Consider the following 144,179-nt stretch of genomic DNA (forward strand, 5'->3'; position numbering starts at 1 on the left):
TTTCCTTTGCCAAGACCAAAAACCATCTTGCTTTCTTTGAAAAATGCAAAAAGAACCACTTAAAACAACCAAAAATCTGAAAAATTTTCTAAGGGGCAATTCAACAAACACCTTGTGTGCACTAGCACAAACTTGTGTAGCTAAGGTAATTTTGTTGAATATTTGCCTTCCCTAACAGAAAATGATTGCCAACAATCCCCAAATAACAATTACAAGCAAGAATCCAACTCAACTACACAAAGTAAAGTGAATTAAATCAATGGAAACAAAGAGAGGGAAAAAATTTGTTATACCTTCCCGAATATTCCCAAAACTTGCTTGAATGAAGAGGAAAGTTGCATAAAAACCCCTTTATAACCCAGAAATCCACTTGAACAAGCTTCAAATCAACCCGGAAAAATTCTAGGGTTTGGGAGATTGGAGGATTTTTGTCAGAAAAAAGGATGTTTGATGGTGTTTTTGATACCAAGGATGAATTTGGTGAAGAAATTGGTGATGAGATGGAGTTTTGTTGTTGATAAGTAGTGATTTGGTTGGATTTTTAGTGAATGAGAGGAGGGATGTTGGGGTTTTGTCGATGAAGAAGATATGAAGAATAAGGAAATATTTCGGGCTTGAGAAGAATAAAGAGCCGAGATTACAGCCCTGCGCAGGCTGCGCAAATTTGACTCTTGCCTGCGCAATAGTGCGCACCTGCGCAAGCCTTATGCGCAGGCTGCGCATGGTTTCGCAGTTTGGGCTTGGCTCTTTTAATTCCAATTTCGTTCCATAACCCAAATTTTTGCTCTTTTTTCCTTTGTTCCTTCTTCAACTCTTCTTCCAATGATCTTGTCTATAAAACCCGACTCTCATCTCCTCTTGACACGCCTTCCAAGGGGGTTCTTGCAAATCACTATATCATTAAACAAACCTCAAGTGCCTTTTTACATGTCAATGTGTAGATACCTCATTTCTACACCTCTCGCAAACCACCCGGTGATGATTGGGCCGCATGTTTGGTACGCGGAACGATTTGTGACAATTCGTAAGATTATCGTCAAGTGATTGCTCAAATATTAATGTCTACCTCTTAGTTGTCATCTACTTGCCGATCTGATTTTTTGGCAGTAATTAGAGTACATTTGGAGTCCGGGCCTAAAACCGTCTTCATTTTCGATCGATAACCGTTAAATCCAGTCGAAATGTTCTGGAATGTTCCGGATATTTCTATTCCATATTTCATAATTTTCATCCTTTGGTAAACAATTTCCCGAAATATTCACATAAGATATTAAGGAAAACCAAATTATTCCGTCCTACCATAACTTAAACACGGAAATCTTTCTTCCGCAGGAGGAAACCACTTGGGAACAGACGCAACAGGTGTTGCGCCTCTTCCAAGAGACGCAGTGGCTGTTGCGCCTCTTCCCAGGTCCTATTCTGCGTAATTCTCGTATCTTTTTCATATCTTTCCGAGATTCACTTCCAAAGAGTCTCCGAAACCCTAATTCCTTCACGTGATTAGTATAAATAGGAGCCTTCGCTCCTCATATTTCTCACGCGAGTGTCCGCCCTTCTCTTCTCCCTTTGCATTCTAGACCTTTGTTCTTACTTTTTGGCGTCTACGTGCTTGAACATTCGACCACGTAAGCTCGGATCCTTCTGAGTACCAGCCTCGTTTTGCATGACCGACCAATTTGACCAACTCCACAATCAATCAATTTAATTAATTAATCGTTTTCCTCTTACGAGGGCACTTTCGTTACATTCGCGTCGAGCATCACTAATCGATATCTTAGTCCTTCTCGTTTCGTCAAACATGTAAGTCTGAGGGTGTATAATCCTTATTTATTTATTGTATTTACTTATTGTATCATCAATGTAAGATTTATGTCGAAAGTATCATTAAAACCGATTTCTAAAGTCATACTTTAAAACCTTTTTTTACGGATTTCCAGTAGACAGACGTCGAGAAAGGACGCAGCAACTGCTGCGCCTCTTCGAAGGAGCGCAGTTCCTGCTGCGCCTCTTCGTGAAGATGCCGCAGTTCCTGCTTCCTTTCTTCTTCCTTCGTCCTCTGTAATTCGTTCTTTCTTATTTTGTTTCCGTTGTTTTTGCTAATTCTTCGTCATAATAGTATAATATTTCACATGTATATTATCATTCATCATTAACATGTTCAATTCATCATTAAATTCGGCTTGAATCCCAAGTAATCGATATTTGCGGATTTTCGTCACTAAATTCAACTCCGGGTTGTAGAAATTCGATTCTTTCATATTGAGTTTCTGTAATTCGATCCTTTGATATATTTCCATCTGTCCATTGTCATGTTCATCATTAATTTGTCGTTAATTCATCTTGTTTAGTTTATTTCATTCACTCATGTCACTAATCAATCATTCATTCATGTAATTAATCCGTTTAAATCTGTCTTATCCATGTTTTGTTGTTTTATGACCCATTAATCACATGTAAATAACCTAGTAATCACTTTCATCCGAGTATATAATTTAATCAATCATTAAATTTACCGACGAGTATTAACAACACGCAATTCTGGCTTCACAGCCAGAATTCAGGTCAGGAACAGACGCAGCAATTGCTGCGCCTATTCCAAAGGACGCAGCTCTGCTGCGCCTGTTCCGGGTTGAATTCTGTCCCCTGAACTCCGTTGTTGCCTTGACCTAGTTATTTAGCTTACGTTTAATTGACTATTATTCGTATTATCATCTTCTGTTTGTGTTCGTTAATTTCTTCCTTTATTCTTTTTCTCAAATTATCCGTTTTAAAGGTATTTTCGACATAAATCAATGAGCCCATTGTAATTATTGTAATTTTCTTTATTGTAATTTTCGTTGTTATTATTTATCGCAATTGTATGATTTATTTGTATGTTTTCACATGAAATTGAACATTAAATCCTACTTCGACCCAATTGTTTGTTAAATTACGTGTCCGCCGACTTAGTCTAATCTTCACATGTTAGGATTAAAACTTGGATGTTGCATTGCATGCATATAATCGACGATATATCGAGTATGAATAATTTCCCTAATCATTAGTAGAGGCCGCTATCGAGGCGGGCGGGATTAGGTGTTCGATCAAAAGAGCTTCCTAATAAGTACCCTCACCCCTTACTCCAGATCTCCGTGAGCACCCGTGTTCATTGGCATCCACGAGAGTCATTCTAGACATAGAATGCTAAGGGTAACGATTGCTTAGTGTTCATGTCTCTACTTTGTGTCTTGACATGACACGAGGTATTCGAACGGTTCCAATTTCCCATAAAAATTGGTGGCGACTCCATACAAAAATGCAAACGCTTGTTCCTCTTTCCTCCCAAGCGCCCCCGTGGGCACCCCCCCCCCACGTCCACGGTTTGGCGACTCATTGGGGATAATACACTTACGTGTAGCAAGGGTGAAACTTGAACAAGGTTAGGGAATAGTTTGTACAAGACAATTGTCGGTTTTCATAACTCGGTCTTCCTAGATCGTTTTATTCGGCCTTCCTAGGCCCAACCCAACCCATTCGACCAATCGTCCCGTCTAAATGGTCCTAATTCTTATTTGGGCCTAAGGATGGATAGCGATTGACGTCATCCATACCATGATGCTTACTCTTGTTTGTATCAAGGGCCTTCACTACTTGAGGAAATGGACTAGGAATCGGCCTTACTCTTGTTTGGTACGAGCCTCTCCACAGACTTCGGGTTTGATGGTTCGGTATGGCAACCCACCCTTTAAACCAACACCCTTTTAAATGCACTCAAAGATCCGTTATAATGCTTGTATAAATGTTTGTACCTTACGTGATCACCATTTCTAAACAAAACCATGACGATTTTTCAAAAATCAAAAACCCTTTTTCTTAATCAAAATTTCGAAATAGGCCTTCAATTAATGCAAAACCGAGTCAAAACTCTGTCCATTTGTCGTGTCAAAATTCGGGTCACAAGCCCATTTCAAAACCTCACTTTGAGTCCACTCCTATAACTACACTATAGTTGACTAGGACACACATTTTCAAAAAACCTTGTCTTTCTTCAAAGCTCACTCAACACAAGTGTGTGGACAAGGCCCTCGGGAACTGCGTCCGAGGGATCCACACCCGGCATAATCGACTCGAGGTTCTTTCGAATCGAATTAAGACCAATTAGAGTCGCCACCAAGTTTTTTGGGAACTTGGAACCGTTCAAGTCAACTTTACACTTTTCATCGAAAAGCATAAAGCCAATCGACTACGAGTGATTAAAGATAAAGACTTGTACCCTATATCACTCGATTTGAATGACTCTCGTAATCCAATGGTATTTAGACGGATCCACAAACCATAGATCTTGAGTAAGGGGTGAGGGTACGTGTTGGGAAGCCCATAAGGACACCCAACCCCGCCCGTCAATAACGGCCTCTACTAAGTCAAGTGTCGGATTTCAAACAAGGTCATAGCTACTGCGATGTATGTAATGCAAACGTTGTTTTAACCCTATCATATGACAACAATTTCTATGTCGTTTTAGATGCAACTAAACTAACTTTGTCAAAGTTGTAATTTAGCATGTGGGTTGATTAATCTAAACAACATACAAACAAAGCAAACAAGGCTTAAGGGGGAATGGGGGAGCCGTTGGGATCTACCTATTACAAACCAGGCATTTCATGCCGACACAACAATAAATAAATTACAACTCGATCTAATTACAATTGCTACATACAACTCAAAACACGACACAAAACACACGGCCATTGGGCCTCGAAAACCGTGCACATGAGGGTGGCCCACGGCTCACATGACCCACGGTCCTTGGGTCATCCTCGTATTGCGTGCTCGCGCTTAATCTCATCGAATTAGACATAGGGCTACGCACCAAAGCATGCATTAGCATAAACCGGGCCATGTTGCTTTAGACAACACGCGGTTTACTACGCCTCGACAAGCATTGGGAACAACCGTCTAATCAAACAAGACTAAGGTTTTTAGAAATCATTTGACTCGATAAAATAAAACAAACTTGAAATATTACAACTCGATAAACCAACAATAAATTACAAACAATGAAACAACGAGAAAACAAACGGCATAAAACAAAACGAGAAAGGTACAGAAAACGGCCACCACACGGCCCTAACCAACGGCCAAGATAAGGTTAACCTAGTTCCTAAGTTAGATTCATTGATTAGATCGAAAGATTGCGAAGAGGGATCGAAAACAAGTTAGAAAACGAGTGAAAAACGATATCGATTGATTGTCGCGCAAGGGTGCATTCTACACGGCCTAAAGGGTCCAATTTAGGTTAAATTCGCTAATTAATTTAACTCATCGAGTGTCAATAAGAAGGTGCTAATCACGCACTCTTATACTAGCGAGAAATTAGGTGAAAGAGATAGACGCATTCAATTATTTACAGAAATCGTCGATTGATTTTATAACTTACGTCGAAGCCACCTAAAGTGTCTAATTAGATTATTAAATTGATTTAAAGTCATCTAATTACGTCATAGGTTAACAATCAGAAGTTAAACTAACATGCAACGGGTCCTAAGGTCCATCGATTTGGCGAAACAAGAAGAGGGTCGAAAGCGAAGATCGAGGTTAGATAACTTGTTTTATTTATGCCCTACCTTGAACACGAGGATATGTAAATGAGACGGGGGTGTACGACCGACGAAGGAGCGGTTTCTTTTCCCATCTCAAGTCAACGCCGGTGTTCATGGTGGTACTTTAACTCATACTCGGACTAACTAGTTTCATAGTTAATTTAAAACAATCGAAAAACAAACCAAAACAAACGAAAAAACAAACTAAAAAAAAGCATAAAAAAACGAAATAAAAAAGGAAAGAGAAGGGGATTTGATGCACCCTCAACCTACATGTATCGTTGACACCGTCTTGGGTCGTAATCGAAGGTAGATTTTATCTCGAGAGGCCGTCGTCGACGAAGAACAAAGCACACGCGCGTTTTGGAAAGTTTCTGGACAGCAATTTTAAAACAGTGATATCTCCCTCGTTTCACGACGAAAATTCGATCCGAAAGATGTTTTGGAAACTAGAAAGAGAGGAGAACAGGGATCTTAAAGCAACCCCTGCTCGTTTTGGGTTATTGGGCACGAAAAATGAGCACAAACAGAACTGGACAGACAAGGAAAAACCGCGAAAACAGAGTGTTATTTCACTCTGTTTTTCGAGGAATTTCGTGTACTCTCAAGGGCAATTTGGCTCGTAATTCTTTATCTAATGTGTGTATGGATGTTATATGGTTAATTAGGAACAAGAAACTCGAATTTTTATGGTGATTTGATGGAGGAACGAAAGGGTTTTCGAAGGAGACACACAAACAGTTTCAGTTTGTGTGTCGGTTTTGTTTAGGGTTTTTGGAGGATGTTTAGGGTTTGTTTCTGAGGTTTAAAGCTTCTATGTGATGGTTGGATGTATGGAGAACTTAGAGGAATGATTGTATGGTGAAGGGGTGGTATTTATAAGGGTTTAAAATAGGTTAAAAGGGAGGAGAGGCAAATCGGGCTCAATGAACATAGCTGCTGTCCATCGGTTTTGGGAGGGGTTTCTAGGGTTCGTTTTGGGGGATTTCTTGGTGATCAAGCTAGGATAATATGGGTAGGATACTAGGGTATGGGTTAGGGTTAATGGGTACGGGTTTTGGTAGTGTTTGAAACGGGTTTGGGCTCGGGAATTGGCTCGCAAAACAGGGGACTGTTTGCGGTTTTATGCGGGCTGCTTGGGGTTGGTTTTGAACGAGAATTTGGGCTTCTTGTGAGGGGGTTCGAACATGGGTTGATGGGTGTTGGTATAGGTGGGTTAGTGTAATCGAGATTCGTGCCAATTCGCAAAAGAAACGGGCTTAAAAAACGAGCTAAAATCGAGCTCAAAACACACGATGCAAAAACGAGTTTCTCGCTTTTAAAAAACGATTTTTCAAATCAAATAACAAATTAAAATAAATGACTTTTCAAATCAAATATTCTCATAAAATGATTTTTCAAATCAAATATTTATTTTATTTTCAATAAAATAAGCTTAAGAAAATAAATTCAAAATAAAGCTTTAATTTAAATATCATTTAAATTAAATGAATAAAGAATTCACTTAAAAAACACATTAATTTTAAATATCATTTAAAATAACAAAATGAACTCACTAAAAAACATTACTTTAAATATCATTTAAAATAATAAAAATGAATTCACTTAAAAAAACATTAATTTAAATATCATTTAAATTAATAGAATACTTCATCGACGACGCCCTTTCTACCTCGTAAAACGAGCTCCAAATAATGACAACTAAAGAATACATGTGTCCTATCATCATCGGGTGTTTGTCGGGTTCTCTATAAATTCCAATATCGACGGATACGGGTATCTACAGAGCCCCCACTTTGACTGAGGCTTGGACAAGGCGAAAGTCAAAGTATACCCCAGTCCCTCTCGACCTGAGGATTCTTCGGGTCGTTTATAGTCCATTAGACTTGCGTATATAAGCTCGCCAGCCATAAGAAGAGATCATACCTGAAACTTCGTTGGGGATTGACTCTTGCTTCTGTTGCGTCTAATTATCGTTGTTGGTCGTCGACCCATAAAATTGCATATATGGTGGATTGAGCCTTATCCTTAGGCGCCTACGTATCCGTTTCTGACGGAATCAAACCCGCGTCGTAGTTCGGCAACTGCTGACACTTGCCCAAAGTTTATCATCTGCTGGCGTTTGTCCAAAACTCATCATCTGCTGACATTGGCCCAAAATTTATCATCTGTTTGGCGTTTGTCCGAATGGGACGGGACTTTCCAAGGAGGTTGCCGCCACTTTCATCATTTGCTTTCACCGCGAATTCTTCCATTTCATACTCTTGTATTGAATTGAATTTTGAGTGGATGTCATCCCCTTCATCTTGATAATGGTCTCGAAGCCAACGGCCAGAGCCCCGATTTGCAATGGCTCTAAAGTCGAAGACTTTAGAGCCCCAGTTGAAGCATATCCTGCTATATTTGAAACATAGAAAATGTACTAGCAATAATCATCACATAAGCACATTTGGATCATCGATCTTGGAATTGGATCATTTGAAATACTGGGTCATCGACCCGAAAATTGAATTTGAAAATTTTGAATGATTGGGTCATCGACCCGAAAATTGAATTTGAAAATTTTGAATGATTGGGTCATCGGCCCAAATTTCGAATTTGAAATGGATTGCTTGGATGTTGGGTCGTCGACCAAAAAAGTTTTTGAAATTTCGGAATTTTGAACTTTGAAATTTTTTTTTTTTTTGAAATCGACGGGTGAGCATGAAATACGACTCAGACACTCTGTATGACTTGCAAACAACGTGGGCGTAGCCCGCTACCGTAAAACAAAAAAGGAAAATAAAACCCTAAGTGTGCACGGGTTTTAATTCAATTATTGACTTGTTGGGGGTAGAAATGTAAATCGGCCGTTCTGGCGCCAAAGATGGCAAATGGGAATCACAAGGTCGTCGAACTTGGGACGGATATATCGTATGGTATGGGCGTGCTCCCGAGGGCGCATGGGAATCAAGATCACTTAGCATTAACAGGGTGGATTAAACCCACGGAGCAAAAACATTGGCTTCGCCCAGACACTAAACACAGACTGATTTTATGAGAACACTTAGACATCACACATGACTTTTGTCGGGAACATTCTGTCACTCTTCTCCTCGCCTCCTTTCTTTTCAGCGAGTTTCATCATTTCTTGCCACCGCCTTCTTTCTTTTCAGCGGGCTTTTACTATTTTTTGTTCCACGCCTTCTTTCTTTTCAGCGGGTTTTTACTATTTTCTGTTCCCAACACAAACCTACATCTATATGACTCGGCATCTTTGCCTAAACCGCTAGATAAAGCTCATTCTGAGACTTGATACTATTCATCTGAACCTATATCCTTATCCTAGCCTACATCGAGTGCTAAGACCGACTCAAACAAAGGTGGCTTCATTTGGACTTGGTTAAGACCCGTAAGAAACCGACAAGATGACAACTTGGATGATGGATGGATTGAATCCCTTATTCTGAAGGACTGCCTACGTATTTGCGTGGAGCGAAATCAAATCCGACGTAGTTCGATCATGGTGCATAAACTTGGCATATTGATTGTGTGTACACACTCGAAGGTTTCACCTAAGGTATCATGTCGTATCCCATTCTAGCCTGTAAGGTACCGTTAAATCCCGTGTCTGGGTTGGTACAAAAGGCTTGGATCTTTTGGGATGTGGAGCTTGGTAAAAATAAGTTTGAATGGTTAACCATCATTCCGAAGGCTTGTTTTGTGGTGTTAAGGCCAAGGGCTATGGCTTATAACGTGGTTGGAAATGGTGTCTCAGGCTTGATGAAACCCGAGTACAAATGGGTTGGAAAATGATGTGGGTTCAAATTTCCATATCTGGACCCTAAAGGCTGGGTGTAACAGCACAAGCGGAATGATTCTCAAAATTCCCGACTATCCCCTTGTAACTGTCTCAGGAAGGACTTAGAGGGTAAAGAGGTCACTACTTACGCTTTTGGGCTTCGCCCATTGAACTTCAACTATGGGTACTTGACTTGACTTTTGGCTTCCGTAACTTCAACATTCAACCAAAAGCGTTCCGCAATAACTTCAACATCTTTTTTTCCTTTTTTCTTTTTCTTTCATCTTTTTTCATTTTTTCATTTTTTCATTTTTCATTCTTTTTCATCGTTTTTCTCCCTTTGAAAATGATCTTCTATTCATTTTCTTAGTCATAAATGGATACACCTTGAAAACTGGGCTTCGCCAACTAATTTGGGTAAGAACTAACAATTCCTTGTTAGAACGGGTTGATATCTTCTCTCTTCGAGATGGGATGATTTTGTTGGGGAAAAGGCTTGCCTTCCATCATCGATAGGGGAAACAAGGAGCTAGTCCGGGTTTGTCATAGAATCATCTAAAAGCTTGTCACAAACATTGGTTCAGATGGAGGTTTTCTACCGCCAGACATGGAATAGGTAAAGGAATCAAACACGGGATCCTAGTGTACCTTCCATTTTGAAACGGGACATAATTCTACCCGAGGGATGCCTTTGAGTGTGTTGTGCATTTTATCATGCTTTCAGAATGATTGAGGATTGAAAACAAGACATATTTTGAAACGAAACTGCAACTTTTTATTGGGAAGGCAAATGCTTAACAGACTCGAAGGAACGATTCCTAGGACACACCCTAGGACATCGCGGAACAAACGACTCAAATTCAAGAAAGGAAAGTCCTAGACTCGACTCAACTAAGATTAGAAAACAGATTCCGACTCATAATTTCAAATCTGGTCATGAGCTTTCCCTTGTTCAGTTGTCAACTTAGATGCTCGGCTCTTGTCCTTGATCCCTGTGATGGTTTGCCTCCATCCCGAGGTAGTCCTCTGAGGATCTACGCCAATGATGAAGGTCGGTGAATCGAATTGTCCTTTATTAACTTCGTTAACGAGAGGAGTACATTCTAGAGCAAGACTCCCGACTTGAATTTCATTCTTCGGGTTTGGCAAGAATTCAGAGCAATCCAAAAATATTTTCCCGATAAAACCTTTTCAAGTGACATGGGCGGATAAGATGGGAGTAATCGACATTGTCTTCGACAGAAACAACGTTGGCGTGATCGCCAAATGGATTGGTGATGTTATTGGGTTTGACAGCTGGGATTGGGAGTGTTCCATTCTCAATCATGTCTTGAATTTCATGCTTCAGTCGATAGCACCTTTCAGTATCATGGCCTTTCCCTTGATGAAAGGCACAGTAGGCATTTGGTTTATACCATTTACCTTGTTGATCAGCGGGAGGGTCCGGAGTTGGACCAATAGGCTTCAGCTTTCCTTGGGCTATGAGCCTTTGGAGAGCGTATGTATAAGTGCATCCGATATCGGTGAATGCCCTCGGAGCTTGGCGTTGCGGTTTCTTCGATTGCCCTTCTAAGAGATTGATGGCTTCATCAATACGGGTCGTTGTTGGGGCCTTGGCCTTAGACGATGAGGCCCCTTGGTATCCTTTTGGCTTTTCAGCCTCTGCCCTTATGACATCATCTTCTACCTTTATCCCGATTCTTATCAATTCTTTGAAAGAGCCAAAATTCTGGTATTTCAGAGCATTGCGGTAAATAGGACGTAGATTCTTTACGAACTTATCTACCATTTCAACTTCACGGGCTTCTTGGCTAACTTCACGCTTTCAGTACGCCATCTTGCAAGGAATTCAAAAGCCTTCTTTGTCTTTACGTGTCATAACCTCTAATATGTTCTTATGTTGGTTTGAATCTCGACATTGTCGGATAGTGCTTACGAACTCCACCGTAATATCTTCGAAAGTGGGGAAGTTCTTGAGGTCAAGATTATAGAACCACGCCTTCGGTGTTCATCCGGAGATTGGGCGAAAATTTCGAGAGCATATCGTTGGTACTCCCTTCGATGCTAAGTACCCTTTATAGGCCTTAACATGGTGAATCGGATCTTGGTGCCCTTGAACTTGGGGATGTCAGTGAGTACCGTGTTCGTGGGCAACTTGTCCTGAACTGGGGCATAGGCCCTAGCATTCTCATAGTGGATGTTCTTCCCCTGGGAGAGTTTCAAACGGTCTTCGATGAACTTGAACCGTTTATCCAGATCAGTCAGTGGTGGAGGGGGTGGAGGTGAATCTTCACACAGCTTAGATTCGATTGCATCCATTCGGGTCATCATGAGGTTCACGGCCTCAGTAAGCTTGTTAACAGCATCTTCCATTGCTTGACGTCGGGTTTTTGGCGGCCTTTCTACAAGAAAACCCCGTACTGAGTCAATATTTAAAGTAAGAGCCCCTGCACACTTAAGGACACGACCCTAACTTGACCCAAACGAAAACTCGACTTGAGATTGGTTAACCAAAGGTTCGACTCACGGTTTGATTTAGACATTGGTTCATTTTAGACTCGACAAAACGACATGACTCAAACTGTCATAACTCGATTCTAAACTGGACTTGGTGTGACTAAACCCGTGATTAGGCTAACATAGCCCAGGGGTTCGAGTGAAACGTCCATAAGGCCTAGCTTGGACGTTTTTTGTGGACTATTCTAGACCAAAAGGTCGACCAACATGACTCAAAGCCCAAGAGGTGAGTTTGGGTGACCCAACAAGGTCGTGTTCTAGACTCTTGAAACAAACCCGGCCTAACACGGCCATGACCTGGACACGACTCGACGCATTTCATGCTTGGTTGAGGTTCGGGAAACATTTTGGATTGATTTTGAAAAAAAAGAAGGATTGATTTGAAAATGAGATTTGAAATGGGCAGCACGCCGGCTATAAAAGCTTGTTTTGGGCCGAAATTCTAGTCCTATTTGGGCAGCATTCCGCGTTTTGAAAATCATGCTAGGTTTGAAAGTAAGTTGTTCAAAAGTTCGGTTTTGAAAAGGACTTGGAATTTTCGAAAAAAGGACTCGGGAAAACATATTGCACATTGTCATTCTCATGTTATAAGGATGTATGCTCTTAGACATCTCTAAGTCTCGGCAAGTCTTCTACAAGAAGGTCTATGCCCTCCATCCTTTTGCGGTCTTATAAAGCGAGGTGTCTTAAGGTAGAGTACCTAGAAGATCGTCCCCATTCCCAAGAACCACGCGAGGCGAAGTGGAAGCGAGCAATGTGCAGCTTCCTGGCATAGTGGGACGTCGCCCCCCACGCATCACGAAGAAACGCTGGGACGGCCCGGGCAAGTCCTTAAGGGTTTATGCATGAATCGTAGCACTATGAGTAATGTTTTACTTTCCAACACTTTCTTTTCAAGTTTCACCTCGGAGGAAAAGACCCTAGAAACACAAAGTGCAACTAGTCCTCTTTTCCCAGTGAGTCGCCAAATGGACAAGGCCCTCGGGAACTGCGTCCGAGGGATCCACACCCGGCATAATCGACTCGAGGTTCTTTCGAATCGAATTAAGACCAATTAGAGTCGCCACCAAGTTTTTTGGGAACTTGGAACCGTTCAAGTCAACTTTACACTTTTCATCGAAAAGCATAAAGCCAATCGACTACGAGTGATTAAAGATAAAGACTTGTACCCTATATCACTCGATTTGAATGACTCTCGTAATCCAATGGTATTTAGACGGATCCACAAACCATAGATCTTGAGTAAGGGGTGAGGGTACGTGTTGGGAAGCCCATAAGGACACCCAACCCCGCCCGTCAATAACGGCCTCTACTAAGTCAAGTGTCGGATTTCAAACAAGGTCATAGCTACTGCGATGTATGTAATGCAAACGTTGTTTTAACCCTATCATATGACAACAATTTCTATGTCGTTTTAGATGCAACTAAACTAACTTTGTCAAAGTTGTAATTTAGCATGTGGGTTGATTAATCTAAACAACATACAAACAAAGCAAACAAGGCTTAAGGGGGAATGGGGGAGCCGTTGGGATCTACCTATTACAAACCAGGCATTTCATGCCGACACAACAATAAATAAATTACAACTCGATCTAATTACAATTGCTACATACAACTCAAAACACGACACAAAACACACGGCCATTGGGCCTCGAAAACCGTGCACATGAGGGTGGCCCACGGCTCACATGACCCACGGTCCTTGGGTCATCCTCGTATTGCGTGCTCGCGCTTAATCTCATCGAATTAGACATAGGGCTACGCACCAAAGCATGCATTAGCATAAACCGGGCCATGTTGCTTTAGACAACACGCGGTTTACTACGCCTCGACAAGCATTGGGAACAACCGTCTAATCAAACAAGACTAAGGTTTTTAGAAATCATTTGACTCGATAAAATAAAACAAACTTGAAATATTACAACTCGATAAACCAACAATAAATTACAAACAATGAAACAACGAGAAAACAAACGGCATAAAACAAAACGAGAAAGGTACAGAAAACGGCCACCACACGGCCCTAACCAACGGCCAAGATAAGGTTAACCTAGTTCCTAAGTTAGATTCATTGATTAGATCGAAAGATTGCGAAGAGGGATCGAAAACAAGTTAGAAAACGAGTGAAAAACGATATCGATTGATTGTCGCGCAAGGGTGCATTCTACACGGCCTAAAGGGTCCAATTTAGGTTAAATTCGCTAATTAATTTAACTCATCGAGTGTCAATAAGAAGGTGCTAATCACGCACTCTTATACTAGCGAGAAATTAGGTGAAAGAGATAGACGCATTCAATTATTTACAGAAATCGTCGATTGATTTTATAACTTACGTCGAAGCCACCTAAAGTGTCTAATTAGATTATTAAATTGATTTAAAGTCATCTAATTACGTCATAGGTTAACAATCAGAAGTTAAACTAACATGCAACGGGTCCTAAGGTCCATCGATTTGGCCGAAACAGTAAGAGGGTCGAAAGCGAAGATCGAGGTTAGATAACTTGTTTTATTTATGCCCTACCTTGAACACGAGGATATGTAAATGAGACGGGGGTGTACGACCGACAGAAGGAGCGGTTTCTTTTCCCATCTCAAGTCAACGCGGGTGTTCATGGTGGTACTTTAACTCATACTCGGACTAACTAGTTTCATAGTTAATTTAAAACAATCGAAAAACAAACCAAAACAAACGAAAAAACAAACTAAAAAAAAGCATAAAAAAACGAAATAAAAAAGGAAAGAGAAGGGGATTTGATGCACCCTCAACCTACATGTATCGTTGACACCGTCTTGGGTCGTAATCGAAGGTAGATTTTATCTCGAGAGGCCGTCGTCGACGAAGAACAAAGCACACGCGCGTTTTGGAAAGTTTCTGGACAGCAATTTTAAAACAGTGATATCTCCCTCGTTTCACGACGAAAATTCGATCCGAAAGATGTTTTGGAAACTAGAAAGAGAGGAGAACAGGGATCTTAAAGCAACCCCTGCTCGTTTTGGGTTATTGGGCACGAAAAACGAGCACAAACAGAACTGGACAGACAAGGAAAAACCGCGAAAACAGAGTGTTATTTCACTCTGTTTTTCGAGGAATTTCGTGTACTCTCAAGGGCAATTTGGCTCGTAATTCTTTATCTAATGTGTGTATGGATGTTATATGGTTAATTAGGAACAAGAAACTCGAATTTTTATGGTGATTTGATGGAGGAACGAAAGGGTTTTCGAAGGAGACACACAAACAGTTTCAGTTTGTGTGTCGGTTTTGTTTAGGGTTTTTGGAGGATGTTTAGGGTTTGTTTCTGAGGTTTAAAGCTTCTATGTGATGGTTGGATGTATGGAGAACTTAGAGGAATGATTGTATGGTGAAGGGGTGGTATTTATAAGGGTTTAAAATAGGTTAAAAGGGAGGAGAGGCAAATCGGGCTCAATGAACATAGCTGCTGTCCATCGGTTTTGGGAGGGGTTTCTAGGGTTCGTTTTGGGGGATTTCTTGGTGATCAAGCTAGGATAATATGGGTAGGATACTAGGGTATGGGTTAGGGTTAATGGGTACGGGTTTTGGTAGTGTTTGAAACGGGTTTGGGCTCGGGAATTGGCTCGCAAAACAGGGGACTGTTTGCGGTTTTATGCGGGCTGCTTGGGGTTGGTTTTGAACGAGAATTTGGGCTTCTTGTGAGGGGGTTCGAACATGGGTTGATGGGTGTTGGTATAGGTGGGTTAGTGTAATCGAGATTCGTGCCAATTCGCAAAAGAAACGGGCTTAAAAACGAGCTAAAATCGAGCTCAAAACACACGATGCAAAAACGAGTTTCTCGCTTTTAAAAAACGATTTTTCAAATCAAATAACAAATTAAAATAAATGACTTTTCAAATCAAATATTCTCATAAAATGATTTTTCAAATCAAATATTTATTTTATTTTCAATAAAATAAGCTTAAGAAAATAAATTCAAAATAAAGCTTTAATTTAAATATCATTTAAATTAAATGAATAAAGAATTCACTTAAAAAACACATTAATTTTAAATATCATTTAAAATAACAAAATGAACTCACTAAAAAACATTACTTTAAATATCATTTAAAATAATAAAAATGAATTCACTTAAAAAAACATTAATTTAAATATCATTTAAATTAATAGAATACTTCATCGACGACGCCCTTTCTACCTCGTAAAACGAGCTCCAAATAATGACAACTAAAGAATACATGTGTCCTATCATCATCGGGTGTTTGTCGGGTTCTCTATAAATTCCAATATCGACGGATACGGGTATCTACAAAGTGGCACACTGATGCGACCATAATTGGCGCATATTTAGCCCCCGAATTACCATTGTTTCCATGCTTTTTAGTGCCTATTTGGGTCATTTCTTATCTTTAGTTCTTTGTTTTGCATATTCTTTGAGATTTTGATCCCTTGGTAGGAAAGGAGTAAGAATCTTGCATTTTCATGGCAAAACAAGGCTAAATTGATCATATTCAATGACCAAGCATCAAGGAGAGACAAGACTAGAAGGCCTTTGTACATAGCATAGTAGAAGAGCATTGTTGAGAAAAGGATCCTTGAGACCCCAAGGAAATCCCCAAGGAATTCATGAAGAAAACAGAAGAAAAAGAAGAAGGAAAGTTGCTGAACTACAATCCGAACGGATTGTAAAGAATCCGTCCGTCCTCGCCAGTCCGAGCGTCCTCACCAGGAATCCGCTCGGATTGCCCATGCCCAGTCCGAGCGTCTTGTTCCTTGATCCGCTCGGATCGTCCATCCCATCCGGCCGTCCCTCTCCCCCGCACGGATCACAAAGACAAAGACAGCTTTCGTTCTTCAAGCTACGAAATGGAGAAGCCCTTCTCTCGGATAATCCCGGAGGCTCCTTGCTCAACTTAAAAAGTGTAATTACTAGTTTAGCCCTTAGTTAACCCTAATGCATCCTCCCTAATTTTCACTATAAATACCCCATTAGTCTAATTAGAGGAGCATGTTCTTCTTATCAATAATTAGAGTAGTTAATATCAATCAAATCTCTCTTCAATATTGTAATCAAATATTAATCAAGTTTTAATCCAAGTTTTAGTTCTTTAATCTCTCTCTTGTTCTTACTTTATTTTGGGTAATTGAAGATTATTTGGGTTATTATTGGGAGATTGACAACCTCTCAATCTAGGATTCAAGTACTTCTATTATTCTTGCTTTGTTATTGGAATCATTAGTAGGTATAATCTCTTAATCCCTTTTTAATTATTGCTAATTACTTTCATTTATTCATCATGTTTCATTATGTTAGTATGATTGACAACCTTCCTAGCATGATCAATATGATAATGAGTGAGTAGTCTCTTAGCTAGGGTTTAATGGGTGATTAGGGAAACCAACATGGGGAATGATTCATGCTTAAATTAATATGCTTTCATATCTTATTTGCTTGCTTGTTTTGATCTTAATACATGCACATGTTATATTTGATGAAATGCTAAGCCTATGAATCCTTGCATTTACTATCATCTTCTATCCTTTCAACTTGACTTGTAAGACATAACCCAACTCGAGTCTTGTTAGACCATGCATGTGTTAAGTAGGGAAGATTAAGTCGACTTGTAGGTGTTGTACAATCCAAGAGATTCGGCTCCGGACCCAAACTTTCCTAGGATTGTAAGATATAACCCAACTCAATCCATCACAACAATAATTGCTTGCTTATAATTTGAGAACATGTTTGTATGATCATATCCCATGATTCCCCTATGAACCCATGACACCCTAGTGCTTTTAATCAATTGTTTACACCCTAATTTTATTTATCTTGTTAGTTTATTTTCATTGCTATTTTAGTTTAGTAACCTTCTACATCAACCCAATTTGTGACACCCCTAGACACCACTAGTTACAATAGAATCTTCATTTCAATACCCGTCCCTTGGGATCCGACCTTTACTTACCTCTTTACTAATTGTAGAGTTGTTTGTGAAGTATAAATTGTGTTTTGTATCGACCATTGACCAACGACCACATATGCTTAATTGTGAACACCAAATGGCTCCGATCAAAAATGGCGCCGTTGCCGGGGACGGTGTTTAATTGATTTAAGATTTCTTTTATTGTTTTTAGTTGTGTCTTTTTCACCTTGGGGAAGTAAAACTCCTCAAGGTTTGCTCTAATTGTTTTCTAGTTGTTTGATATTTTGCAAGAATGGATTTCATAGATTGTTTTGTAGAGGACCACTTGAGTATCCCTTACTTCAAGGATCCCATGCAAGCATTAGAGGCCTTAGAAGCAAGTGAGGCTAAGAGCATGTATTGGGAATTGGAGGTGGATCTCTTTGAGGCCGCTCTAGCTAACAAAGAACTCACCCATGCACAATCCGAGTTTGTGCACAATATTCTAGTGGAAGCATGTCAACCCATAGAGGATGAGCAATCTATCCTAGAGGATATTCTACAAACCCAAGAGCAAGAGGAACCCATCATGGAATTTGAATATGATGAGGTTAATGAAAGTGAAGAAGAATATGTCATGAGAATGGAATGTCTAATGGAGATGGAGCAAATTCTCAATGAAACTCCAAAGGAGGAAAGTGAGGTACAAACTCCTACTTTGAAACCCCTTCCCCCAAATTTGAAATATGCTTACCTTGATGAATCAAAGACCAAACCCGTGATTGTTAATGATAGACTTGATGATAACCAATTGGGTAAATTGCTTAATGTGTTGAAACAACATGAAAAGGCTATAGGTTATAGTCTAGATGACCTTAAGGGGATAAGTCCCAACTTTTGTATGCATAGGATTCATCTAGAGGACGACCATAGACCTACCATTCAACCCCAAAGAAGATTGAACCCCCACATGCAAGAAGTTGTCAAAGGAGAAGTCATGAAATTACTTGATGCGGGAATTATATATCCCATATCGGATTCTTTGTGGGTTAGCCCCGTCCAAGTGGTACCTAAGAAAGGAGGTACTACGGTAGTGACAAATGAAAAGAATGAATTAATACCCACAAGAATGATCACCGGTTGGCGTATGTGCATTGACTACCGTAAATTGAACTCCGCAACAAGGAAAGATCACTTCCCCTTACCATTCATTGACCAAATGCTTGAAAGGTTAGCCTCTAACAAATTCTTTTGTTACCTTGACGGGTATTCGGGATTCTTCCAAATCCCTATACACCCGGATGACCAACATAAGACCACCTTCACATGCCCCTATGGCACTTTTGCATATAGAAGAATGCCTTTTGGATTATGTAATGCCCCCGCTACTTTCCAAAGATGCATGATGAGTGTCTTCTCCGATTATCTAGAGACCATAATGGAAGTTTTTATGGATGATTTTAGTGTTTATGGAAAGGACTTTGACTCATGCTTGCATAATCTTTCTCTTGTATTGCAAAAATGTGAAGATGTTAGTCTTGTTTTAAATTGGGAAAAGTGTCATTTCATGGTTAATGAAGAAATTGTTTTGGGTCATTTGATTTCGGAAAAAGGCATCGAGGTAGATAAAGCTAAAGTTGAGGTGATAGAGAAACTCCCACCTCCCGTGAATGTTAGAGGGGTGAGAAGTTTTCTCGGTCACGCGGGTTTTTACCGTCGTTTCATAAAAGACTTTTCTAAAATAGCAAAACCCCTCACTCAACTTTTGCTTAAGGATGCCCAATTCCAATTCTTGACGAGTGTGTTGAAGCTTTTAATAGAATCAAAGAAGCATTGATCTCGGCACCAATCATCCAACCCCCAAATTGGGAGTTACCTTTCGAGATTATGTGTGACGCTAGCAACTACGCCGTTGGAGCGGTACTTGGCCAACGGGTAAGGAGAGCTCTTCATGCCATCTATTACATAAGCAAAACCCTCGACCCTTCTCAAGTGAATTATGACACGACCGAAAAGGAGCTTCTTGCCATTGTATATGCTTTGGATAAATTTCGGTCCTACTTACTTGGATCCAAGGTGATTGTATTTTCGGATCACCGTGCTCTTCGACATCTCTTGATAAAGAAGGAGGCAAAACCAAGGTTGTTGAGATGGATTTTGCTACTTCAAGAATTTGACTTGGAAATAAGAGACAAGAAAGGAGCCGAGAACGTAGTGGCGGATCACTTGTCAAGGATCCGGTTTCATGATGAAAATGGAGAAACCCCGATCAATGACTCATTCCCCGACGATATCTTGATGGCTATTCAAACTCAACTTGAAAGGCACATCACCCCATGGTTTGCCGATTATGCTAACTATATTGTTGGAAAAGTGCTCCCTCCTAATTTGAACCACAACCAAAGGAAGAGATTCCTATTCGAAGTGAAGAGGTACTTTTGGGATGATCCAAACCTCTATAAGGAGTGTAGTGATGGGCTCTACCGGAGATGCATCCCTCAATGGGAAATCCAAGGAATCTTGGAAGGATGTCATTCATCACCCTACGGTGGGCACCATGGAGCAAGAAGAACCGTTGCGAAAATCCTCCAATCGGGTTTCTATTGGCCCACAATGTTTCAAGATACAAGAGAATTCATCATTCATTGCGATGCTTGTCAAAGAACGGGCAATATATCTTGGAGGAACGAAATGCCGCAAAGGGGCATTCTAGAGGTGGAGATTTTCGATGTTTGGGGAATTGACTACCAAGGACCCTTTGTGACATCTAATGGGAATAAGTACATCCTTGTGGCCGTAGATTATGTTTCAAAGTGGGTGGAGGCAATTGCCACCCCAAATGATGATGCAAAACGGTCACCAAGCTTTTCAAGAAGATAATTTTCCCAAGATTTGGAGTTCCTAGAGCTATCATTAGTGATGGAGGAACACATTTCCATGAAAAGAAGCTTGCATCCCTTTTGACCAAATATGGTGTTCAACATCGAACCGGCTTGGGATATCATCCTCAAACAAGCGGTCAAGTGGAAATTTCAAATAGAGAGATCAAGCAAATTCTTGAAAAAGTTGTGAACAAGACTCGAAAAGATTGGAGCACAAAGCTTGATGATGCTCTTTGGGCTTATAGGACGGCCTATAAGACTCCCATTGGTGCCTCCCCTACAAGCTTGTATATGGAAAAGCATGTCATTTGCCAATCGAATTGGAGTACAAAGCTTATTGGGCAATCCGAGCACTCAATCTTGATCTCAAATTGAGCGGTCAAAAGAGGATGATCCAAATCCAAGAGTTGGAGGAATTCCGACTACAATCTTATAAGAATGCAAAGATTTACAAAGAAAGAACAAAATTGCTTCATGATAAGAGAATTCGACAAAAGGCCTTGCACAAGGGAGACAAAGTCCTTCTATTCAATTCCCGCTACCGACTCTTTCCGGGAAAATTGAACTCTAGATGGATGGGTCCCTATGTGATAACCGAAGTTGGGAAGTATGGAGATTTCGAACTCAAGGCCGAAGATGGAAGCAAGTTCAAGGTAAATGGTCAAAGATTGAAGCCATACTATGAAGGAGCATTTGTTGGAGAGGTCGGGGCTACCTACCTCGGTCCTCCTTCTCCTTGACATCTCATCAAGAATGAGAGTTTGGTGGAGTCCTCCCTAAACCACCATTTGTAAATATACTAACCCTCTAACTTGTATTTATTATTTAATTGCATTTGTTTAATAAGCATAAATTCTTTTCATGAGCGCAAGTGAGGGAGGGTTACTAATGAGTTTTTGAATGAAGGAAGGAGAAAATTCGTAAGTGTGGGGATGCATTGAAAGAAAGGAGAAGAAATCAACACTCGCGGCAAGAATCCGTGCGTCTCTCTCTGAGAGATCCGGACGTCCCGGCGAATACGGACGTCCAAGGGAAAAACCGCGCGTCCAAACCGTGTTGAGAAATTGAAGGTTTCGGACGATGAAGAATCCGAGCGTCCTAAGGAAGAAGACGCCCGTCTGAGAGAATCCGGCCGGATTAGTGGAAAGACGCTCGTCTTTTCCCCTGAGCATTTCAAAGAAAAATCTCTGTCGAAGAATCCGCCCGTCTTCTCAAGAAGACGCCCGTCCTGACCCTGAAGAATCCGAGCGTCTTATGCTCGGGACGCTCGTCTTGAGGCGAGAAAAATTCTGGGATTTTACTCGTGGCCAGAATCCGGGCGTCTTGCCCAGAATCCGCCCGTCCCGTGAGAGGAGAATCCGAGCGTCTCGGCCGAATCCGCTCGTCTCCCTGCCCGTTTCTCGACCCGACTTTTCTCAATTAAATTACACCCCACCACCCATATAATGACACATCACTAATCCTTCCACTCACCCTATAAAACTCACCCCCTTGTAACTCCCATACATATCCAAATCACTCTCTTCACCCTCAAAATCAAAAACCCCCAAATTTTCTAGGGTTTCCAATTCTCAATCAACAAAGAACAACCTTAGCAAATCTTCAAACAAAATAACCCAAATCAAAAGAACTCAAGGATGGCACCTAGAAGATCCTCCCTTAGAAATGCAAGAAGACCTAGGATGGTGGGAAGTTCCTCTACCTCACATCTCAACACCATTAGAAGAGAGCATGTGGAAATTGTAGACCTCACAAGGCTCGACGACTTCTCGAATGTGGAATTCCTTGATGATGTGCAGCGATTGGTCTTCCATCGACTCTTAAGTAAGAATATTCTTCCCACTAAATTCCTTTGTCATGATACTTTGAGAAAACTTGGAATTTTCCACCAAGTGGAGGCTTTATTTGAGGTTTTTGGTCTTTCAACACTCTTTCGCATGTTTGAACCCACCTATCGGTCTCTTGTGCTCGAATTCTTGAGTTGCTTAAAGATTACCACTTCAAACAAAGTGATTAGCATAGAGTTTAGGTTGGAGAATGTCTCTAGAACAATGACCCTTGTGGAATTTGCGAGAGTGTTCGGTCTTGATGTCTCGCCTACCCGAACATCAAGACCCAAGAAGTATAGTGTCGCACCCTTGTGGAGGGCCATGACGGGCCGGGACTTCATTCTTACCAAAGAGTGTCTTGCTTTTCACATCCAAAACCCAATCTTGAGGCTCACATACCGATTTCTTTCGGGTACCCTCTTCGCCCGCCGAGACCCGGCTATTGTGAATCAAATGGACCTCATGTTCATGGAATCCTATCTAAACATTCAAGGGAGGGACGGGTATCATCTCAATGCACCGCTAGTCTTGCTAGAAAAGTGGGCGAAATTCCGAAATGGTGATGATGATGGGAAGAAGCATATAGTGAATGGTGGACTCACAACAAGACTTGCAAAGCACTTTAATCCTAGGTTCAATGAGAACAATGAGTACACTCCACTCTCGGGAGGAATGAGAATTAATGAAGACCTCCTTGTTGTCCAACACCATTGGATAACCCTTGAGGGGGTTGATAAAAAGATCAAATGGTTGACAAAAGGAAGTGATCCTATCTACCTTCCGATGGCCGACCTACCTCGAGTCTCCCCAAGGAGAGGAAGCTTGTCCCCAATACCCTCTTACCTCATTCAAAGTCAAGAAAGGCAAGCTCCTCCACCACAACAACAAGAACAACAAACTCAAGGTGAAAAGATAAAGGTGCCTCCCTACTCCTTTCCCTACCAACCTTACAACCATCCGAATCCCTTCATCCTCCCCCGTGACGATTTTGTCACGGGAATCTTGCAAGACTTGCACTACCGTCAATATGAAACCAAGGTGGACAACTATTATGCTCTTTACCCTCAATACCACGACATGGTTCAAAAGGGACGGATAAGTGAAGAAGGAGCTTTTCCTTCATGGGCTCAAATGGAGTTGCTCTTTCCTAACTCGGACAAGGCCAATGAAGGGGCAAACGGTCACAAAGGGGAGGAGAGCGGCGACTCTTGTGGAGGTGATACGGTGAAGCTTGAGAGTGAAGAAGAAGATGAATTCATGGATCCAAGTCTAAGTGATGCTTCTAGGGATATTTGGGATACCGATATTGAAGGAGATGATGCCGATTTCTAGGAGATTACTTCATCACTAGGTGGAGCGGGCAAGAGGCACCCACCTTAGTTCAAGTGAAGTTTTCCAATCTCTCCTCTTTATCTTTATTTTTCATGAAAAGAACTTTGCATCTTGTTTATTTTATTTTATTTAACTTTGACTCATTGTTGGTTTAGTCCTAGCAACATCAAAGGACTCACACCTCGGTTCCTTTGAGGTGTTCTTTATTGTTCCCACTTTTGTAAAATCCAAAATGACAATCTAGTTTCATGCATAGCATAGCATGTGCATGAACTCCCCCATGCTTTGACATTAGCAATAGTGTCTTACTTGGTTTGGGGAAGTTAATGCATACGCAACGGGAGGTAATTTAAATTATCCTCTCCGTCATAACAAAAACCATGCATCATGTAGTATAGCTTAGTGTAGAATTGCATTTAGTATAGAAATCATGCATCATTCTTTGCATAATTTCCATCATTTTGGCCATTGAGGACAATGCCCATATTAGTGTGGGGATGGGAATTCTAACACTTAACTTTTATTCAAAAACCATAAAAATTGAAAAATTTCAAAAATCATAAAAATTTGAAAAATTGAAAAACCAAAAACAAGTTCATTTCCTTTGTATATATTGTGTTTGTTCATCCTTGTTCACTTTGATTGACTACGCCACATCCGAGACATGAGGATATTGAAGACCGCATGGTATGATCTTTCCAATCTCCTTTTTCCTCTTTATGTTAATGACTATGTGGCTTTATTTTGATTAATGCGGTATAACAATGTGAACTTAGGATTGCATTTAGTTTATATGGCATATTAGTTGGTAGAATCATATGCATTAGGATGTGTATATGCTAGTTGCATCATGGCATGTAGTTGCATGTTAGAAAAATTTTGCGAAACCGTCTATTTGGGAAGCTTGACAAGTGTATATAGGCCCTAGTAGATGCTTTTTATTCTTAAGACTTTGCTTGTTAGAATACTTGTAAAACACCCTAGGATGTGACATGCTAGTATCCTTTGACCCATGGTTTAAGGCCTAGTCAAGAGTACCTTGTGGTGTGATAACTCCTTGGCTACCGTTTATTCCAAGGTGACCCTTGAAACCATGCATACTCCTATCCATCATCCATGTTCTACCATACATTTTGTCATCAAAAAGGGAATGGGCACAACAAAAAGAAATCAATTTGAGTTCAATGAAATGAAAAGTGAAAGAAAGTTTGCCAAAAATGCATCAAAAGAAAAGAGGAGCAAAAATAAAACTCCTAAAGCTTCAAATACAAGGCACCCTCGTTACTAATTGGGGTGACTTTGAAAATGTTCAAAAAGAAATGCAAAAAGTTGTCAAGTATTGAAATGCCAAAAATCAAAAAGAATGGCAAAGAAAGTGTTCTCAAAAAATCAAATGCCACAAGAAATTGGGGGGAAAAACAAAAACAAAAGCAAACTCCCAAATGAAACTCAAATACTATCGATCCCTTTATCCATCATATCCATTTTTGTGCATGGTAGAGAGGGGACGACCCTTCTTCTTGTCTAGGCAAGAGGGGGAATTCCGCGATCCTCCAGTGTTTCTAACACCATAGGGAGCCTACTCTTGACAAAAGCATTTAACGATTGAGGACAAAGGTACCCTAGCTTGACACCTTTTGGAGGTGATTTATTGGTATCCTTATAGGCTTAGTAGTTTGAACAAATTGCATCTATGAAGGATTGTGTACCCTTGAATTGTTTCCCTTGTAGATAATTTCCGCCACTTAGATGAGGAAAGTGGCTATTCTTTTTGTAGATGCATCCATTATGTGTTTTTGTGTGCTTAATGTTTGGATGTGTCGCCATTTTGGCAAGACCCACCTTGCCTTGCAAGAAGGCATCCTACCTCATAGTTGTCTTGTTGTGAGTTGAAGGGGCGGAGTGAGACCCGCTAATTGTCTCATATCGGCTATTATTATTAGGTTAGGTTAGTATTGGTCCTAGTCTTTGTCACCTCTTTACTCGGGACGAGCAAAGGTTCGGTTTGGGGATATTTGATGCGACCATAATTGGCGCATATTTAGCCCCCGAATTACCATTGTTTCCATGCTTTTTAGTGCCTATTTGGGTCATTTCTTATCTTTAGTTCTTTGTTTTGCATATTCTTTGAGATTTTGATCCCTTGGTAGGAAAGGAGTAAGAATCTTGCATTTTCATGGCAAAACAAGGCTAAATTGATCATATTCAATGACCAAGCATCAAGGAGAGACAAGACTAGAAGGCCTTTGTACATAGCATAGTAGAAGAGCATTGTTGAGAAAATGATCCTTGAGTCCCCAAGGAAATCCCCAAGGAATTCATGAAGAAAAGGGAAGAAAAAGAAGAAGGAAAGTTGCGGAACTACAATCCGAACGGATTGTAGAGAATCCGTCCGTCCTCGCCACCCGAGCGTCCTCACCAGAATCCGCTCGGATTGCCCATGCCCAGATCCGAGCGTCTTGTTCCTTGATCCGCTCGGATCGTCCATCCTGATCCGGCCGTCCCGACTCCCAGCCGCACGGATCACAAAGACAAAGACGCTGCTTCGTTCTTCAAGCTACGAAATGGAGAAGCCCTTCTCTCGGATAATCCCTGAGGCTCCTTGCTCAACTTAAAAAGTGTAATTACTAGTTTAGCCCTTAGTTAACCCTAATGCATCCTCCCTAATTTTCACTATAAATACCCCATTAGTCTAATTAGAGGAGCATGTTCTTCTTATCAATAATTAGAGTAGTTAATATCAATCAAATCTCTCTTCAATATTGTAATCAAATATTAATCAAGTTTTAATCCAAGTTTTAGTTCTTTAATCTCTCTCTTGTTCTTACTTTATTTTGGGTAATTGAAGATTATTTGGGTTATTATTGGGAGATTGACAACCTCTCAATCTAGGATTCAAGTACTTCTATTATTCTTGCTTTGTTATTGGAATCATTAGTAGGTATAATCTCTTAATCCCTTTTTAATTATTGCTAATTACTTTCATTTATTCATCATGTTTCATTATGTTAGTATGATTGACAACCTTCCTAGCATGATCAATATGATAATGAGTGAGTAGTCTCTTAGCTAGGGTTTAATGGGTGATTAGGGGAAACCAACATGGGGAATGATTCATGCTTAAATTAATATGCTTTCATATCTTATTTGCTTGCTTGTTTTGATCTTAATACATGCACATGTTATATTTGATGAAATGCTAAGCCTATGAATCCTTGCATTTACTATCATCTTCTATCCTTTCAACTTGACTTGTAAGACATAACCCAACTCGAGTCTTGTTAGACCATGCATGTGTTAAGTAGGGAAGATTAAGTCCCTAGGATTGTAAGATATAACCCAACTCAATCCATCACAACAATAATTGCTTGCTTATAATTTGAGAACATGTTTGTATGATCATATCCCATGATTCCCCTATGAACCCATGACACCCTAGTGCTTTTAATCAATTGTTTACACCCTAATTTTATTTATCTTGTTAGTTTATTTTCATTGCTATTTTAGTTTAGTAACCTTCTACATCAACCCAATTTGTGACACCCCTAGACACCACTAGTTACAATAGAATCTTCATTTCAATACCCGTTCCTTGGGATCCGACCTTTACTTACCTCTTTACTAATTGTAGAGTTGTTTGTGAAGTATAAATTGTGTTTTGTATCGACCATTGACCAACGACCACATATGCTTAATTGTGAACACCAAATGGCTCCGATCACACACACCCACTTCACGAGTCAAAACATTTCTTCTTTTAGCAAGTGCGTTAGAATGGTCGATCGTGTTTTGATTCGTCGTCGATCTCTTATCGAGTTTTCAAGATGCCCGGATCCAGTGAAACAAACCTCCACCAACTTCAAGATGGTAATGATCGAATCCTAGCCGCGCTAGCCCAAATACAAGTTACCCAAGACCAAGTCTATGACCGCCTTGAGACCATCGAGGGCCGGATCTATGCCGTAGAGGGGAGGTTGCCCCCTCAGGAAAGTGAAGTAATAGGTGACTCCGAGAATGAATCCAAGGATGAAAATCCTCTCATGGGGATGACTGTAGCTGAGAAAAGACTCCAATACTTAGAGGAGCAATTGATGTACCTTAAGGGGGATGACATCTATAGGGAGAACAATCGCAAGTATGAGGCCGTCAATTCCAAATTGCCAACCAACTTCAATATGACGGATATCCCTAAATTCAAGGGGCACGAGAACCCTTTGAACCACATCCGTGCCTTCAAGGATTATATGTCTATCAAAGGCATCAAACCCGAGATGTTCTTAAGGATCTTTCCTTCATCTCTTGACACCATCCCGAAGCAATGGTTCTACTCCTTAGATCATAAGAAGGTCGCTACTTGGGAAGATGCCGCAATCGAGTTCTCTAAACAATATGCGGATAATGCCGAGATCCAAGTTAACATGCGCACTCTAGAGGTTCTTACCCAAAATGACAAATAAGGATTCACCGACTTCCTAAGTAGGTGGAGGAAGACTAGTACCCAACTAGTTGAACGCCCAGATGAGGCTACCCTTGTGGAGAAGTTTGTGGACAATCTCAAACCCATCTATGCCAATCATTTGAGATACCAAAATATCAAAACTTTCAAGGAATTGACTGTACTAGGGACAAGGATCGAAGATGACATCCGTAAAGGACTCTTGTCCAAAACGGTAGGTCGAGGATATCAAGGCTCAACAAGTCGTTCATACGGCTCCACTAGCAAGACAGATGAAGTTAACCTTCTCGAGCCATCCAAGAAAAGTACCCCACCAAGGAAATTCACAAATCTTGGGGACACTTACTCCAACGCTCTAAAAAGGTTAATGAAGCAAGGTAAACTCCAACCCATTGGGCCTACTCCCGAACCCGAAAGGAAATCCAAATTCTGGGACGAGAACTCGTACTGTGAATACCATAGGGGCAAGGGGCACGACACAGAAAAATGCTACAAGTTGAAAAACGTGCTTCAAGACATGATTGAAGATGGTTGATTGCCAATACCACCGGGAGGTAAACCCAACAACACTCAGAATCCTCTTGGAGTTCTAGTGATTACAAGTGACGAATCTACCTTAGATTGCTCACACCTCATTTCTCCAATCGAAAATGATATCCATGACATCGAGAATGAAGGGTTCTACTCTACTATTTCCCCTACCATTTCCGACTTCATCACATGGGCAAGGAGTGTAGATAGGCAAGTGTGGGAATTATAAAATGTGGTGATAAATCTACGCGATCCCAACGCAACACCCAAAGAACATGTGCCACTAATCTTCTCTCATGACACTACTATGCAAGAGGTAGTCACCGCGGTAGATAAACTAGTCGACCAAATCATACGACTAGAGGATGAAATCATGAGAATGAGGAAACTGGCTACAATCAATGGAGTTTGGGCCGACGATGATGAAGACGAGTACCTCATTGAGAATTCCCTAGTCAAGGAAATAGTCCAAAATGGTGAAGACCAAGATGTGGACCACCTAACTCGTTCGGGTCGTCCATATCAAAGCACTGCTCAAAGCGGTCCAACCAACGTGGTCACACCAAATGATAACGAAGAGGACTCTACTGACCATTTGCTCAAGCAATTACAAAAGACGAAGGCTGATCTTTCAGTCTGGCAATTAATAGCAAGCTCATTCCCACATCGCCAAGCTTTACTGCAAGTTTTGGCCAAACTAAATGTAGCACATAACTCGACACCTGAAGATGTAGTCAACTTGGTCTTCGAAGAACCACCAAAGCTAAGTAATCCTATTACTTTCTCAGACGAAGATTTGCCACCTTTTGGCGCAAGTCACAATTTAGCTCTTTACATCACTGTAATTTGTCTAAAGAAGAACGTGCCAATGACCTTGGTAGATGATGGCTCCGCGGTCAACGTCATACCCCTCAAAACGGCATACAAGCTAGGCATGAAAGAATCGGATTGGACCCCTACCAATCAAGGTGTGCGTGCATATGATGGTACACGACGAAAGGTGATAGGACTTGTTAACCTAACCATAGCCACAGGGCCAATTGAGCGAAAGGTTAACTTCCAAATAGTGGACATCGAAGCTTCCTTCAACATACTTCTGGGAAGGCCTTGGATTCACGCTTCCAAAGCAGTAACATCCACTCTTCATCAAAAGATCAAAATCCCACTAAATGGCAAAGTAGTGACGATCACTTCGTCACCCATCAAGGCAATAATCGAAAAACAGTCGAACAATCAAGTCCTTGCAGATCCCGTATATGAACTTGGGGGCTTCCAAAGCATAAGTGTCATAGAAAGTGAGTTGGCACCCTTATACTATGATCCCTACTCCAACTTGGTGGTCAACCACATGCTCAAAACCCAGGGATACATCCCTGGAATGCCTTTAAACCCTACCCGAAGAAACACCTTCGCACCATATAAGGAAGGCAACTCAAAGAGGATACCACTTGGACTAGGGTACAAACCCACTCAAGAAGAGGTTCTCGAAATGCTTGCTCAAGTCCAAAACCGCAAGCACGTAGGACTCCAAATGCGACCCTATCTCCCTACTTTAAATGGGTACTTTGTTCAAGAAGGAAGCCTAGAACTCTTTCATGGATTTCCCGAGCCTTGGCATTATCTCGAGAGGAAGCTAGCCGGAATCGAGATCTTTCACGATTGCTACTTCATCCCTCCAGAAACGGTTCCTATCGTCAAAACCCGTCAAACACCTTGCTTAGACGAACAAGCTGTTAGCCTGTTGTTCGGAGAAGATCGATTTGTTAGGGTCGCGCAGGATGAGATCATTACCATGATACTTCAAGACGATCGCTTCAACCCCACCGCGTTAATCACAGAAACCAACACAAGTCAACAGAAAGGATGGAGAAAATCAATCAAGTGGACCAACAATCAAGGAAGACTCTTCAAGCTCACCACTGGAGAAGGAGAGATGTTCAAAGGAGAACCAGAAGACGATGAGTTCGAGTCGGAGTCGGAGTCAGAGTCGGAGTCTAGAGAAGTCATTAGAGAGTCTCCTCCTGTCGTCATCCCCACTCCCTTTGTTTCTCCTAGCTTAGCCTCGAGTAGTCACGGTAGTTCGGGAAATGTCCCAACCACTGTCCCTTTGCCGCCACTGACCATGGATCAGTTGGCTTCCTTGTTTCAACTCTACTCAAATTTTAATATGAATAAATCAGGTTCTGCTTACTCTTCGTGTTATCTTGAGTGCAATTCTGTTTACGATGATACCGAGGATGACCAAGACCCAGACTCGATCGAAATACCTCCCTACGTAGCCAAAGAAATACTGCAGGAAGGGGAAGGGGGACCAGTAATAGAGGACACCGAACCCATCAACGTAGGAACCGAACTAGAACCCCAAGAACTTAGGATAGGGACTACCTTGAGCTCTACCGAAAGGGCCGATTATTTTAAAATGTCAATTTTCACCTCCAGAGTAAGCAAAAAGCTAAATTTGCACCTCCAGAGTAAGCAAAAAGCTCATGCTTGTTTTCTAAGTTCATTACAAGCTCTTGCTTAGAACAATTATTCTTTTACATTTACTCGAACTACGCGCAAGGGTTTGATTTCATTATTTTAAATGAATACGTAGGCAATCCATCACAGGATACAACCCATTTATTTTAAAATGTAAATAGAAGGACATTTGCGTTGCATTTGGAATTCGATAAGAATAATAAATAGAAAATCACAACGGTTTCATAACCATTTAACCTTTTTATTTCATTCATTCTAATAATAATAGTACGCTACATAATAAAAATAGAAGAGACTAGGATTCTAAAAACCCCACCTTTTTTATTACAACAATAAATAATAATAATAATCAAATAATAAATAAAGGACTCGGGCTATTCCTCCATCTTTCCCTTGCCCTTGTCATTCTTGTCATATTTCTTGTCACGACCTCGAGCCGGACGCTCTTGCGCCACTTCAGACCTAATCACCAAAGGTCTTTCTCGAGGCCTAGACTTTCCATTCTTGCCAATCACCATTTCCACGACAAGAGAGATCTTCGGTTTCTTCGAAGGATGAATAACTCGAAGCCCGGCTTCTTCTTCTCCTTCTGTCAGATGCTTCTCTTTTTCTTTCTCTACCACGCGCACCTTGTAGTCAACGGGCTCGCGCTTCCTCAATCTCTCGCGCTCTTCCGGAGTAGTAGACTTTCTCCACCGCAGATAAGAATCCGACACCCACAAGGCATTTGCAGAAGAGTTCAAGAACCATACATTTCTTTGAGCCCATTTAATGGCCCACTCCCTTCGGCTCTCTGTAGTAAGCGCCATAGCAGTCTGCGGGACGGTATCAAGCTTCGGGATCGTCTGTTTCAGCCCAACTTGTCTCATCAGCCTTTCCGGGAAGATGCACACCATAAACTCCAATCCAGGAATGCGCACGGACCGAGTAGGATCCAAAGAAGACACTCCAGTGACAGATTTGAGGTGCCACCACGGCACAATCCACCTAATCAAGGGACCATCATCGCTCTTCAGTTTGTTCTCCCAATAATTGCAGACTCGGGTGAAATCCACCATGTAAAGCCTAGTCCTCATCGCAATTGAACGAGCATGATAGGAAGGAACATGAACTGGGGGCTCGATCAATCGAAGCCGTTCCATAAGCCAAACCTACCAAAAGCGGGTATTAGACATCAAAAAAGAAAAAAAAAAAACAAAAAAAAACGAAAACAAAAAAAAAAACGAAAACAAAAAAAAAAAAAAACAAAAACAAAAAAAAAAAAAAGAGAAGAAAAAGAAAAAAATGTCTTTTACCTGCAGAATGACGGGACTTCCCAAATACGGTAGGTCACGGTTGGCTTTCCTATTATCCAAACCCAAAAGAATCTCTCCTAAGCATAAACAAGCTGGGCTCCTGCGCAGCTCCATTTGCTCAACAAGGCCCAGAAGACAGGGATCACCTCTCAAGTCTTCATCAACATGCCCTTGGAAGACATACACATGTAACAAGCAAAAGCCAAAAGCCCTCCGCCTAGCAACATGAGAAACGGTGGGGTCGGCCCTGTTGATGAATCGATCTATGAAGTCCAACATTCGCACTCCCTTCGAAGTCACTAGACGGTCCACCTCAAGTCTAGTCAACCCAAGCAAGTCTCTAAATTTGCTCTTGTACCCTTGCGAAGTAGAAGGAATGGCAGGCAAGTGTTCGGGATCCCACCCACCAATAGCGGCAATTTCTTTAGGAAATGGGCAAATATCACCTCCAGGGAACGCAAAAACATGGTAATTCGGGTCCCAATAGTCAAGACAAGCATCCAAGAACGGTTTAACAACCTTGATGAGTTTTAAACTCAACAAAGACCCAAAATTATAAGAACCCATATCATGTTTCTCCATGTTCGAAAATTCGTTGGTCCATTCCTTCAAACGAATCTCCAAAGTATTCATGATGAAAAGGTTATTTTGAGAATTTTATGTAATTAGACGAAGACGAGACGGAAGAATTGTGTGAATAAAAGCTCCATCGACGTTTAAATTTATATTAATTTCTGTTTCCAAAAATCTGCCAGAATAGAACGACTTGGGAACAGGCGCAGCACCTGCTGCGCCTCTTCAAAGGGACGCAGCTCATGCTGCGCCTCTTCCTCAGCTTCACTTCTGTGATTTTCCGCGGCGAATAATTTCCTATTACTACGGGTTGTTATTTTGGTAAATACGTGTAGATTACCATGTTTCAGGTTTCCTAGTTCCGCGGGCACGCATTTCGAGGCGACACCGACACTTTCGCCATTTTACCGCACTTGCACATTCTTTCATTTTAGGAAATAATTTTCATTTTTAATAATTTTCATTTTCATTTTAGGAAATTATTCTCATTTTTAATAAATTTCCATTTTCATTTTAGGAAATAATTCTCATTTTTATTAATTCATTTTAGGAAATAAATCTCATTTCGATTTAATTTCATTCTTTTATCATCTCACCTCTAACTTATAGATTTCTATTTTTTTCTTTTTTTAGGGGGTAACCCTCCCTACCGTCCGGTCATTTTCCGGCAGATTTTTTGCATTTTTTGCATTCTTTTGAGTCACTCGTTTTGCGCTAATTAAAGCCATATGTATATACAAATGAATGTTTTGCGTGATTTTCTATGTAAATTTCGGCGGCATGATGGCGTAAACGTCATCCACCAAACCTGTTCAAAGCTAACCTGCAGGTACAAGCAACGCAACCCAGCATCAAAGGCACTCAGGCCATCTTATACAACCAAAAAAGGGGAAATGTACAACAAACTGGGGGCTCAAGCCCCAAACAAAATCCAGAATGTTCAAAACGAAAGTCCAAATGTACAACTGTGCAAAATACAGCAAACAAACAAAAAAAAAGCTGCACAAAACTACTGTTGGTCGCCCTCCAGCTCTGCAACTCTTGCCGTAATAGCGGCAATCTCGGCGTCCCGAACCTCGAGCTCCCTCAACAAGCGAGCTGTCTCCTCCCGAGACTGGGTCAACTCTCGCTCCAGCTCGCGGTCCCCCTGTAAACAACAAATGGCTCATGTCAATCGTTTCAAGCAAAATTGGAAAATCAAAATTCAAAAATGAAACAGGCACAAGGTTCATACCTGACGGCCTCGACCGCCGACAAGTGCTCGACGGCAGTAGCTCGCAGTCAGTTGGCCACCCTCCACAACGCCACGAACCGAGACGGCGCAACCTGCATTTTCAAAAAAGAAGTTCTCAACAATTGAACAAACTCAATCAAATGTGTTCTTACACAAAAGTTATGCAAAGTTAGAGGATTTACCCTCCGAATTAGATGCTGCCAATCGTCTAGACCAGCATCCGTCACAGCTACGTCAAAGTCACGCAGCTCAGAGATCGTCGTCCTCCCGGTCGCGTCACTGTACTCGGGGGTCTCGGGGTACTCTGGGGGCTCGATGCCCGCCGCCTCAACCTCCTGCAAAACCAAATATTTCTCGTTAATTGGTGATCTTTCATCATAGTTCTTAAAAGGAATCAAGAGGAAGAGTAAAAGATGCTCACCACTACCGGCCAGTACGCCAACCTCCCGTAGAGGAACGCCGAGTAGTCCTCGCCAGGAAGAAGGAGGGCGTCGCCGCTAGCGCCAGCCAAGTCCGCCTCCCTCTCTACCTCAGAAGGCTCCCTGAACATCGTCCTAGGAGGATCGATGGAAACCGTCAACACGTCCCGAGAGCACTGACGAGCCAAGCGCACGCCCAAGTACCACACCGGACCCATCGACGTCCTCAACAGTAGCCGGCTCGAGCTCCTAGATCGAAGGACCTCAGCCACAAAAGGAGGCGCTCCAGCGTACTCCGCCCAAGGCCTGGGCACCCACTGGGACAAGATAAACAAGGAATCATTCTTATGATCAATTTAAAAGCAATATAGAAGCAAATGAATATAAGCAAGATACTTACGCTGTCTAGCTGAAGAGCGTTCACATCCCGCCGGTAGACACCGTGAGAAGAACGCTTGCTCTTCGTCCTGCACATCACCCAATCCCTCACCACGGGATAGGCCTTCTCCAGCGGCTCCGTCCTCTTGGGCGCGAGGCTCAGGAAGTAGGAGTACACCCACGCCTATAAAGCAAGATAATCAATGATGATCTTCCAGGATTTGATAAAGAAAAGAATTAACTTTGGTCTAAAGGAAGGTTCATACCTCCAACAGTAGTCCAGGTCCGACAGCGCCAGGAGAAGTCCCCTTCTCCATCAACTCCGGACGAACCATGGCCCTCATGAAGCGGATGAGGACCGCAAAGCCAGCAGTGACCCAGTCCCAACGCCCTAGGGAACTCAGGTCAGAAAGGAAGGCAAGAAGCTTCGTCGACAGCCTCTCGCCCTTGTCTCCAAGGTAAATCGAAGACATAAACCACCAAAGCCACAAATGAGCCCTCTGCTCAGCTGTACAGGGAGGAGGAGCCGTCTCCCTCCCGTCAATCGTCACCAGCGCCGGGATCTTTCCCGCAAAGTAGTCTCGAACGTAGGAGCTGGGCACCAGGCCCGGATCGTGACAGACCTTCGGCGATGTTTCCACCAATCAACCTCCTCGCCTCGGCCGAGTCCACCCTCATGGCAGTCTCCGGCCACTCCACCTCCTCGGTCCCTCACGGCAGACCAGAAATCATGCCGTAATCCTCCAAATTAACTCCCACCTCACCAAAAGGCATGTGAAACGTGGAAGTCGTATCCCAGAATCGGTCCAAGAAAGTGCGGACCAGGCTAAGGTTAGCCCGCAGCTTCCTCTTCGCGATATCCCTTCAGGCCTGCACCAAAGGACCAAACGCTCCACGCTCGATCATGACCCGCTCCTCCGCCGACAGCCGCTCGTAGTGCTCCATCGCTGTCGTATAGCCCGAGAACGACCTAATGTTCCCGGCCTCCTATTATGATTTGAAACAAAAAGCTATCTTTAGTTTTGAACGAAAATCGAAAGAGATATAAATGAATGAGAGAGGATGAGTAACAAGTAGTGAATTCCTATTTACCAAGCTCTTCACCGTCCTGTAGGACAGGTGACCCTCTGCAGCCCACAGCAGGTGCCTACTCTCCCAAGTCTCAGCCCACGCAGGGGCTCCCCTCAGCTGACGACCTCCTCGTCCAACGTTGGCCCGTCTCGGGGCCTCCTCCTCCTCAACAGCCTCCTCCTCATGGACCTCGTCCCCAGCAGCCATCACCGCGGCGATGAAGGCCTGCTCTAAAGCCTCCTCGACAGTAGCAACGTCTATATCCATGGGAGCTCTCCCAGAAATAGAAGCCACATCACCTGCAACATTAAAGCAAATTTAGGCCGCGTCACGTGACGACAAGCCTTGGTTAAAGGATTTTCGAGCCTTCGGAAGCCCTGAAATCGCTCTTTTCTCGCCATATTTAGCCATATTCTCACCAACCCGATCACTCATGTGGTAATTTGGGCCAAGTCAAGCCTAATTTGAAGCCTAGTTCCGAGTTCGAGTCGAAATTTCGGCAGCATTTCGTTATAACAGCGATTATGCCCTAGAAAAGTGTCCTGAAAAAGCTGTCACAAACCAAAATTCCGAGATGGTAAGAAGTTTACCCATCATTCAAGGATCCCAAATATCAAGTTTCATCGCAAATGGGCGATCCTAAGGCTATTTTCGAAGCAATTTACGGTCTAGCTGTGAAACCGTCTCAAATTTCATTCAAAGGCTCAAAACTCGACGAAAATCCGAGACAAATACATGGTTATGTTCCTAATACTACCAATTATCCATTCCTAATGTCAATTTCACAAGGCAAATGCATTTGGGGGAAAAGCCCCAAATTTTCGATCAAATGGGTCATAAACCCTAATTTTTTCGACTCAAAATTGAGCAAATACTGAAGATTAATGCAAGAATGAGACACATACCTCGATTAGTCATGATTAATGCAAGCTTTTGAATCAAACCTTGGCGGAAATGGTGAAGATTTGAGAGAGAAATATGTGAAATTGTGTTTCGAACAAATGAACATAAGCCTCCTGATTATCGCGTTTTTACGCAGAAAAAAACACTTTGGGGAATAGACGCAGCAGGCGCTGCGCCTCTTCCAAGAGACGCAGCTCTTGCTGCGCCTCTTCCTTGTGTTCCCTCCATACGAATTTTCAAAAATTCGTTATGAGTTCGTTATTTGTGGGCCCATCTTTGGTGCGCCTCTTCCCCGATGCTATTTTATCTTTTTGGTCCGTTTGACGATTTTCTTTCATTCCGACCCGCATTTTCTCAAGCCAGCAGCAAACTGTTGCATATTATTTATTCCTTTCAAGACCTTTGCTTGTCGCAACGAGCATTTATTCCTTCACAGAATTCGACACGCCTTCATTATAACGAGAGTAAGCGGATACACTTTCCCTCTCACGACATGGAGATTAATTCCCAATCATGCCCCCAGCGAGAGTAAGCGGACGTACTGTCCCTCTCAAGACATGAAGATTAACATCTACCTAAGCAGATTTCTCCTCAGCAGTTCCCGACTGTGTCCTGCTGTTTATAATGCTTCTCGAAGACTACCTAAGCAGTCTTCTTCTCAGCAGTTCCCGCCTGTGTCCTGCTATTCGCAATTGTTTCTCGAAGACTACCCAAGCAGTCTTCTTTCAGCAGTTCCCGTCTGCGTCCTACTACTCACCTTATTTAGTCCTTACGCTTGATCTTCGCTCCTTAGCTCCCATGTACCTCCGGAAGCATTTCGAGAAGAAGTCTCAGGTATGGTATCTTCTTATGGTCGAGCCTCCTTACGTAGTCTAATGGACTTTAAACGACCCTCCCCGATAGTCGATAGACTCTAAAATGTTCCCGACGACAGTCCTTGGCTCAGACCCCTTGAGCCGCCTCGCGTCGCCATAGTCATCAAGTTGTAATCTTCGATTGACCTGATGGCTATACTTTGACTTTCGCCTTATCCAAGCCTCGGTCAAAGTGGGGGCTCAGAGATACCTCATTTCGCACCTCTCGCAAACCACCCGGTGATGATTGGGCCGCATGTTTGGTACGCGGAACGATTTGTGACAATTCGTAAGATTATCGTCAAGTGATTGCTCAAATATTAATGTCTACCTCTTAGTTGTCATCTACGTGCCGATACGGTCGTTTTGGCAGTAATTAGAGTACATTTGGAGTCCGGGCCTAAAACCGTCTTCATTTTCTCGATAACCGTTAAATCCCGAGTCGAATGTTCGAATGTTCCTGGATATTTCTATTCCATATTTCATAATTTTCATCCTTTGGTAAACAATTTCCCGAAATATTCACATAAGATATTAAGGAAAACCAAATTATTCCGTCCTACCATAACTTAAACACGGAAATCTTTCTTCTGCAGGAGGAAACCACTTGGGAACAGACGCAGCAGTGTCGCGCCTCTTCCAAGAGACGCAGTGGTCTTCGTGCCTCTTCCCAGGTCCTATTCTGCGTAATTCTCGTATCTTTTTCATATCTTTCCGAGATTCACTTCCAAAGAGTCTCCGAAACCCTAATTCCTTCACGTGATTAGTATAAATAGGAGCCTTCGCTCCTCATATTTCTCACGCGAGTGTCCGCCCTTCTCTTCTCCCTTTGCATTCTAGACCTTTGTTCTTACTTATTGGCGTCTACGTGCTTGAACATTCGACCACGTAAGCTCGGATCCTTCTGAGTACCAGCCTCATTTTGCATGACCGACCAATTTGACCAACTCCACAATCAATCAATTTAATTAATTAATCGTTTTCCTCTTACGAGGGCACTTTCGTTACATTCGCGTCGAGCATCACTAATCGATATCTTAGTCCTTCTCGTTTCGTCAAACATGTAAGTCTGAGGGTGTATAATCCTTATTTATTTATTGTATTTACTTATTGTATCATCAATGTAAGATTTATGTCGAAAGTATCATTAAAACCGATTTCTAAAATCATACTTTAAAACCTTTTTTTACGGATTTCCAGTAGACAGACGTCGAGAAAGGACGCAGCAACTGCTGCACCTCTTCGAAGGAGCGCAGTTCCTGCTGCGCCTCTTCGTGAAGCTGCCGCAGTTCCTGCTTCTTTTCTTCTTCCTTCGTCCTCTGTAATTCGTTCTTTCTTATTTTGTTTCCGTTGTTTTTGCTAATTCTTCGTCATAATAGTATAATATTTCACATGTATATTATCATTCATCATTAACATGTTCAATTCATCATTAAATTCGGCTTGAATCCCAAGTAATCGATATTTGCGGGTTTTCGTCACTAAATTCAACTCCGGGTTGTAGAAATTCGAGTCTTTCATATTGAGTTTCTGTAATTCGATCCTTTGATATATTTCCATCTGTCCATTGTCATGTTCATCATTAATTTGTCGTTAATTCATCTTGTTTAGTTTATTTCATTCACTCATGTCACTAATCAATCATTCATTCATGTAATTAATCCGTTTAAATCCGTCTTATCCATGTTTTGTTGTTTTATGACCCATTAATCACATGTAAATAACCTAGTAATCACTTTCATCCGAGTAAATAATTTAATCAATCATTAAATTTACCGACGAGTATTAACAACACGCAATTCTGGCTTCACAGCCAGAATTCAGGTCAGGCTGGTTTCCCAACTGGTTTCCGGGTTACAAGTGATCCTCTTGTGCCTTGTCTTGACCTTTGAAAGGTGCTCTATTGCCGCTCGGGTTCCATGCATTAAGGATTGAGTGTCCAACCGAGTAAAAATGCACAAGTTACCGCCATATAACCAATTGCCAATTGTTAGGAAAAGTGTACCAAAAGACCCATATTAAAAGACACGAGGGTGATAAAATCACCCTCTTAGACCGACACAATACATTACTATCATTCATCTCATTCAACTTTAAAGGATTTGACTTTTAACATTAAAGCTAATTAAAGTGAATAATTGGAAGAATTTCTTGTAAGAATGATACGAAACTTATATTTCCTCCTTTTTATATTTCTTTGCATTTATTTTAAAGTTTATATTTTTTTTCGATTTGGAACGGGAACTTTTTCAAATCTACTTGTATTATACTGGTTATGTTATATTTTGTTCTTTTTATATTTGCTTTCATTTATTTTAAAGTTTATATATTTTCGATTTTAAAAAAAAAAAAAAACTCTCTTACGGAGTAATCTATTTTCTACGCTTTTTTTTTATCTACCTCTACTATATTGTTTATGTACGAAAATTTAAAAAAGTGACATATCAATATATTTTGTTGTTAAAATGTTAAGAAATAATATACTCTGTATTTGTGATGTTGGAATATAATAGTTATACTGGTTTTTTTAATTTACACAATGAATTTAACTTCTCATTCCGGATGATTAATCAATATGCATTGTTCACATTTTATTTGTTCAGGTTAGAAGTAGGAGGACGATTATTTGAAAATTTTATTAATTTTTCGTAATTGTAATTTATTAATGTGTAATTGTATAATGTATGATTTTGTGTAAATGTAATCTTAAGTAAATAAAATTAAAATGGTAAAGAAGAGTGTAATTAATTATGTAGAGATCATGGCGGTCCCCACGTCAGAAAAAAAAAAGAAAAAAAAAATTGTAACAACCAATAGGAATCCTTTAAAAAAAACCCATCTTTTATACTATGTAGATTATGCAAAAAGCTTACAACTTTAATAGGCTTCAAAGCCGCTGTCTACTGTACTCTCGGACAAAGACTCCACATAAGTTTTCGGAATTTACTATGCTCTATAAAACTCACGCCGTACCATCAGAGGCGGCCGATAGAATTTGGGGGCCCTGTTCCAAATTTTATTATGTAAAAGACCACTTATTTATTAGCATTAAATGAATTTTTTTTTAAATATACAAATGGACTGTCTCACTATAAAACCGTTTTAACTTGTGGAAATATGTAGACAAAGTGCGAAATTAGTCAGGGTAATAGTGTAAATAGTTTAGCCCCTAAATAGTTAGCTTAAACAATTTGTGAAAAAAATAACGGTATTACTCTTTCACATACGGCTTTTACTCTTTCACATACATTTTTCCCATAATATTTCCAATCACTACCCTCCCCTCAACTAAAAAACCTTGTTCTCTCTTACTCCTAAAACCTAATTAAATTTCACTCAAATTCTTCAAATTATAGATCTTAATTCTTGTATCGAACAATTAATCATTTCGATTGATTAAACAATTACATTAATCTGTTATTTATTACACGAAATTGCATTTTGCATGAAAAATGTATTTGTCGAAAGATTTAGTGCGGCAATATACAAAGCTGAATTTGTCGAAACTTAGCAATGCATCACATTTCATTGTAAATATTTCTTGCCAATATTATATTTCAATCAAATTGTCATTGTCATTCAAGATCTGATTGTCTTTTCCTTTATTTTTTTTCCAATTAATTAGTATTTCATTCATAGGAGAACATGAATTGGCTGGGGCTCACGACAATAGTCGTTGGTTGGGGGAAAACGGATAAAGTATGTGGTCAGCCTCTGGGAGATGGGTCGCTGGTGGGTAGGTCGTTGGTGATAAGGGTGGTTGGTGGTGGTCAGGTAGGGGAATGAAGGTGGTGACAGTGGCGGAGAAGGGGCGACATTTATTACTCCGTATTTGATGGATAATATGGGAGATGAGGGATGAGAGAAAATTGAAAATAAGAGGGGTAAAAAGGTAATTTCTGTATGTGAAAGAGTAAAATGTGTATGTGAAAGAGCAACACCCAAAAATAAAGGAGAAGTTGAGGCCCACAAACCAACCAAACTAATTGGAAAAATTGTCATTAGTAAAAGTCGAACATGTGACCTTTGGAAAGGAAGTTAGGAATTCTACCACTTTAGCAACTCCTACAACAGGAGATGTAATTGCAGACGTTTATATAAGTATTGAGGCCCTTTTCTCTGTTGGGCCCTGGCTCCAAGAACCGAATTGCACGCCCAACGGGCCGCCCCTGTTTAAGGTACCATCAAAGGTTTGCTTAGATAAATAGAATTTTATGTTCAAGATCAACTCAATCACGTTGATGGAGTTCACAGCTATGTAAGACATGCCCACCTAATGTTCGGCCTCCCGTCCCAACATACGGTCTGAGCATCAGCAAGATACGACATTTACTCCACTGCTACCTTTCCTTGTGCATCCGCCCTACAACCCCAACCTTATCTCACCACTCTCGAATAGAACAACGTGGGTACTGATTTTCACATTCGCGTTCGCCAGAAGAGTCCACAAATTACCTCCCGCTTCATAGCTCTCATAACCGATAATCAAAGTATAATAAATGATATTATCTTGTGAATAGCTGAAAATGTCTAAATCACTAATTTTTTTTTTTCAAAAGATGAGTATTATACTAAACCTAATGAACACATAAATGAGTTAGACGATTAGTTGAGCAAAAACCTATAGAGGGTATATTTATACCAACTTCCAAGATACTGGACCAAACTGTAATGCATTAGACGTATAAGGAGAACATATTTAAGATACTCCTAAACTTGAAACCACAAGCAAAGAAACAAAGCTTGGAAGATGAATTCAGTTTCAAGATTGAGCTTTACCTTAAATAAAACAGCGGCCTTCGGTGCTGAGATTATGGCAATACTTTTGTAAGAAAAAAAAATCATAATCCCGTATAAAACCAGGTTCAAGCTGTCCTTAACAAAAACAATGGTAATATGCAGATTGAAAGAGAATAAAAGTTGTTCAAAACAGAATGCATAATAATTGTATAATAACTATGTAAGGAAACTTTCTTTCTTGTTGTCAAAAAAAAAAAAAAAAAAAAAAAAAAAAAACTATATTTAATTGTTATTTATAGTAAATAAGGAGTAATCACCCCCTACTCAAATACATACTCTATTTAAAATACGGGTAGTATATCTCTTTTCCATTTAATCTTTTATAAGAATTTTGCGTTATCTTAAAATAGTTATTATTTATATTAATTATAATTTAGTTGTTTAGAAAACTTGTAACCACTAATATTGCTCGAAAATAGTGGATATGGATATGGGTTTTTAAATAGTGGATCGGGGATGTGTTTTTAAAGGTTGATTTTGGATCGAATTTTTTCCTTCGATTCGAATTCTGTTCGATTTGAGCCATAATTACCCTCCCTAAGTCAATGCCTAACTATTTATTTAATGGGTTTTTAAAGGGTCAATGCCTTATATATAGGGTTCAACACCTAAACCTTCGCATCGTACAAAGACTCTTATAAAATCAGGCCAGTGACGCAAAAGGGCATTATTATACCTGATTACGACGCCGGAGGGAACCTAAAATTGATCTTGGCATTCCAGGTTTGTCATTTTTGATTTTTTTTTTTTTTTTTTTTTTTTTTTTTTTTTGCTTTTGTTTTCTCTAAATTATTACACGTTCCATGAATTAAAATCGCTCTCATTATATTTCGTGGAAAATAATTAAAACGTTTATTTATATGATAGGGATGGCTCTCTCGTTGGATCGTAACGACTTTTTGGACTATGAAGCCATCCAAAAAAGGTCAGATTTATGTTATTTGTTGTTAATAACTGAAATCCATTCGACAATTCAATTCCAATATTAAGTACCAGAGGTCATAATTGATTCTAAACGATGTTCCGATCAATATTTGAATTTCAGGGTGAAAGAACGAGGAAAGAGACGTAACGAGGTAAACCCTATTCGATTTACCAAAGAATTTCCCGAATGTTTAATTTACGAGATTCTATCTTGGTTACCCGTAAAATCTTTGGTACGCTTTAAATCCGTATGCAAGTCTTGGCGTATTATGATTAAAACAAAGAGTTTCGTATCCAAGCATATGCAACAACGTTACTACTACCAGAAAGACGATAAATGTCGCAACTGCCTCATTGTTGCATATAACGTACTTCCTAATGAAGTTTGGTATTATCAATATTTGCTTGACGAGAAACGTAGGAGAGTCTTAGCCCATACTGAAATATATAAACGCCCACCAAGTAATCAGATATTTTGTGGGCCTTGTGACGGATTATATTACGTTTGCTGCTCATATATGAAAGATGACGGTAGACATCTATGGAACCCGACTTTGAAGCATTGTAAAATTTTACCTCCGATTGTTTCCAAACATGATCTTCCATCTAATCGATATTTTGCATTTTGGGATAATAATTACGGGTTTGGGTTTGATCCCGTGACACAAGACTACAAAGTTGTAATAATCAAAGATATTGTGGACGCATCCGATAAGCGCTTGGAAATGCCTCCCGGTGTGTTAGTCTACTCATTAAGGACCGACTCTTGGAAATATGTTGCTGATTTGCCTAAATACTACAAATTGAGGGATAACAAGTCATATGTTTTCGCAAACACAAGTCTCTATTGGCTAGCATCTAAGCCACGTTCTTGGGGTAACCAAGCGATAATCGCGTTCAACTTGGCCACCAATGAATGTCGTGAAATTCAACTACCGATGCCTCCGTCCGACGAATATGATTGCGATTACGAGTGTCTAATGGTGTATCATGGAAAGATGGCTTTTGTTAGGGTTGATGAAAAAAAGAGATTGTTTTGTGTATGGGCTTTGAAGAAGAGAAAATGGGTCGAGAAATTGAGAATGAACCTTCATTTTATGGCCACAAAACCATTGGGCCAGTGGAGAGATGGGCTGCTAATATTTGAAACTAAAGATCGTCAAAATCTTATTATTTGTAACCTTGACACATTAAAAAGTTGGGTTTTAAAGGTATGTAAGTCTCAACCTTACTATTGGTGTAATGGCATTTGTGCTTACGAGGAAAGCATTATTCATCCAGTTAATCTTGCTGAAGACGGGTCGGAGCAAGTGACGGATAATGCCACTCACAAAACGAATAGGGGGGACAAGGTGGGGGCACCCCCATGTGCTTCCCTCTCTCCTCTATTTGGGTCATTTGTGAGAGGAAATGGTATCCGTCACTCCGAAGTGACGGATATGTGCCGTCTTCAATGAGATTTTGTTTTATTCATCTTCATTAGGACGGTAATTCTTGCTTATAATTGTGGTAAGTATTATTATAATTAAGTGTTGATTTGGATGATATTGCGCGATTGTTGTTAATTATTCTCATTTACAGTGGTTGTAAATAAGAATTTGTGGAGACTTGGTGCCATTTAGTTTGGCTAATTATTCAGTACTTTCCGTTCAAGTCAATTTCAAGTAATGAGATGTAAGTTAGTAACTTGATCAATTTTATGATGAGACTTATTTTTATTCAACTTGGACAATATAGTGTTTTTATTTGTTCATTTATTCAATGTGCATTGTTTTAAACAGCAAATGCCTTCATTGATATGGAGTTTATGAGTATACAATGATTTGTGATTCAACTTAAAATTGTTATTGGTTGATTCAAATAAGTTGACTTAATTAGATAACATTTTATTTTGAATTAGAATTTGTGTTCCTCCCTCTTATTTATGTTATCACTTTTGAGGTCGCTAGTTAATTTTGAACGTGTTATTTCACCAAAAGGCCTCGACAACGATGATATTGAGTGCTTAAGTTATTCTCCAATCTCCATTGCCAAGCAACATTATTCCAAAACCTCTTTATTCAGCTCAATTTTTGGGTCCTTAATTAATTAGAGAACAATTAATCCAAGTATATGACATAGTGGCCGGGGATGGTCTTAATATGGGGTAATGTTACATATATTGAGAGAATCCACCTCAAAAGTTACCTCAAAGAGTGGTAGAGCCCAATTCTATATAAACCCCACATAAGTCTCTTTCATGACCAATGTGAGACATTTGCAATGGATCGTATCATTTCACCACGCTCCGCATCCAGGCGCCCTCGCCTGCTGGCTTTGATCCACTATTTAAAAACCCGTATCTACTAATATGAATTAAATTCTCAAGTATGTCTCTTTTATGTTTTAATTGGTATGTTAATAATCATCATAAAGATCATTGTGTTTTTTCGGAGTTTTAAGGGTAGAACATATGCTTAAACACATTTTCTTACGTTTGTTTTCGTAATTAAAGCACCCGTCATAAAGAAATAAAAAAAACTAATTAAATGATTGAGATGGAGATGAAATGTGGTTGATTGCAAACTATTTACACTCAATGAATCAACGTCATTCCTTTCATTTTTTTTTTTTTTTTTTGCTGTTAGGGACAATGGCTTCCCTTCAAATTATGCCGAAAAGCTTACAACTTTAATAGGCTTCAAAGCCGCTGTCTACTATACTCTCTAGAGATGGCAATGGGTCGGGTTGGATCGGGGTTTGCAAGATCCAAACCCGATCCACTTACTTATTGGATCACAAATCCATATCCATGCCCGATCCATATCCAAAATATTAAAATCCATACCCGATCCGTTATACTTTTTTCAAATCCATACCCGCTCCAAATCCATACCCGATCCACCACATAATCCAAAACCCAATACGAAACTTGATTTGACTACATAAAAATTTAATCTTATATAAGAAAATTTAAATTTCAAGGTTAATAAAGCCTAAATTTTCAATAATATCCACTTGGATCGGGTTCGGGTATGAATGGATCGGGTTTGGATTTGGTTCGGGTTTTTCAATAGTGGATATGGATATGGGTTTTTAAATAGTGGATCGGGAATGGATTATTAAGTAGTGGGTTTGGATCGAATTTTGTCCTTCGGTTCGATTCGGGTTCGGTTCGGTTTAGGGCATAATTGCCATCCCTAATACTCTCGGACAAAGACTCCACATAAGTTTTCGGAATTTACTATGCTCTATAAATAGAATTTTATGTTCAAGATCAACTCAAACACGTTGATGGAGTTCACAGCTATGTAAGACATGCCCACCTAATGTTCGGCCTCCCGTCCCAACATACGGTCTGAGCATCAGCAAGCTACGACATTTACTCCACTGCTACCTTTCCTTATGCATCCGCCCTACAACCCCAACCTTATCTTACCACTGTCGAATAGAACAACGTGGGTACTGATTTTCACATTCGCGTTAAGTGAGCTATGAGAGCTCGAAAAGTTCCTCTTTTAAAAGTATATAAATTTACTTCTAGGTTATAGAAAGGTTTATTACTATATTGAAATACTCATATTTAGAGAAGACAAAATTATGTTTTACCACCTAATATGTTTTATTTTTTTATAAATTACCACCCATTTTGTTCAACTTCACAAATAACCACCTAATTTTCATGTTTATTCACGCCAATCTTACTTATTTTACATTATTGTGACGGTTTTGCGTAATTATCGACTCGATTTCATTTTAACGACTCCCGAATATTTTCGGGACCAAACTACCCTCGCTAAATACTAATTACCTTCCTATAATCCCTACTTATTTCTATCTCGCGCGCGCGCACACACAGACACACACATCAAACCAATTGAAACAAAACTGCAAACCCCCAACGTCATCTTGAATCATCATAATCATCTATCTTTTGAGTCGATTATTATGTCATTTTGTTGTGCTATGAGTCATTTGGTGGCATTTTGTTTGATAAAGAGGTCGCCGGTGGTTCAAAGGGCGGCTTGTGTGGCTCGGACTTCTGGGATAGTGGGAATAGGGTTTTGGGATTGTAGATCTGTAGGAGTAATTCATAAGGGAGTGGTAAGGTAAGATCTGTGGGCGATTGTATTAATCCGAGTCAATGAGACTGATTCTATAAAGACTGAGTGAATTTGAATCGTGGTTTCATCACTTGTGTGAGTTTATCACCATTTATTACCATAAAAAGGATGATTCTAATTGGTCCTTTGTTTTTATTTTGGATCTGTGACTCAATTAATTAATGTTTGAGTCCTTTTGTTGGCTACTTACTTCACATGAACAGATGCACTTGTCCTAATAATCGACTCAAAAGATAGAAGATGATGATGATGATGATTATTCAAGATAATAATGTTTTCTGGGTTAGTTTAGGGTTTTGTTTCAATTGGTTTAATGTGGGTGAGTATGAAATAAGTGGAGATTATATGTAATTAGGATTTAGTAAGGGTAGTTTGGTCATGAAAATGAGCGGAAGTTTTGTCATGAAAATGAGCGGAAGTCGTTAAAATGAAATCAAGTCGAAAATTACGCAAAACCGTCACAATAATGTAATTGGTGTGAATAAACATGAAAATTAGGTGGTTATTTGTAGACCTGGCAAAATGGGTCAGACCCGAATGACCCGACCCGAAAAGGCTGACCCGAGATCCGAAAATGACCCAAACTTGCGTGACCCAAATATGACCCGAAACCCGAACTAACCCGGCCCGACCCAGACCCGACCCGAACATTGTTTGACCCAATGTTGACCCGACCCGAGGTGACCCAATCCGAAAAGACCCGACTCATAACTGAACTGATTCCAAATGACTTGAAGTGACCCAAAATGACCCGAAACGACTAGTATTAACTCATATTAATACTATATATATCAAAATAAAGTTTCATTGGTTACAATAATCCCTAATAAATAGTTAAATTTGCAAAATAGTATTTCTTAATCAAAATAGTATTAACTTAAATGCTTAGCCATTAACTCAAAAGCAACCCGACCCAAAATGACCTATACCCAAAAATGACCCGACCCGAAATGACCCGACAACAGATCACCCGAAATTGACCCGAAACCCGAAAGTGACCCGACCCGACCCAACTCGACCTGAAATATGTGACAGACCCGAAATGACCCGACCCAAACTGACCCGACCCGTACCCGACCCGAGTGACCCGTTTTGCCATGTCTAGTTATTTGTGAAGTTGAACAAAATAGGTGGTAATTTATAAAAAATGAAACATATTAGGATTTAGGTGGTAAAACATAATTTTGCCTTTAGAGAATACAAAACTCACAATCTACAAATATTTGTAGTTCATTTAAATTGCCCGGTCCAGATGGTATTCCTGGGTCTTTTTTTATCAAAAATATTGGTTTTATATATATCAAGGAAGAAGTGACGGCTGCGGTATTATCTATGTTTTTTTTTTTTTTTTTTTGACAACTGTAAATGAAAGTTCTACAGTCTCATGGCTTGACGAGCCAGGCCATGCGCTAAGATATTAAGATGTCTTGGAATAAAAATAAAAGACAAACAATGAAAAAAGCTAGAAATGCTCCGCATATCCTCTAAAAGATCCGCAATTAGGTGGTCCGCCTTTTCCACCCCTGCAAGTTCATAGATGAGCTGTAAGCAATCCGTCGAGATCTGCACATGACGATGCCCCCCCCCGAAGAAGCCCAAAAGAGAACATTCCGCACCCCCAGCGCCTCCGCTTGCATTGCTGATTCCGCTCTAGTTCGCATTTGCCAACGTTTCAGTTCCCGGCTTGTCCAATCATACATAAGCCACCCATCCGAAAGCTGCCGCATAATTCCAGTTCCAACTAGCATCCACTTTAACGCGGATAGTGTTACAGTGTTCTGGGTTACCCACCATCCGGAAAGGAAAACCATCCTTAACCGCAGATTGAATGTTGTCAAGAGCCACATCACATGTCCCTCTTGGATCAGGCTTGAGTCGTGCCCCATCATCATGATTAAAGAGAATGTGAACTTTTTCCCTAATCAAATTAAATAAGAACCCGGATATAACCTGCGAATTTAGAGTGATACCATCAAACTTAACCCTATTTCGAAGATTCCACAGACCCCACATAACTGCCATGAACATTATCGTCCGCTTCTTTCCTCCTTCCCCTCTAGCTAGGTAGCTAACCCAATCAATAATCCAGTCACTAATGCTGAGTAACCCGACATTTTCAACCCTTATACCTAAGTCCGAGCCTGCCCAAATCCTGCCTGCAGTAGCACAATCTCGAAAAATGTGCTCAACCGTTTCCAATTGTCCTTGATTCGTCCCGCACATGCCACAATTGACACCCACTTCCAGATTTCGCTTTTGCAGTTCCTGACCCACTGGAAGTGTGCTCGATAACATCCTCCAGATAAGGATTTTCCAGCCATTTGGAATTGGGAGATTCCATAGTTGTTTCCTGCAGAAATCCTTTCCCCTTTCTCCCATTCTAGCTTTATCTTTCTGGGAGCCATTCCGACCGATGTAATCTTCAAAAGCCAGCCCGTACCCACTCTTAACAGTGTAATTCCCATCCCTCATGGGAGGCCAGAAAACCTTATCCACCATCTGCACGTTTCGTAGGAATTGCCAAAATCCTGTCCGAATACCCCTCCTTGAAAAGTGACCGAACATAGGGTTCATTCCAACCCCCATTTGGCAGTAAAAGATGGCATATCTGTAGGTTAGCCAAGTGCACGTCATTAATACCAAGCCAGCAGTCTCTTGGTTCGGGGCATACACCCCCGACCCACCGGGCTAACCATATGTTTAAAGTTGAGTTTCGCCCCTGCTTCCAGCCCATATGCGCCTTGACCAATTGAAGTCCATAAAGTATACTACGGACACCCCCACGACGCACCAGTTCCCTTGATGTGAACACTGCTACTAGTAAAAGTGTCCATTCCAAATAATTTGTGACGAAAAATCTTGCTAAACAGAGAGGTGTCTCCAGATACTAATCTCCAACCATGCTTGGCCAACAAAGCTTGATTTAAGCACAGAACATTACGTATCCCAAGGCCTCCAGTACTCTTAGGGAAACTCAGGAAATTTTTACTACACCAGTGAATATTCTTCCCTAGCTTACATCCCGTCCACCAAAATTGTGCCAAAAGAGAGTTAATCTTTTTTGCCACACTTACCGGAATCTTGAAGACCGATAGAAAGTAATTAGAGAGATTTGATAGGACTGATGAAATTAGAGTAAGTCTTCCCGCTGGTGATAGGAAAATTCCATTCCACGAAGAGATGCGTTTAGTAATGTTCTCCACCAAAGATTTAAAAATACCTTTTTTTTTATTCCTGAAACTCTGCCGGAATACCAAGATATTTCCCAATTCTTTTATTTGCCCTGATCTGAAAGACCTTTAACATATTCTGAGCCTTAGCCAAGGTAGTGTTCGGGCTGAAGATGATACCTGATTTTGTCGGATTTATTTTTTGCCCTGAAGCCTCACAATATTCATTAATAATGCACATGAGATTATCAGTCGTTTTACCCTTGTCTTTCAAGAAGAATACCGAGTCATCAGCAAAAAACAGGTGTGTAATTGGACGTACTCCCCTGCAAAGTTGAAAGCCATGAATCCGTCCCAAATCATGGGCATCATCAATATTCGCTGCAAGGACCTCCATGCATAAGATGAAGAGATAAGGTGACAGCGGATCTCCTTGTCTCAACCCACATAACGGTCGGAATTGAGGTAGCGGCTTCCCATTAAAGAGGATTTCATAACTTACTGTAGTAACACAGTGAAGGGTAATATCCGTATAAAACCCATCATTTGAAGGATTATAACGCAAATTTAATACGTGATTTATAGTCATAAACGAAAACAACAATGAAACGATAAAGATAAGAATTAACCTTCGGTCCTAGTGCAAATTGGCAATGAGAGATCAAAGTAGATCTCCTCCTAAATGATGCACCCAAGATCGTCCGAGAAATGCCCTTGTGCTAGAAAGAATCCTCTAATTGCCTTGCAATATTGAGAGGATTGTTTTGTGAGTTTTCGTTGGATGAGAGATCCGGATTTTGAGAGGCAATTTTCTCAAAACCCTAAAATTTTGTGTAAAATGAATTAGGTTACAAAAGAGAGGAGAACCTCTCTTTTGTTCTCTCTCAACCGGCCGGCCATGGGCTCTCTTGGGAAGTGGGCTTCCACTTCCTTTTAGTTTTAGCTCATGGTCTGGTTCGCAAATCGCTAAAATGTATACGACGGGTTTTTAATTATAAATTGTCATCGGTTATCGGTAATTAAAGCATCAACTAATAATACGGGTTAGTTGAATTATTAATACTTGTCCGACAAAGACAATATGGTATAATTAATTTATTCAATATACATTAATCAAATATAAAATGCTTATATTCAATTTACGAATTAACTGCTTAATTCGCCTTAGCCATTATTATTTAATCCGTATTAAATAAAATATCTCAACATCACATTTTGACTAATTATTAGTCAAATAACTCAGACTAACTGGTTAGTCAAATTTGGCATCTACATGACTGTATTTTCATACCGTCACATCTCTCAAACGTATCCTATAGGTGTGACTTTTAGGGACCAGTTGATCACCGCCATCTGTATGACAATAACGTCAAACTTATCCAGCAACCCAACCGTTATTGATAAACGTGGACCAACTGATTATGATACAAAAGTATACCCTTTGATCCTTTTAGAGATTTATAAGTCCTTGCACTAACTGTAAAGGACACCAGCCCCAACACACAGTTTATAATAAGCCTTATCAACTTCTGGGGGAAGCCAAATTTTAGTAACACCGATTCCAGAAAATCCCATCTTACCCTATCATAGGCTTCCATGTTTTCCCCTTTTAAACCTCGAAATATTGTGAATCGCCTCATGCGCCAATAATATATAATCGTTAATGCTTCTACCTGGCAGAAAGGCATTTTGTGATACACTTACCAGGGAACCCTAACTTTCTCCATCCGATTTGCAATACATTTGGTAACAACTCGTATTATCACATTACACAGACTTATAGGGCGATAATCCGAGACCCCTTCTGGTGTATCAGTTTTTGGAATAAGGGTAATAAAGGCTCTATTAGTCTCCCTCAAAACCCTACCAGAGTTGAATATGGAAAGTACCGCATTGGTAAACTCACCTTTAATAAGCGACCAGCATTTTTGGTAGAAGCAAGCTGGTATGCCATCCGGACCCGGAGCTTTAAAAGCCCCCATTTGGAAAACAGTGTTGGGAAATGTGTCCTCAACAATAGTGCGATCACATGATTTAAATATCATTATTAAATCTCATTTTAAGAATACATGTGGGATGTAATATTTTACAGTCAACTGGTCCACACATATCGGTAATGATTGGCTGACTAGAGTTTGACATTACTGTCGTGCGACGGTGGTGATCAGTTGATCCCCTTAGGTCATACCTATAGGGAAATACTCTTAATTGATTAATCGTATACTGATACGAGTTAATTAAATTGCTTAAAATTGACGGATGATTTTGTGAGTATAATTTACGTATCTTATTGTAAATGTGATTAAATAAGACACGGTCTAAGTAATCGAATTATTTTATTACTTGGATGAAATTATTGTTTACAGAAACAATTGAATCGGAATGAATAAATTATTATAAATACAGAATGTTGTAGTCTATAATTTGGAAACATTTTTGGTACAAGTAATTACGAATTACTAGTCGATTTTGTAAATGACATATTTTATGAGTATGTTGATTTTTAATATGATTAAAGATACATTACATTGTGACATGTCATGTAACATGTCACATGTGACAAATTTGACAAATGACAAAAATAAAATGGATTCTCCATTTTATGTCTTAAAAACCGAAAATGGGAAGGGTGTGTAAGAGTTGTATTGTGTTTTTATCTTGAGTGGAAAACACAATTATCATATCTAATTAGTAGCCTTGCACACCTACCTTTTAGAGAAGAGCAAAAATGAAATGCATTGGGCATTCTACCCAAGGCAATTTCGGCCACTCCACAAGAAAAGAGAAGTGAGCTTTTCTCTTTGATTATTCATTCAATCTTCCCATCTAATTTTCTAGTGTAAGAAAATTCATAAAATGCTCTCTACAATCTTATGAGATTTCTAGAGAAATAAATCACAAAATTCCTCTTCTCTCAACCGAAATATGTGAGAGTACAAAAACATTTTGTGTCATATTTTTAAGTAAGACTAATTTTAATACTAGATCATATTATTTTAGTCTTTAAGATGTATTCCTTGGGTATATGCTTTTGGGAGGGATTCTACTCTTGAATCCTTGTTCTTCCATTTGGAGAGCTCAAGAACAAGTGAGTAGGAGGACTCACTTGTGCCCATAAGAACCGAAATTACAATGTAAGGGTGATTTCTTCTCTACTTTATTATATTGTTTGCATGCATAAAATCCACTTTTAATTTTATGACAAATTAATTTCGACATATATGAGTATGTTAGTATGTATATGAATCTACATTTCCTTTAATTGGTATCAGAGCCAGGTTGTTTGCATGCAAATTGGTTAAAAGTTTTTCCGAGTTATATGAATAACAAAATAAAACTTGTAAAATTTGTGTTATTATGATATATCACGAAATTATTACATGCATGTTAATATTTCTGGTCCTAAAGTGTTTTAGGATATTTTGGTTAATTTTTCGGATTTTTATTGTTCATATTTTACAATAATGGCATTTAAATGTGATTTTATGAGTAAAAATGTCATTTTTGGTCTAAAAATAGCTATACTTCGAATTTTCACTTGGTTTTTGGATATGTTGTCACATATATTATTTTGAGATAACCTGCAAATTTTCATAATTTTTGGACTTGTTATGCTCGAAAAATGAATTTTTCATTATTAAATTCGGATTTAAGAGAAAAATAGGTTAATATGAGTTAAATTTCGAATATGGTCATAGAAAATTAATATGTTGTCACATGCAATTTTACAAGATGTGTGTAAAATAATTGGCTATAAAGAAGTCTTTTAGCATGATTTATGAATTTTTGAAGAAAAATAGCATAAATAGTGACATTATTAGTTGGAAATTAATAAAACATAATCTATGACTTAGGAAAAACGTCTAATGTTGCATTTTATTGTATTTTTCAGATCTAAAATTGAAAAGTTAATGAAAATAATTTTTCCATGTTTTTTATGATTATTTTATTAAATATCGATAAACCGCAACATTGTTTTTCCGGAAAATTTGCGAAATTTTTAACCTAAGATTTTGAACATTATGAGTGTCATGGATTTTTTTCCAGAATGTTCATGAATTTAAATTTTGAATTTTGAATTTATTTGAAATTTTTGGATTTATTTGAAGTTTAATAGCTTATTTTTGTATTTTTAGTCCTTTTATGAACAATTTTGTAAATAAAAGTTAATTATGGTCAAATTACTAGTGGAGACTATATTTTGAGTCCTAAGAGGTTAGGGTAATTAACTTATGCATAAATATGAGTTTATGCATTTTTTGTGATTATAAAATGTTGAAATCACGCAAATCCGTAAAAACCGAGTAATATACGATATTGGCTAATTAAAAGGCGATTTAGCATAAAAATTGAGCATGTTCATACATATTATAATGCTGCATTTTTCTTTATGATTGTCATAATTTTAATTTATGTAATTTTGAATTATGTAATTTTACTTAGTATGGCCTTAGATTTTAATTGGTATTTCCCGAAATGTATGGGAATATCGATTCGGTTGTAATTTTTATTGTGATCTCGTATCACCGTTTTGTAATTTAATAGATTTATTTTATTTTAGTTACAAACGTATAAATAGGAAATTATGTAATTTATTATGTAATTTTATTCATTCCGGAGTTCCAAAAGACGGATTTCTTCAAGAATGGCGATACATAAAGACGGTGTTACCTCGAGATGTGTGCCACAACCGAAGTTCAAGGGACCAATGGAGTTGGTTTCCGAATATGTAATAGATTAAATAGTTTTTCTATTTTAGGAAAGGCCATACTAGGATTTATTTATTTTATGCTTGCATTTTATTTTATGTCGCATGCATCGCTAAATCGCCATAACTAAAACATGCATCCTTATTTTATCGAGTTTATCGACCGTGTCAATTCGAATTATCGTAGTTCACCGCTTTAGTTCACTTAAAACGTGATAGATAATAAATTGACATGACCTCTCGCTAAAACAATTAATTGAGACATAGCCTTACCAAATAGTAGAAACCATGAAAACCTATTTCGCGAGGGAGTGCACTCGGCCCTACCGGGGTACAAACCTTGTTACGTAGGGGAAGTGGGTGATGAGTGTTAATCCACCGAATTCATGTTGATGAGGGTTTCATCGGCCATACCGTGCCCAAGTTGATGTGGATTTGGATCATGGACACACTTATTCGAAATTTGGATTGAGCTCAACGGAAGTATTCGCGACCGTAGTTGCATGTGTTCCGGGCTATAGATAAATATTAGAGTAATTTTATCGACCAAGAGTTCTAAAAGTAGAATCGATTAAAGCGTTAATCCACCGAGTTATATTGATAAGGGTTTCATCGGCCATACCGTGCCCAAGTTAATATGAATTTGGATCTTGGAATCATTTATCATAGTTGGGTAGAGGTCACTATGTAAATGCTTTACTTGTTATTTACAAGTATTAATAAAACGATAAATGTCAAAGTTTTCCATTATTCCGTTATCATATTGTTCTATTTCTTTACCACAATTCATATACGATATCATTTCGTTTTTGATTCAAAACTCCATTAAAACATCGTAACTAAAGACAAAATTTGAATTTTCTTCTAAAGACCTCGTATTAACCATTGCTAAGGATCTCTTGTAAAGAGTATAGATTAAAGTTATTCATTATCAAACAGGTTTTTGATTCTTGACTAACACTTCTACTTACAATGGACTATGTTTCATGTACTTAAATGAATTAAGTACATCAAAGCGATAAATTGTTTTGGTAATTAGTTTTGTCAGAATTCGAAATTGACCAAAATAACGCAACCACTTCAATGAAAGTTTTAAGACTAAAACGAACAAATGAAGAGTGATCTTCATGAATTCAACTTTGCTTCTCAAAGCAAAGACTCATTGAATTAAGTGGGAGCATTCTCTTAAACCGTTAAGATAAGGACGAGGTTCAAGAAGTAAAGATTATAATGGAATTGATACAAGGTAATGTTAAAGGTAAAGTTGTTGAGAATGACGATACTAAACCTATCAATCCCGACCGATAAAGTTTCCATTGTCTTAAATGTTAGACACGAGAAAGGAAACTACCCCAAATTATTGAAGAATCAACAAGTTAGTTGTGTGACATCTAATGGGACCTTCTTCGTTAAGTGTTTATTTGGTAAAACATAAGTTTTGCTAGTATTACTTCGTCAATATTAGAAACCGGTGGTGGTTTTCATCATTATGTTTGATACATAGGATGATTAGAATATGACGACTAGCAACAATGAAGTCGAGAGATAGAGTAATTGTGTACTCAATCTAGTTTTTGGATTTAAAGTTGTACTTAATTGTGACTATTAAGTGCATAAACTCTAAATAAGAATATAAACTTGTTAAGATACAAAAGAGGTTTTCACTTTTGTGACCCTATACACCACGATTTGATGTATGGCTAGCCCATCATCAAGGTGAGTATATTCTAAACCAAACTAGAATGATATGTCATGAAGATGATACAAGACTCAAATTGGTAACCCAAGATTAAACCTTAAATTTTGGAATGATGAACGCAAAGAGTTATCGAGTACTCTTGAAGCCATTAGATTGTTAATGGTTTATGCGTATCTTGTATTCAAAGCAAGATGTCTCGTGCCTTTTGGTTGAAAAGGAGATCGAGGTTGTAAATCAACGATCCAAAATAGGTTGATCATTATCTTTTACCAACGATTTAAGTTGACACTAATATGTTCACTTAATAAGGTAAATAGAGAAATCTTTGAAGAATTTCAAAGAGTTCAAGTAATCACGATTTAGTCGTGATGGGATTATCAAAGTGAAGACTTTGATATAAGCCAAATGAATTGTGATATAGTATCACAAATTAATCTCTCTTAACACGCATTATGGGATAATGTATGATTGATAAGAATTCAAACGCTATTCGATAAGGTTTGGACTTTGATCAAGTTACTTTGAGTTACTTGATCCTTTTGGGGATTTTATCATTTTGTCTAGATTATTTTTCCACTAAATCGAATCATATGTGATATGAAATGGTAAGGGTACCATGTTTGTAAGTTTTCACAAGAAACAAATGCTCATTTTTCCCTCTTAAATTATCACGAGTACGACGGGTTTGCGGCTCGTGAAGTGTCTTTTTCTAAAATACAAGTTTATTTTTAGAAGACAGAGGGGGAGAAATTATTCAAGAGCCACAAAGAATGCCACAGAGAATGTTATGTCGCAAGAAACTGGTCTTTCTTGGCTACATGAGACGTTTTGTGTAAGACATTGTTTCTTTAAAACCTAGGAGGTTAAATTCGTCACTTGTCAAAAATGATGAATTCATGCTACTTTTAAGAAAGTAAAGAGCTTATAACTTACAAAGAAATTGTTTGATTCAAGTTGATTACTTCTGGAAAGTAATGAACATATGACTTACATAAGAGTGTTTAAGTCACAACTCAATACAAGGCTTAGAGCCATGACAATCCGAAATAAAAGGCTTGATTAGTGACAAAGGGTTTTGCACTAATAAAGAGATATTTCAAAGTAAGATTGGTTGCAAAGGGTTTTGCACTAGTTGAAATGCTTAAGTCTATTAGGATCTTCTTAGGGATTGTGTTTCATTATGAAGTTATGAAATACATAGCGAGTAAATCTAAAACCCACTTCTTCAATAGAAGGAATGTATTCAATACATATCATGAGTTTAGTCGATTCTTGCAATCCTAAGATAATGTGAAACTTAAGAGAGGGTCTTAAGTAGAACATCAATGAGTTCGAATCAACATTTTGATCATGTGATAAAACATTTCTCGATAAGTCGAGAAGTTGTGTTTATACATGAAGTTTAGTGGGAGTTACGGAAATTTTAATTAGTCCGATATGTGGATGACATATTGATCATTAGGAATGATTTAAGACTTTTGGAGTATTATAATACATCTTGAATATCCGGATTTATGAAGATAAATCCACATGATATTAGCGTCAGTAAGTAGTCTTATGTTGATCAGATTCATGACTAGTTCAATTAAATTGAACATATTTGATTGATTCCATTTGCTTCCGCTGCCGGATCAATTAAATGAGTAAAGATGTATAACACTTCATATACTTTGAGTATGATGAATTTTTTTCAAAATCGAATTTAAGTGATCTTTATAAAGTAAGCAATAAAGATTACCCTTAAGTGCTTGCGAGTAGTATTAAGGCTATAAAGCAAAGTGTTTATGATGCAATATTGTGTAAGGGTGTTACACAAGTGACAATTGACAATTGAGATTGCGCATGGTTTCCGACAAAACCATAATCAAAACACATTAAGATGGTTAAGATACCATTGTGGCTATATTAATTAAGAAGTAGATTTTCTAGAATCGTTCTAGGAAATAAAGAACAATGAGAGATATTTATAACGGAAATTGAGTACACTTGCGATCATGAGATGTGCAAGAGGGATGGGTCCCGCACACTGTGAAAACAGTGGGAGCTATTCTTAGGCTAGAGGACCTATGTCTTGATTGGATCTCGACACGTACTCGAAAAGTTTTGTAATGCAAATGTATACATTACAAAGGAAAACGAGTATGTAGTAAGGTTGAGTAAGGTACAAGAAATTGATAAAACCTACTAACCAAAGCCTTCTCAAAGGCTAAACATGATGAGTCATGTCATTTCAATTGAATTGAAATGAACAACTACGTACAAGATCAAATTAGATTATAGAATATGAAATAGTAATCAGGCATTGACTATTCATATGTGATAATCGCATTTGTCGTTCGAGTTTTATTTTTAAAACTCTTTTATTATACTTTGTTACATCCAAACGGGTTGTGGAGACAATTGAACCCCGTTAAAGTGAACACGGATTAACATTGTATTTGCCCATAGTTACTTGTATGAGGTGACGTCTCGAAGTAACTAGAGTGTGATGCGATTGATGGCAAGTTCAAGTGCCATAGAGTCATGTGAGATGACTAGTCGATCACATAGGCAGACTGTTAGGAACATTTTGTCGGGCCTTATGACCGCTTATAGAGTTCTGGCAATTTATATAGCCCGGTCGTGGCGAGAGCTGCTATAGTATTCAAATGAGTCGATTCTTTTGACTAAAGACTATTCACCTAAGATGGCTCGGTTTGATTAACTTTGATTTGTGTTACTACGACCTTCGTAAATGGGGTCAAATGGGCATATTTTGGGTTATGATGGTCTGTGGCCAGTCAAGGGAATGAGTGCGATAGGAATTGTCCATCCCCTTGTCGTGGTTAAAACAATATCTCGGGGCCACTCGAGGAGTAATGAATCGAAATGCGTGGCCACGCTCGGAAAGTATCTATGATAGATAAGTCCGGTCAATCGCTTATTCTCCGGATCGAGGAAACCACTCTCGATATGATCACTTGCAAGTACGACCTGAAAGACACCTTGCATTGAGTGGGAGATAGTAATAGGACAAGAGAATTGGTGACGCACACTTGTCGAGGACAAGTGGGAGATTGTTGGGAAATGTGTCCTCAACAATAGTGCGATCACATGATTTAAATATCATTATTAAATCTCATTTTAAGAATACATGTGGGATGTAATATTTTACAGTCAACTGGTCCACACATATCGGTAATGATTGGTGACTAGAGTTTGACATTAACGTCGTGCGACGGTGGTGATCAGTTGATCCCCTTAGGTCATACCTATAGGAAATACTCTTAATTGATTAATCGTATATCTTGATACGAGTTAATTAAATTGCTTAAAATTGACGGATGATTTTGTGAGTATAATTTACGTATCTTATTGTAAATGTGATTAAATAAGACACGGTCTAAGTAATCGAATTATTTTATTACTTGGATGAAATTATTGTTTACTGAAAACAATTGAATCGGAATGAATAAATTATTATAAATACAGAATGTTGTAGTCTATAATTTGGAAACATTTTTGGTACAAGTAATTACGAATTACTAGTCGATTTTGTAAATGACATATTTTATGAGTATGTTGATTTTTAATATGATTAAAGATACATTACATTGTGACATGTCATGTAACATGTCACATGTGACAAATTTGACAAATGACAAAAATAAAATGGATTCTCCATTTTATGTCTTAAAAACCGAAAATGGGAAGGGTGTGTAAGAGTTGTATTGTGTTTTTATCTTGAGTGGAAAACACAATTATCATATCTAATTAGTAGCCTTGCACACCTACCTTTTAGAGAAGAGCAAAAATGAAATGCATTGGGCATTCTACCCAAGGCAATTTCGGCCACTCCACAAGAAAAGAGAAGTGAGCTTTTCTCTTTGATTATTCATTCAATCTTCCCATCTAATTTTCTAGTGTAAGAAAATTCATAAAATGCTCTCTACAATCTTATGAGATTTCTAGAGAAATAAATCACAAAATTCCTCTTCTCTCAACCGAAATATGTGAGAGTACAAAAACATTTTGTGTCATATTTTTAAGTAAGACTAATTTTAATACTAGATCATATTATTTTAGTCTTTAAGATGTATTCCTTGGGTATATGCTTTTGGGAGGGATTCTACTCTTGAATCCTTGTTCTTCCATTTGGAGAGCTCAAGAACAAGTGAGTAGGAGGACTCACTTGTGCCCATAAGAACCGAAATTACAATGTAAGGGTGATTTCTTCTCTACTTTATTATATTGTTTGCATGCATAAAATCCACTTTTAATTTTATGACAAATTAATTTCGACATATATGAGTATGTTAGTATGTATATGAATCTACATTTCCTTTAAACAGCCCCCCTAACCTCTTTAGCTGTGAAAAGTCTGCCTAACCTGTCTCCTTCATCCTGTGTCACCCCCTGTTTGACATGTTGGAGGATATTAACAAACACCGATCCATCCCGTACGTCCGCACCATGCCCCGATGCCAAATAGAGATCCATGAAAGAGTGTTGAAATTCACCACTAACAAAATCATCTTCATAACGCCATTGACCATCTTTTCCTTTTATCCCGTGAATATGATTACGTCCTGCTCTCCCCTTGACCCAATTAAAGTAGAACTTAGTACATGTGTCCCCATCCACAGTCCACTTTAATTTTGCTCTTTGCTTCCAAAAAATCGCAGTGGCTTTGGCAAATTCCTTCACCTCATCATTTGTTTTGTCATATTCTTCACATCCTCCACCCATACATGCTAGGTTCATCCCTAGTTCAAGTTTTCTGTCGAAATCATCCCATTTCCCCTGCCATTCCGCCTTTTTATCTAGGGTCCACTTTTTAACACTATTTCGAACTCGGGCCAGCTTCCTGGTGATGCGGTAAGCCGGGGATCCCTTATCACTCGTACTCCAAACCTGTCGCACCTTTTCAAGGCATTCCTCATAATCCAGTGCCCACGCGTCTATCTTATAAGGTTTCTTACCTTCATTCTTAATGAGATTTAAATCAACTTCGATCGGGGCGTGATCAGAAATTTGGATAGGGTAGTGCTTAATACCAGAATCCGGAAAGAAGGAGAACCAGTCTTTCGATCCCAAAGCTTTATCAAGTCGCTCATAAACCCTTTGATTTCCCTTTATGTTATTGCACCATGTAAAGCGCGGTCCCTTAAAAGGAACTTCCACCAAATCATTCCTTAATTTCCATAGACTGAAATCCTCCGCTCCTTCGATTGGTCTTTGACTATTACTTAATTTATCACAACTATACTCAACTTGATTAAAATCTCCCACTATCAGAAAAGGGTAATGACATGTTTCCATCCATTTCTCCATTTCCAAAAGCACAGAGGTACGCAAACTTAAACATGGAGCACCATAAAAAAAGCACGAGATACCATAACCGTCCATTATATTTCTCGACCACAAGGATAATAAAATTATTACAAGCCTTCACCAATTTCATCTTAGCCTCATTTCTCCAACCTACCCATAAACCACCCGAAGCCCCCATGGCATCAACACCAAAATGTCTACTAAAGCCCACAGACCTAAAAATAGGGAAAATTTGGCTTGCACTACACTTCGTCTAAATTAAAAACAGGAAATCATAAAATTTACTACCTAATAACGCTCTTATTTTAGGAATTGTAGGGGAGAGCGTGTTATTGAGACCCCTACAATTCCAAATCTGGCCCATCATGGTGAACGAGGAGGTTGTGAAGGCCCAACCTCCGCAAAGCCATCCCGATATACCGCCATGCCATTCACGGAAGGAATAGAAGAATCACTTGAATCAATCATTATCACATCTTCCACATTAACCCTAAAACCCAAGGTTTGTTGTTGTTGTACCTCCCTTTGTATTCCTTGTTCCCGGCAGCTTCTCTTAGCCATCCTCTTCGGTAGCACTTAGCTTTTTCCAGACGACCTCGCCTCCTCGGGTATTATATAGTCTTGACCTCGGTACAACAATTCCTCTTCTTGGCCGCCATGATTTCCTCTTTGAAAGTCTCGGGCATGTTAGAAACGTGATAAACATCAGCTAATCCTAGGAAGCCATCAGAGGTACTCTCCACTGGTAATGCAGCAATCTGTCTGGACTTGGCACCAGTTTCAGGAATATAAAAAAACTTAAGTCTCTGCCCATGAAAAGGAGACCTGCCCTTAACCTGTCCCACCTCCCTCTCATGTGCTTCCTGCATCATTCTTTCCAATGGGATCAAATTGGATGACCCCTCATCAAGTTCTTTACCCTTCCTGGTAATAGCAGCTGAAGTAAGGGATACTGCCCCACAGTTCTCCATATCATCATTGTTGAATGCTTGCTCTCCAACCCCAGAAACACCCCCAATAGCCAGCTGTAGATCAGTATTGACCACAGTTGTACTATCAGAGGAAATAATGATAACATCATTCTCCTCTCTAGTATCAGAGGAGTCCTCAGAAGTGAAGCTGGCCTGATCATTGAGCCACTGGTGGTCAGACCACTGATTAGCAGTCCCCTGATTGTTAGAACCACCAGAATCAGAGTCTGCCCCAATAGTAGCATCATCCTGGCCTTTATCATTTGAAACCATCACATTTAGAGCATTAGCAACAGCAGCAGAATACACCTCAATCTTTGCACCCACAGCCATTGCAGCCATCTCACCCCTAGTTTCCACCTCTTCTCCATTAAAATTCACTTGCCTCGAGCTTTGTCCCACCTGCCTTGTAACAGCTCCCTCAGGATAGTGGTACCAGGAAGGTAAACCCTCAACTGGTGCCTCAAAGTTTTGGTTATATCCTCTTTGTTCAACTTCCAATTGAGCCCAATCCAAGTCTCCTTCAATCCTGTAATTTATGGCAGCTTGTATCCTTTCATCCCTATCAACCACCCCACTTAGGCTATCATGATTTGAGTAGATAACATAAGGACCCTCCGCTTGTAATTGAACTAACACCCCCTGCTGCAATAAATTCAGATCCCCCTGTCCCTCCAACTCCTGTTCCTCCAATTCCTCTCCTGCACTATGAAAACTCTCTTGATTAGTATCCTCTTCCTCCAACCATCCCCCTGCACCAGGCACCCCACCATCATTTGTCATCTGAGCATCAGTGCGCATCTCAATGTCCTACACATGGTCATCATTATTAAGACCCTGACCATCTCCATTTTCCACTCCCTGAGTGTCAGCCATAACCACATCCTCGTTTGCATTGCCATCTCCAGAAAAATTCCCAGTAACAAAACCATTGGAAGGACCCCCATGGTCCTGCCTCACAGCTCCATTAGTATTTCTACCACTCCCTATTTCCTGCCCATTACCCCCGGCACCAAACTGGAAAACCACGGGCCCAGCAAAAGACTGGGCCGTCACTGCAAAAATCATCCCCGGCAAGACCCTCCCCCCCGGTGTAGTGCCCAGGTTGAAGTCCACTACCCGTTCAGACGATTCCCATCTCCTCCTTCTCCTCGACTGTCCCCTGGCTTCACCCAACCTAACCCTTGATGACAAGAACTTTGTAGTAGATGGTGTAGCACGAAGATCAAGGTTGAACATAGTATGGCTACTATTTTCCTGATAAACTGGGAACCCCTTATCAACCGACCTATCTAACATGCCATTGATGCTAGACACCACAGATACTAAGGATTCCCTACATTGTGACCCCCGATATCCAATTTTACCACACTTGATGCAATATTTTAAGACTTCTTCATATCGAAATTGGACCCATAAGAGATAACCCCCCTCCATTGCCAAAAAGAAGCCAGACATTAAGGGTTCATTTAGTCTCAAATACACCTTCAATCTCAGATAGTCATTGTCAGGTACCAAATGAAAAGGCTCAACATGATATTGATGGCTTAGCAACTTACCCGCAATCTGTGCTACCTTCATAGTCAAGTATTCGAAAGGAAGTCCACATACCCGTACTCCAATCTCAACATACGGGAATCTTACAGTGCGAGGAACTGTATCCCTGAACCATTTAGAGAAGACCATGACTGCCCCATCAATGGTAGCAGTAGTCCTTTGCAAAAGATCTTCCCTGTCCTCCTCATCAGCACAATGAAACACGAAGACCTCTCCCATCCTAAAGACTGTAATATTACCCCTTGTAATCCACTTCCTCCTAATGACATCATTCACCAACTCAGCCTCAAACAGCCGGTAGTCCACTAGAAAACCCAACACACAGCATTCCCAAAATTCTCTTGATTTCCCAAGAGCAGAAGGGTCGACATTTATAACCCCTCCAGATCTTGGAAACCTCCATTTATTAGCATGTAGAGGATTCTGAGGGTGAAACTCAGCATCAGGAAAAGGTTGATGAACAGGCTGATGATCCACCACATTCTGATGACCCCATTGCCAATCACCCCATTCGCATAGTCATTTCCCCTTGACAAACCTTCAGCATTCATGATGAAACTTTGAATTGAAGAAAAAGAGACATTATAAGAAGGGTGGGGTCCCAAATCCAGAAAATTGTGACTTTTGTATCGAGTTTTTTTCTTAGTATTTAGGAGATTTATGTAATGTGATGAGTTTGATGAGACACCCACAGCCATTACAGATGATTTAAATAGAGGAGGAAGCTACACGTTACGAAGAGGAATAGCAAACGACACTATAATCAATGAAGCAATTACCCAATCAGCTAAAGAATTAAACTTAAGCCACCCACACCTCAATAATCCCCAATAAAAATCACTTCCCCTCAATGATTATAGGAATAAGAAGAGATAATGGATTAAAGATCCTCCCCTTTTTTGCAGAAATGGATTCTAGGGTTTCGTCCACCCAGTAAAATCCCCAAAAATTAAATGATTACTTGTGCTTTATTGAAAAACTAAAAGAACTAATCGAAAAAACCAATAATCTGACACAAATTTGGGGGAAACAAAAAGTAAGATTGAAGAAGCTTAATGGGAATAAGCTCAAAAGGAAGCTAGGATTAGGAAAAAATTACTAGGCTCTCGAAAGAGAGAGGAGCTCTCTGCTAGATAGAGAGAGAAAGAGATAAATTGAAATCAAGTTGTTAGTTCTTTTGGTATTATCTATGTTAAACACGGGTAATATCCTTAGAGCTCATAATCGAACTTCTATTACGCTCATCCCAAAGACTAATAGTCCGGAGAAGGTAGAACATTATCGTCCAATAAGCTTGTGCAATGTTATTATGAGAATTGTTTCAATAAAATGTATTTCTAACCGGATGAAGGGTTTTATGCCTCAACTAGTAGGGGAATTTCATAATGGCTTTATTCCGGGACGATCTATCATAGATAATGTTTTAATTTCTCATGAATTATTCCATCACATTACCAAAAAGACTGTCGGCAAAAAAGGTGTTATGGCCATCAAAGTAGACATGAGCAAAGCATATGATAGATTACGCTTGAATTTTATTGAGGCTACACTTCTCTTTATGGGTTTTCCACCTCATATTATTCGATTAATTATGAATTGTATCAAAACGGTCTCCTACGAGATACTTATCAATGGTAACCCAGGAAATGCTTTTCTTCCAAAATCAGGTATTCGTCAAGGGGATCCATTATCTCCTTATTTATTTGCTCTTTGTACTGAAGTCCTCTCCCAACTCCTACTCGATGCTGAAGATTCACATCGGATAACTGGTGTAAAGATATGTCGTGAGTCTCCCTCTATTTCTCATCTCTTATTTGTAGACGATTCTATCTTTTTCATGCACGCGAATTGATGAGTCATAATTATATACATATTTATGCCTCCCCTTAATTGCTTTTGATACGGTTTTCGTGCTAGTTTATATCATTTACATGCCTTTTAAGTTGGAATGTCGATACTTCCGGCCTTTGATGTTTAATGCAGGAATGATGCATTTGAGGAGCAAAGGAATGAAATGGGCATCGCGGAGTGAGCATGAAGGGATACACGAAGCATGGCACGAGAATCCATAAGAACGAAGGAAGAGAAGTTAAGAAGAAAACACGAAGAAAAGAGCTTCTTATTACAAGTGCCTACTTTGAAGAACCATATCTTGAGTTCTACAACGGATTTTCAAGTGATTCTAATTGGAGATGAAATCTTATCTTCTTAGCTTTCCAACGCCGCAAAAATCGCTTGTTTTTGACAAGTAACGAAGAAATGGCGGTCGTTTGAAGTTCAGTGCGCGAAGCAGGAAATTGGTGCCTCGATCGAGTCAACCTTGGCTCGATCGAGGAACTTCATGCTCGATCGAGTCACTCTCGACTCGATCGAGGAACCAACCTAATCAACTAAATTTCGCAATGTCGAGAGTTGGGTGTTCTTGAACTTTGGTGCCTCGATCGAGTCACCCTTGGCTCGATCGAGGAACCTTCGAGTTTTATAATTCCCGCAACTTTCCTTAAGTCGGTTATGTATTGCTATAAATACCAAAACTCGTACCCTAGGTTATTTTATGCCTTATTTTACATAGGTTTATTATAGATACCTTAGAAAACTCTCTCAAATACTTAGTTTAGTTTATTTATTGTTCTTACTTCGGGATCTAGCTATTTACGGTATTGTTCTTAATCTTTCCTTTATTATTAATCATTTATTTCATTGTTCATCTTTTATGCTTGCAATCATGTTTCTTATTAATGTTATTGTTGTTCTTCTTTCTATTATGCGTAGCTAAATCTCTTATCTAGGGTGAAAGGGGATCTAGGTTGTTAGAAAAGGGATTATTATGAATTGATTGTTAAATTGCTCTTAATTGCTGTTTGATTATCGTACTACTTCTAATTAGTTAATTACTGATCAGAATTGATTAATTAGTCTTGCATAAACTAGGATTATCACCGACCGGGTTAAGACTAGTATAGGCCACGATAATTGAATAGAGATAATTTAATGATAGCAACCGCATGTTAAATTAGATCTAAAAGAAATATTGAATCGACCGATCATATGACTTTCAACAATATAAATTGCTCAATCAATGAATTAAATTCTACCCTCTGATGACTACCTAGTGAACCCAAATCCCTAGACCCTTTTAATATTATTGTTATTCATCTTTTATTTACTTGCAATTAGTTGATTAGCATACAAACAATCAAACCCCCAAAATTGGTTACCTTAAGACGAAATTAAATATAAACAAACTAGATAATCACCGCCTCCCTGTGGATTCGACCCTGACTTACCGCTAGCTATTTTGTTAGTACTAAGCTAGGATTTATTTTGATTAAGGCAAACGACTGAAAATAACCTTATCACGAATACACGTGAATGTCATCAGTTACGGGACACTTTGGAACTTTATTGTCGTCACTCGGGTCAACAAATCAATAACAACAAGTCGGCAGTGACTTTCAGTCCAAATTGTAATCTTCGTACTGTTACTAATTGTTTGAAAACCCTTAATATTTCAAGTGGTAAAGAAATGGGTCTATATTTGGGATTGCCTACGGAGTTTGGGTCTAGTAAGAAGGAGATCTTCGCTTCAATCATTAACAAGGTCTGTAAGCGAATTTTTAATTGGAAGAACGCCTTTTTATCTGCTGCTGGTCGTCTCACACTTATCTGCTCGGTTTTATCCTCACTATCTCTTTACTCTCTATCGGCATTTAAAATGTCGGTAAGTGTGTCGTCTAAGATTGATTCTTTGATTTCACAATTTTGGTGGGGTGGAAATCAAGTAGGGAATGGAATTCACTGGTGCAGTAAATTGTTTACGCATTCGTCCAAAATCAATGGAGGACTAGGCATTCGGAATGTTGGATGTGTCAACCAAAGTTTGCCTGCTAAAATTGGATGGAAAATTATTTCTAAGACTGATTGTTTACTCTCACGGGTGTTAGGCTCTAAGTATCGAATTACGAAGACTAATATCATGAACCCCTTCTTCGTTATGAAAGGATCCTTTTCATGGGGTGGCAGAGGTATTAAATGGGATCTTGATTTGTTGAAGGACAACCTAGCCCGGCAGATTGGGTTCCCTTCAAGCTTGGATATTTGGCGTGATAAGTGGATTCATGGCGCGCCTTTAGCTCATATGTTATCACTAACTCCTTCTGATCTCTTGCTTAAACCGTGTTTATTGGTTTCTCTCTTGCAAACACAATCTGGTGAATGGGATTATGAGAAGGTGCTTCATTTATGTGGGCCAGATGTTTTACCTTTTGTGCTTTCGACTCCTATTCCATTGGAGGATGATTTAGATCAAATATATTGGACTTTAACTTCTAATGGGGATTATACTAGCAAGAGTGGGTATGCTTTGGCCTTCTCTAAGCTATGGAATGCAATTGCAACCGTTAAAGATAAGAGTCGTATGGTTGCTTCGTCTCTTGTGTTCTGTCGAAAAAGGCTATGGCGTCTTCCTATCCCTAATAAATGGAGAATTTTTTTGTGGAAAATCTTGGCAAACTCCTTACCTTGTGGGGATGAGGCGCGAAAACGGGACCTTCAGTGGTATTGTTATTACCAAACGTGTTCCTCTGCCTCTAAGATCCTTGAATCCTTGGATCACTTGTTTCGTGATTGTCCTCTTGCTTCTCGGGTTTGGGCAGCTTTCCCCCTGGGTATTCGAACTTCTGTTGGGAGTAATATCCCTATCTAACTATGGGTCATTAATTGGTTACACTTGTTGTCCAAATCCCCAAATTCTACGTTTTCTATCTCCTTGTTCGTGAGCACTTTATGGCACATATGGTGTGCGCGCAATCGCCTTACCTTCCATGATACTTCAATTGATTACTATGATCTTCTCAATCTTATCAGCAGGGATGCTAACAATAATGTGCAAGTTGAGAAAGAGAGAAGTACAGTAATGATTGACATCGTTCCTTCTGCTCCTGAGGAGATGCAAATTTCTGCTCTTTTACGAAATCATTTTCCTATTTGTTTAATTGGGTCAGTAATTTGCTCGGAGCATATTCGTATTAAATGTGACGCTTCATGGAAATCGAATCTGAGGGCTGCTGCCGGATGGTTCTTCAAAGATAACAATGGAGTTATGTGTCATGTTGGAAGGGGTGCTTTCTGGGCGAAGACTCCTCTTCAGGCTGAGGCTATTGCTTTGAAGTCTGCTTGCCGGGATGCCATCTCTCTGGGATATCGACATATTGATGCAACCTCGGACTGTTTAAATCTTGTCCTCCAGTTGAATGGTGGAGCGACTGTCGACTGTGCATGCTCCCATTTTACGTTCTCTACTTTCCTTACTATCTTCATGTCATTGTTTTTCTCTTAGTCATTGTCCCAGGTCCCTTAATAGGATTGCTCATGATATAGCAACCGCTATACATTAAGTTAAGCAATCTTTTTCTTTCTGACAAAAAAAAAATATATTTACTTTTAGGTTTGCTTGTTGTTTAGAAGAAGGATAACTATACTGATATCGTTATACTCTAAGACACCTTAATTTCTACCAAAAAACGACGGCTAACATGAACAAGTTCATACGCAACTTTATTAAACTCCCTATATTAACAAAATACCATATCACGAAATTAAAACTAATTAATGGTATTGAATTTTTATATCGGCCAAACAACAAACCTAATCTACTTTGTACCACATGAAGTTGGGAAAATTTGAATAATTCTTATTTCGAAATACTGGATGTCCTAATTAGGCCTTGGTTTTTTGGACTTTAATTGAATTTATAGGAACTAAACTGAACTGAACTGAACTGAACTTATAGAGGCTGAACTCAACTGAATTTATAGGAACTCAACTGAATTTATAGGAACTGAACTGAACTTATATGAGCTGAACTTATAGAAGTCGAACTGAACTTATAAAAAATTTACGCGTTATATATATTAATTTTTTTTTACAACTAATACAATACATTACAATAAAAAATAAATTATATATTACATTTTTTTTCTAACCATTTATTTCCATATTATCATCATACTCGTCACTTTCATCTTCATCTTCATTTTCACTGACATCATCGAATTCATCTATTTTTTTCTAACCATCTATTTTTTTTCTTAAGAATAATGTATATAGGATAATTTTGATATTGAAATTTTTTTTGCATTGATTTTAATGAAAAAAAGTACTATTTTTTTCAATTCGTCAATATTAAAAAACGGGTATTAATTTATAGTTAATATAAGTTGTATAAACTTGTCTAAACTGAACTTATATAAGCTGAACTGAACTTACATGAACTGAACTGGATTATTTGAGCTACCAATACTTGCACATTACCAAATACCAAGAACTGGATGTCATTAAATATCGAGATACCCATGCAATTGACAAACTGATTGTAAGCAGACCAATTGCACATCCTTATCAAATAAACATAATAGGCTAATTAATAGATCATTCTTGTAGCGTACAAATAAGGTTCGACATTTGATAACATAGCCACTTTCCGCTCTGATTACGTCTATTTAATCTTGAAAATTTGTAGGTCTATTTCCATAGCTTGTTTGCATCAAGATTGAAAAGATGGCGAGGATGTGCCTTTTCAATGAAGTGGTCTGATATGGCAGTGAAAATGGAGAAATGAGATGATCTTTCGTTCTGAACAAGATAATTTCACACTTTTATATCATCGCTTTCTTGTGCAGCAATTTGAAAAAATTTAAAGAGTTATGTTCGAAGAGGAAGACATTTTCACCAAAACTAAAGAGAGGTTTAATCTTAACTAAAAGGATTTCATTAAATACTTAAATACTACAATAATTCAGCAAATATATGGCGCCCTTTCATTTTCCATACTTAAATACTACAATAATCCAGCAAATATATGCTTAAACTCATCTATAAATATAATAAAAAGACAATCAAAAGCATAACATTTCACCATTCAACTATTTAAGAACAATTTATCAAGGCAGAACATCATTTCTTATTTTGAAAAGAAAAAAGAAAACAAAAATGAATTTGTAAACATTAAATGCAAATAAATAACATAATAAACATACTTTAACCAATTTAATTTTAAAATAAATTAAATAATAATCAAAAATTAAAATACATATTAAATTTTATAGTTCCACGTTTATTGTTGGAATAAGATAAAGACAAATAAAAGCTAAGAAGGAAAAATAATTGAAAAAAATATCAAATAAAAAAATGCACTGTAGTGCAAGAAGAAAAAATTATAAGTAAAGAAAATAAAAGATTAAACACATCATGTGACCCATAAAAATAAAAATAGAAAAACAATATAAAATGTAGAAAAAAAAAGAAAAAAAAAATACATCATGTGCAAAAGAAATAGAATAACAAAGTAAAATATAGAAAAAATAACATAAGACTCCACTACGCACTAACAACCAAAAAGAAAAACAGAAGTACAAATGTAGCAATATTCGTGACAAAATAATAATAAACTGTGGCAAAAGTTTAGTAACTTGTATCATATGCATAACAATAAATATATTTTTTGTTCGTAGGGCCCAGTGTTATCGTAAATCCGACCTTATATAACCCCACCACCGTTACAGCATAGCTAGTTCCGTGAATTTTCACGGATAATAAAACTAGTTAAATACTTAAATACTATCAGTAGTACTGACCATCACCATCATAATCATCATCCTCCTCATCCTCATCCAACGCGCGACCAAGGAAATTAAGCTCGCACATCGGGCATTAAACACATGGAGGATGTAATATTAAATCTATACATGTAAAATAGGGCACAAATGCACCATCAAAACCAAATTAGCATACAAAGTATAAATTGAAATAAACCGTATCAAACAATAAGTCCTTAAATGTTTTATGTTAAGGTTTCCCCTGCTATTTAATACGGAAAAAGGAAAAACGCGAAGTTTTGAAGAAGAAATACCAACATCAATTTCATACGGAAACTTGTAACAGTACACAATTTCAGGGTCTTTAGGCGAGTGTTGCACCTAACTATAAAAGAGATATTCTTCTTTACCGCCTCTCGGATTAGTAAAAAAGTTCAAGTGAGTCCCGCCTTTGGATCTCCTTTCCCAAGGTGGAAACGAAGTCACTGACCGAATCCTAGAAAGTACAAAATCATTGTCCTAATTCAATAAAAAAAAACAGATTAGAAATGAATAACTAATTTCTAATTGCAAAAAAAAATTGAGTGCTTCCCTATTCTAATATTTAAGATGGAGGAGAAACCGTGGTTTCTTTGCAAAATGAGAGAGCAAGCTCAGCATACATCACAAAATCATCATGATGGAGGTGAGGGGATTCAATTATTGGTTCCACGGAACACATCAATGAGACGAAAGACTGAATTTCCTCCTCCTTCGACAGATTTTTATAATCAATCTCGTCAGTACTAAAACATATACGCAAAAGTATCTTAATCAGCTTGTTATGCTCGGCTATGTATAAATGTAAACTTGATAATAATTTAGATGTCAACGAAAAGCATAATAAGAGAATCAATCAAGGAAATCGGAAATTGAAATAATAAGAAAGTGACTAGGAAACCCACGTAATAGCATTCCTGAGATCATCAAGACAAGGTCGCTTAAGTGGAGGGGAACTAGAGCAGCCATGCGAGCCATTATTCAAACTGCAAGCAAAAATACTCGAATTACACAATACTCGAATTACAAAATTACACAATTAAGCATAACTAGTGTAGACCCCGTGCATTGCATGCACGGTATTTATAGAGTTCTAGTTTTATTATTTTATTTATAGATTATAAATTGACAATTCATTATTTTTGTAACGTTTCTCATTATTTTATTTTATTTGAGAAAATAAATTAAAACAACAAAATAATCAAGAGATTTATGTAGTAACATGAAATGTTTATTTTAATGAAAATATTATTTTTACGCAAAATTAGTGATATTATTTCATACTCCAATTTTTTTATATCTTCATATTTATCAAAATCTCTTTTCTTTCACAAAATATGATTTTAAAGCAAAAAAGAAGTTATATATGTGTGTCGAAAAGAGTGATCAAAATATTGTCTAGGAGATCAAGAGAAAATAAATGGGAAGACTAAAAATGGAGGGGAGATTTTTTTTTTTAATAACATATATTTTAGCTCTGACTTATCTTACAAAGTCAACAAAATTTTTATCATACAAACCTAAAAACAAATCCTCTATACGACAAATCTTTGTAGATAGGAAATTATATCAAAATAGGAAAGTAAATAAGAGTTGGTTATATCAAAATAGGAAAGGTGTTTTTAGGCGGGAAAATATGAAGCTTTTCCTATTCATTTAGTATATAGGGGATTACTCGAATTACAAAATTCCAGTAGTTAAGCATAAACTACACGAATTAAACAATTAAGCATAATTACGCGAATTACACAAATTCACAAATACTCGAATTATATAATTACACAAATTACAAAAATAATCAGAAATACTCGAATAACGCAATTACACGGAAACTCTTGAATTACATAATTACACAAGAAGATGATAAGTTTTCCATATTTCCAATGGAGCCAAAGATTCATTACTCTTTGGTTTTGGATTATGATGGAATAAAACAAAATGGCTCACTAAAGTGGTTGCGCTTCTTTCTCTTTTGAAGTAGTGGTCCTTCGATGCAGTTCTCGACGCAATTTTCATCTTGGGTCATTCGGAAAAAGTCTCTTTAAGTTGCTAGCACAAGTGTAAGGCTGCGTACATCCGACCTCCTTTCCCCGTAATTTGCGGGAGCCATTAAAACACTGGGGTAATGTTGTTGTTGTACACAAGAAGAAGATAAGATAATATAGACATACTTAGAGGTTCTACTAGTAGAATCCCTCCTGCTGCTATCACTTTCCGTTAATTCATTAGGATTCGCCATCGTCTTTGTGCAAAAAGTAATAGATAATAAATGATCAGAACGGAGGGGGTATGATCGATTGATTCTTTAAAATTGGGGATTTTGGATTTCGGGGTTGTTTGGGATTCTTCTAATTTTGGGATTTCCACTCTTTATAGCATACAGAATTTGCCCCCTTCATATTTGATAACTTAACGAGTCAAATCGAGCTAATATAGTCTCGTCTCGAAAAGATCGCGGGCAGTTTATACTTGTGTAATTATTCTTATTTTATAAAAATATACTTATCATGATTATATCTTTCTAAAACCGTGCAAAAGCTGAAAACTAAAAAGTTAACTGAAACCTGAAAAGGTAACTGATAAGGTAGCTAAAAATTATGAGCTGATAAGGTAACTGATTATATAAAAAAGTGTTTAGCAAACTAGCTGAAAAGATAGCCGATTTTGGTAAAATGACGTAAAAGGATATGAAATATATTTAATATTATAGAATAAATGGGTAAAAAATGGAAAATAAGTCATTTCAGGTACCTGATTTCTCAAATGCTACCTCAGGTAGCATTTCATTTCAGGTACCTTATTTGAACAAATAAGCTACTCGCAAAACACTTGCAAAAAAATCGGGTAGCTGAAATTTTGGTCAAATAAGTTACTTTGGTCAAATAAGCTACCTGAAGTGTCGTACCTAATGGAGCCTAAACCGACTTGCATAATAACGATTCCGATAGCCAAAAGTCCGACTCCGTTTTGACGCTTTTAAACAATCTAAACAAGTATTTGGGACAGTGAAAAGTGGGGTGTGTGTGTGTGTGTGGGGTGGGGGGTGGGGGGGGGGGGGGGATTAATAGAGCAAACCTTTATTGGGACATGGATTCCTACTCCCTTTTTTATTTACGATTCTCTCGACAGAGATTTACTTGGACCAATCGTAGACGAATCAATCCGATTTTTGAACGCCTTGATAGGGCTTGGGTTAATCAAGCCTGGTTGGACGCCCATCCTAACTCTCACCTAAAGCACCTTACCCATCTCTCGTCTAACCATTGCCCCATTTTTGTTTCCTACTCATTTCACCCACACCCAAAACTCCAAATACTTCAAATTCGAGTCTATGTGATTCTCTGAACCCTCCTTTGTTACTTTCACTTCCTCTGTGTGGAGCTCTTGTAACAGTGATGTCCCCAACAAACTTTCTTTTCTTAATGAAAAACTTAGCCTTTGGGCTAAAACTTCGATTGGCAATGTTTTTCTCTCCAAAAAAAGACTCCTCGCCAGAACTGATGGGTACAAAGGGAACTCTACTCTTACCCCAGGTCTGATTTTCTCCATAACCTGAATGAAACACTCACTTTAGAACTCAACAAAGTCCTTGACCAAGAGCAACTTTTTTGGTGTGACCGGTCCCGTATTAGTTGGCTTAAAGACGGGGACCGTAATACTGCCTTTTTCCAAAAGTCGGTCACCCACAGAAGGAAGATTAACCGCATCATCTCTCTTGAAGATGATGTTGGTAATGTCTTCAGTAGTACTAGTGACCTTTCCACTCACATTGTCTCTTATTTCACGTGTCTCTACACCACTGACAAGAGTTCTTGCTCTCGGTCTTATAATGTACTTAGCAATAGTCTTGTCAACCATTTCATACCCTCTGAGATGGACTTTAGGTCTGCCCTCTTTTCCCTTGGATCCAACATGGCCCCGGGCCCTGACGGATTTCACGCGAGTTTTTTCAAGAATTACTGGGATATAATTAAGGCGGCTGACCTAGTCCCCTTTGTCCAAAATATTTCCGCCTTAAAGAAAATCCCCCAATCCGTCAACGGCACAACCATCTCAAACCTTACATAGACAACATCATCTCCCAAAATTAGGGTAGCTCCATTCCTGAAAAAGGAACTGACAGCAACTTCGTTATTGCTTCTGAAATTCTTCATTCCATGAACTCTTATAAAGGCTCCAAAGGTTGGTTTGCCATCAAACTTGACTTTGAGAAAGTCTTTGATAGACTTGAGTGGGATTTCATCCACAAGTGACTCACCCGCTATAGAATTTATTCCAAGGCCATAGACCTTATAATGAATTGCATTTCTTCCTCCTCTACCCAGATCCTTATTAATGGCACTTTGTCCCCCTCCTTTTTGCCTTCTAGGAGAATTCGCCAGGGAGACCCACTCTCTCCTTATCTCTTTATTATCTGCATGGAACCCTCTCCACTCTCATTCACCAAGCTTGTTCCGATTGTGATTGGACCCCTTTCCTCTTGGGAAGAGGGAAGGCTCTTTTCTCTCACCTTCTCTTTGCAGATGACATTCTTCTTTTTGGTCGGAGGAGTGCTTTGAACCTTTGCTCTCTCCAAGATACTCTTAACCAATTTTGCTTTGATTCCGGTCAAAAGATAAACTTTAACAAGAGCAAAATCTACTTCTCACCTTCAACACCCCTTGATGAGATACGGCTTTTCGAGACCGCTCTTGGTATTAAAAGCTATACCTCCTTTGGTTGCTACCTTGGTTTCCCTTTGTCGGCCAAAAAACCAACCAAAAGAGACACTCAAATCATCCTTGATAAAGCCACCAACAAGCTTGCCACTTGGAAAGCTCACTTTCTGTCTTGAGCTGGAAGGCTTTGTCTCAAAGGCTCCACTCTAAATGCTATACCTACTTATTTCATGCAATGTCTTAAGCTGCCTCAAAACACTCTTCTTTCCCTTGATAAGATCGTTAGAAGGTTTTTGTGGTCGGGGACTTCTCTAGGTAGTAAAATGAGTCTTGTTAACTCGAACGTTGTCATCCAACCCAAAAGAAGCGGTGGTCTTGGCATTCGGAGTTGCACTATTCTTAACAAAGCTTATTCCACTAAGTTGTGCCGGGAAACCTTTTTGCTCAGAAACTCCCCCGCTTCTTTGGCTTTAAGGAGTAAATACTTTACTAATCGACCGAGACCTTTGCCCTTTCTCCGTGGCTCTCATATTTGGAAGAACATTAGGCTTGGGTGGCCAACTCTTAATGACTCTCTCACTTGGGTCATTGGGGATGGAACCTCTGTGAGTTTATGACACTATAGTTGGACGCCCTTAGGCCCTCTTCGTAGTCTTATCGGGGGGTCCTTGTTATCGTAACACTATTGATGTCGCTGTCGATTCCATTATTAAGAATGGCACCTGGGATCTTGACTCTCTGGACTTTGTTTTTCCTACACCCATCATCAACTCTATCCTCTCCACACCCCTTCCATCCTTCCCAAGGAATGATTTTGCCACTTCAAACCTTTCTTTCAACAAAAAAATCTCTCTCTCCCTTACCTACGAGTCTTTACTTCCTGTCTATCCTTCTTTTCCACCTCCTATTGTTGATCTCTACTGGTTGTGGAAAGTTTCAGCACCGCCAAAAATCAAATTAGTCCTTTGACTTGTATGGTGGGATCGTCTCCCCCATAAAGCTACTCTAAAATCCATATCCATTTCCTACACTTCTGACTGCGACCTTTGTCACCATCCTTTGGAAAACTCCCTTCACATTTTGAGGGAGTTTCCGGCTGCTAAGGATATCTGGAAGTTGTATAACCCCAATGTCAATTTTTTTCCATGAACCTTCAACAATGGATCCACTATCTCTCCTCCAACAACTTTGCAATCAATTTCTCTGAGTCGTCCTTTCTATTATGGCGCTTATGGACGAGGCGTAATGATAGAATCTTCAATGCCCAGCAACACCCTCCTACCCAGCTTTAGCTAGATGGCGTGCACCGACAATTCCTCTCCTGGACTGCTGCACGGCCTGCCCCACCCTTAATCCTCAACATAACCCTTTGCTTAACTCATATAGATGGACCCCTCCCTCTCTTTATCGACGAAAAATTAATGTCAATGCTTCCTTCTGTAGAACCTCTTCTATTGTGGGTATTAGATGTGTAGTGAGAGACTCGAACGAATTTTGGGTGCGTGGTTGGTCTACTAGGCGTTTGGCTCCAAGCCCTCTGGCTAGTGAACTCCTTGCCATTAGAGAGGGACTCACGTATGCTAACTCCCACGGGGGTTTGTATGATTTTAGTTCGGACTGTTTGAATGCAGTTCGTCTGGTGTTGGGAAATGCTCCACCTTGCTGCCCGCTTGCTAACATTATTGCTGATTGCAGAGAACTATTAGGGGCCTTACCATCTTCCACGATAACATACGCGAAAAGGTCCGCCAATGCAGCTGTTGACTCCTTGGAAAAGTTCTCCTTGAAAGATAGTTCTACCTTTGTGGGTGCATTTAGCTGGAACATTGCACCTCCTTTTGTAACCGATTTATGTAATGCTGACTTGGAGGATATTGTCTATCCTTTGTCTCCTGACCCCCCTCCGTAGTTTGTAATTTGAACTCCACTTTTATTTATTCATGAACCATTTTATCAAAAAAAAAAAACAAGTAGGTTGAGGGTAAATATTATCTTATTTGGTCTTAATATTCCTTCCGTTGTTCTTGCTTCAGACGGACCATTTTGGTCTGAATCAATAAGACGGGATTTGTAACCATTTTACAGCCATATGACCACTATTAAATAACAAGTTACTCTAAGTTATAACACTGGCTGTACCATTATGATTAATTACATTTAACCACAAAATGGTCACATATACCGTCTAATTTTCAGACGAAAAGTGGTTGTCTAAAACAAGAATTTGCGATATTCCTTTATTTTTGAATGCCAACTTTAATTTTGTTTTGTCCGACATTTTTTTTAGGCATATTCTACATGGTATCCCTCAATTTTTCGACTTTCTATATGGTACCTTTACACTTTTTAAAACATACATGGTACCCCTAATGGTTGTCATTATCACTAAATGTACCCCTAAACTTTATTTTCCATCAATTAAACTCGGTTTTAGACGTTAGGTAATGACTTAGACACGTAACCAAACTTGTCATTTATTATTCCATGACATAAGGATTGTATTACGCTCAATATCCATGTCGATCCTAATATTTATTGATATATATGGGCTAAAAAATTTTGGCGAAAAATTTATTGATTCCTTGCCAAATGATCATGTCTAAAGATGGATATTGAGCCTAATAGAGTCCTTATGTCATGGGATGATAAATAACAAGCTTGGTTACGCGTCCAAGTAATCACTTAACGCCTAAAACTGAGTTTAATTGACGGAAAATAAAGTTTAAAGGGACACTTAGTGATAATGACAACAATTAGGGGTAACATGTATGTTTTAAAAAGTGTAGGAGTATATGTAAAAAGTCGAAAAATTAAAAGGTGCCAGGTAAAATATCCCTTTTTTTATACGCATCTAACATCTAACCTTTCATTTATAAATTAATCACTTGACATTGGCTCTAATTTAATTGAATCTAACTTAAAGAAATTGGGGTGCATGAAAAGGAACGAAGGGAGAAATCCGAACTTGGTCGTATACTCGTATCAATGACTCAGATATTTTTATCATGGGCATGTGATGGTTGGTTGATGAAAGATTTAATTGAAAGTTATTTTAGTGGATTACTTACGTAAAATATCACTTGAATTTACAGTGATATTTATATACACGTTTTTATACCAGAATTATTGATAGCTATTGGTTAATGAGTTTTTCTCTAACGTGTGCCCTTAAGGTACACATTAGAAAACCAAATAAGGAAAGATAATTCCTGATATTCTCACTAATTATACTAAAACTAAGTTTATAATTGCATTTATAATGAGAATATGTTGTAAATCATTAACTTAGTCGTAGTCCCTTGGTGAAGTCCGAAGGGGCATGAATAATGTGAAAGAGCATCAGCATCATTTGTCTCAGAAGAAATGGACAATGATATTAGTTTTTCGATAAATAGTAGACAGTTTCTTGTTGGAAAATATAGGGGCTTTTTGTCTTTGGAGTGTTTCCAATTGTCCCACATTGGTGAGAAAAAGGGAGTTTTGTGGGTTTATATGTACCCACCCTCCTTACCATATCGCTAGTGGGTCAATGGAGCCTTTTGTGGAGGGCTTGCGAGGTGCTTAATTCAGCTCTCGCGCCGTGCCCGAGCCCGGCCCGGATCCGGATTTGGGATTTGGGAATCGTCTGCGGCGGGTTGTGCCTATCTTTTTGGGTCGGGTCTGAGTTGAGTGTCGGTTTTTTTCAAAACGGACTCAGTCAATTCTAACTGTTGCGTGGAGAGTAATGCTCCTGAAGAACAGGTTTGTTTGCTAGTGTCTAGTGCCACGTTTTTGCTGATGCTAACTGCCCTCTACTTCTATAAATAGACCTCTTCTTCAGTCATTTATTCATATCTCAATTACACTCTCTTCTTTCCTTCTCTTCTCTGATCAATTAAAGTTTCTGGGTACTGTTAATTAAATCGTTCCAAGTCTCACAGTTCTGAGTGGGCGGAACTGCGTGGAGACTGCCACGACACTACTTACGGCTTATACTTTCTGATCGCTTACTATCTCTGTTACGGTATTTCTGTTCCCTCTGGTGACTGAAATTATTTTTCCTACAATTTGAAAACTATTTTTAGTTGCTGTAACCATGTCTGTGATTCAAAAATTGTTCATGTCAAAACTTGAGTCGTTGGATGGTAACAATTATAAGCGATGGTCCCAGAAATTGTTGATGTATTTTGATCAGTTAGAAATTGATTATGTTTTATTTAATGACCCGCCTAAGCCTATTACCCCTACTGATGATGTTGAGTCGACCCCTCCCGCTGCTAAAGATGTTAAGTCCAATGAAGAGAGTATTACAAAATTTGTGAAGGACAAGAAAACTACTAGGTGTCACATTCTGAATAATATGACAAACACCTTGTTCGATTTATTTGCTGTGAATAAGTCGGCTAAGTTTATTTGAGAGGCTTTAGAAACCAAGTATGGGGCTGATGACGCGGGGAAAAAGAAATATGTTGTGGGAAAATGGTTGGGATTTCAAATGGCTGACGGGAAACCTATTATGGATCAAGTGCATGTCTTTGAGAATTTATGTGCTGATGTGGTTAATGAGGGCATGAAACTTGATGATATCTTTGTGGCTAACGTTCTGCTCAAGAAATTCCCTCCCTCCTGGTCTGACTATAGAAACCAACTTAAGCACAAAAAGAAAGACCTGTCCCTTAAGGAACTTATAGGACATATGAGGACCGAGGAGGCTAATCGCCTTAAAGACCTTCCTGCTAGCTAGTCAATCTGTGACTGTTCCTGTTGTTGCTGCTGTTAAAGCTAATCTGGTTGAGTCTGGTGGTCCGTCTTATGCTGAGAAATATAAGGGTAAGGGTAAGACCAATGTTGGTCAGGGTAAGAACCAGGGTCCTGAAAAGAATAATGGTCCAGGGAAGCATACCAAACCAGTTCCCAAGATTCAAAAAGCTAAGGGTCCTATTGTCTGCTATGTGTGCGAAAAAACTGGGCACAAAGCCTACCAATGTTCTGAGAAAAAAATCTGATGAGGTCAATGTTGCTGTGACTGATGACGTTATTGCAACTGTGGTTGTGGAAGCTAATCTGGTGGGTAATGTTACTGAATGGGTCTTGGATACTGGAGCTTCGAGACACCTCTGTGTTGATAGGGGGTTATTTGCTGAGTTCGAGGAAGTTGCTGATGGAGAATGCGTCTACATGGGTAACTCTTCATCTGCAAAGATCACAGGTAAAGGCAAGATCTTTCTCAAACTCACCTCGGGGAAAACACTTGCTCTCAGTAATGTTTTATTTGTACCCTCATTGCGTCGAAACCTTGTGTGTGGTGCCTTGTTAAACAAAGCTGGTTTGAAACTTGTTTTTGAGGCTGACAAGGTGGTAATGTCGCGTAATGGGGAATTTGTGGGCAAGGGTTATCTTTCTGAGGGGTCTTTTTGTATTGAACACTGATTATGCTATTAATAATATTGCGTCTTCTTCTGCTTATATCGCTGAGTCTATTGATGTTTGGCATGGTAGGTTAGGTCATGTGAATGTGGATTACATTAAAAAAACTTGGAACTATGAGTTTAATTCCGAGTTTGACGAGTCAAGAATTCTCTAAATGTGCTATCTGTGTTGAGGCTAAGTTTACAAAGAAGCCTAGTAAACCTGTGACTACTAGGAACACGAGTCTTCTTAAGTTAATTCACATTGACCTAGCTGACTTCAAAAATGTTGCAAGTAGAGGTGGCAAGAATTATTATGTTACGTTTATAGACGACTGTTCTAGATACACCCGTGTCTATTTGTTTAAGACTAAATATGAAGCAGAACAATCTTTTATAACTTTAAGAATGAAGTTGAGAACCAACTTGACAGAAAAATTAAAAGGGTAAGGTTCGATAGAGGAGGCGAGTATAAGTCTAATTATCTAACCGATTTCTGTGCTGCAAACGGTTTAATACATGAGACCAGTCCACCTTACTTACCCCAATCTAATGGTGTAGCTGAACGTAAAAATAGAACCTTAAAAGAAATGATGAATGCTATATATGCTTTTAAGTTCTGGCCTATCTGACGATATGTGAGGGTAAGCAATTCTTTCAGCTTGTCACATTCTTAACCGTGTACCTCATAAGAAAATTGACAAGACACCCTACGAGATTTGGAAGGGTTATCCTCCTAACCTGAGCTTCCTTAGGGTATGGGGGTGTTTGGCTAAAGTGGGTTTACCTGATTTTAGGAGACCTACCGTTGGACCTAAGACCTATGATTGTGTGTTTATAGGTTATGCTCAAAATAGCTCTGCTTATAGATTTATGTCTTTGAGTGACCGTTCTATATCCGAGGTTAGAGATGCGGTATTTTTTGAGCATGTTTTTCCTTTTCAGAAAACTGTTGTACCATTTCCTAGTTTATCTGTTGCATTTCCTGATTTGTCTTCACATGCTAGTGCTAACACTTCTATTGATGTTTCTGTTGAACCTAGAAGAAGTAAAAGACCTAGATGCCCAAAGAACTTTGGTGATGATTATGATACAACTATGTTGTCTGAACTTGGATACACTTTTTGTGCTAGTGATGAGTTTGTTTCAGCTTTTTTAATAGAAGATGACCCAAAAACCTATAGTGAAGCAATGAAATCCATTGATGCTAATTTTTTGAAAGATGCTATTAAAAGTGAACTTGACTCTATTGTGTCAAATCAGGCTTGGGAGTTGACTGATTTACCTAAAGGTAGTAAACCCATTACAAGTAAATGGATCTTTAAAAAGAAAATGAGACTTGACGGTACAATAGAGAGGTTCAAAGCTAGACTTGTAGTTAGAGGCTTTACACAAAAGAAAGGTATTGATTATTTTGATACTTATTCTCCTGTGACCAAAATTTCGACTATTAGAACTCTTGTCGCCTTAGCTGCTATCCATAACCTTGTTATACATCAGATGGATGTTAAAACTGCTTTTCTGAATGGTGAACTAAGGGAAGATATATATATGTCTCAACCTAAAGGTTTTGTGATTGAGGGTCAAGAGAGTAAAGTGTGTAAACTGAACAAGTCACTTTATGGACTGAAACAAGCACCTAAACAGTGGTATGAGAAATTTAACAACACTTTGATAAGTAATGGCTATGTGGTTAACAATTCTGATTCATGTGTTTATTCATAAATGATGGGATCTGATTGTGTAATTATATGCCTATATGTTGATGACATGTAAATACTTGGTAATAATTTGGAGGTGATAATTAGAACCAAAGAATTTTTGTCATCACAATTTGAGATGAAGGACTTTGGAGAAGCTGATGTTATCCTAGGAGTTAAGGTCATCTGAAACCCCAATGGAATCCGTCTAAGTCAATCTCGTTATGTTGAAAAAGTGTTGAGAAAGTTTAACTGCTTTGATGATGTGCCTGCTAGAACACCTTATGATCCTAGTGTACCATTGTGTAAAAACTTGGGCAAGAGTGTTTCTCAAGAAGAGTATGCTAAAATCCTAGGTAGTGTGATGTTTTTAAGGAAATGTACTCGACTAGATATTGCTTATGCGGTTAGTAGACTGAGTCGTTATACACATAACCCTAGTAATGAACACTGGAATGCTCTTCGTCGTTTACTAAAATACCTAAAAGGAACAGTTGACTTATGTTTGCATTATGGTAAATTTCCTGCTGTGTTAGAAGGATATTGTGATGCGAACTGGGTTGCACGTAACGAGGAGATTTGTTCTACTAGTGGTTATGTCTTTACCATGGGTGAAGGTGCTATATCGTGGAAGTCCTCTAAACAGACTTGTATCGCACGCTCTACCATGGAATCTGAGTTCATAGCTCTTGAGTTGGCAGGACAAGAGGCTGAATGGTTGAGAAACCTTTTAGCTGATATACCAGTGTGGGGCGGACGGCTAACTCCGGTCTCCCTGCACTGTGACTCGCAGGGTGCTATTGGTGTTGCAAAGAATAGTGTCTACAATTCGAAAAAGAGACACATTCGAATAAGGGACGCTGCAGTTAGACAACTCCAAGACAATGGAGTGATTGCTTTGGACTATGTGAAGTCCGAAAACAATCTTGCTGATCCCTTTACTAAAGGGCTGGCTAGGAGACTAGTCGTTGATACGTTGAGGGGAATGGGGCTTAAGTCCTTAGGTCAAGAGAGAGACTTGACTAGGTCTAAAGCTTCTATTCCTATGGCGTTGTATGATCCATAGCCTTTATGGTGGTGCTTTTGAGACGCACTTGATGGATCATACACCAGGTTGGACTTAGGTCCTTAATGACTCATGTGAGAAGTGCTATTGAGAAGCACTTGAGTCACCTACGTAGGTGTAACGATCATTAGACTATGAGAAGTCTTCTGAACACATCTATTAGTACCGAGGTAAACGCATATCTCTATAAGAGCGCGTTGCACTTTGAAACGCGGAACGATCTTAATTCTGAAGGTATGATATGTGTTGTGGGGGGTATCGACCGAAGCTCGGCTAGGAATTCAAATCGCAAGATATTCTCTCGTTGTAAGTAAGTTGTTTCCTCATTTCACTAAAGTGTCAATTCAAATCGAAAGATATTGATACCTAAGTATCCAATCCTTCCTTTACCCAGGAATTTCTTTATCTGTCTCTGGCGCCCCTAGTGGGGGATTGTTGGAAAATATAGGGGCTTTTTGCCTTTGGAGTGTTTCCAATTGTCCCACATTGGTGAGGAAAAGGGAGTTTTGTGGGTTTATATGTACCCACCTTCCTTACCATATCACTAGTGGGTCAAAGGAGCCTTTTGTGAAGGGCTTGCGAGGTGCTTAATTCAGCTCGCACACGCGCGCGCGCCGTGCCCGTGCCCGAGCCCGGCCCGAATTCAAATTTGGGATTTGGGATTTGGGAATCGGCTGCGGCGGGCTGTGCCTATCTTTTTGGGTCGGGTCTGAGTTGAGTGTACCTGTATTCTGTTTTTTTCAAAACGGACTCGGTCAATTCTGACTGTTGCGTGGAGAGTAATGCTCCTGAAAAATAGGTCTGTTTGCTAGTGTTTAGGGCCACGTTTTTGCTGATGCTAATTGCCCTCTACTTCTATAAATAGACCTCTTCTTCAGTCATTTATTCATATCTCAATTACACTCTCTTCTTTCCTTCTCTTCTCTGATCAATTAAAGTTTCGGGGTACTGTTAATTAAATCGTTCCAAGTCTCATAGTTCTGAGTGGGCGGAACTGCGTGGAGACTGTAGTGTTGTCCTTGGGGAACTACCGGCACTAGCTGATCGCCACCACGGTCGTACCGGATAAATATTTTTCAAGGCAGTGGCTCCTACCACGGCACTACTTACGGGTTATACTTTCTGATCGCTTACTATCTCTGTTACGGTATTTCTGTTCCCTCTGGTTACTGCAATTATTTTTCCTACATTTCTTATAACACGGACATGAAAAATCGGTAGCTCGATACACCAATGAGCGTAAGATAATAAGATATTTACATTCATTATAAAATAAATCTTCGCAGATATAGAAATGAAGGAAAATTGAGCTAATGTTATAATGTAGTGCTGTGGAATTTTGGATACCATGTAAGTCAAACTAGGAAGATTATTATAGGATGGAGGGAGTACTATCTATTAATTGTTGCAGTCATCACAAATGACCCGAGTAGATGAAGATTTACCAATCCAAATTAGACGAAGATGAAATCAAAGAGTATCAGGCTTTACTTGACTGATCTTGCATTAGCCAAAGCTCTTCAACTACATCGATCATACTCGGTCGCTCCTCCCCCTTTCTCGCCACACATTTCAAGGCAAGTCGAGTAAACCATTGGAGCCCATCGATATTACCTTTCTCGATGAGACTCATGTCGATTGTGGCCTTAAAACCATTTCTCTTCATCTCCGAAACAAAATCATCAACCAAATCGTTCCCACATCGAGCCATTTCAACGGGATCCCTTGAAGTTAAAAGTTCCAACATCAAAACCCCAAAGCTGTAGACATCACATTTCTCTGTAACCTCTTTTTTTTTTGTAACCTCTTCAGTTTCAATGTATTCCGGGTCAATGTATCCTGGAGTCCCATGAACCGGCCATCTTTGATCCTTCTTCCCAGGAGTAATCACAACCGAGTGGCCAAAGTTGGCTAGCTTCGCATGGTACAACGAGTCAAGTAATATCCCAAATGACATAACGTCTCTATGAACCACTGGCTTTGACAAGGCGTTATGCATATAAGAAAGTGCATAGGCAGTATCAGTTGCTACCCTCAAACGATCTCTCCATTTGAGTAGATTCCGAAGTTCCATATCCCCGTGTAAATAACGGTAAAGGTCGTTATTTGGACAGAATTCATACACCATCATTGGTACACAAGTCTCAAGACAACAACCATAGATCTTGACCATATTATTATGACATATCACCATTCCAATCGACACATCAGTCAAGAACAAATTGACAAGTTCGGGATTAGAATCGAATTTTGAAGGGGTTCTGATTGCTACTACCTTATCATCAAATATGCCCTTGTAGATAGTTCCACCGTGAAAACTACCGATAATCTGATCAGGATCGTAATTGTTTGTAGCCTTCTCGATTTCACTCTTTGACAATATTTTCAACATTCCTGCTTCTATGTTCCTGCCTTGGCTCAAAGCCATCTGTTTTTCCAATAAGATACCGCCATTTTCGATAAAATACTCCTCCTTGGATTCAAACTTCTGCGCTACCTTGCGGTTCTTCCAATTTAATTTAGTTTGACCAATAAGAAAATACAACTTTGGTAATAATATACCCAAGTTCATGCTAATGCCTTAGGAAAAGGAAGACTGTTTATAATGGTGCAAAAGAGAAGATTGACATAGATTTTTCGACGAAATTAAAATTTGACATTTGATGCAATGTCTATGAAGAACAATTCAATTGCCTTCCATCCTTTATTTCATTGTTCCATTTGGCTTTCAGGAAATAAGGAGATGGTCCAACTGCTTTTGATGTGACTCGAACTCCGGCTTTGACTCTGAATACTTCCTCGGTCATAAGCAATTACATCATGAAACTAATATGATGTTCTTGTTTATTACTCCCTCCGTCCCGGTCGTTTTTTGTCCTTTGGTTTTGGCACAAACACCAAGGAAATGGGAGGAGACCAATTAATAAATGACATGTGGAATAAATGGACAGAGGGAGTATTTTTAAATTTTGTAAAATACGGAGTATTTAGTAATTTAGTATTTAGTGTCTGAGAAAGATTTTCGGAGATGAATAGACCTTGGAAATTGAACGAGTACTGGGACACACATTCGTAAATTTTTTATAGCAGGAATATGCTGATAATCATTAATATTTGTGATTAAACATTGAGCTGGAAATTGACTGGCAAATAATGGTAAGTTTCATAACTGGTCAGAGTTTTACATATAGCAGATGCGGCTAAATCCTAACCGAGCGGATGCAGGAATTTTGGTTTGGGGTGGCACAATTTTTTTAACCGTGATTCCGATTTACTTTGCGCTTATTTACACACGTGTACTCTTTTATCGTCATACATACACGGTCAAATATCGCAAAAGACTACATATATGTTAATAGAATATTGGAAATAAATATAAATCTTACATATATAATAAGTCGTAATGAAAAAAAATTATAACGTGAAGTCGTTTTTGAAAAAAAAAATTGGCACTTTTTTCATTGTTGAGTAACCTTTCTTCTATTTTTAAAGTAATAAAGACCAGAAAAAACAAAATAATGTTAGCTCTTGGAAATCGAACTCGGGGCTGCATGCAAGAATTCCTCTACACTTACCACTAGAGTATTAACTTTACCTTGAGTATAAAAGGAACCAACTGATATATATAACTGAACGTTTTTGGTCACGTGAGGGCACTTTCCCTCCCCCCAATCCGCCCCACTACTAGTTATCCTAATACTGTATTCGACTATTTTACTCTTAACACTCATTTACAGGGAAAAAATGATTTTCCAAAATTAAAACCGTGTTGAACACTGCACAATTTATGCTCTTTGAAATACTTGCAGTCGAGTATGAGTAACATGGAGTATAACAATTGTCTCACCATTTACTAGTTACTCTGTAAATATTACTGCAGAGCAATTTGTTTCAAAGTTCTTGAACCACTTTAGACAAGTACTTGAGCACCATTATCAGTGTACATGTTTCGAGGCTACAATCACACATCATAACGCAGTATTCATGATTTCTGACCATTACGGTTGCAGTTTCAGTTAACTGGAGATCAATGAGGTTGTGATTCAGCTGAAAATCTCCAAGGACTTTGATAAGTACGAATGACCAAAACGGACTGGTGGTTATGCTCGATATTATGATAGTCTCTCTGTTTATACAATTTCATTATTTCATTATACTCACCATATCTCGGTCAATTGTTATCCTTTGGTTTTGGCACAAAGAATAAGAAAAGTGGAGAGGACCAATTACTAAGTGATAAGTGGAACAAGTTGAGTGTGAATGATCTGCTCAATAAGATAGTGTTTGGAAACCATCATTTTATTTGAAAATTTTCATTTAAAATATGTAATGTGAAATGCCAATTTTAAAATTCAAATTTGGTGTTTTGATAAGTTTTAAAATTGTATTTCATTCGTTTGATTCCAAATTGTTGTATGAGCAAATTTATCTTAAACTCTCTAGATTACATTATACACCAAGAATTGGCATATGAAAATTTTCAAATTTTAGAAAAATTATAACTAAAATCCTAAAACTTAGTTTTTGACAGAAAAATTTAATATATGAATCCCTGACATATGAAAATCAAACCATACCTACGTATACATAAGCATTCCTCTAGACTGTAGTGATTAAAGTTAGAACCCTAAATTCCACAATTTAGGGAAAAAATAAATTTCAATTCCTCACAATTTATTGTAGTATACTTCACCCTCTCGCCTTTCTGCTACAATTTTTGTTTCTTCTCTCAAAAAACAACACAATTTTTTCTTTATCCTCAGCAAAATCGAGAAAAAGTATAAAATTTCAACTAATGAGGAAGTTACGTGAGAAATGACATTAGATTAATGTGGTAAAATGTCAGCGTGCAGTGAATCGGGAAAAAAGGTGGAGAAAAAAAAAAAAATGAAAATAAGAAGATAAGAGCATAAAGAATAGAAGATGATAGTGAAAAATTCTGAAATACCTGGGGTCTTAGGTGTCATTTGAAATACACTAATTTTATGAATAGTCAGAATTTGGTCGAATTTGGATAAAATCCAAATCCAAATCCAAATTATAATATTTGCCAAACAACAAATATGTGCTAAATATGGATTTGTAAATAAAATGTTGGTTGCCAAACAGATCATGAGTTCATTCTTAAAATAGAAAGGACAACAATTGAGTGAGACACCCAAAATGAAAAAGAATAATAAATAACCGGGACAGAGGGAGTATTATGCAAAAAAAAAAATCGCATATTTTGAAAAATACAATGAAATAGACAGCACAAAGCGAGTATTAGTGAGTCAATTTTCATGGCTTTGATGAAAGTTGTACATAAGTGACTTACATGAAGACTATAATTATCTCACCATCAGTTGCCAAAGAAGATGATCCAACCCTTTTGTTATTGACCAAGTATATTTGTCTCAAGTCTTACAAGTTAGACCGTCTCATACAATATTAATTAAATCTACCCAATGCACAAATAAAGTCTTACACTCTTTGTCCCAATCATTTGTTTACCTTTGATTAAAATATTCCCGAAGAATAAAAAAAATAGTAAACAAATGATTGGGATGGAAGGATTACTTACGTACAAGGCTTTACTTCCAATTTTGTTTTGTTGTTCACCTGATCTTGTATCACCCATAGCTCTTCTACAACGCTGATCATACTCGGACGTTCCTCTCCTTTCTTCGCCACACATTTCAAGGCCAGTTGCGCAAACCTTTGTATATCATCCGTATTATCTTCTTCCAAGAGAATCATATCAATGGCCGCCTTAAAACCATTTTTCTTGACCTCAGATACAAACTCATCGACCAAATTGTAGCCACATCGAGCCATTTCAACAGGATCCCTCGAAGTTAATAACTCCAACATCAAAACTCCAAAGCTATAGACATCACATTTTTCTGTAACTTTTTGGGTTTCCATGTATTCCGGATCAATGTATCCTAGAGCCCCATGAACAGGCCATCTTTGATCTCTCTGCCCACGGGTGATGGCCACCGAGTAGTCAGAGAATGCTAATTTTGCATGGAACGAGGAGTCGAGTAATATCCCAAATGACATGACATCTCTATGAACCACTGGTTGTGACAAGGCATTATGCATATAAGAAAGTGCATAAGCAACATCAGTTGCTACGCTTACTCGGCAAGTCCATAACAATGGCTTCAGAAGTGCCTTTTCCCCATGTAAAAGCTTATAGAGGTCTTTCCTCGGGTGGACATCATATATCACCATTGGGACACAAGTCTCAAGACAACAACCATAGACGTCAATCATATTGTTATGACATAAAACCATTCCTACGGCAGCAGCAGTCAAGAAGAGATCAACAAGTTCGGGATTTGAGTCAGGATTTTCAGAGGTTTTGATACCTAACACCTTGTCATCTAACGTTCCCATGTAGAAATTCGTACCCCGGAAGTTACCAACGAGTAGGTCAGGATCATAGTAATTTGTCGCCTTCTCAATTTCATCCTCAGACATAATTTTCAGCTGTCCTGCTCCTATGTCCTTTCCCTGGCTCAATGCAATCTGTTTTTCCAACAAGATGCCGCCGTTTTTTATGAAGTACTCTTTCTTAGACTCAAACTTCTTCTGCTCTTCCTTGATTTTCTTTTTCTTCTTCCCCTCCCATTTAGCTCGACGTAACTGAAAAAGGAACTTTGTTAATATACACAATTTCATAGTAATACTTTCGGAAGAGGAAGATTGAATTAGTTACTAAATATGACTGATAACTTGTAGTATATGATTTATGACAATGGGAATGGGAATGTATAAAAGATTGAAGATTTTGAATTTTTCTACTAAACTGACTTTTGATGCAACTTTGGATGCTTACATTTAACTACCTGTAACCCATCAGTGAGATGGTCCCAGCTATGATTCCTTGCAAGGCTGCTACAAAATGAGCTCTTGGCAGACCGTCTCATATAAGAATTTGAACGGAGCCCAAGAATTCAATAACTTCAAAATAGAACATACGGTCATCTCAAACTATTACGACATCTTTGACCAAAACTTGAGAAGACACACAAGAACCAAAATAGAACATTTTTTCATACAGAGATACACAGCTATCAAATATGTTTATTTCGACTCTTATTTTATGTACCCTTATCCGACACCTGACACTTCTCATGAGTGTGATACTTGGACACTTCATTTTAAACCAAGCAGAAATTCACAAATAGATGAGTCTAGGGGACTAGTCTAGACCGTGGACAGTATGGATACACACCGTGTCAGACACTTCTAACCGACTCTAAGTAACATAGACTTTCAATAAACACCATAATTTCATCAAATGTAAATTATCCTCCTCTTTCAAAGGAGTCATTAGGACAGCCTGCAGCCCTGCACCCAAAAAAATTATAGCAGAGTGGTAGATGAACTCAAAAATTCATAATTTTTTACAAACTGTCAAAAAAAAAAATCCTTTTCTACAGAATCCATAGCAAAAACATACGAAACACTCGTAAACCACCATGAAAGACAAGTACAAGAGGCAACACCAGATAATGCTAGGTAGAAAAATGAACTTTCATATAGAGTTACCGAGAATTTCTCTCAAGTAGATATACCTCTCTAATTTGCTTACAGTTATTAGAAAAGCATACCTCTCTAGACACTTATCCTAGTATCTCTCTTTCTCGACATTTATTCATACGACTATACGAGTATTAAACTTTGAATGCACTTCTATTGTTCAGCTGATCTTGTATGAGCCAAAGCTCTTCAACAACACCGATCATACTAGGCCTTTCCTCCCCGTTTTTTGCCACACATTTCAAAGCAAGTTGTGCAAACCCTTGGATCTCATCGATATTACCTTCCTCAAGAAGAATCGTATCAATCATTGCCTTAACACCAATTTTTTCCACCACGGAAACAAAATCATCCACCAAATCGTTCCCACATCGAGCCATTTCAGAGGGATCCCTCGAAGTTAATAACTCCAACATCAAAACCCCGAAGCTGTAGACATCACATTTCTCAGTAACTTCTTGAGTTTTAATGTATTCAGGATCGATGTATCCTGGAGTCCCATGAATAGGCCATCTTTGATCTTTATTCCCTGGAGTGATGGCCACTGAATAGCCACAGAAAGTTAGTTTTGCGTGGAACGAGTCGAGTAATATTCCCGATGACATGATATCTCTGTGAACCAGTGGATGTGACAAGGCGTTATGCATATAAGAAAGTGCATACGCAATATCAGTTGCTGCCCTTAACCTGCTGGTCCATGACAATGGTTTCAGAAGTGCCATATCCCCATGTAAACAATCATGAAGAGCTTTACTTGTTGGGAAGAATTCATGCACCGTTAGTGGGACACAAGTCTCGAGACAACAACCATGAATCTTAATCATATTGTTATGACATAAAACCGTTCTTATGGCGATGTCAGTCAAGAAGAGTTGGACATGTTCGGGATTTGGGTCAGGCTTTTCAGGGGTTTTAATAACTACCACTTTGTTATCAAATGTGCCCTTGTAAAAGCTTACACCGTTATAACTACGACAAATTTGATCAGGGTCATAATTATTTGTAGCTTTCTCGATATCATCCGCGGATAAAATTCTTAGCTGTCCTGCTTCTATGTCCTTGCCTTGTCTCAAAGCAATCTGTTTTTCCAACAAGATACCGCCATTTTTGATGAAATACTCTTCCTTCGATTCAAACTTCAGCACTTCCTTGTTTTTCTTCGTCTTCTTTGTCTCCCATTTGGCTTGACCCGACAGAAAAAGTAACTTAGCTAATATACCCAATTTCATACTAACACCTTATAGGTAGGGAAAAATAATTGAGTGTATGATTTATAACTTGGGAATACAACTGTATAAATGGTAGAAGATAGACAAGGATTTTTCAATACGCTTGACCTTTCATCTAGTTTTGGGTGTTTACTCATCTAACTGCACAAGAAGAATAATCAAATGATGGGAGTCAAATTTGACTACCCAAAAGTGGAGATTCTAGCAAAAATAGATTTTGCTGGTTGAACAAAAAATAGATCTCTCGAACGAGAAGCCGTCTCACACTAGAGAAAACAAAGAAGTGTAAGAATGATTAAAGGGATTCGCACAAAAGTGATGGCTTACAGAATGATTTAAAAAGAGTGATTTAAAGAGAATCACCAACGATCTTACTAGGTAAGAATGACTAAAAAGAATCTCGAAAAAGATCTTACTGGTTAAGAACGATTATATCTGGCAGAGGCCAGACTCACTTTCACTGCACTTCTTTCAACTGCTTAATATTGCTCGTGGAGAGTATTAGACTTTACTTGGACTTCTTTTGTTCACCTGTTCTTGTATCAACCATAACTCTTCAACAACATTGATCATACTCGGCCGTTTCTCTCCCTTTTCCACCACACATTTCAAAGCAAGCAGTGCAAAAAGGCGGATCTCATCCTCCTTCCCTTCCACCATAAGAATCAAGTCGGTCAACGCCTTAACACCATTTCTTTCCACCTTGGAAACAAACTCATCAACCAAATTTTGCCCACATTGAGCCATTTCAAAGGGATCCCTTGAAGTTAATAACTCCAGCATTAAAACACCAAAGCTATAGACATCGCATTTCTCAGTAACTTCTTTAGTTTCAATGTATTCCGGGTCAATGTATCCTAGAGTCCCGTGAACCGGCAAGCTTTGATCTTTCTTCCCTGGAGTAATGGCCACCGAGTGGCCAAAGTAGGCTAGTTTTGCATGGAACGATGAGTCGAGTATTATCCCAAATGACATGACATCTCTATGAACCACTGGCTGTGACAAGGCATTATGCATATAAGAAAGTGCATAGGCAATATCAACTGCTACCCGTAGACGGCTGATCCATGTCAAAGGCTTTTGAAGTGCCAAATCTCCATGTAAAAGATGATGAAGGTCCATATTTGGACAGTATTCATGAATGGTCATTGGAACACAGGTCTCGAGACAGCAGCCATAGATCCTAAGCATATTGTCATGACATAAAACTGTTCCTATGGCGACTGCAGTCAAGAAGTGATCCACAAGTTCGGTATCTGGGTCGCGTTTTTGAGGGGTTTTGATAGCTACCACATTGTCATTTAATAAGCCCTTGTACACATTGGCACCGCGAAAACTAGCAATGATGAGATCAGGATCATAGTTATTTGTAGCTTTCCCGATTTCATCTTCGGATATAATTTTGAGCTGGCGTGCTCCTATATCCTTACCTTGGCTCAAAGCAATCTGCTTTTCCAACAAGATACCGCCATTTTTTGTGAAATGCTCTCCCTTTGATTCAATCTTCTGCATTTGTTTGACTTTCTGACTCAACTGAAAAAAGAACTTTGAAAACACACCCAATTTCATAGTAATATATTATCTTAGGAAGAAGAAGATGGATTTACTTCTATGACTAATGAATGTATACAAGATTGAAGCTTGACTTGGATTATTCAATTTTGACTTGTGATTTTTAAAGAAAATTGATTATTGACTTGGATTATTCCAAGTAAACCTGACTTTTGAGTCAATTATGGATTATTCCAAATGAATGGCCAGGAATTTGCATAATTCATCAATCATAATCAATCAATTACATCATGAACCCAATCAACAGCAACTCTTGCTTGTTAATAATTCGTCACAACCAATTTCCTTTTTAACATTATTTAAATCAGCCGTCATAACTTGTGACCGTCACAAGTAAGAATTTGGGTACAATTAATAATTCGTCCAATTTACCAGAGATTGCAGGCAATCAACACAAAAAACACAGCTTAATAACCCTAAATTAATGGTGAAACAAAATGATTGAAAGAGAACAATAGTAGAAAGATTGAATATTTGGAATACTTACCAGATTTAATAGAAGGAACCCTAAAATCTCAGCTACTACATTGTTTTCATCAGTTACGGACTGAACGGAGACAGAGGTAGTATTTTCTTTCTTTGTGTTTAATTATGTTGTCTTTCCTATGAGTAATACTCGGTTTTTTTTTCATTTGTTTAGAGAGACCCACAACTAGACTTGGGAAACTGGTCATTCGGATTGGGTCGGATTCGGACCGGTCTATTCGGGTTTGCATAAATTTTGGGCCGGGTTGGGTTGAGTGGGTCATTTCGCGTGGGTTGTTATCAAGTTATTTGGGATAAAGACCCGTATACGATAATAAACCTTCGGGTTGGGTTAAATAGGATCGGTCATGTTCGGTTCTTCAATTAGGATGCATTTTGGGTTCGGGTCGGGTTAATTTTATCATGCCTATTGTCTAGCCACAAGGTCGAATATGATGATTATGGGTTTTGAATCCAAATTATCGTATGATGATTATGGGTTTTGAATCCAAATTATCGTGTCATTTACGTGTCATACAGAAATTAATTTTCCATGATTTTTACAAAACACATGAATTGGACAATTTGTGTAATGCATTCCGTCTTATTGAAGACGGTCACTATCCGTCACAAGCTGAAGACGGATAGTGGCTCTCTCACAAAATGCAAGTGGGTGGGCAAGTGGAGGTATTCATTTCCCCCCACTTGCACTATCCATTTACATTTTGTGAGAGAGACATTATCCGTCTTCAGCTTGTGACGGATAGTGTCCGTCTTCAATGAGAATTTGTGTAATGTTAATTGCGCAAAACTCGTTTGGTTGACATCCGGAAGTTGAATTGACACAAGAGTTTCCAATTAGTTAGGGGGCATAGATAATCTCATGATTTGAGGTAACCAAATATCCCTCATTTTTTCTAAATCATGCGATTTTCCATTTTATGGTGGCAATCAAACAAGCCTTATGATTATGAATACAACCCTCATGACTTTACCATTCACGTTTGAGTAATAGGTGTCAAAGTTATATTATACAAAAGAAAAAAATACAATTAGGAAATTTTGGTATACTTTTTTTTTTTTTTTTTTTTTTTGGCAGCTGTAAAGAAGATCTAAGCGCAACACCTAGCCACTCATAGCTCTCTTCGCAAGAGTATGAGCGACCTTATTAAATCTACGAGGCACAAATTTAAACGATAAATTTTGGTATACTTGATACATGATAGTCTCTCTATTTGAACAATTTCATTGAAACAAATCGCATATTTTGAATATTACACTGAAATAGACAGTTTATAGCAAGTATATGACTGCGTCAATGTTTATAGCTTAGATGAAAGTTGTACATAAGTGATTGATAAATTTTTATTTAAGATAAGTTAATCTTTCTTAAGCGAGATCAAATATATCGTTGTGAAATGAATAAGATAAAAGTAAAATGTATTGGAAAAAACAACACACTTGTAGAATGAATAAGACTAACTTGAGTGATTACATGACAACACTATCTCACCAGTCACCATCAGTTGCCAAAAAAAGTGGTCTTACTCTTTTGTTATGGACTAATATGATTTTAATAAATGACTAATAAGTAGATTTATTTGTATCCTCATTAGGCTAATAACATTTTTCATACTATAAGTCGGGCTCTCCTTAATCATCATCGTTGAAATTTATATAATAAAGAGCTTTTTGTATAAACCAACTTGTAAAATAAGAAATCAGTTTCATGTAATAAAAAGAGAGGAAAAAGGCCCACAAAGAAAACATGAATTTTTTACCATTGAGATTGAATAAGAAATTTCATAACATGATATGTTGTCATTAGAAAAAGTTGATATAAAACTACAACCATTCCAATAGCCCTAACTTACACCGCCCTACATAAGATTAACTCAGTATAATACAAACAAATAAAGTCCTACTTCAATAAGCTAATCTAATATACATAGGTAATACATGTACTAGGCTTTACTTCCACTTTTGTTGTTCAGATGATCTTGTATTGCCCATAGCTCTTCAACAACGTTGATCATACTCGGTCGTTTCTCTCCTTTCTTCGCCACACACTGCAAAGCAAGTTGCACAAACCTTTGGATCTCATCCATATTACTTTCTTCCAAGAGAATCATATCGATCATTGCCTTAAAACCATTTTTCTCCACCTCACATACAAAATTATCGACCAAATTGATGCCACATCGAGCCATTTCAGCGGGATCTCTTGAAGTTAATAACTCCAACATCAAAACTCCAAAGCTATAGACATCACACTTTTCTGTAACTTCTTGTGTTTCAATGTATTCCGGGTCAATGTATCCCGGAGTCCCATGAACAGGCCATCGATCTCTTTGCCCTGGGGTAATGGCCACTGAGTGATCAAAATAACTTAGTTTCACATTGGTCTCAAGACAGCAGCCATAGAGCTTGATCATGTTGTCACGACACATAACTGTTTTCATGGCAACATCAGTCAAAAAGTAATTGACAAGTTCGTGATTGTAGTCGGGTTTTTGAGGGATTTTGATGGCTACCTCCTTATCATTTAATCTTCCCTTGTAGAGATTTGAACCGCGATAAGTACGAAAAATTAGATCAGGATCATAGTTGTTTGTCGCCTTCACGATTTCATCTGCAGATAAAATTATTAGCTGTCCTGCTTCTATCTCCTTGCCTTGGCTTAAAGCAATCTGTTTTTCCAACAAGATACCGCCATTTTTGATGAAATACTCTTCCTTCGATTCAAACTTCTGCACCTCATTGTTTTTCTTTGTCTTCTCCCTCTCCGATTTGGCTTGACCTGACCGAAAAACCAACTTTGCGAATACGCCCAATTTCATACTAATACCTTAGGAAGAGAAGAATGATTAGTTGAGAGTATATGTATTATAAACTGGGAATACAAAATATAAAAAGATGGCAGATAGAGTAGGATTTTTCAATAAGCTTGACCTTTGATCCAGTTTTGGGTGTTGACTCATCTAACTGTACAAGTAGAATAATTAAATGGTGGGAGTCAAATTTGACTACCCAAAAGTGGAGATTATAGCAAAAACAGATTTTGCTGGTTCAATAAAAAAAATAGGTCTCTCGAACGAGACAAAGTCTCACACTAAAGGAAATCAGAGAAGTGTAAGATTGATTAAAGAGATTCGCAAAAAAGCGATGGCTTACAGAATGATTAAAGAAAATCACCAAAAAGAATCACGAAAAAAAGAGATGGCTTAAAAGACAGTATAAATACTTTGTGAAGCCAATATCACCAAAGATCTTACACTGCACTTCTTTCAACTGCTTATTATTGGTCGTGGAGAGTTTTAGGCTTTACTTGGACTTCTTTTGTTCACCTGTTCTTGTATCAACCATAATTCTTCAACAACATTGATCATACTCGGCCGTTTCTCTCCTTTTTTCACCACACATTTCAAAGCAAGCAGTGCAAAACGGTGGATCTCATCCACCTTACCTTCCTCCATCAGAATCAAGTCAGTCAAGGCCTTAACACCATTTCTTTCCACCTCGGAAACAAACTCATCAACCAAATTTTGCCCACATCCAGCCATTTCAAAGGGATCCCTTGAAGTTAATAACTCCAGCATTAAAACACCAAAGCTATAGACGTCGCATTTCTCAGTAATTTCTTGAGTTTCAATGTATTCCGGGTCAAGGTATCCTGGAGTCCCATGAACCGGCAAGCTTTGATCTTTCTTTCCTGGAGTAATAGCCACCGAGTGGCCAAAGTAGGCTAGTCTTGCATGGAACGATGAGTCGAGTAATATTCCAAATGACATGATATCTCTATGAACCACTGGCTTTGTCAAGGCATTATGCATGTAAGAAAGTGCATAGGCAATATCAATTGCTGCCCGTAGCCGGCTGATCCATGTCAAAGGCTTCTGAAGTGCCAAATCTCCATGTAAATGATGATGAAGTTCCATATTTGGACAGTATTCATGAATCGTCATTGGGACACAGGTCTCAAGACAACAACCATAGATCCTAACCATATTGTCATGACACAAAACTGTTCTTATGGCGACTGCAGTCAAGAAGCGATCCACAAGTTCGGGATCTGGGTCCCGATTTTGAGGGGTTTTGATAGTTACCACCTTGTCATTTATTATACTCTTGTAGAGATATTGACCGCGAAAACTACCAACGATGAGATCAGGATCATAGTTATTTGTAGCTTTAACGATTTCATCCTCGGATAAAATTTTCAGCTGGTGTGCTCCTATATCCTTACCTTGGCTCAAAGCGATCTGCTTTTCCAACAAGATACCGCCATTTTTGATGAAATACTCTTCCTTTGATTCAATCTTCTCCGCTTTTTTGACTTTCTTCCTGTTCTTCCTCTCCCTTTTATCTTGACCCAACAGAAAAAAGAACTTTGAAAACACATCCAATTTCATTTATTGAACTTTCTTTTACCTTTTTATTCTTCGGAGGGTATTTTATTGAAAGTGCAAAACGATTGTGACGGACGGATCGAGTAGTTACTTCTATGACATATGAGGTACAAGACTAATTAATGGTCATTAATTATCTTATGCCGTGCTTGCTAAGATAATTGATTATTGACTTGGAATTGATTATTGACTTGGATTATTTCAAGCTTGCTTGACTTTTGACTCAATTATGGACGTATACTCAGTCAACTACAAAGGAATAATCAATGATGAAAATCACATTTAACCAAAACAAAGGAGAGAACTTTGCATACTTCTATCAATCACAATCAATTACACAATGCACCCAACCAACATCAAGTCTTGCTTGTGACCGTCTTAAGTTAGAAAGTCTCACGACCTCAATCCTTTTAAACATTATCTAAATCGGTTGTGAGTGTCGTCACAAGTCACAACCATCACATGTAAAAGAATTTGTGCCCAATTAATAATTCATCCAATTAATAATTCATCCAATTTATTAGAGATTGCAGGCAATCAACACAATAAACACAGCTTAAATATTACTCCGTATAAATTAATGATTGAAACATAAAGGTTGTGACCGTCTTAAGCAAAACCGTCTTACAAGTCACAATCCCCTTTCCTTTTTTAACATTATTAAATCAGCGTCATAACTTGTGACCGTCACAAGTAAGAATATGTGCCCAATTAATAATTCAATTTATCAGAGATTGGGGGTAATCAACACAATAAACACAGCTTAAATACCATAAATTAATGATTGAAACATAAAGGTTGCAAGAGAAGAATGGTAGAAGATTGAATGTTTGGAATACTTACCAGATTTAATTGAAAGAACCCTAAAAACTCAGCTGCTACATTGTGTTCATCAAGCTTTTCACAATGAAATAAAGTTTTCAGTTAATTACCAGGATATGGGTAATTATGTTTTCTTTCGTCTGAGTAATAGGAGTTTTCAGCAGACTTGGCAAACGGGTCAACTGTGTTGGGGTCGAGTTTGGGTTGGGTTCATTTGGGATTGAGTTGTTCCGATTGGGTTGAATAAAGTTGGGTTATATTTGGGTTGTCAAATTGTATGCGCGTCGGAAACGGGTTGCGTTAATTTTGCCATGTCTACCCAAGGGGAAATAAATCTTGAAATTATGTTTGGTTATGTAGGGCCTGTTTTTTTTTTTTTTTTTTTTTTTTTTTTTTTTTTTTTTTTTTAAAAACTTCTGAATTTAAACTCAATGGTACGGAACGGAACTGAACTGAATTGAAAATTTAAGGGAAAATTTGGTAATCAATATCTATCTATCTATCTATCTAATCTAATCTAATCTAATCTAATCTAATCTAATCTAACTTCTAACTATATTAATAAAGGAAGCTTTTTTCGAGCGTTTACAGAGTCTCCAACGTTTACGAACTACCCGGAGTATAAAATATAGATAAAATAATAATATTGATTATCCTAAAAGATCTTAATTACTAAATACACAACAATACACATTATGTGCGAGCATGCATTCTACCACATCTCCCCTACTACTTCTCCCCTACTACTAAGAGAATTTTCTCTTAGTATTTTCCCGCCAAGTGCTCCCTACTTTAATAGGCCTGCTTTATGAATTGAAAACACCACAATCACATTCTATGTTGAGCCCACTATTTAAAAATAATCTTTGACTTTTCTAATTAACAATCCTATATGGAAACAAATTGATTTTCCATTGATTGCCAGATCTATTACTAACATTCTAAACTATAACAAAAAAAATTCTGACGTTGATAATTAACAATCCTATATGGAAACAAATGGATTTCCCTTTGATTTGGCAGATCTCATTACTAACAATTCTAACGTTAGAAACAAATTGATTTCCATTTGATTTTTAAATCGTCTCTTTAAACGCATAGTATATTATTTCTACCGTTTTTTTTATAATGATAATAAGTCTTTTTAATTATAATTTACATCTAACTTAATTTCATAAATTAGTTCCCCTTAATGATTTAACATTATAGTATTATTATTAATAGTTTGAACGAGACTAACTTAGTTTCAACTATACTTTTATAGTAATAAACTTTATTTTTTTCCTCCTTGCTAATATTATATCTACTATATTATAACATTAACTTAAAAGTATCATATATTTTATGCCAAAACAATTTTATTGAATTCTCCTCTTTATAAACCTAATCTTAAAAATGCCGTGCTTTAGCACGGGTCCTATACTAGTTTTAATATCAAGTTAATTAACTACTCCGTATAAAACTCTTTTAAGGAATTTTAAATTTGATAGAACTCAAACTATTAGCATGTATATATACGGCTTTCTAACAGTCAAAATTCCAAATTTCCAAACGTGTGATTCCCATGTGGTTTCCCCTTCCCTTTAAACTCATATTTATATTTTTAATTTTATTTTATTTTTATTGTGAATGCAATCTCATGTTTATTCGTAATTTATGTTTTTGATACTGTTTATTGATCAACAATTATTCAATGTGTTAATTACATTGTTTATTGAATAATTAGGTTATTAAATGGTAATGATCTGATTTTAAATTTTTGGTAGGATGTGAAAAATGCTACAGAAGATGAACACGATAAAACGAGAATATCAGATGCAGCCACAACACTGTCGTAAGTATTACCATTAAATTAGATTAGATTGAACATGGGAAGTATACTATTTAAGATTTAAAGTAAATAGTCTATTTTCCTTCATTTTGTTTCTATTTATTGAGAAAAGACCAAACTCCTAACAATATGATTAATTGATTATAAGTTGATAATTATCTTGATTGAAACAATACTCCTTTCATCCCAAAAATATAGTAGAATATTGTCAACTACATCTTCTCCAATTCTAATTTTACCTTCTTTCATCTTTTCAGGTTTCAATAGATAAATGGTGGGTTTTTAAGAAGGATCAAAAAATTATTATAATTAGAATTGTTGTTATACAAATAAAATATGAACGATTTATCACCAAATAAAATAATATATTGTTATGAATTCGACTAAGGATAGAATACCGGTATATATCTTACGGATTTCACTAAAGGATACCGGTATGTAATTCAAATTGTCAAATTAGGCCCAATTTTTGTTGCGAGCCATTGAGGAGTTGAAAATTAGTATCATCCATTTACAGCTACTCACAAAAGACAAATTTCTAATAAACTTACTAAATACGTACTTCGTAATATAGTAGGATCCATGCTATGCATTATATTGATTTTCCGACGTATCGGAATGCAGTTTGAAAGACATAGAAAATACTTAGATTTACGTTTTTGTTGAGGGCAAAAAAGGTTTGTGAAGTCAGGAACTCGGATCTTCACTTTGAAAAGTAGGACAACTATCAATATGGTAATCCAATGTTTGTGTACTCGCATAGTGTCACGGTCCGCTACTTTTGCCGGACCGTGGCGCGCACCCTTGCCCGTCTCAAGGCAAGATGCAAGCGACAAGGATCTTCGTACTAGTGAGGGATCGCCCACTAGCACGATACTCGGGTCTCGGGTCGGTGTGTGTCGGGAATCCTAGTCACGATTATCAAGTCCGACACACGAAAGCAATAAAAGTAAGCAATACGATTATTGAAAGCAAGCAACAAGCAACAACAAGCTTTTGGATGAGAAGCGGTTTTTCATTGACTAGCACCTCTCAAAGAGGGAAATTTGATAGTTTGGTCCTGGTAGCAGGATACATTGAATTTACAAGTTTAGTTCAGAATAGCGATATACCTATTTATGGAAACCTATTCTAAAACTAATAAGAAAATACTTACTACAAATGTACAAGGAAAATGAAATTACATAAGCATAAATAAATCTAAGGGTTCAAGTGTGCGGATCGTCACACATAGCAACATTTATTTACTTCCTTCTTACCCATACTACCTAATACCTTCTAAATATAAAATGTACTCCTTCCGTTTCGGCAGGACAACAATTACTGAGACACTCCAAAATGAAACAGGACAATAAATAATTGAGACGGAGGGAGTACGATTTAAGGAGTACATGTCTCAAAATGGAATAGGACAACAAATGACTAGAATGGAAGGAGTACGATTTAAGGAGTACATGTCTCAAAATGGAATATGATAACAAATGACGAGAATGGAGGGAGTACGATTTAAGGAGTACATATCTCAAAATGGAAGGACAACAAATAAGTGATACGGAGGAAATACAATTTAAAAATTACTATAAGTGAAATGGAAGCTATTTCGAAAACGGATAGAATGTTATTTTCTCCATAGGGTTAGTAACCCACGACTCATTTAAAACACTTTTGCCCTGTGAAATTGATTAATGTCGTCCATAATTTTGCATACTCATACTCTAGCCGTTTAAGATGATAATAATATGAACATTGTGCGATAATTTTCTTGGATACAATCTAAATATTTAATACCCACTAAACACCTTAACCATAGTAGTAGTATACTCCTTCCGTTCCGGTCAATTATCGTCCTTTGTTTTTGGCTCAAAGACCAAGGAAAGAGGGAGAGCCCAATTACTAAATGACAAGTGGAGCAAATTGAGTGTGAATGATTAAATTGTTCATTAAGTTCATTCTTAAAATAGAAAGGACAACAACTCACTGAAACACCCCAATATGAAAAAGAACAACAAATGACCGGGACAGAGGGAGTACTTCGTATATAATAGGCGTACAAATATCTACATTTATCTTTGGCCTTTGCATATACTCTATTCATTTCAGTCATTTGTTTACCATTAAACAAAGAGCAAGTAAATGGACGTAAAGGGAAAAGACCATTTATGATGGTTGTTAATGGATGACAAATAGATATAAATGTGTATGATCAGATAACTTATGCAAAACTTGGCTAATATAAAAAGGTAAGCAAACGAACAAGACGCCTTAAAATGAAATAAATAAAAAAATAACCGGATCAGAGGATTATATGGATAGATAGAGGGTTCATATTTCTTAATGCATGGTTACTAACCTTACCTGTATTAAACTTGATAAAATACTGCATGTAATAGATTTGTAATTAACTAGTGTAGATCCCGCGCAAATGCGCGGTAAATATAGGCCTTTTAATTTTTAGTGTATAACTTATAGATGTTAGATTTATATCGCACGGAATTTTTATAAAAAATAACTAATATTAAAATTAATCAAAATAGTTGAATAATTTCATGAATTGTGTTTTTATGAAAATATTTAACTACATCAAATTATTTAAAAAAAAAATTCGTCACGAAGTTAATAATAGGAGATACGATTATTTTAAATGGAAAATTAGTTTAATAAATGAAAATCTAATTTGCTTCCATATATAAGTTTGAGCACTTTGGACTGAAAACTTTCGAAAAGTTGTATTCTCTTACTATATAGTAGGAGGATTTATACTTTTTAAATTTGCTCCTCATTAATATTTATCAGTTCACTCCATTGTATTTTGATATGAAACAAAAAAAATTGAAATGGAAAATTATGTAAGTTGTGAATTTTTTTTAGTGAATGTTTGTTGTCACGAAGCTAATAGTAAGCATATGTCAAGTTATTCTCTTCGGTAATAATTATTGCATTACCGAAAAATTTAACAACTTATACTTTATAGTTTAATATCAATTTTATTTTATTTTAATGAAAAAATCATAATTATGAATTTATTTAAAAAATTAGAGTTTATTTATAAGAATATATTCATTGAAAAGATAATAATGTAATGAAAGAAAATTTTATTTATTACCTTATTTAGCTTGATGCTTTTTTGAGGGAAAACTAAGAGAATTTTTATTCTCTTAGTAGTAGGAGGATTGATCAGGACATCTATCATAAGTAGAACATCACACGTACAAAGTAGCACACAGTTTCGATCATACAAACACTTTTAGTTACTGCATTACTTACAATAAAACATTACAAAAGGGCCCCTGCATCGCACGGGCATTAAATCTAGTATATCTATCTATCTATATTAATAAAGGAAGCTTTTTTCGAGCGATTACAGAGACCCCAAGTTTTCGAAACTACCTAAACTAATTTTTAATTTAGAGATAATGATCAAGATGTAAATTAATAATAATTAATAATTCGAGAAGAACAAATTTTATCACATCATGATCATAAGCAACCGTATAGATGAAACTGTAAAGCTAATAGAATTATATTACTGGTATCTTTTATACCAGCCGAATTGATTAGAATTTAAAGAGATTTGAAAGTCTAAACAGATTTAAAAGCAAAACCTGCATATAAACATATTGATTGATTTATCTAAATTAAAATAAATAAAAAATAAAACAAGAAGTAAGGATAAACTACAATAAATTGCAAAGATTCCTTAATTAGAGGATAAACTATTCCATCATTATAAATTGTATTATATTAAACAACCGGTTAGAAAAGATAGAGATTTATAAAGATTCGAATGCTAAAGTTTAGCAGGAATTGGAAACTACGGAGTATCCATATTTATCTTCTTAATGTGTGCCCTTAGGGCACACGTTAGAAAAACTCTTTATATAAAAGCTTTCCATAACTAAAATTTTTAACATGAATTTTTCATGTATACCCTCCCTCTATAATTCGTTTTCCCCTTTCATGTTTTTGTAACATGATTAATAATGTACTCCTATCATGATAAATGTACTCCTAACGTAATTAATATTGTAGATTTGATGTTTTTATTTTCTATTTTATAATGATTTTTAATAATACTTTTTTTTTTCCTATGCAAGCTAATATCAGAGTAAAGCCTGCATCAAAAGTTTGTTGTCTATTATTTTAGTCATTTTTGAACAAATGACATCACTAAGTTTCGATGCGGATGCAGCTTAGCTATGTCAAAATTAGAAAATAGTATGTTGGCCGTAGCTCATTATAACTTTACGTGCAACCTAATAGCATCTTTAATTGTACAAAATAGCTAATTAGAGAAAGAACAAGGGGAGAAGCTCAAGTTTGATAAGCAGTTATGACTATGCTAAGTGGACGACCGTCTCGCTCAATAAAACCAACACATTGACATCACAAATTGTATAATCCCGTATTTGTATATAATTAAATTAGCTATTTAAGAGAGGTTTTGATAATAAGATAAGTATAATTATATTATAATAATACTAAATGCATATATTTGATCTACTAACCAACCTCTTTTATCTAATTAATAGTGTAAGATATAGTCCTCTACTATATTGAATGGTGAAATTTTATCTATATTATTTAGTTACCATGTTTTATGGCGTGGTTATTCGTTAAATGATACCGAGTTTCGATAATAACCGCTTTATTTTTTCTTAATATTTTATGAGATTGTCTTATAAAATGTTTAACCCAAGTTTGACTTAATTATGGGAAACTTTCTTAGTAATCGTCTCTTCTTATAGTGTGATCTTATATACTCCCTCCCAGTCGTTATAATGTTCCCCTTTGATATGGGCACGATACTTAAGGAAAAGTATTAAAATATTAGTAAAAGAGTTGTGTGGGGTTGGTGGTAGGAGAGAGGGATGAATTATTAGTAGTTAAATAAAGAATTGTGGGGCCAAAACATAAAGGAAAGTAATAAAATAGGAGTAAAAGAGTTGTGTGGGGTTTGGTGATAGGAGAGAGAAATGAATAAAATAAGAGTAAAAGTTTCTAAAAATAGAAAGGGGAACATTACTTGAATAATCCGTTTTGGGAAAGAGGGAACATTATAGTGACTGGGAGGGAGTATATTTTGTAATGAGACGGTCTCGGTCTCATATGAGAGTTTAATAACTTTTATGTATGTGATTTCAATTTTTTATGCGTGTGGTATCTCTCATAATATAAGCACAACACGAGTTTGATAGATGAACCATCTCAACCAAAACCTTAAGGTCATGGTTGAAGCCCAACTATTATAAATATTCCTATTACGCTCCCTCACTCAAATGCCCATTGGGCTTGAAGAGTGGTTAGTTGTGCACCGCTCCCCCCGTCCGTGTGTCTTTGGGTTTCCACTTCGAGTTTTTGAGGAGTTTTGAGGTTGCTAGGATTTGAACCCGTGACCTTCGGTCACACTGGCTCTGATACCATGATAGATGAACCATCTCAACCAAAACCTTAAGGTCATGGTTGAGACCCAACTATTATAAATATTCTTATTAGAATTGTATGTCATCTCTTTATCTATTTGCTCATCATGGTCTTATGAATCATACGGAGTATGTGTTTTAAATAATTGTTTGGTTAATGTGTGTTTTAAATAATTGTTTGGTACCTTCTAATACAATTCTCATTAATGTAAAGTAATAATTTATTTCTTCTACTTCTATTCAGATTACTGTTGATTTATGCATGGTGACATTGTTATCGTCTCTTACATTCCACAAATATAACTAAAGTTAAATTTTACATGGTAGCTATTACTATCGCAACGCCCTCGAATCGGTACCAAACTAAAAGTATTGGTGCAACCATGCGTTAGGGTAATAATTAGGGCATACTCTGGTCTATCAATTTACATGGAACGTGCATATACTCTACTCCGTCATTAATTAAGATTATAGTGAAAATAAACCATACACTCATATATTTTCTTATATTATTAAAATTAAAATTACAATTAACAATAATACATAGCACGTAGAAATTTGGGTAAAAAAAGATCTTATTTATTGATTTTTAGTTGTTACTATATTATTAGAGTCTACAGTCTAGAGAGTTCTTACTCTGACAGAGTTTGTGCTCGACCTGTATAAGTTTAGTCTTTATTTTCTTAATATAATTAGTTTAGTTTACGGATTTCACAACCTCGATCCACTTATTTACTTACTATATAAGTTTCAATCATCAATTGCTAGATCTACCTTAGAATATATACCACACTTTATTGAATTGTGTCTGTATGTTTTTAGATCGTCTTTGCCTTTTTTTTTACTTTCAAGTATATTGTTTAAATCTTATTCTCCTATTTCGTATCTTTCTTTTACTTTTAATTGAGTTTTATTTTTGAATCCTACATAAGATAAATCTCCAAAGAGTCATATACATCGACAACTATAACATTACTTTTTTAACTACCTAATAAAATATTAAATTATAAATTAAAACTATGCAAATTCTATCCGACCAAGGTGATAAAGTTATTTGTAGAACACGATTTTTATTTTTAATAATAAACTCAGCTAAAAATAATTATTTTTGAGCTAATAAAATAAGAGATATAGTAAATTACAAAAAAAATTGAGTTTTATTTTTGAATCCTAAATAAGATAAATCTCCAAAGAGTCATATACATCGACAACTATAACAAGAGTAACGCTTTACTTTTTTAACTACCTAATAAAATTTTAAATTATAAATTAAAATTATGCAAATTATATCCGATCAAGGCGATAAAGTTATTTGTAGAACTATCACCAAACTTATGGAAATTTTATCCGATCAAGATGATATAGTTATATGACTATATATAAACTTTAAAAGTAAAAGTCTAAAATGATAATAATATTATAATTAATATTACTTACCATACTTATAGTGAAGAATTTATAAAAATTATATTAATTTAATAAAATATATAAACTTGATTTTTCAATTATTTTTGCAATTTAAAATATTTAAAATAATAATAATTTCTCATTATTCTTCAAATATAACATATAACATACTCCGTATAATATATAAGTATTAATATTGAATTAGTCAAGGCTTTTATTTAACTCATTAATTATTTATTCTACGAAGAAAAACTTACATTTTCCAGATGCAAAAAAAAAAAAAAAAAAAACTACATTTGTACAAGCTCACCTACAAACAGAACACTATTTAGTTACTCGTGCATGGCGATTATAACTTTTATATACACAAATCATAAAAAAAAGGTTAATTTTTTTGTATATACTCATATTCTAAAAAAAATATTTCAATTTATTTCTATATACTCACATTCTCACGAGAAAACTAATGTTAAGAAAGTAAACATAACTTCTCAATTGTGAAGATACAATTAAAGACGAGTCAATATTATAACCCGTACAACGTACGGGCACAAAATCTAGTCTATATTATTAAAGGAAGCTTTTTTCGAGCGATATTAGAGTGTCCAATTTTTGCAAACTACCTAAAACAAAAGATAATATATACAATTTTCTTTATAAAAAAAAATTCAATAAAACAATGAGATAGAGTTTATAAGCAAATAGTCTTGATAATGGACACTGATTATCACCTGCCTTACGGTCTTACGGAAGTTTAATTGTAAATGCATAGGGAAGACTATATATACGGATTGTGTATACACGCATAAGCCAAATTTTGTGATTTCTTACTCATTCTTGATGCTTGATTGATTGCAAGCTTAGATGACTCCTTTTTTTTTCATCTTATAAATGTTGATTGTGTATTTGTGTATATGTATATTAATTTTTGTATAGAAGCATGTGGTTAGGTACATGGATAAGGATAAATATATTGCATCTCTTTTTATGCTCTAAAACAAGTAGCAAGAAGTTTTGTTTAATACGGAGTTATGAAATTATCTCTTTTGTACTAATAATTTGGGTTAAAATTTCAGGTATGACGTAAATTAAGAGTATGAGATGGTTGAACTTATGGATGAAAGCTCCTCAGAGATAATTTATTCTTAAAGGTATGGTAGATTGGTAGAGACGTAAGTTTTTCCAATTTCCGTATAAAGGTAAATAAGTCAAACTTCATATCTATAAGTGCTTAAATAAATTATACAGAATATACAAATTATATATAGACATGCATATATAGTTCCCGTACTTAGTAGTGGTTATTCATATTATTTGTTCTCTTAATTTTAATGTTTGACGATTTGGTCATTGCAGATACTATCTTATTTAGACCCGCCTTAACAACTACAACTTATAATCAAGTTCATTATATATACCGAATGTATCAAAGTTTTCGAACTGCACATTAAAAGTTGACGCTTATGACTTTCACGTTGTTCTTATGCTCCACTGATTGTATAGAATCGGCTTTTGACTTTCACGTTGTTCTTATGCTCACTGATTGTATAGAATCTTTGAGGAAATTCTTTAATTGAGCAACTAAAACAAACAAATACATTGAGAAATTAACTATCCCTAATTAAGGTATGATTATATCTTATTGGATATTAAGTTGAATTATCACGTTCAGATTCTGCAATTTGCGTGATTTCTAATCTTCATGTCATAGACTCATAGTGGATGGCGTAGCCATTAATTAGCTCTTTATCTTAGATCGCGATGATGTAGTTATTAACTCTTTATCGTTGAACTTGACTCAAGAACGAGTGAAATCACAATTTTGAAAATAAGGAAAAAACAAATCTTTGGAAAGACACAATAATACTTATTAAAATTTAATTAAGCTAATTCAAATTATAGTTAGCTTAATAGATTTGGTTTCGACCAAAAACGTTAGTTTATTAGTTTAATGTATGATCTTATTAAAAAAAAATCACCAAACAATAATTTTTTTTTAATTGTTAAACTTCACATTTATATTCATCTATCTATATTATTAAATGAAACTTTTTTCTAGCGATTAAGCTTTTGGTTGAGATGGTTCCTTGACAAATCTTCAGTCGTGGCTAAATTTAATTTGTTGTAAAGGAGTTTATGAGGTACTTGAAAAAGCATCACAATATATATACAATTATCGAAACACGATTCAGTTGCATCGACAACTTTCTTACCCTACAATAACCAGTCTTTAGACTCTTTTATATCCGGAAATAATATTTATGCTCCGGGCCCTAAAATTTGATTAGCTTTAAACTTGAGTAAACAAGAGGGTGTTGGACTATTGCTCCAAAATTAGTTTAAGATATTTACATTTTAGTTAGTGGATTATGGGTCAAAATAAGTTAATTAGTTGCTATTATAATTTCTAATAATATGAACATTAGTTGTGAACATGTCAAACATGGCATACCTCCCACTTAGGTTAGTTAGTTTTAATTTTTGTTAAGTAATGTAAGTATATATAAGGGCAACGAGTTTATGTTAGTAATTGACAAGTTTATACCGATAACTCTCCCTTTTTTCTATAATTATATTCCCCTTAGAAATTCTTCTGAGGGCTAGATTCCCAATACTAAGGAACTAAACGAGGGAGTGCAACTCCCAGTAAATCTTCATGAATAATAGCCCGAAGAGGCTTCGGAGGAGTGTCCAGATAGATGACGGAAACGGAAGCCAGTTAGTAGCTCTATTTGGCTCTCTGTAAACATGCTAAGCTAATACTAACACAAGCCCTATAATTTTATTATTTGACCACTAAATTTATACTAACACAAACCCTAGAATTTTATTTTACACAATCATCTTTGATAAGTTAGGAAAAAAATGAGTAGTAATTGAAACGGTTTTGAACTTAGATCTCCATTCATGGGACATTATGTATGCTTTGGAACACGTTTGTTTGCACTATAAAAACAACACTATGTATAGATATGAAGTTTTAACATTAAAATAGTGTGAGACTATTTCATACGAAGTACAAAAAATTGAGTTACGACTTACGAGTACATGTTATGGAGTAAAACCTTTTCTTATATTAGGAAGTTTAATGTAGGATTTAGGAATATTGATAAGACCTTTGTTTATAGGAAGAAAGTATCTGCACTATAATCGGGCTTTCTGATGTCCATAGTTCTCATATACTCCGTATTACTTTTGTATCATGTTTCGACATCTAATGCATTAAGGAGACACACGTAAAAGAAAAGAAAAGAAAAACAATATTTCTAGAACAAAATAACTTAAGGACGATAATAAAGGGGAGGCAAAGTTTCCTTTAAATATGTTGTTCGTAAGTAGGTAATTAATTAAGTAAAGCATGACCAAATAGCTTAGTATGTAAATTAGGATGATGTAGCTGAGTAAACTAAGATGAAGTAGCAAAATTTTTAAACTACTTGAAGTGAAATCATAAAATATTTGTACAAAAGCGTATCACAATCCAGAACTAAGACTTGAATGGCTGAAAATTTTAAATTATACTATAATAATATTAAAATATTGGAAATACAACATGAAAACTATGGGGTAGGAAGTAACGAATAGTAGTGAAACTACAGGTTTTAGCTAAATTATAATTGTAACATCACGGGAATTAGCTACAATATCATACGGAGTATTATTGTAAGCCAACTTTACATTATAATAACTTTTCTTTTAGCAAAATCAAAATATTACGAGCTAAGGATCGGAGTACTTAATATTTGAAATGGCCCATTTGATCAAGATGCAATCTGGCATGATTTTTTTGTTTAATCAAGATGCTCCTATGTTTTAGGGTCGATGAGGATGAGTAAGAGGCAGTGGCGTCTCCAGGATTCTAGTAACGGAGGTGCGGATTTCTACGAAAGTTTTTTCATTGAAAATATTATTTTATCACTATTACAAATAATAAAATAATAAAATATTTATCTTGGTCATCCATAACATCAAAACATAACAATTTATATTATCTATAGAATAACACTTAAACATATGGTAATAAAGGTTGCTTAAATGAAAATAAATTTTTTTGAGGTTCATACATGAATACATCTAAATAGCTAAAAGTACTAATTAATATTTAATATAACCCAAGTAATAATGCCATGAATATATGAAATGGGCTAGAAGTTGGAATTAATGCTTGCTTTTTTAGTTGATGAAATGGGCCAACAAATCTCGAAACCCAAAGACCACAAAAAAAATAAAATGCTAGTTGCTAGAGTTGAACCTGAATGGCATGGGGAAGAAGGTGGGACTCAAACCACTGCACCAACTAAATACTACTGAAACATATACGCTGTTCGTTTTACTTATTTTTGCAGAAACAGGGGGTGCGGGTGCATCCACTGCACCCCCCGTGGATACGCCTATGGTAAGAGGGACGAGTGCTATTACGATAAGTAGCGGAGCTAGGCTCGAGAAGAAGCAAGATTACAATTGTTAAAATAAGGATAAAAAAGCCTTAGTAAAGGTTCAAACATGGCTCTTCACCTTGAAAAGTTTTAAACAGGACGATATTATTTCTAGGCCCGTGTATTGCACGGGCATTAAATCTAGTATATATATAAAAGAGGCTTTTTTCAGACAATTCTAGAGACTCCAACTTTTTTAAAACACGATTTTTATTTTTAATAATAAACTCAGCTAAAGATTATTTTGAGCTAATCAAATAAGAGATATAGTAAATTACAAAAAAGATTCCCCTTATTATTACTATTATTATTGGATATATCCCAAAATTACTAATGTTTTTAAACAATAAATTCTAAATAAATTAATTACGAATTCATTGCTTCCTTCCAAATTCTATTTTTTTTAAATAGGGTTTGGTGTGTATTACTGTGAAAATAAACACCCCATATTTATTGTGAGGCCACATTATACACATCAAAGACTCTAACAGAGCACCAAAATTAATACTTTGTAAATTGCCTTACTTTACTTTTTTAACTACTTAATAAAATTTTAAATTATAAATTAAAATTATGCAAATTCTATCTGATCAAGGTGATAAAGTTATTTGTAGAACTATCACCAAACTTATGGAAATTTTATCCGATCAAGATGATAAAGTTATATTGGTATATATATAAACTTTAAAAGTAAAAAGCTAAAATGATAAGAATTTTAAAACAATTGTAGACCACTTAAACGCGTTAGATGGGTCGGCTGCTGAGGTAGTTCATACATGTTAAACTCGAATACGGGTCAGACTACAAAATTTAGATAATTACCACATGACTTTGATGCAAGGTTTGTTAGACCACTCAAACGGGCTGGATGGGTTGGCTGGTGAGGCGGTTCATACATGTTAAACTCGAATACGGGTCAGACTAAATATGGGTGGGCTTATACGGGTCACGGGTCGAAAAACTTACATTTTTCAGATGCAAAAAAAACTACATTTGTACAAACTCACGGTTCATACATGTTAAACTCATTAATTATTTATTCTACGAAGAAAAACTTACATTTTCCAGATGCAAAAAAAACTACATTTGTACAAGCTCACTTACAAACAGAACACTATTTAGTTACTCGTGCATGGCGATTATAACTTTTATATACACAAATCATAAAAAAAAATGTTAATTTATTTGTATATACTCATATTCTTAAAAAAATATTTCAATGTATTTGTATATACTCACATTCTCACGAGAAAACTAATGTTAAGAAAGTAAAATAGCTTCTCAATTGCGAAGATACAATTAGAGACGAATCAATATTATAACCCGTATAACGTATGAGCACAAAATCTAGTACTTAATATTTAATAGTCTCTCTATTTGAACAATTTCATTGGAACAAATGGCATATTTTGAAATTTATTACAATGAAATAGACGGCATAGAGCGAACATACGATCCAATGTTGATGGCTTAGATGAAAGGTGTACATGAGTGATTGGAAAATTTTTATTTAAGACACGTGTATCTATATTGAGTTTAGAACGGTTAAATTTGTTAATGTGGAATAAACAAGACAAAAGCAAAATATATTGAGAAAAAATGTCATGTGTAGAATAATATTTACCCCATTCTATTATTAAGACGGATACTTTTGTCATAAGAAAGATCTGCAGGACAACAATAACTATCACTCTTTTGTTATGGACTTATGGACTATATATATGAGTTTAAGAAATTATTAAGGCCCTATTCTTTTGGACTGAATGAAGAGCTAAATTGATTAAGAGCTGAAATTAAGCTGTAAAATATACGCTTAATAAGTAGATTTATTTATAGCCTTTAAAATTATAACGCCTTATACAAGACTAACTCAACCCAATAGGCTAATATACAACCCAATCATTACAGTTAAAGTCTTAAGTAATCTAATCTAAATTATATGATCTACCAATCTAGATCAGACAATGATGAAAAGAAAAAATGGTAACAAAAAGTACTAGGCTTTATTCCACTTCCCGTTGTTCCCTTGATCTTGTATCACCCATAGCTGTTCAACAATGGTGATCATACTCGGTCGTTCTTCTCCTTTCTTCACCACACATTTCAAAGCAAGTTGCACAAACCTCTGAAACTCATCCATATTACTGTCTTCCCAGAGAATCTTGTCGATCATTGCCTTAAAACCATTTTTCTCCACCTCAAATACAAACTCTTCGACCAAATTATTGCCACGTCGAGCCATTTCAATGGGATCCCGTGAAGTTAATAACTCCAACATCAAAACCCCAAAGCTATAGACATCGCACTTTTCTGTAACTTCTTGTGTTTCAATGTATTCCGGGTCAATGTATCCCGGAGCCCCATGAACAGGCCATCGATCTCTTTGCCCTGGGGAAATGGCCACTGAGTGGTCAAAGTGGCTTAGTTTCACATTGGAGGACGAGTCAAGTAATACAGCAAATGACGTGATATCTCTATGAACAACTGGCTGTGACAAAGCATTATGCATATAAGAAAGAGCATAGGCAATATCAGTTGCTGCCCTTAACCGGTTGGTCCACGTCAATGGTTTTTGAAGTGACATGCCACCATATAAATGCTCATAAAGAGCTTTACTTGGGTAAAATTCGTTCACCGTGATGGGGACACAGGTCTCAAGACAGCAGCCATAGAGCTTGATCATATTGTCATGACACAAAACTGTTTTCATGGCAACATCAGTCAAGAAGTTATTGACAAGTTCGTGATTGGAGTCGTGTTTTGGAGGGGTTTTGATGGCTACCTCCTCATCATTTAATGTGCCCTTGTAGAGATTTGAAGCGTGATAAGTATGACAAATTAGATCAGGATCATAGTTGTTCGTAGCTTTCTTGGGATTTCATCCTCGGATAAAATTTTGAGCTGTCCTGCTCCTATGTCCTTGCCTTGGCTCAAAGCAATCTGTTTTTCCAACAAAATACCACCATTCTTGATGAAATAATCTTCCTTTGATTCAATCTTCTGCACTTCATTGACTTTCTTCCTGTTCTTCCTCTCCCATTTAAAACCCAACAGAGAAAAGAACTCTGAAAACACACCCAATTTCATAATAATAATTTAGGAACAAGAAGATGGATCGAAATTCTACGACTTATGGATCGAAAACACACCCAATTTCATAATAATAATGGTATAGATGATTGATTATTGACTTGGACTCTTCCAAGCTTGCTTGACTTTTGACTGTAGAAAGGAGGGGACTTTGCATACTTCATCAATCATAAGCAATTACATCATGCACCCAATCAACAACAAGTCTCGCTTGTGACCGTTATAAGTTAAAACGTCTCACAACCCCTTTCCTTTTTAACATTCTTTAAAACGGTTGTGAGCGCCGTTATAATTTATGACCGTCACAAGTAAGAATTTGAGCGCAATTAATACATAGTCCAAATTATCAGAGATTGCAGGCTATCAACACAATAAACACAGCTTACTTATTGATTGAAACATAAAGATTGCAAGCAATAAAACACATAAAATACAAGTAAATTATGGGTTTAAATTAATTGCAAGAGAAGAATGGTAGAAAGATTGAATTTTTGGAATACACACCAGACTATTCTCAAGCCACGGCCATAGCATTGATCATCCACCAAGAATCATGGTCATTTGTCATTTCTGGTGTTAGTAATAAAGCCCAATTGAAGACGGTATTAGAGCCCATCAAGTGTGTGCCGACCTGTTCGGCCCATTTTATTTGGCCTGCTATTTAAGCGGGCTTGATTATATAAAAAAAATTAAAATAACGGGTAAGGAACAATGAAAATAGGTCCGCTAAAATTAATGGTCATGTATGGAATATGAGAGATGTCCATAGACCGACCCGTTAAAAGAGATATTTTCCGATTTTTATGTACATGACAACTTTAATAACATTAAAAAAAAGTATTAAGCAAAATGATGTCGAGCGAGTCCAAAAAAAAGTTCTTAAACCTACTTCATTCTCGATTGTAGGTAGTGTTGTTTAAGTTAACAACCGTTTTTTTTTTTTTTTTTTTTTTTTTTTTATGTTTTAACATTGAGCTTACGAGTCGGTGGGTAGGCTCGCCTATTTTAATGGATAGGCTTGGACAAACAAACTAGACCCATTTTAATGGACAGGGGTAATAAAAGTAGGCCTGATAGATAATTTTTTTCAAGTGTAGGCCCGTCTATGTCCGGTCCAAACCCACTAATGATCACCTCTAACGGGGTGTAGGGGTGGTCAACAGTGCGGGTCGGCCGGTCCGGGTCGGGTCGGTCAGGGTTTCGGAGACCCGGAACCGGCCCGGGTAAGGGTCGGGGCGGGCCGGGTCAGAAGTTACTCGTGAGGCAGGTTATGGGCGGGTTGAGGCGGATTTATGGGCGGGTCTAGGGCGGGTTCGGGTTTGGACGGGCCGGGTTTGACATTTGGGGACCCGGAACCGGCCCTGATATAGGGCGGGTCGGGCCGGTTTCATCTACGGGTCACAGGCGGGCCGGGTCCGGGTTAGCAAGGCCGACCCGCACTAGACCACCCCTAACGAGGTGTATTCATCTTAACCTTAAGGCAGATATGTATCATACATAAGACAAAAACAGATTACATTGAGATTAGCAAAAAGTTTGTCTCATCTATGTAGGTGGGATTTTATTAAATTAGTTTTATTCTTTAGACGGATCCGTCTTAAGTAGACCTGGCAAAACCAACCCGACCCGATTGACTTTGACTCGAGACCCGAAATTGACCCGAACTACAACCCTTGAACGCGACCCGAAACCAAAATTGACCGGACTCGACTTGAACATGACTTGTGCTTTGTGAACCCGAAACTGATCCGAACCAAAATAACCCGATCCTAAACCCCCGATCCGAAATTGACCTAACAAAACATAACTCTAATTAAACAAAAAAAGACTTGGAATGACTAATTTAAAAGCAACTTAATATTATTTACGTTCAAATAAATTATCAATTATCAAAATTAAAACTAAAAATAGGTAATAATACAAAACATATCGTTTTCTCTCTTAATCATTGGCCCGAAATGATTCGGACCCGTCTGACCCAGGGTTTTAAATCACGGTATTGGTCGCAATCATGGTCGCGGGATCGTCCCCAACTCTGTCGTCACGCTCCGAATCGCGGTTATCGTAGTGATATTTATTTTACAAGCTTTTATTGATATTTCATCATCTATGGACTACTTCATATAAAGTTAGATTAATTCTATTAGGATAATTAATTTGACCAGTGCTATATAATTTCTAAGAACTTTTTATTAAAAAAAACTTGGTCGAACAAGTTATAACTCATTCATATCGGGTTCATTGCAGGCTATATCAAGCAAAGTTGGCCGATACACGTTATAAATTGGTCAGTTCGGACTCTTGGCGATACTTTCAAGTTTTTAATTTACCCGATACATCTCGGGATATCTCGTATCGGCTGCCTCCGATAGATACATCTCGGGTGATACGATACATCTTAGCCGAGATTTTAAACCATGGTTTGACCCGAAAATGACCAAACCAACGAACCCGAAAAACAAGTGAAACCCGAAACAACCCAACCCAACCCGGAAAACCCGATAATATGACAGATCCGAACTTACCTGAAATCCGAATTGGCCCAACCCAAAACCGATTTGATTAACCTGTTCGCTAGGTCTAGTCTTAAGTAAGACATATTGCAAACGATCACCCTATTTTATTTACTTTCCATTTCTCTTCCAATGTGTTTTATTCAAGGAGGCATGAATAATGCCACCCACACGGCCACACTTATCAGAAATTCAAAAGGCATGGACAAGGATAATTTTATAATGAAATACGAGTAAAGTAAAATTGGCAATGGATAGAGAATCCGATTGACTTATAAAGTAAATTACACTTCTATTTTTCTCCGATGTGGAAGATAAACATATGATTTTTCACAGTTAATGGCTAATGAGTAGATTTATCTGAAGACTCATATGTTTACTAATGATGGAGAAAAAAAGGTAAGAGGTATTAGGCTTCATTTCCAGTTCTGTTGTTCACATGATCTTGTATTACCCATAGCTCTTCAACAACGCTGATCATACTTGGCCGTTCCTCTCCTTTCTTCGCCGCACATTTCAAGGCAAGTCGCGCAAACCTCAGGATCTCATCCATATTACCTTCTTCCCAGAGAATCATATCAATCATCGCCTTAAAACCATTTTTCTCCACCTCAGATACAAACTCATCGACCAAATCGTCCCCACATCGAGCCATTTCAACGGGATCCCTTGAAGTTAATAACTCCAACATCAAAACTCCAAAGCTGTAGACATCGCATTTTTCTGTTACTTCTTGGGTTTCAATGTATTCCGGGTCAATGTATCCCAACGTCCCATGAACTGGCCATTTTTGATCTCTTTTCCCTCGAGTAATGGCCACAGAGTGGTCAAAGAAGGCTAACTTTGCATGGAATGACGGGTCAAGTAATATCCCAAATGACATGACATCTCAATGAACCACCGACTGTGATAAGGCATTATGCATATAAGAAAGTGCATAAGCAACATCTACTGCTACCCTTATTCGGGTGGTCCATAGCAATGGCTTCCGAAGAGACATATCCCCATGTAAATGCCTATAAAGGTCTATCTTCGGGTAGATTTCATACAACACCATTGGGACACGGGTCTCAAGACAACAGCCATAGATATCAATCATATTGTTATGATGTAAAACCATTCCTATGGCGGCAGCAGTTAACAAGAGATCAACAAGTTCGGGATTTGGGTCAGGATTTTCAGAGGTTTTGATACCTACGACCTTGCCATCAAACATGGCCTTGTACATATTCGTACCACGGAAGTTACCAAGGAGTAGGTCAGGATCAAAATAATTTGTAGCCTTCTCGATTTCATCCGCGGATAAAATTCTCAGCTGCCCTGCTCCTATGTCCTTGCCCTGGGTCAAAGCGATCTGTTTTTCCAACAAGATGCCGCCATTTTTTGTGAAGTACTCTTCCTTGGATTCGAACTTTTGTGCTTTATCGATTTTCTTTGTGCTCTTCCTCTTCCATTTACGTTGACCTAACAGAAAAAACCAAGTGGTTCAGAACAAAGAGGAGTGGAGCAGACTCATTGGCAACTTTGTTACTATACCCAACTTCATAGCAATACCTTAGGAATATGAAGAATGATTAGTGAATAACTATGACTTATGACTTACGGTATATTTATGACAATGGGAATGGGATAATTTGATATTTTATGACCTAACAGAAAGATAGAAAATTGACTTTGATTGCAAGGCTGCATTCCGAGGAGATAACTAAATAAATGGTCTTTTGAGATACCGTCTTATAAAAGTGAATGCATTCGTCTCGCACTATTCTAATATGAGACATCTCAGACAAAATTTTGATAAACCCACAAGAACCAAAATAGAACATTTCTTATAAAAGTGAATGCATTCGTCTCCCATTTGGAAGAGAGAAAAGGGGATGACTAGTTTCATTAGAATTTTCAAGTAAGAGATACATGGCTATCAAATACAGAGTATGTTTATTTCGACTCTTATTTTACGGCTATCAATGGTAGGTAGAAAAAATGAACTTTCATGATAGAATTACTGTGAATTTCTCAAGTAGCTAAACATCTCTAATTTGCTTACAGTTATGAGGAAAGCATACCTCTCTAGAGACAAACTTTTACATGTACTTTTGTTGTTCACCTGATCTTGTATTAGCCAAAGTTCTTCAACAACACCAATCATACTCGGCCGTTTCTCCCCTTTTTTCGCCACACATTTCAAAGCAAGTCGTGCAGACCCTTGGATCTCATCTAGATTACCATCCTCCATAAGAGTCGTATCAATCATAGCCTTAACACCATTTTTTTCCACCACGGAAACAAACTCATCAACCAAATCGTTCCCACATCGAGCCATTTCAAAGGGATCCCTCGAAGTTAATAACTCCAACATCTGCACTTCCTTATTTTTGATGAAATACTCTAGCTTCGATTCAAACCTCTGCTTCCTTATTTTTCTTCTTGCTCTTCCTCTCCCATTTGGCTTGACTCGGCAGACAACCTTGATGAAGCTGGTAACAAACTCCTGAATGGGAGTGCAGTACAAGTGGTTACTATTGCTCGTGCAGGGTATTAGGCTTTACTTGCCCTTCTTGTATCAACCATAGCTCTTCAACAACACTGACCATGCTCGGCCGTTTCTCTCCTTTTTTTGCCACACATTTCAAAGCAAGTCGGGCAAAACATTGGATCTCATCTAAGTTAGCTTCCTCCATAAGAATCAAGTCGATCAACGCCTTAACACCATTTCTTTCCACCTCGGAAATAAACTCATCGACCAAATTGTTCCCACATTGAGCCATTTCAAAGGGATCCCTTGAAGTTAATAACTCCAACATCAAAACACCAAAGCTATAAACATCGCATTTTGCTGTAACTTCTTGAGTTTCAATGTATTTCGGGTCAATGTACCCTGGAGACCCATGGACCGGCAAGCTTTGATCTTTCTTCCCTGGGGTAATGGCCACCGAGTGGTCAAAGTAGCTTAGTTTCGCATGGAATGACGAGTCGAATAATATCCCAAATGACATTACATCTCTATGAACCACTGGTTTTGACAAGGCATTATGCATGTAAGAAAGTGCATAGGCAATATCAATTGCTGCCCGTAGCCGGCTGATCCATGTCAAAGGCTTCTGAAGTGCCAAATCTCCATGTAAATGATGATGAAGTTCCATATTTGGACAGTATTCATGAATCGTCATTGGGACACAGGTCTCAAGACAACAACCATAGATCCTAACCATATTGTCATGACATAAAACTGTTCTTATGGCGACTGCAGTCAAGAAGCGATCCACAAGTTCGGGATCTGGGTCGCGTTTTTGAGGGGTTTTGATAGCTACCACCTTGTCATTTATTATACCCTTGTAAAGATATTGACCGCGAAAACTACCAACGATGAGATCAGGATCATAGTTATTTGTAGCTTTAACGATTTCATCCTCGGATACAATTTTCAGCTGGTGTGCTCCTATATCCTTACCTTGGCTCAAAGCGATCTGCTTTTCCAACAAGATACCGCCATTTTTGGTGAAATACTCTTCCTTTGATTCAATCTTCTCCACTTGTTTGACTTTCTTCCTGTTCTTTCTCTCCCATTTATCTTGACCCAACAGAAAAAAGAACTTTGAAAAAACATCCAATTTCATTTATTGAACTTGGCAAGAACAAGATGGATTAACTAATACTCCATTACTCCCCCGCCCAATCACTTGTTTACCTTTTTTATTCTTTGCAGAGGGTATTTTATTCAAAGGTACACAAATGATTGTGACGGACGGATCGAGTAGTTACTTCTATGACATATGAGGTAAAAGACTAATTAATGGTCATTAATTATCTTATGCCGTGCTTGCTAAGATAATTGATTACTGACTTGGAATTGATTATTGACTTGGATTATTTCAAGCTTGCTTGACTTTTGACTCAATTGCAGAGGAAGAATCGATGATGAAAATCACATTTAACCAACTACCAAAACAAAGGAGAGAACTTATCAATCACAATCAATTCCACAATGCACCCAACCAACATCAAGTCTTGCCTGTGACCGTCTTAAGTTAGAAAGTCTCACAACCTCAATCCTTTTAAACATTACTCCCTCCGTCCCAGTTATTTGTTGTCCTTTGGTTTTGGCACAAAGACCAAGAAAAGAGGAGAGAGCCAATTACTAAATGACATGTGGATGAAATTGAGTGTGAATGACCAAATTGTTCATCAAATGCAATCCTAAAATAGAAAGAACAACAAATGACTGAGACACCCAAAAATGGAAAAGAACAACAAATGACCGGGACAGAGGGAGTATTTAAATCGGTTGTGAGTGTCGTCACAAGTCACAACCATCACATGTAAAAGAATTTGTGCCCAATTAATAATTCATCCAATTTATTAGAGATTGCAGGCAATCAACACAATAAACACAGCTTAAATATTACTCCGTATAAATTAATGATTGAAACATAAAGGTTGTGACCGTCTTAAGCAAAACCGTCTTACAAGTCACAACCCCCTTTCCTTTTTTAACATTATTAAATCAGCGTCATAACTTGTGACTGTCACAAGTAAGAATATGTGCCCAATTAATAATTCAATTTATCAGAGATTGGGGGTAATCAACACAATAAACACAGCTTAAATACCATAAATTAATGATTGAAACATAAAGGTTGCAAGAGAAGAATGGTAGAAAGATTGAATGTTTGGAATACTTACCAGATTTAATTGAAAGAACCCTAAAAACTCAGCTGCTATATTGTGTTCATCAAGCTTTTCACATTGAAATAAAGTTTTCAGTTAATTACCAGGATATGGGTAATTATGTTTTCTTTCGTCTGAGTAATAAGGAGTTTTCAATAGACTTGACAAACGGGTCACCCGTGTTGGGGTCGAGTTTGGGTTGGGTCCATTTGGGGATTGAGTTGTTCGGGTTGGGTTGAATAAAGTCGGGACATATTCGGGTTTTCAAATCGTATGCGAGTCGGAAACGGATTGGGTTAATTTTGCCACAACTACCCACAAAGGCAAATAACTCTTGAAATTATATTTCGTTATGTAGGCCTGTTTTTTTGGACTAAAACCGTTTAAATTGAACTAAATTTAATGGAGCGGAACTAAACTGAATTGAAAATTTGGTAATACTCGATATTTAATAGTCTCTCTATTTGAACAATTTCATTGGAACAAATGGCATATTTTGAAATTTATTACAATGAAATAGACAACATAGAGCGAGCATACGATCGAGTCAATGTTTATGGCTTAGATGAAAGTTGTACAGGAGTGTGATTGGAAAAAATTTATATAAGACACGTGTATTTGTATGGATTTTAAAAGGGGTTAAATATGCTAATGTGGAATGAACAAGCACAAATTTTCACTTGTGAGACTAGCGGATGAACAAGATAAAAGTAAAATGCATTGAGAAATGGGTGTTAACGAGCTGAGTTGGGCCGAGCCGAGCCCGAGCTTGGCCTTGCTCGGCTTGTGCTCAAGAACTAAAACTCGGGTTCGAGCCAATCTCGAGCTTACCCGAGCTTGAAAAAAATGTGCTCATTATAAAGCTTACAAGCTTTAACGTGAGCTCGAGACAAACTCGAGCCCAAATTGAGCCTATATAAAACTGTTTATTTTTTTGTTTTTTTATTTCGATTTTTTCAATAACAAGGCTCAAAGGTTATATGTAAAAATATTTGGCAAATCAGAGAGACATTTGATATATGTGATACAAAAATATAATAATGATAAAATATTTTTATAAAATATGAGCAATATCTTATATAATCACACAAGTTCGAGCCACTCGCGAACTTTTCGAGTCGAGCTAGCCTTTACTCGACTTGACTCGTTAAGCTCTCGAGCCAAGCCCGAGCCCGAGACGAGCTCGCACGAGCCAAGCAACCGAGCTTTGACCGAGGCGATCTCGAGTAGCTCGTGAGCTGTCTCGTCTCATTAACCGCCCTAGAGAAAAATATGTCATATGGAATATATGAGTTTAAGAAATGATTAAGGCCCTATTTTTTTAGGTTGAATGAAAAGCTAAGTTGGATAAGAACTGAAATTAAGCTGTAAAATATACGGCTTAATAAGTAGATTTATTTATAGCCTTAGAAATCTTACCGCCTCATACCAGACTAACTCAACCCAATAAGCCAATACACAGATAAAGTCTGAAGTAATCTAATCTAAATTAGATATGCAGGTCATTATATGATTATATGATCTACGAATCTAGATCAGACAGTGATGAAAAGAAAAAATGGTAATAAAAGTACTAGGCTTTACTTCCACTTATGTTGTTCCTTTGATCTTGTATCACCCATAGCTGTTCAACAATGTTGATCATACTCGGTCGTTCCTCTCCTTTCTTCGCCACACATTTCAAGGCAAGTTGCGCAAACCTCTGGATCTCATCCATATTACTTTCTTCCAACAGAATCCTGTCGATCATTGCCTGAAAACGATTTTTCTCCACCTCAAATACAAACTCATAGACCAAATTGTTGCCACATCGAGCCATTTCAATGGGATCCCGTGAAGTTAATAACTCCAATATCAAAACCCCAAAGCTATAGACATCGCACCCTTCTGTAACTTCTTGTGTTTCAATGTATTCCGGGTCAATGTATCCCGGAGCCCCATGAATAGGCCATCGATCTCTTTGCCCTGGGGAAATGGCCACTGAGTGGTCAAAGTGGCTTAGTTTCACATTGGAGGACGAGTCAAGTAATACCGCAAATGACGTGATATCTCTATGAACAACTGGCTGTGACAAAGCATTATGCATATAAGAAAGAGCATAGGCAATATCAGTTGCTGCCCTTAACCGGCTGGTCCACGTCAACGGTTTTAGAAGTGACATGCCACCATATAAATGCTCATAAAGAGCTTTACTTGGGTAAAATTCGTTCACCGTGATGGGGACACAGGTCTCAAGACAGCAGCCATAGAGCTTGATCATATTGTCATGAAACAAAACTGTTTTCATGGCGACATCAGTCAAAAAGTTATTGACAAGTTCGTGATTGGAGTCGTGTTTTGGAGGGGTTTTGATGGCTACCTCCTCATCATTTAATGTGCCCTTGTAGAGATTTGAAGCAGGATAAGTATGACAAATTAGATCAGGATCATAGTTGTTCGTAGCTTTCTTGATTTCATCCTCGGATAAAATTTTGAGCTGTCCTGCTCGCTCCTATGTCCTTGCCTTGGCTCAAAGCAATCTGTTTTTCCAACAAAATACCACCATTCTTGATGAAATAATCTTCCTTTGATTCAATCTTCTGCACTTCCTTGACTTTCTTCCTGTTCTTCCTCTCCCATTTAAAACCCAACAGAGAAAAGAACTCTGAAAACACACCCAATTTCATAATAATAATAATAATAATAATAATTTAGGAACAAGAAGATGGATTAACTAATACTGTACTCCCTCCGTTCCAATTATTGGTTTACTTTTTTATTATTTGTGAGGGGTATATTAATCAAAGATAAACAAATGATTGTAATAGGATCATTGTTGTCAGAATCGCGATTCGATCCAACGATTCTACGATTTTACGATACAAAAATGCTTGACCGATCCTGGATCCTACGATTCTATCATAGTTGTAGAATCTTACGATCCTATTAGTTTGAAAATTTCTAGAGATGGGATCATAATACGATCCTAGGATTTTACGATCCTACGATCCAATTTCATAATAAAAAAAAATTAATATATATTTTTATATAATGACACAGTAAAACCCAAATTTCGTGTAAGTTATTCATACAATGATACTAAAATCATTAATTACAAATATTTTATGAATAAATATTAATAAATAAGTGTTTTGATTTTCAATTATATGTTTTCAGCAAATAAAAAATTATATTTAGTGAGTTTGTAGAATCTTGCGATTCTACGATCCGATTCTACCGACTCGATCCTACCTTTCCCATCGATCCAAAGTAGAATCACGATCCTGACAACATTGAATAGGATCGAAGGATCGAACTTCTACGACTTTATGAGTTAAAAGACTAGTTAATGGTATAGATGACTGATTATTGACTTGGATTATTCTTGCTTGACTTTTGACTGTAGAAAGGAGGGGACTTTGCATACTTCATCAATCATAAGCAATTACATCATGCACCCAATCAACAACAAGCCTCGCTTGTAACCGTTATAAGTTAAAACGTCTCACAACCCCTTTCCTTTTTAACATTCTTTAAAACGGTTGTGAGCGCCGTTATAATTTATGACCGTCACAAGTAAGAATTTGAGCGCAATTAATACATAGTCCAAATTATCAGAGATTGCAGGCAATCAACACAATAAACACAGCTTAATTATTGATTGAAACATAAAGATTGCAAGCAATAAAATACATAAAATACAAGTAAATTATGGGTTTACAAAGGGTTATTTCATGAGAATAATCTATCCTATGCCCCATCTTCTCATATTAATCCATCCCCGTGTTTAACTGAGAATAATCCTACCTATTACATCATTTAACTTACAATGAACTCGTGGAAGGGAAACCTGAACAACCGGTTTCCCTTGACTAGAACCCTAATTAGGCAACCTGAACTTCATCCTCTTCAACCTACATCCCTTTACTCCATCAATAACCAAACACCAAAAATCATAACTCCCAAACTAGAAAGTTTAATTTAACAATTAATAATCTATGCAGCAGGAGATAAACAATGAAGATCACATAAGACAAACCAAATTACAAACAAAAATCTCAGCTATATTCGTTCACAACTCAAAGCTCAAATCAACCAAATCACAAGATATAACCTTCACATAAAGCACCAAATTTACAAAATTTCATAATTAACATAAATCGTCGCTTAAACACACACAAATTTCAAACGAAATACCCGAAGATTGAAGAGGATGAAGAGTTTGATTATTACAATCTATTAAACAATAACCAAAACAAACAAAAACCAAATAAAACCCAGAAATTATTCAGCTGAACCGTCTTAAAACCACATAAAATCTACAAATTTTCCCTCTTTTGATCAAATTAGGGTTAATTCCTCTTCTCCGAACCGATTATGCCCAAGATTGAAGAGGATGAAGAGTTTTGATTTCCTAGTACTCTTTTAACAATTACTATGGTAAAAATTAATTTTCATTATTTCTTTATTAGATTACCCATCTGGGTTTTTGGGGATATTTTATGTTAGATTTAGATGGTAATTGGTATTAGTGATGTCATCAAATCAGTCTAATTTGTGTTAAATTTAATGAGAGGTATAAATTAAGAAAATAAATAAGGCGAAAATGGGGAGAATTAAAGAAGAAAATAAAATAAAGAAGGGGAAGAAATGGAGACGCAGAACAAGAAATGAAAAAGGAAGAAGAAGATATGAAGAAGGAACCAGAAAAATAGAAAAGAAATGGACCCTATGTGATGACCTGTTGGGAAATGGGTGATATCAGGTCAATTACGTGATCAGTTCAATATAAGTTAAATGACGCTAAAAGTGGGATTTTTCCCAGTTAAATACGAGGATGGATTAATATGAGAAGAGTGAGCATATGATGGATTATTCCCATGAAATAACCCTAATTAATTGCAAAAGAAGAATGGTAGAAAGATTGAATTTTTGGAATACATACCAGAATATTCTCAAGTCACGGCCATAGCATTGATCATCCACAAAGAATCATGGTCATTTCACATTTGTCATTTCTGGTGGTTTTGTTATGGTGCTAGTAATAAAGCCCAATTTAAGACGGTATTAGTGCTTATCAAGTGTGTGCCGACCTGTTTGGCCCATTTTATATGGCCTGCTGTTTAAGCGGGCTTGATTATAAAAAAAAATAAATATTAAAATAACGGGTAAAGAACAATAAAAATAGGTCCGTTAAAATTAATGGTCTGGTATGGAATATGAGAAATGTCCATAGACCGAGCCGCTAAAAGATTCTATTTTTATGTACATGACAACTTTAATAACATTAAAAAAAATGTATTAAGCAAAATGAAGTCGAGCGAGTCCAAAAAAAAAGTTTTTAAACCTACTTCATTCTCGGTTGTAGGTAGTGTTGTTTAGGTTAACAACCGAATTTTTTAGGGTGTTCGCGGATAGGCCCACCTATTTTAATGGGTGGGCTTGAACAAACAAACTAGACCCATTTTAAGGGACACGCGTAATAAAAGTAGGCCCGACAGACAATTTTTTTCAAGTGTAGGCCCATCTATGTCCGGCCCAAGCCCACTAATGATCACCTCTAACAAGGTGTATTCATCTTAACCTTAAGGCATATACGTATCATACATAAGACAAAAACAGATTACATTGAGATTAACAAAAAGTTTGTCTTATCTATGTAAGTTTTATTAATTTAGTTTTACTCTTTAGACGGATCCATCTTAAGTAGATCTGGCAAAACCAATCGCGGCCCGATTGACCCTGACTCGAGACCCGAAATTGACCCGAACTATAACCCTCGAACTCGACACGAAACCCGAATTGACCGGACTCGACTTGAACATGACTTGTGCTTTGTTAACCCGAAACTGATCCGAACCGAAATAACCCGATTCGAAAATGACCCAGTAAAACATAACTCTAATTAAACAAAAAAAGACTTGGAATGATTAATTTAAAAGCAACTTAATATTATCTATAAAATCTTATTAAAAGGCAAGACAAAAAATGCCACGTGGAAATGCCACATGGAAATGGGAAATGCCACGTCAAAATAGTTATTCACAAATAGTCAATCATCTACCTAAAATCATGAATAATGTTATGAATATTTGATTACTTAAAGCTCTAGTTAAATGACATAAGAAATTGAACCAACGTTATCAATGATGGTCTCTTTAACTCCCATTATAGCTATAACATCTATACAATAACATAAAAAGCCTAGATTGAGTAGTTACTAGAATGATACGTGGCGCACTACATTTACATGTTAGATCAATTTTTTGTCTTTTTATAAAAAAAAATAAAAATAGAAAATGAAATGGCAAAGGCAAAGTAGTAATTAATAGACTAATTACACTACTACTGATACAGGTTATAACAACGGGTAAAAACCGTTGTAAAAACAAAAAGCGGACGTTGTTAAAGCGGCTGTTGTAGAAGGTATTTACAACGGTTTGGTTATTTAATGAAACCGTTGTCTAAAGTATTCACCACGGTTAAAAGCCGTTGTTGTTGGGTGTTCTCCGTTGTGGAAAGTGTTTCAAAAATTTGGAGGGAATAATATAACAACGGTTGTCATATGTATAACCGTTGTTGTAACTTTCCCTCCAAAATTGTGAAGTCTTTTGACAACGGGTTTATGATACATACCCGTTGTTGAAATTGTTAGTAACAACGGTTCTTAGTTGAAGCAAACCGTTGTTGTAACTTTACCTTCAAAATGTGAAGACTTTTAACAACGGTTCTTCGTTTAAAACCTGTTGTTGAATATTATGCGCGGGTATTTGTGAAAGTCATTCACAACGGTGTTTTTTTATTAACCGTTGTGAAAGGTATTCACAACGTTTTTTTTTTCGTAACCGTTTTTATTACGAACTCCTAATGTTTTGAAAAATTAAATTTGTTTCATGCCATTCAAAAACCTGCATATATCAAGAAAGACCATATATACAAAGACAAAGATAAATCACAAATTGGGTTCATCAGAACTCAATAGATTCAATTCAACCACAACAGCAGCATCATATATATATATATATATATATATATATAATTACAAGGAGTTGAATTTACATGAACTAATCATTCCCTAACTTCAACAAAAAATTTACTAATAAGTTGATCTAAACTCTGAGTATCATGCATTTGTATATTCTAAGACGTAGTTGCCCCACATGTCTCTTACCTCGTCTATATCTATACTTGAGTACCGCTCAATCTGTTGACGGGTTGATTGCATACTGCGGAAAAAACAAAGAGAAGACATTATGGTATATATAGCAGAAAGCAAGACAACATTAGCAACATCATGGTATATATAGCAAAGAAGCAAGACAACATTAGCTCTAATTTTAAAAAAGTAATAAACACATTATTAAATTACTAACCTTTTCTGGAATAATGAGATATCTTCGCCTAATAATCTCCAACATGAACCGACAAGCGTAGTATCCACATTGTATGCTATCCGGTGGCGAGGGCCAATTATTACATAAAAAAAAAAAAACACGAGAGAAGGCTCACATCTGAATCTTGAACTTTAGGTATTGTATTAGTATTAAACACAGATTTTGCACTTAATGTTATTGTATTTGAGCATGTACCCCTGTTATCGTAATAAAATCGGGGCCAACATCGAGAATCTTTCGTGGGTTGATCCCCGCTCGTTTGCTCTTTTCTTCTCAAAGGCCCTTTTTTTTAAAAATAAAAAGGAGACAGAAACTCATTTTTTTAGGGGCAAAAATGAGCTTTTTTCTATAAATAAAAATTGAAACTTAATGTTATTATAAATAAATCAGTATTATAAACTTACATATTAATCAAGCGCTTAAAAGTCTCGCTTGGTTGATGATGTAAAGAGTCCAACCAGAAAACTTTATTCCTTGTCGGCATGATGGCTGCTAGCACCCACATCATCATTATTAACAAGTACATATATTAGTTATGAAAATGCAATTGTAGGGGGAGACGTAATATTAATTTGTTTATTATCCTTTTTCATTATAAGCGCCAAAAATCAGCTTCTTGGTTGTCGCCAATTGCTGAGCAATATAATCTACCCGTTGTTCGAACGAGAAATCCGCAATAAATAAAGATAAAACATAGGGGCACAGGAATCCGTATTGATCAGATGGAATATTCTTCTCGGGGATCACTCTCAATTTCAATATCCTACATTATTACGGTATTAATTCCGGTATTTAAAACACTATCTAGTAGTCAGAATATTAGACTATGAAATTATTTATTAAGAAACTTACTTCATCCAAACAAATACGTGTGCTATATCAATCTGGTCTAGGCCAGCCCATACGGCTAGCATATCCCATGATAGATGTGCTTGGCGCTCAACCCCTAGAATATCCTCCTCGAGCGGAATAACTATCAATTGCTCGGTGGCTATGCGATGGTCAGCCTCCTCATGCAGTTTCCTCATCGTCACCGTTCTTACATATCCCATGTAATCCTTCCCTTTATATTGTGTGTCGTTTAAACTCCTAACTTTCAATGATGAGGTAGTAGTAGCAGGTAAGACTGGGGACTTAGGCTTATCAGTCTTTTTTGTCCCCTACACAAAATTATCATGTTTTTTATAAATACAGACAAAATATAAATAAAGGGAGCGAGGTTTTTAAAAAAATGGAGAAGTTAATTAAATACCTCATCAAGTTGTTGTCTCGACGAGGTCGTTGGCATGTCTGTGGACATAGGTTTATCCGCCAAAGCCGCCTTTTTTGTTCCCTACAAAAAAAAATAACATATAAATTTAACATTATAAAACATTCAACAATTAAAAATGTAACATATATATAAAGGTATTTCTTCTAACCCCAACTGCTTTCCGCTGCTGAGGCGGAGATATCTTCGCCAAGTAGATGTGAGTTTCAGGCATTTGGATGAAACTTCCAAGCGCATCTCCCAGAATGGTAATGTCGTCACGAACTGGGACAGGCAGTTGCAAGTTTTCATGGCCTGGTAAGACTGTAGTTATCTCTACTTTGGTATGATTCGGCAAAAGTTTTTCGCCATGAACTACAGTTTCCGCTGCTGCAGATTTGGTGTGCATTTCTACGAGACCCCGACCAACACGCACATGTGGCTTTTCGGTTCTATTAGGGTCAGCAAGAATAACTGGTCTCTTGTTTACGGCCTGAAGAATATACACATACATTATTATATCTTTGCAAAAACGCTTAAGCATTCAACAGATTTTGCAAAAACGCTTTCACGTCTCGCATCCGATTTTTGCACAAACTTCAAAGATTCATATAAATTTAACTAATTAAACACTTCATGCATACCTTACTGAAAACAGGAACCGACTTGAAGGGGATGTATCTTTTTTTCCATCACCGTCTTCTCAAGTTGCATCTCCTTTTCGGACCCATTATTTACCTAATAAAATTAACCAATGGCACCATGTCGGGTTATAGCATTAGAGCCGGCAAAGAACACACCCCCGATCTTACCCAAAAAAAAAAAAAAAAAAAAAAAATAAGGAAGTATTAGGTACCTGATCGACTTTAGTTGTTACAACTTCAGAAGCATTATTAGGTACCTGATCTTTCTGAATCTCGTTGACCGATACTTCCTTCTCATGTATTGCCAAGGTAGTAGCGGCCTCTTGACCAATCTGTTGTACCTTATTATTACCCCCTTTAGAAATGAGATCCTCCATCATCTTCACTTCTTCTTCGAAAGCTTACCTCCAAGATTCAGCTTTAGTAGTACGGATGCCATTAATCAAGCTCGCTTGCCAAGAATGTAATGTGTCAGAAATTTTTATCCCAACAATAACATGTGAATTGAACTTAAATGAAAATAATAGAATAAATGTTACCATGTCAGCCTTCTCAGACTTAGTCTTCCTTTTCTTCTTTATCTGGGCAGTTTTCCCATAATATTTCGTTACTCCAACCTGTAACGGGACGCCCCTCAAACGACCTGGATGTTCGGGTCGGCCGATCGCTCTAGCAAGAACGTCATTACGACCACCGGGAGTGAATTTCCTTCTTCTACCTCTTTCAATACGTTGTCCTATAATATATTAAATAAACTTCAAATTATATTTGTGACTAAAATAATAAAGTTAGTAATGAAATCGTCTTAATAAAATAATGCTTACTATGTTGGCCAAAACTTCCTCATCATATTTGTCACGCGACGACCGGGATCCTTTAGGCGTGTGCCCTTCTTTATAAGTTACATGCCGATCCACCTCTTTCACTCCCTTTGCCACCTACACATTAACATGGTAACATTTATACACGTAAATGTGTATCAATGCAAGTCCAAGTGTGATTAAAAAAATAAAGTCTCACAGGGGAATAATGCATGCTACTTACGAGGTTCTCTTCTATCTTTCTGTAACCGCCTCGAGAACCATACCATTTCCCCTTCTTGCATGAAATGTTAGCACGATTTCTTCTGCTAACGGCCTTCAAATAATTATATGAAAGCGCAAGTAGATGAGATAATAAAAAGATTATATAAAGGACTCATTAATTAAAAAAATGATAGGTAAATCGTTAAAAGGCGAGGATATTTAACCTGAAACTTCTCAGTAGTTCTCATCTTTTTGAAAAGATCCCATTGTTCCTGCTTGATGGTGGGACACTTGTTTTCCGGTGGGCTCTTACGCATCTCCCCCGTTGCCTTGTCCACATACAACCAATCCCTAGCAACGTCACACCTCCACCGCTGTGGACATCCGCTGCCTTATGCATTAAATACGGATCATGGCTTTCATCGGGTATAATAAAGCCTTCCTTTACACGAGCCAAGTATAACTCCGCCAATTTTGGATTCAAATTTCTAAAATCATCTAAATGGATAGGCACAAACTGTCTTGTGCAAGTACCAATCCAACTGGAGAAAAGACCCGCATTTGGACCAAAGAGGGAAACCCATCTCACTCCATGTTATTTCGAACTACTGCTTAGCGGCTATAGCTGTAAGGACTTTCTGGCACTTCGTAGCACCCCTCTCACCAGGCTTATTATCACCAGGCTTATTATTCTTTTGACTTATTTTACGTTTTTCACCCATGATAATCCTAAAACCCAAATATGAATGATATAGGAAATGAACAACTTAACAACGTACATGCAGAGTATTATCTAAAACCCTAAACCCTAATAGGAATGAAAATTTAAAACAACAGATTGAGCTTCTAAAATCCTAAACCCTAATAAGAGGAGTGAAGTAGATGATGCGGGATGATAAAGATAACAAAGAAGACGAAACACAAAATTAAAGTGAAAAAGAAACAAGATGATCGTCTTAAAACTATAATGACGAAACACAAAATTAAAGTGAACATACCTGATGATGATGATGATGATAAAGAGAACGAGCAGGATGATAAGGGAAGGCAACGGAATCTGGGCGTCGTAAATTGGGCGGGCGCAACGAATCGAGAATGTAGAAAGCGAGGAAGAGAGAAGAATTAACTCAGGATACCAACGGTTGAACTAATAATGTTGTGTGTGTTTGTGTATGGCATGCTGTATGGGTTTCTAAATTAGTTTTTTATTAAGACAAACTATTGACAACGGGTGCTCAAAGAAGAACCGTTGTTATATGTTAATAACAACGGGTCAATAAAAGTCAACCGTTGTCAAAAGTTTATTACAACGGTTAAAATATACCCGTTGTAATATATTTTCACCAAATTTGCGCCAAATGAAATATGTCAAAAAAATCATTGACAACGGGTAGAGGTACTACACCCGTTGTTGAAAGTATTAACAACGGGTAATTTAAATATAACGGTTGTTATTGTTGAACCTTTTTTTTTTTTTTTTTTAAATTATCAGTAATTCCATTACAGTCCAAACTCAGTAACAATACATACTCAGAATGAAGCACCATATACTTTGCAACATTATTCAGCAATTTCAACACCAGCATCCACATCTAATAATAAGTTCAAGAAAATAAGACAACACTAGCATGCATGCATACTCCATATCTAAGCTACAGGATTTACCATGCCATGCAAATTTGGGAATTTTTATTTAACAATATAATGACCATTATTGATTTACCAATAAATTAAACCATCAAATTATTGGTCTGAAAATGACTCAAAATGTTGGTCGTCCATATCACTGTGTCCTGATGAACTATCTCAGGATCGGGGACGTTTCTTGGATGTCATAGTTTCTTCGTTAACCCAAATACCTTCACCATGGTCATCACGCATATAGATGCTTTCAGTGTCCTCATGATCGTGTCAACATCGTCGAAATAAGATACAGAGGTAGACTGATCCATTCCCTCAAAAACGACATCCTGATCATCATCACCATTATCGGATGGACTACTCCTTCTACTCCTTATAGACAAGACAACGCACCACTTCTTATCCATAGGATCGGTGACATAGAACACTTGTTTAGGTTGGGATGCCATTATGAAAAGATCATCCTTATTATTGCCAACCTTACCCAGATTGACCAACGTAAATCCCATCTTATCCTTTCGGACACAATGGATGTTGTTATCAACCCAGTTACATCGAAACAAAGGCATTGTGAAATCAATGTAATCTAGTACCAATATTTCTTGAATAACACCATAATAAAGGCATTTTCCCCAAATAGGCTTTTTATCTTTTGAAGTAGCAAAGTGCATTGCCTCAAATTCATAACTCACACCACTATTTTGCATTGTGCTCACCTCATCTTGCTCGCGGGTGTAAAAAGTATATCCATTAATGACAAAACTGTTGTAAAAGGTGACCCTGGCATTTGAACCTAAACCAAGACGTAGTAACCTAGGAGAGATGTCATCACCAGTTTGATCAGTACACTCTAAGACAATATTCCTAAACCACTCTGCAAACGTCTTCGTATGCTCGTTCGCAATCCACTTCTCGGTCTTGTTTTGGTGATCGTATTTGAGCTCATCTTTGTGTTGTTGAATATAAGGTTGCACCTCATCTTCGTTGTTTAGCACATACATGTGTGCTAAATGCAACATTTCACGTGTCACAATTTTTTCAACCCGGCCCCTAATACCTTTTCCGGTCATCCAGTCACTATGACGATTCTTAGGAACGCCAATCAACTCCTCAGAGGAGAGATGAGCGTAACAATATGAAAGAGCTTCGTCTAAAATAGCGCGTTCAGCAATACAACCTTCCGGACGATACCGATTAGATGTATAGTCCTTGTAGACTTTCATCAATCTTTCGAAAGGATACTGGTATCTCAAGTACACGGGCCCAAGGTACAAAATCTCCCTAACCAAGTGAATGGTCAGATGAATCATGATAGTGAAGAAAGAGGGTGGAAAATACATTTCCAACTGACAAAGAGAGGTTACAACGAGGTCCCGCAATGAATCGCGTCATCGGGATCGATGACTTTCTCGCATATGGACTGGAAGAAGAGACAGAATCTAGTTATAGCATATCTTACCTTTTCATGTAAAATGGAACGAATAGCCACATGTAGTAATTGTTGCATCAAAGTGTGACAATCATGTGACTTTAACCCGGTGAGTTTTAGGTCTTGCATCGACACTAGGCTTTTGATGTTCGACGAATAACCATGTGGCACTTTAATTCCATTCAAGCATGCACAAAACTCTTTTTTCTCATTCCGTGAAAGGGTATAAGTCTGTGGCGGTAAAAATGTACGATTACCTCTCTTCTGTGGTGCCAACTCTAGCCTAATACCCATCATTTTCATATCTTCCCTAGTTGCGGCGTTATCCTTTGTTTTACCAGAACATTCGAAGGGTATTGATAATATTATCACGTACACATTTTCTCAATGTGCATGAAATCGAGGCAATGCCTCGACCTCCAGTCGTGCCAATATGGAAGTTTATAAAAAAATATGGATCTTTTCTTATACCCATGAGTAGACAATTTAGAGCCGCTCTTCTTCCCATAATCTATCTCAATATGCTTTACTTTCTGATAAACTTCATGCCCACTCAAAATTCTAGGAGGTTGACGAAGTTCTTGTCTTCCATTGAATGCTTTTTGCATCTTGCGATAACAATGGTCATGAGACAAAAACCTCATATTTCCCATATACACATACTTACGAGAAGACTTCAAGTATTCAGACTCGATATCCTCCCCACACAATGGACAAGCCTCTTTCCCATGAACTGTGTGCCCAGAAAGGTCGCCATAAGCCGGATAGTCAGTTATTGTACACAATAACATCGCTCTCAAATTGAAAGTTTCGTTCTTATATGCATCAAATACTTCTATCCCACTATCCCACAACAATCGCAAATCATCTAGAAGAGGTTCCAAATATACATCTATATCATTTCCAGGTTATTTAGGGCCGGAAATTAACAACGACAACATCAAATACTTTCTTTTCATGCACACATATGGAGGTAAGTTATAAATAGCCAACACTACTGGCCAAGTACTATGTTGGCTACTCATATTTCCGTGTGGGTTCATTCCATCAGTGGACAGCGCTAGACGTAAGTTTCTAGGTTCATTGCCGAACTCGGGATACTTAGCGTCGAACGATTTCCATTGCTTACCATCTGCCGGGTGTCTTAGCTTTCCATCATTTATTCTTCCTGTTTCATGCCAAGTTAACATTTTTGCATCATCGGGATTCGCATAAATCCTTATGACTCTTGGTATCAATGGAAAATACCACAACACCTTAGCCGGGATCCCTTCCTTATCCTTATAACGCCACTCCAAACATTTAGGGCAATTAGTTAAGTTTTGATATAATTTCCGATACAATATGCAATCATTTGGACATGCATGTATTTTCTCATATTTCATACCCACTCCTCTTATTAGTTTTTTCGCCTCATATGTCTTAGCAGGTAGAACATTACCATCAGGAAGCAACTCTTTTATCAAGGCTAAAAAACTAGTGAAACACGTGTCACTCACCCCATTTGCCCCTAGATATTATACAACTTCACCACAGTCGACATTTTTGTGAACTTACAACCAGGATACAGAGGTGCTTCAGACTCACACAATTTCTCATACATGTTGTTAAGGTCATCCCAATTACTAGTGTCATCACCTACATTTTCAAAAGCAATCGACTCATCATCATTCTCTTTATTATCTATAGACCCAACATTCAACTTCTCTACTTCCAACTCTTCCAACTCAAAAAACTCGGCAAACTCAGGATCATCAGTTAGCCTTTCGTGTACCTCAACATCATCTTCTTCAGAGTTATTCTCTTCCTCTAATGATTCCCCTGTGGGGTAATATCCGTATAAGACCCTTTAAATTTAAGGGTTATAACGTAAATTTAACATGTGAAATATAGTCATAAACGAAAAACAATGAAAAACGGTAAAGATTAAGAATCAACCTCGGGTCCTTTGATGCGCGGCGTAAAGAACAGAAATCAACAGAGATTTCCTCCTAATCGTTGCACCCAAGACCGTCTGAGACTATGCCCTTGTGCTAGAAATGCTCTCTAATTGACTTGCAATATCGAGAGAGCTATTGTGAGGTTATTCGATGTGAGATCGAGGTTTTTCAGAGAAAATTGCTCTTCAAAACCCTAATTTTCATGTAAAATGAAATGCTTAGGTCAAAAGGAGAGGGAGCCTCTCCTTTTGTTGTCTCGGTCCGCGGGTCATAAGGGGAGGGAGTGGGCTTTCCACTTTCTCCTCATTTTTAACTTGTGTTCCGATCAATTCCGCTAAAATGTATATGACGGGTTTTATTATAAACTGTCATCGGTTATCGGTTGTTAATACATCGACTAATAACACGGATTAGTTGAAATATTAATACATGTCCGACAAAGACAATATTGTATAATTAATTCAATATACATTAATTAAATATAAATCGTTTATATTCAATTTACGAATTAACTGCTTAATTCGCCTTATCCCATTTTATTTAATCCGTATTAAATAAAATATCTCAACATCACGTTTTGACTAATTACTAGTCAATAACTCGGACTAACTGGTTAGTCAAAATTGGCATCAACATGACTGTATTTTCATCTTGTCACATCTCTCAAACGTATCCTATAGGTGTGACTTTTAGGGACCAGTTGATCACCGCCATCTGTATGACAATAACGTCAAACTTATCTAGCAAGCCAACCGTTATTGATAAACGTGGATCAACTGATAATAATACCAAAAGTATGCCCTTTGATCCTTTTAGAGATTTATAAGTCCTTGTACTAACTGTTAAGGACACCAACCCCAACAAGCTCCCACTTGTCCGTACAAGTGTATGTGTAATGACGTTATCCGCACTAACTGGAGGACACAAGCTCCAACAAACTCCCACTTGTCCGTACAAGTGTATGTGCGATAACCGATTCTCATATTCATTTAAAAATTTCTCCCACTCAATGTAAAACAATTTGCAGATCCGGATCCGCAAAGGTCGTATTTTACAATCGATCTGTATCTTGAGTGGTTTCCCCGACTAGAGAGTAACTTAACTGATAAAACGAATCCGTATCCGAGCATGGCCATGCATTTCGATTCTGACTCCTCGAGTGGCCCCGAGAAATATCGAGTACCTGATAAAGGCTGAATATTTCCTTCAACTCGACTCTTTCCGATCTAAGCACAAAGCATGAAATGACCCGGAAAAAATCTATTTGGCCCCCTGTTACGGATGACCGTGAGAAAAAACCAAAGTCACCCAAAATCTGCCTTAGTCTCAAGAGACAATTGATAGTCAAAAGAATCGACTCTTAGGATCACCATGGAGGTCCTATCCACGACCGGCACCGAATGTTATAAAACATTTAGGACTCCACGTCGATGTCACAATTGTGTCCTACGAAATATCCGTATAAATCGCCTCTTGTGATTGGTCACCAACCGGTTGACTTATGGCTCGTTGAACCCACCATCAACCAACGTCACAAAATAATTGCCAGAGTTATCAGCTCATGTGGGCAATTAAGGACTAAAAATATAATGTTTGTTCAGTTCACTTTGTGGTGTTCAAAATTGTCGTACAATTCCACATGAAAAACAAAATATATAAATATCAAAACGATGATGTCGTATAGAGTACATAAGGGAATGAATCTAATCCATAAAAGAGTACTACAACTTAGGAACACGTTTAATTCCCATGGAATTAACGTGTCCTTCATGCTTATCTTGTCGTAATGGTTTAGTGAGAGGATCTGATATATTATCATCTGTAGCAATCTTTTCTATCACTACTTTCTTTTGCTCCACGTAATCTCGGATTAGATGAGCTTTCCGTTGTACATGTCTAGACTTGTTGCTAGACTTTGGCTCCTTAGCTTGGAAGATGACACCACTATTGTCGCAATAGATGGTGATCGGGTCATTCGAACTAGGCACTATGGATAGTCCATGTAAGAATTGACGCATCCATATCGCTTCCTTTGTAGCTTCGACGCGGCATAGTACTCGGACTCGGTCGTAGAATCTGTAGAATTTTGTTTGGAACTCTTCCACCGATCTGCAGCGCCATTAAGAGTAAAAACGAATCCAGACCGAGATTTCGAGTCATCTCGATCCGTTTGGAAGCTAGCATCTCACAGAATCGGTTGCGCATAGCTTTTGAGGGCCTCCATAAGTCAATGCCCAATCTTTAGTCCTCCGTAGGTACTTAAGAATGTTCTTGACAAACCACCAATGTGATGCACCGGATGCTGTTGGAATCGACTTGTCATACTCAATGCATATGCCACGTCCGGACGTGTGCATATCATGGCATACATGATTGATCCTATAGCCGAGGCATAAGGAATCCGTGTCATGCGCTCTTTCTCTTCCTGGTGTCTCCGGTGCCCGAGACTTGCTCAAATGCACCCCTGGAGCCATAGGAAGAAACCCCTTTTGGAGTTAGTCATGCTTGAATCTCTCTAGGACTTTGTCTATGTAAGACTCCCCGACGAGAGATAACATCCGACGTGATCTATCTCGATAGATACGGATGCCCAAAATTCTTTGCGCCTCACCCAGATCTTTCATCTGGAAATGGTTCTTCAACCATACTTTCACCGAAGTTAAGAGAGGTATGTCATTCCCAATCAGGAGTATGTCATCAACATACAATATTAGAAAGACAATCTTGCTCCCACTCGACTTGATATACAGACATGGTTCCTCGACCGATCGAATGAATCCATTTTCTTTTATCACTTGGTCGAAGCGATGATTCCAACTCCGAGATGCTTGCTTAAGTCCATAAATGGAACGCTTAAGCTTGCACACTTTCTTAGGATTTTCTGGATCAATGAAACCTTCGGGTTGTACCATGTACAACTCTTCCTCCAAAAAGCCGTTTAAGAAGGCGGTTTTCACGTCCATTTGCCAAATTTCATAGTCATGAAAAGCGGCAATCGCTAAGATAATCCGAATGGAATGCAGCATGACTACGGGTGCAAAAATCTCATCGTAGTGCAAACCTGGCACTTGGGTGAAACCTTTAGCAACTAGTCGTGCTTTGTAGATATCTTGTTGACCTTCCACAGAATGCTTAATCTTGTAAAGCCATTTGCATTGAAGGGGACGAACCTTAGCAGGTAAGTCAACAAGATCCCACACGTTGTTCTCATACATGGAGTCCATCTCGGATTGCATGGCCTCAAGCCATAGCTTTGAGTCAGAACTAGTCATGGCACCTTTATAGGTTGCGGGTTCACTACTCGTTAAGAGTAGAATGTCATCTATGTCATGTTCCTCAACCATACCAATGTATCTGTCTGGAGGAATAGAGACTCTTCCCGACCTTCTAGGTTCCTCAGGAATATTCACCGCAGCCGGGATTGAAGGAATCGGTTCCTCCAATGGTTGCTCGGTGTTTGGTTCTGGAATCTCCGACAGGTCGAAGGTTCTATCACTCTTTGCATTCTCGAGAAATTCCTTCTCTAAGAATGTCGCACTAGCCGCAACAAAAACACGTTGTTCGGTTGGCGAATAGAAGTAATGACCAAGTGTTCCTTTAGGATAACCTATAAAGTATGTCTTGACCGATCGCGGGCCGAGCTTATCCTCATGTCTCCACTTGACATAAGCCTCGCAGCCCCAAATCCGTATAAAGGACAAGTTAGGGACGGTTCCCTTCCATAGTTCATATGGAGTCTTGTCAACAGCTTTAGACGGACTTCGGTTAAGTATTAGAGCGGCTGACAAAAGAGCATAACCCCAT

The 144,179-nt window shown here is 37.7% G+C and overlaps 8 protein-coding genes and 1 long non-coding RNA gene across 16 annotated transcripts; 1 reads left to right on the forward strand and 8 right to left on the reverse strand.

The window, feature by feature from the left end:
• The first annotated feature begins 43,438 nt into the window (after positions 1-43,438).
• Positions 43,439-45,416, forward strand: LOC141656206 (putative F-box protein At3g51171). The gene is made up of 3 exons (XM_074463053.1): positions 43,439-43,512; positions 43,657-43,714; positions 43,835-45,416. The coding sequence occupies exons 2-3, from the start codon at positions 43,659-43,661 to the stop codon at positions 45,168-45,170; spliced, it is 1,392 nt and encodes a 463-aa protein (XP_074319154.1). The 5' UTR covers positions 43,439-43,512; positions 43,657-43,658; the 3' UTR covers positions 45,171-45,416.
• A 16,300-nt stretch (positions 45,417-61,716) lies between these two features.
• LOC141655680 (uncharacterized) lies at positions 61,717-62,781 on the reverse strand. Its single transcript, XM_074462747.1, has one exon. It carries the CDS (start codon positions 62,779-62,781, stop codon positions 61,717-61,719), a length of 1,065 nt encoding a protein of 354 aa, XP_074318848.1.
• A 24,378-nt stretch (positions 62,782-87,159) lies between these two features.
• On the reverse strand, positions 87,160-88,251 carry LOC141655681 (wall-associated receptor kinase-like 1). The gene has a single exon (XM_074462748.1). The coding sequence runs from the start codon at positions 88,249-88,251 to the stop codon at positions 87,160-87,162; it is 1,092 nt and encodes a 363-aa protein (XP_074318849.1).
• Positions 88,252-90,944: 2,693 nt separating this feature from the next.
• On the reverse strand, positions 90,945-96,644 carry LOC141657707 (wall-associated receptor kinase-like 1). Of its 5 annotated transcripts, XM_074465021.1 has the most exons (4): positions 96,501-96,644; positions 92,825-93,020; positions 92,516-92,779; positions 90,945-92,312 (listed from the first exon to the last, which is right to left on the reverse strand). In XM_074465021.1, the coding sequence occupies exons 3-4, from the start codon at positions 92,594-92,596 to the stop codon at positions 91,239-91,241; spliced, it is 1,155 nt and encodes a 384-aa protein (XP_074321122.1). In that variant the 5' UTR covers positions 92,597-92,779; positions 92,825-93,020; positions 96,501-96,644; the 3' UTR covers positions 90,945-91,238. The 5 variants fall into 5 exon arrangements, 4 of the variants coding, with proteins under 4 accessions (XP_074321122.1, XP_074321121.1, XP_074321124.1 ...); XM_074465020.1 differs by lacking the exon at positions 92,825-93,020 and having other exon boundaries at positions 92,516-92,630; XR_012548839.1 differs by lacking the exons at positions 90,945-92,312; positions 92,516-92,779; positions 92,825-93,020 and adding exons at positions 93,186-94,582; positions 94,858-95,974 and having other exon boundaries at positions 96,501-96,633.
• On the reverse strand, positions 93,347-94,441 carry LOC141655682 (wall-associated receptor kinase-like 2). Its single transcript, XM_074462749.1, has one exon. The coding sequence runs from the start codon at positions 94,439-94,441 to the stop codon at positions 93,347-93,349; it is 1,095 nt and encodes a 364-aa protein (XP_074318850.1).
• Positions 96,645-98,864: 2,220 nt separating the features above from the next.
• Positions 98,865-102,021, reverse strand: LOC141657710 (uncharacterized). 3 transcript variants are annotated; one of them, XR_012548844.1, is made up of 3 exons: positions 101,731-102,021; positions 99,754-100,844; positions 98,865-99,319 (listed from the first exon to the last, which is right to left on the reverse strand). It is a non-coding gene; the product is annotated as an uncharacterized LOC141657710 (long non-coding RNA). The 3 variants fall into 3 exon arrangements; XR_012548842.1 differs by having other exon boundaries at positions 98,865-99,326; XR_012548843.1 differs by having other exon boundaries at positions 98,865-99,326; positions 99,723-100,844.
• Positions 102,022-116,799: 14,778 nt separating this feature from the next.
• On the reverse strand, positions 116,800-117,890 carry LOC141655683 (putative wall-associated receptor kinase-like 16). The gene is made up of 2 exons (XM_074462750.1): positions 117,728-117,890; positions 116,800-117,503 (listed from the first exon to the last, which is right to left on the reverse strand). Exons 1-2 carry the CDS (start codon positions 117,888-117,890, stop codon positions 116,800-116,802), a joined length of 867 nt encoding a protein of 288 aa, XP_074318851.1.
• Positions 117,891-120,679: 2,789 nt separating this feature from the next.
• On the reverse strand, positions 120,680-125,214 carry LOC141657708 (wall-associated receptor kinase-like 1). 2 transcript variants are annotated; one of them, XR_012548840.1, is made up of 3 exons: positions 125,090-125,214; positions 122,473-123,977; positions 120,681-121,870 (listed from the first exon to the last, which is right to left on the reverse strand). XR_012548840.1 is itself a non-coding variant. In XM_074465024.1 (2 exons), the coding sequence occupies exon 1, from the start codon at positions 124,021-124,023 to the stop codon at positions 122,926-122,928; it is 1,098 nt and encodes a 365-aa protein (XP_074321125.1). In that variant the 5' UTR covers positions 124,024-124,292; the 3' UTR covers positions 120,680-121,870; positions 122,473-122,925. The 2 variants fall into 2 exon arrangements, 1 of the variants encoding a protein (XP_074321125.1); XM_074465024.1 differs by lacking the exon at positions 125,090-125,214 and having other exon boundaries at positions 120,680-121,870; positions 122,473-124,292.
• Positions 125,215-126,647: 1,433 nt separating this feature from the next.
• LOC141655684 (putative wall-associated receptor kinase-like 16) lies at positions 126,648-127,740 on the reverse strand. The gene is made up of 2 exons (XM_074462751.1): positions 127,578-127,740; positions 126,648-127,351 (listed from the first exon to the last, which is right to left on the reverse strand). The coding sequence occupies exons 1-2, from the start codon at positions 127,738-127,740 to the stop codon at positions 126,648-126,650; spliced, it is 867 nt and encodes a 288-aa protein (XP_074318852.1).
• Positions 127,741-144,179: the final 16,439 nt, after the last annotated feature.

This window comes from Silene latifolia, chromosome 5, assembly GCF_048544455.1.
Source record: "Silene latifolia isolate original U9 population chromosome 5, ASM4854445v1, whole genome shotgun sequence".
Taxonomy (NCBI): Eukaryota; Viridiplantae; Streptophyta; class Magnoliopsida; order Caryophyllales; family Caryophyllaceae; genus Silene; species Silene latifolia.

Bases quoted from the DNA above. Each gene is read 5' to 3' on its own strand.
- LOC141655683 (XM_074462750.1), bottom strand. From the start codon at position 117,890: ATGAAATTGGGTGTGTTTTCAGAGTTCTTTTCTCTGTTGGGTTTTAAA. The intron at 117,504-117,727 runs GCAAGGACATAG...CCATGAAAACAG, and splicing joins ACAGATTGCTTTGAGCCAAG to TTTTGTGTCATGACAATATG.
- LOC141655681 (XM_074462748.1), bottom strand. From the start codon at position 88,251: ATGAACTTGGGTATATTATTACCAAAGTTGTATTTTCTTATTGGTCAA.
- LOC141657708 (XM_074465024.1), bottom strand. From the start codon at position 124,023: ATGAAATTGGATGTTTTTTCAAAGTTCTTTTTTCTGTTGGGTCAAGAT.
- LOC141656206 (XM_074463053.1), top strand. From the start codon at position 43,659: ATGGCTCTCTCGTTGGATCGTAACGACTTTTTGGACTATGAAGCCATC. The intron at 43,715-43,834 runs GTCAGATTTATG...TTTGAATTTCAG, and splicing joins TATGAAGCCATCCAAAAAAG to GGTGAAAGAACGAGGAAAGA.
- LOC141655682 (XM_074462749.1), bottom strand. From the start codon at position 94,441: ATGAAATTGGGTATATTAGCTAAGTTACTTTTTCTGTCGGGTCAAGCC.
- LOC141655684 (XM_074462751.1), bottom strand. From the start codon at position 127,740: ATGAAATTGGGTGTGTTTTCAGAGTTCTTTTCTCTGTTGGGTTTTAAA. The intron at 127,352-127,577 runs GCAAGGACATAG...CCATGAAAACAG, and splicing joins ACAGATTGCTTTGAGCCAAG to TTTTGTTTCATGACAATATG.
- LOC141655680 (XM_074462747.1), bottom strand. From the start codon at position 62,781: ATGGACGGTTATGGTATCTCGTGCTTTTTTTATGGTGCTCCATGTTTA.
- LOC141657707 (XM_074465020.1), bottom strand. From the start codon at position 92,596: ATGAGACGGTCTGCCAAGAGCTCATTTTGTAGCAGCCTTGCAAGGAAT. The intron at 92,313-92,515 runs GTAGTTAAATGT...TTCCTTTTTCAG, and splicing joins ATCTCACTGATGGGTTACAG to TTACGTCGAGCTAAATGGGA.